Source organism: Magallana gigas, chromosome 4, assembly GCF_963853765.1.
Source record: "Magallana gigas chromosome 4, xbMagGiga1.1, whole genome shotgun sequence".
Lineage (NCBI taxonomy): Eukaryota > Metazoa > Mollusca > Bivalvia > Ostreida > Ostreidae > Magallana > Magallana gigas.
This window is the reverse complement of record NC_088856.1, coordinates 55,994,635-56,138,813: the sequence shown is the minus strand read 5'-3', so window position 1 is coordinate 56,138,813 and position 144,179 is coordinate 55,994,635. Positions and strand designations below refer to the sequence as shown.

Here is a 144,179-nt window from a genome sequence, read left to right as displayed (position 1 = left end):
AATGGACATTTCACCTCAACAATGTCAGGTGACAGCAATGTTGAGTTCTTTTCTTGTTGATGGACTCGTTCAGTGATGTTCTTTGGATTTCCTTGAACAAAGCCATCTGGAGAGGCTCCAAGTAGCCCAGACTCATGAAGCCAAATTCCTACAACAATATTTAATAATGGTTATTCAAATTATTAAAGGAATTGTGTGTGTTTGGGAACAATGCATGCAGTGCTGTATTTAGTTTTTAGTACTTTCAGATGATGTGTCTTAAACATATAAAGGCGGGGATTGTTGTCAATAATTAGGTTATCTAGAATTAATGGTAAATAATGTTTTAACATATTTTTTAACAATTTATAATTGCACAAATATAATGACAATTTCAAACAAACTCAATAAACTATTAAATCCTTAAAAAAAACTTACCTGTCTCTAAAACATTCACTTCAAAGACCTTGCAGTATTCTTGTATTGCAGTCTTCTCATGGGCAAGTCCCCATTGGATTGGTGCTCTTTTTTCCAAGTTGTATGCACTCAGTAGTCTTTTTTTCAAGGACATGTTTAACCTAAAATATTTTGAAAGGATTTTGAAATGATCTAAATCTTGTTATTTTAAAAAACATACCCTAAAATAAAATAAAGCTACTGTAGTTTTATCATTTATTGAATAGCACAATATTGTGTCAATTTTATTTTTATTTTTTTCAAGTAGATCATTAAAATGAAGAAATCATCGAAGTAAGATATATGGCTTTTTCAAATATGTTCAGGGCTACTGTTGAAGAATTTACATCATATTCTCAATAGTGTGTGATTTTAAAAATTCAGAAAAACTGATATCTTTAAACTAAGTATCTTTAAATATTTAATAATGCATCTTTACTAATGAGGTTTTTTGAAAATCATACCTGTTTTTTCGAACAGCTGTAACAATTTGTCCAAAATTGGATGCTGTGAAACGCAGCTTGCGAACTTTGGCACACAAGGTATTTTCCCTCTGCCCTATTGTGGTCCATGCAGTCTGGATAATTTGCTCTGGGGACATTGAAAGCTTCTCCCTATAATCATTGTTTTTAATTAGATAGTGATTCTGTTAGAAGATATATTTAAGGGAAAAAGCTGATATATGTATCATGGGCTTGATTAGAATATTATTGATACAGTGCAATATAAAAGTGCTGTCAAAATATTAGGTTTAAACATGCCTTAAAAAGGATTCCTTGCATTCAGCATCCAAGAAATCTTTACTTTGAAATAGTTCTTGTATCAAGACAACAGGACTATCTTCAGTTGTGGGTTCTTTTGACAGAATCCAGTGCATTGCTGTACAAATAAATTAAATCAGAAATATTTTGGTCTGAAATAAACTTCACAAAGTGCATGTTTCTGCTTGGCATTAACTTATGAGAATATTGTTAAATAAGAACCTTCGGTTTTTGTTCGTTGACATTTGACATTACAAATATTGAAATTACATATACTGCAAGCATTTGTGTCAATACAAATATGCTTGTCTGATTCATTTTTAGTAAATTGTTATAACAGCCATGGCTTAATACAACCAAAAAATAACACTAATATCAAAGTACATTTAATATCAAAATTCCAGATACACAAAAAAGTATCTTATAATGATAAATCTGAAAAAAAAAAGTCAACACCCCCCCCCCCAACAAATCAAGTTTAAAAAAAAAAGACAATGAATACATCCAACGTGAGAACATATTAAAAGGGAAGAAATCGAACATGAACTGGGAGAACCTGTAAATCTGCCTAATTGGCTAAGTTGATTATAAAAATATAATCGGTCTTCATCCGTCACCACACGTTTTAAGGCTCTATAAGTGTGTGTGTGATATTAGATATATAAATATCCACAATTTTTACTTAAATCAAGTATTTTTTGTTGAAACATTGCTTTGAAAATTAAAAAAAAACTACATGTACCTGTATCCTGGTTGTTTTGGTGGAAATAATTCCTCCATGGTTGTTGTCACCTTTGGCTGTGCTGACTTTGGATGTTTTAACCAACTGCATTTTATGTCGGTTTTGCTTGCCTTCTTATATCTGCAATTTATAAAGAATTATGGTAAAAAATATTTGATGGAAAAACAACTGAATATACAGCAATTATGAGAAATGCATGTTGCATTTTATAATGATATCTGAAGAATTTTCACTCATTATTTACTAACTTGAGTTGACATCTAATACACATCAAAAGTGAACAGATTGTCCAATGATTTTCAAACATTAACCACATTTTACAATAATATATTGATATACCAGAACACTTGCCCATAAAGGAGAGTTGCTGCCACATGATGACACTTATACCTCCCCATAGGACACTCGCATGATGATGACTCCACCACACCGTTATCTTCAGATTCAAGGAATATCTATTGCAATGCATTATAACATTAAAAAGAGATACAATACATGTACATGTACCTACACTTGTCAACAGACGAAAAATTTAATCTTTCTCAATCTGTTGTAATTCATACACACAATCTAATCATACACGTGTGCTACAATAGAATTATCCAATAATCAGATATATAGGTATGTCTGTGCTTGCTTGCAGATTTGTTTATGCATTTACGATAACGTTAGAAAAATGGTTTGTTTTGTTTTCAAGTATGATTACATCATTTAAGGAGCAATCTTTCGAAATGTTAATGATTTTTTTTATCAAAAGAGTAAAAGATATGTTAAAGCCTATACTAATTCTCTTTTAAGATGTAGGCTATGCCTGTCCACTTCTCAAAAGAGAATAAGCCTATACGTGAGTAACAAATCAACAACGCACCTGAACTTTGTATGATGTGTCCCTCATTGATGCTTGAACATTGGCAGTAATGACACGCAACTCGTCAAACGCGAAACGGAGAACCCTCTGAGACTCAACTGCAGCTTCACTTTTCCTTTTAATCTTTGTTAAACCCTCAACATAGTTTGCCCAATACAATATCGATAACGCCATATCGCTCGAGGTACCCGGAAGTTAATAATCTCGTCAAATCTCGTTGGTCAGCTGACGAGACTTACAGACCCTATACCCACTTAAGAGCTGTTTAATATAATGTCTATGAATGACACACAACAACGAACTTACGATAACAATAGGTCACCTGAGTAACAAAGAAAGGAACAGGTTAGCTGCCTTATGAACAGTTTATAATATTCATGAATACTATACCATATACAATTCCTCTTTTCTTTCTCTTGTCTACTGTATCTTTGAAAACCATACTGTATAGATCTAAAAAGAGACCACACAATTCTACACAATGGTACATGTATTAACATCAAAGGCCGGAACGGCCACAAAGGCGTCGAGCTGACATTTTTTTTCTTATATATAGAATGATATTAATGATTTGAATTTCTGTACTAATAGTCATATCAAATGTTAGACTTAGAATAGAAAAGTATATGAATTCTGTTTTCTGCTGCTTTAAAAACAAAAATCAGTATATTTTCTAATAAAATAGGTAGTGGTGCTTTTATAATACAATAACTCATCATAGTTGCAAAAAATCGAAGAAATTTCAAAGTTCAAAAATAATTTTTTTCTTTCTGCTTCAGTCTTTGAACAACTTTCACATGTTCATAATTTGAATGCATTAACAGTGTGTCCCTAATTATAATAATAAAACATACATTTATTTATTTCAATAATGAAACAAGATTTCCTATGGTATGGTTGTTTACAAACAAATCCACAACACGTGCTATCTAAAATGCTCGACCGAATCAACTGCATTATCGTTTTTATTTTTTGCAACAAAATTGATAGATACCTTTATCGCTTACATTTATTTTGGAGACCGTGCCCGATAACAAATAAATTTACTTATCAAATTTTATTTCTATCGGGCATGGTCTCCAATTAAAATGTGAGTTGTCAATAACCAGGGAGGCAAAGTTGGGTTTTTTGTACACAATTTAGTTGAATAAATGGAAAAAAATCTTGTAATACGTTTAATACTTTAAGGAACTTATTTCTTATGCGCATTTAAAAGGCGGTGCAGAGCATGAATTTTTGGAAGATTGCCAATCCAGACAATCGCTAGAAGGCTGCCGAGCATTAGCTCGACGCCTTAAAAAACCAAAAGACAAGCAGGATAACACACATGTAAAAAAAGAAAACAAACAAACAAATGCTGATGGCAGAAACCATAAGTTAGGGATTGAGCTACATGTATTCCGCTACTTAAAACAATTATGGGTGAAAATTGTGAAAACTTGACGGTCAGACCCGACACCGGTTGGGATGCCGGGGCCAGATAGTTATTGGACACTAAAACACGACATTGTCATAATCAGTTTTGTTTAAAGTTGTTGATAAGAAAGAAATTAAGTAGGGATATCTTGGGAGAGAAATTGACTCTGACCAATCATCATCATGACTTGTGTTTGTGTCTGTCTGGCAGTGTCTTAATCAATCATTTCAGGTACATGCATTTATTCAAAGAATTTTACATTAGTATTGGATCAGTTTCTTTAGGATACTTTACATTTTACTTATATTCTGACTAGGTAATGGCTTAAATTTGTTCCTCTGTGCATTGGTAGCTAAATCAAACTTCAGTGCAATGATTTAGGAAGATGAATAAATTTAACATTAAATAAAAACTTGCTTTAAAAAACATGTGAAAAGGGGAATAACTCCTATTTGTTTAAACTGTTGAAAAAAAGAAATTGAGTTGTTCCCCTTTTCACGCTGTTTGACCAGTAAGACTTTTTTATCTAACGTGGTAGTGTCCAAGACAATTAGCCAAATGAACCTGCACATTCGTATATGTAAACATAAAATCTAGTAATCAATTCATCTACACAGGCAAAAGTGGCTCGCATGAATCTCATATGAAATTCGCATGAAGTTCATGCGAATTCTTCGCATGAGTAAGAGACGAAAAGTAACACGCATGAATTTCATGCAAAAACCTCATGCGATTTTGACATAATTTTCATGCGAATATCATATGATAAAAATTTCGCACGATATTCATGCGAAAATGTACATCTTATGTTTCACTGTTGTTTCATGCGAATATCATGCAAATATCATGCAATTTTCATACAAAATACTATGCAGCTTAATTCAATAATCTTGAAATCTTGATCTCTTTTTATCTAAATTTGAGAATATAATCTGTTATATTTTGAAAAGAAAACTGAAATCCTAATTAATTTGCTTTATACAGAATTAACATTAACAGAAAACAATGACAATAATCTTCTTAGGAAAATCTTCTTTATTTAGATAAGAACATAATTCAAATTTCTTCTTCTTCCACTTCTCGAAAAGGCTTGTTTCTTCATCAATCTACAAGAAAATATACATAATGCAGTGTTCTTGAAATTTACCTATTACTGAATGGCATACCGGTATCTATTTTGAATGTGAATTATTAATATTGGCAGATAAAAACTAAATTCATTGATATATGACATGCAGTTGATAACATGATAAATGCTCGTTAAAGCAGATTTGATCAGATACAATAAATTTCTGATTGTCATATCCGAATACTACCATTCTCACTTTAAAATATCACTCTGATCCATGTCCTTGTTGTTATTTTATGCTTTCAGTTTGTGAGTTTATTACATAAACCAAATCTCTCACCTGAGCATCAATAGCCATAACTTATCAAATCTACTTTATGCTGCCAAATACAAAACATTTGGACAACTTTAAAGAGTACTGTTCATTTTGTAAAGAGGATTTTCAAATTTTCCTCACATAATCATCAAGCCCCTTTTGTTGTTTCAATTTTTTAGGAAAATATTTCTAAATGTCAAAAACAATTTCTATTGTGGCCCAACCCTAGGAACCATTACATGTATATGAACAAATTTGAATCTACAATACCTCAAAATGCTTGCATACAAGTTTCAGCTATTTGGACCAAAGGCTTTTAAGATTCTTTTAAAAAATAACACATTTTTTATCATTCTAATTTCACTAAAAGAAGGTGTGACTTTTCATTGTTTAATTAACAAACTGGAATTCCCTTCCAACTAATATTGTTTTGTGTCAAGTTCGATTAAAATTGGCTCAACTGTTCTGGAGAAGGAGAAAATGTCAAAAGTTTACAGAGGGATGGAGACTGTCCTGGGACAGAATTAAGACAGACAACAGTGATCAACACATGAATTTTTCGCTCAAGCCGGTTGTTTGAATCACTTAAATGAGCTTCAATGTTAAACATTAATTGATCCAAATTATTATACAATTCTTAAATAGAAGAAGTATTACTTACCACTGTATCCATGAATTCTTCCGGAATGTTGTTGGTTGTCATGCTGTTAAAATCTTTTCCAAAGAGTCTTTGCAAATCTGCATGTGCAAACTTAAAGTTCTCTGCAAATATTATTGTTGTATAATTATTAAATGATTTCATTCCTGTTTGATCTTATAAATATCTACGGTAGATACAATTAAGTAATACAGCTATTGTAATCTTGATATTCATTAATGGATTTCTTATTTAATATTTTTCACATCTCCTACACAAATTCTTAACAAAACTACATGTAAGTTGTTGTGCTTACTCAATTATGAACCTGCTATTAATGGCGGAAAGACACTCTGGAAAAATATGGAAGGATCTTTTCTTCTCTTCTTTTGACTTTTGGAAGAAAACAAGCATATGTAATGAACAATTTTCAGGATTGGCTCGAGTATAGAATCTCAGTATATTTAGTACTTTGATTTATCCTCACCTTTTATACAGCCAACAGGCATGTCATCATGCATGTTCACACCTCCATCCAAATAGTACCAACTCCATATTCGTGTAGGGATGTTTTTGTCATGCTTCAATGGAAAAGATATCAGACATTTTATTGCATAAGCCCATAACATTACGCTAAGGATATAAGCAAAGTTTGCTATGTTCATCATCACAATACACTGCAGTTATAAATAATTGTAACGAATTCTTTATAATAATTTGCAAAAATTTCGAATGATGGTTTTTATTTATCAAAACGGGAAGCAGAGATCTTCCGATAATACATAAATATGTCATTTGGGCCTATGTTTCTTACCTCTGTCATTCACTTTTTACTCGAGTCTCGTTCCCGCTGACGTCACATATTGCGTAAATTTTTGGTACTGAGAACCGTCAGGATGGTGTTTGATTTTACATAGAGCAATATACCGAATTTCAATAGATCAGATCAGATTTTGTAATTTAGATATGATTAGAATAATTATCATTAATAATTTGAAGCGCTACAGGTTGATGTGCATCTTTTTTGTAAGCCCTTGCAAACATTTTATTCGTTTCCGAAATCCCGTTCGAGTTATCTCCCGCGATAACTCATATGCAGGCAGACCACAGGGGCTCGTCACGAAGTTTTTTCAATCTTTTATATATACCACCTCTATACTATAAAATACACAAGGGAGGAATCAAAAGTCGAAAAAATCGCTACCTCCCGATTTCAGTCGCCTCGTATTAATTCTTCTCGGACGTTAAACCCTGCACTCTAGGTATCATTAGATCGGGAAAGGACCATATTTTTTAGGAATACCTGCAAAATTTAAACATCGGCAACAATTTTAGAAGTTTTCACGCCTTTTCTTCAAGTTTACTCTCCGGTGACACTTTCTTCGATCAGATGTCGCGCACCAAATTTATTCATGCGTGGGCCTGTATAATGACCTGATATGTATAATGTCCTGATGACCTGATGAACTTTCTTTTTAAGTTTTAGATAATTAAATAGATGGTTATTAATAAATTTTGCATGTTATTTGATTAATTTTTATATTCTTAAATGATTATTTGAAAAAAAAATATTTTGTTATGAATTTGGAATATTTTATTACGTTTTTAAAATCTGACGGGTATAATGTCCTGATATTTTGTATAATGACCTGATGACCTGATGAACTTTCTTTTCAAGATTTAGATAAATAAATAGATGGCTTTTAATAAATTTTGCATGTTATTTGATTAATTTTTATATTATTAAATGATTATTTGAAGAAGAGAAATATTTTGTTATGAATTTGGAATATGTTATTACATGTTTTTAAATCTGACGGGTATAATGTCCTGATATTTTGTATAAGACCTGATGACCTGATGAACTTTCTTTTCAAGTTTTAGATAATTAATAGATGGCTTTTAATAATTTTTGCATATTATTTGATTAATCTTTATATTCTTAAATGATTATTTGAAGAAAAAAAAATATTTTGTAATGAATTTTGAATATTTTATTACATGTTCTTAAATCTGACGGATATAATGCCCTGATATTTTGTATAATGACCTGATGAACTTTATTTTCACATCGTACATAATTAAAATGATGATATTTAATTATTTATACTTATATTTGATTAATCTTTATATGACGTTAATTGTTTATTAAAAAAATAATAATTTAGTCACGACTTAAGAATATTTTATACTGCCTTTTGAAAACTGATTGCATTTCGAACTGTCCTGATATTCAGTATAACGGTAATAACCTGATGGCTATTATTAATTATTTTTAGAGTGAACGTAGAACTCTTAGCCATGCCCATGCATGTTTCCAGACCCAACGACGTGGACGTGGTTCTACTCTGGGTCCATATTAGTTTGTATAGTTTTTTGTTTTGTTTTGTTTTTTTTTTGTTTTTTTTTTTTTGTTTTTTTTTTTTTGTTTTTTTGACATTTTGTTTTTACATTTTGGTTTTTTTTTATTTACAAACTATTTACAAGATGTGACACTCATTGGGTTCGTCTGTGTGGTGTGCAGTAAAACTCTGAATCTGATTCTACTGCGTTCGTCTGTGTGGTGTGCAGTAAAACTCTGAATCTGATTCTACATCTGCACAATCCAAATGTCTCCATATATCACAGAAGTTCTTCCCCGCTTCACACCCAATCATCTCCTGCATTAGATTTGGAAGGCTCATTGGTTAATTTTGTTGATCAAGATAAATCGTACGTTGACTCGTATTTTAGAGGGATATTCAAATGATGAGTGAAGAAGTTCTTATTACGTGGTGAGTATATGTATTAATTTTCATATTTATGTAGAAATATTTTAACCATACTTCGGACATTCGGTAGGACGTGACTATGTATTTCTAGCATCAAAGCAAGTTTGAATATCGTTTGAAAATCCTTCTAAAATACAAGTCCGCGTACGAGTTATCTTGAGCAACATTGAATTGACCAATGAGAGCGCGACATCTGATCGAAGAAAGTGTCACCGGAGAGTAAACTGGAAGAAAATGCGTGAAAACTTCTAAAATTGTTGCCGATGTTTAAATTTTGCAGGTATTCGTAAAAAATATGGTCCTTTCCCGATCTAATGATACCTAGAGTGCAGGGTTTAACGTCCGAGAAGAATTAATACGAGGCGACTGAAATCGGGAGGTAGCGATTTTTTCGAGTTTTGATTCCTCCCTTGTGTATTTTATAGTATAGAGGTGGTATATATAAAAGATTGAAAAAACTTCGTGACGAGCCCCTGTGGGCAGACTGAATTTTCTCTAGCTGCAAAGTTATGTACATCGGCACTGGCTGATCAGTGATGCAAGCCAGCAGAAACTTTACATCAACGTCATCAAGATGTGTCCGATCAATCGTACGATTATATACTCAGCGATTGAAAAGTTCGTGATCCTGGATAGGAGAGGAGCGGATCGTCAACATGCAGGTAGGCCTACCCTAGAACTACAATGTTTCAAGTGTGTGCATATTGTATGTTTACATGTTATATGTTAACTAACGTTTCCAGATACGTGTTTAAACACTAAAAAATCTACTGTTATTATTAAACTTAGATGCAGGTCTTTACATGTAACTATACAATATACGGGGAAATTCGGGTTGACAGAGGGTCTGTCAATTTTCTCCGAAGAGCTTCGGATAAATTTCTATCTATTGTGTATTTCTTATACAAGAATGAATGAACACAGTGTAACCGTAATGATTACGAAATAAATATGCAGATATATATTTTAAACATACGGTTGCAAACATGCAATCTGATTTCATGCGCGGATACAGAAAAAAAAATTCGGACCGGGGGGGGGGGGTGATTGATTGAGTAACAAGGTTGGGAGGGGGAGTAAGCCATATTTTTATGAATTTTATACTTCAAATTTAAAGAGTTTTTTAGTGGGTCTGGATCCCCTTGACCCCTCCTAGATCCGGTCTACATGTATAATTTTTGTGCATATTGTCACGGTGAATCCATTTAGGCCTATAGGAGTCTATATGCAGTGTGAAAATGTTCATAACATTTTATTTTTTTCCCTACAGGGTTGTTTTAAGAACCAAAGCAATGTTACACAGACAGAAGAATAGGTGAATGCTGCTCCAGTATATGTTGTATATATGATGGCTATAGCAATAACATACATGTATATCACATGGGAAATCATGCACAACAAACTGTCCATATGATGATACCATGTAAGTATTTATTTGGTGAAATATGCCTTGCGTTTTGAATATTTTTAAAGTTTGTAATTACATGTATATAAAATCAGACATGGATTAACATATATTTGATAAAAGAGGTCAGACATACCTCTTGATCTCATTTGCTTTTGATCAATAAAACATACTGTAAGTTATTTCAATACAGAGATACATTATGATGGGGTTTTTTTGTTAATTTTATCTGAGTGTATAAATCTTGTGCTTTTACGCTGTTATACATATACTCAATACCACAGGCACCTGACGTCATATATTTTTCTCATAATAAAAATAATACACCGCTTACCTAATAATATATTATTATTAGGTAAGCGGTGTATTATTTTTATTATGAGAAAAATATATGACGTCAGGTGCCTGTGACTCAATACATGTACATTTGTTTGCATGTTTCATTATGAATTATATTTTGTCTTGCATATACACAAGGTTGACAAAGATATTTAAATATGGAGAGGGATAAAGAGACATGCTACAGAAGAAGGAAGATAAAGGCACATGATACAGACACCAGAGTGATTACACCAACATCAGTCCAATAACATTGGTACACACTGAAACTTGAGACCACAAAGGCCGGGATTCTTTTGAAATATACTGTCATCTGTGCAATATCACTTGGAATCATGGAAAACTTGTATCACAGTGTTAACAATTTTCAGTGAATTTTCAATGTCTAGCATAGAAATAATTAATTTTATGTTGGAATATATAGCTGGAAATTTTCCTATATGTAATTCACTTACTGCGTTCAACAGGTTTGGTACACGCAAACTCATAAATTGTATCTCAAAAACATAAGACTTAAAGTATGTATCCTAAATAATGACCAATGCAATCAGCACAGTATTACACATGTAATAAAATCTTAATGTTTACTGACCTTCTAAGAAGAGATATATAACTCTCAGTTGGTGTGAATGACTATTGTAAAGGCAAAGTTTTACATGTTTACATAAACAAAGACTTTAAAAGTTTTGAAAACATTAAATGTAAACTCTAATCTAATTGAAATAATCTTTTATTTATACATGTATTAATTCCAACACATGTAGAAATTGTTTAGTTGTCTTAATGTCAAATTTGATAAAGACACTAGTATGTCAATATATGAATGAAAGAATGTTTTTAAAGTGTTATAAATTGATTTGTCATAATTAAATTTTATATGAAAAACATGCAATTTTCATGTGAATTTTGCATGAATTTTATATGAATATGACACAAATATCTAATCGCATGAAAAACATACGAAAAATTATTCGCATGAAAATTGTACATTTTTCATGCGAATATCATGCGAACATATTCGCATGATAATTGCATGAGAAACTTTTCATCTGATTTTCGCATGATTAGCGCATGATTTTCATGCGAAAAGGAAATCGCATGAAAATTATGCGAGCCACTTTTCCCTGTGTATTAATTCTATTATTGAAAGAATACAAAGATATGAGCTCAATGAAATATGATTAAAATGAACAACATTACTGCTTTAAAACTAAATACATAGGAATAAGCGTCAGAGAATGTTAATTTACCTCGACTTGAGTTTTGTATATAATGTAAACGGATAATAATCAATTCACTTAAACCATTGTTGAAAGAACAAGATATCTGTGAGCCAATGCTCACTAGTAATACCCCCGCTCTGATGTGAATATACAAAATTAGTAACATTTAACAGGAAGTGAGGTCAAATCTAATTTATGTAGCGATCTAATAGGAGCGGATCAAAGATTTAATTTTAATTAGATTGAGTGAGGTCTGATTGGTACCAAAAAATATCACACTATATCGCATGCCTAAATATATAGTGTATTAAAATTTAAAGCGTCTGCAATAAACAGTTGCTGAGAAATCTTTGACAAAAATTTGTTTGTAAATTTAGGCTGAAAATGAACAATTTCGTCATTTAACAGGAAGCTGACGTCAGATTGGTACAAAAATATGTCTCACGATATAGTATGCCTTAACAAATAGTGTGTTAAAATTGTAAACATCTGCAATAAATAGTTACTGAGAAATCTTTGATAAAAAATTGTTTGAAAATTTAGGCTGAAAATAAACAGTCATCATTTAGCAAAAAGTTGACGTCCAGTTGGTACAAAAATATATCCCACGACATGGCATGCCAAAACAAATGGTGTGTGAAAATGTCAAGCATCTGCGATACATAGTTGCTGAGAAATTGTTGACGAAAATTTGTTTGAAAATTTAGGCTGAAAATAAACAAAGTCCTCTTTTAACAGGAAGTTGACGTCTGATTGTACAAAACTATGTTACATGAAATGGCTTGCCTAAATAAATAGTGTGTTAAAATTTCAGGCATCTGCAATGAACAGTTGCAGAGATAAATGTGACAAAATTTTGGTTACAGACAGACAGACGGACAGACAGACACACAAGGGTAAAACAGTATACCCCCTAAGGCCTAAAAAAAAATTGTGTGTTTAGGGTAACACTGATGAATTAATTAGGTTAGGTAGGTAGGGATTTTTTTTTTAATTTTATCATATTTTTTTTTGCATGAATCCTAAGAATGTTTGTTTGTGCCTTATTTAAAAACGGATTTTTTTTTTAATAGAAATAATATAAAAGTCACAACGACAATCGAATAAAAACAGAGATCTAAAAATGGTAGGATCGGGGCATTTTTGTAGGTTAGGTCGGGTTACCCTAAACACACAACTTTTTTTTTAGGCCTAATGGCTATTCCTTCGGAACGGGGGAATAATAATGATTGATTTTCTGTATAAATTATTAATGTTTCATAATTGAATAAATGTACATACTATACCACAACGAGTTGTTGGTTTTTCATTAATGGACCAAATGTTACTACCTTGAATAAGGATAAAAACTAAAAAATGAACACATCATATTAAAATAAATATGCATCACTTGATACGTGTTCAAATTAGTGTTCATTACATGTAAACTTTTACCATGTAGTTTTCAATAAGAAGTTAACTGCTGATGGATTACACATGTACAGCAATACCCTAAGTAACGGGAGGTCAACAGGCCTTAACGGTCACCTAAGTTCCATAGCCCATACAAACACCTTTTGAGGATTATCATATATGCATTTAATTAAGCTTCATTCTGGAGAAAAATGTTTTTAAAATCTTAATTATGGTAATGACCACCACCTTCCTACCTGAAATCTTACACAAGGACATTGATAGGAAATAACTGTTCTATATTTGTTAAATTTCAAGATATCTTTTAATAATTTACATTTATACATGTTTTCATCGATAAAACAAAGATGGCTGGTATACATGTTTAATTATTAAAAACAACACCACCCCCCCTTTCAACAATACCATCTGGCAATTATTCAAAAATGATTGTACACATATACCATACTTCAGTATTTTTGGCCAGCCAAGTTTTACTTTAATATTAACAAGTCTACTGTTAATTTTAAAACTTCAAATACTGTTTTAGTTGTTTTGTTTTAAATAAATAAAAGACCTTTTTAATTCTTTTTAGGTTTTTCCACCTTTCAGGTGAAAGACCTTTTGTATTTCTTATGTTTTTTATTATTTTTTTTTCTTCTTTTTTTTCCAGGGACAGCATTTTTATTTCTAAAGATATTGAAACAATTTTGTCTTTATGATATTGACCATTAAAAGTTATGGTACCAAATGACCCTTTGCTTGATAACTCCCAGAACTTACGAAGTTATTGCCCTTGTGTTACCGCACTCCTCTGAAACCAAAAGAGATGGAGACTTGAAATGTTTACCAATGTCTTTGAATTAAGTACACTAATAGGGTTCTTCATTCTATTCATACCTAAAGGATCTGAAGCCCCCTTCTAGTAGTTATTGCCCCTGAATGTATTTGAATTTCTATAAAATCACTTTCAAATTTTTTATTATTTGTCATACAGACTTCGGACCACTTGGGATGGAAGCGTCTACCTTGGCCGAACAAAATGACATAAAGGTCAAAGGTCAAGGTCATTTGAAAATCTGTTCAGTACACTAAGAGGGTTCTTCAGTCTATTCATACCGAAAGGATCTGAAGCCCCCTTCTAGTAGTTATTGACCCTTAACGTATTTAAATGTTTAAAAAATCACTTCCAACTTTTTTATTTTTTGTCATACAGACTTCGGACCACTTGGGATGGAAGCGTCTACCTTCTATCAATTCAATATTGCCAAGTGTCAATTAACCATGTACAAGTAGTTTTCAAGATGAAGTTAAAATTCTTAATGGATGACAACCAGCAATTAACCTTAAAGAGGTTCGTTCCTCTGTTTTTGGGTAGCCATTTTGGGTCACCTCTATTCTAAAAATTATGCATCATGTATTGATTGTACCCATACATTTAAATTTTATAATGCCAATTAAACTATTTTAAATAAAAAAGTAATGGAAAAATAACATATTTACAGAGTTTAGTATGGGACTATATTTTGTGGCGGAACGTTTTTAAGAAGAAAATAAACATTTTTCATAACTAAGTTGTTTTATAGTACCGTCACTTTAGCTTCCTTATTTTCAGTCCGAACAAAATTTCCAGATAGTTTGTGCATTAGGATATCTTCAATTTGTTACAAAAATTATAATTTTACAATTTTTCAATATTTCTATCGACACATATTGCCAAATTTAATTTATATTTCATAAACGTCAAAGAAAAATAAATCCTAATTTTTGCCTAAAATCAACTTATTTCATGCCATATCTCAAATTTTACATAATAGACCCATACTTTTTGTTTTATTTTCTGAAATTTTAAGATTTTTCTGACAAGTTTATCATAATTCGAGAAAAAGTTTGAGACTTTAAAATAATTTCATTACATGTTGAATTGGTAATGGATAAAAATAGCGTTTTATCAGTGCAAAAAGGTCAAAATATCAATTAGGTACAGGAATTGTAACATTTTTCTTTATGATAATTTTAATTTTATTTATTTCAAATAGTATAAATTTGTATTTGGTGCCATGGTTCAATCCAATAATAGAATATAGAGGGAAAGGCGATTTATGTGCAATCTGCACTTTCTGTGCAGAATGGTCATATTAAATACACCGTCGCGCCAAATGAAGCAAATAGACCCCAAAATTTTGTTTTGAATTTTGGTTAAGCTAGGTGTGTAGATTTTTTAAAAATACTTTAGGAAAAAACTTTAAGACTTTTGATCGCAGGATCCAGCGTCCTTAATAATAATACATGTTCAATATATGGGCATATTTGACATTTGACCCCCCCCCCCCCCCCCCCGCCTCAACTTCTGCCCCATGGCCTGAGGACCACGAGCCATACCATTTAATATCAGGACATTGTGAACATAAAACCAATGCATGACTTTCTCTGTGATAGTACAGAAGTAAATACCAAGTCAATACAATTTCAATCTGTGGCCACATTGGCCCCGCCCTAGGGCCTGAACCCTGACCCAGGAACCATGAATTTCACAATTTGTGTAAAGGCATTCATGGACATTGTTACCATGTAATTAGTTTTTTTCAAATATGTATTGGGGTAGAGAAGATTTTTAGTACCGTGGTAATATATTTTTACTATATATGGACATATTGGTCCCCCCTAAGACCTGAACCCCTACTCAGGGGTCATGAACAGAACTTCGGTAGAGTACTTCTTAACTATGCATTTCATTTTTCTCATATGTATATTGAAGTAGAGAAGATGATTTTCTAAGATTAAATACATTTTTACCGTATGGCAATATTAGCTCCACCCTAGGGTATGAACCCCTGACCCAGGGGCCATGAATTTTAAAAATTTGGTAGAGGGCTTCATGGACATCATTACAGTGAATTCATTTTTTCCCCAACATTTGTGGAAGTAGAGAAGTAGATGTTTGATATTTAAGCTTTTTTGTATATTCAGCCCATCTATGGCACCCCAGGGGTGGTAGAGCCATGAGTTTCACATTAACAATTTTGATTTCTCTTACCATAGAGATGCTTTACACCGAAAATGGTAACAATTGGCCTTGTAGTTTTTAAAACAGAAGTTAAAAATCTAAAATTTTTATTAATGCAAGACACACACCGAACAACGACGGACGAAGACTAATTGCAATAACGGTAGGTCACTTGAGTGACTCAGGTAACCTACAAATACATGTTCAATATATGGCCATATTTATCACCCCTGCCTCCTTTCAACTTATGCCAAGGCAACACAAAAAAGGAAATTAATCAAAAATGGAATTACAAATAGGGTTGGGTTTAAACAATAATTAAAACATGTTTGTTAAACATGTATATTCAATTAAAAGTATTTAAAATGAAATCAATGGTAATTGTTTATAAATGTTTTTATGAATAATTTAAATGAGCAAGTTTTACAAAATCATGTTTCATAATGAAAATGTTTCATCATACATGAAATTATAAGTCATTGTTATCCATTTAACAACAGTAAAGATATGCATATGATGACATTGAAATTGTGACCAAACATGATGCATTGCAAAAATTATTCTCTCTTCTCTCTCTCTCCTCTCTCTCTCTCTCTCTGTCTCTCTCTCTCTCTCTCTCTCTCTCTCTCTCTCTCTCTCTCTCTCTCTCTCTCTCTCTCTGACAAGACGCATTACCTATTATTATTTAATTATTTAATTTAAATTCTAAATTACAAAATATTTGCATGATCAAGGGATCAAATCATATTTATAGTCTGTCCCAAGATATTTATGCAGCACATTTGGACGATTTAAAAAAAAATACACATACCTGTGAAAGAAGTGCACTTGTAATAGTTGAAAGGGATAATTTCCAAGATAATTTCATTGACACATTATCAACTGTCACTCAGAAAAATTCACAGGAACGAAAACAGATTCCTTACGGAGATTTATAATGGGGAATGTTTAAATCTTTACTCCATTTGGAATACACTCGGAATACATCGCGCAATTTTTCAACGTTATCATCTGGGCTTGCTGCAATACAAAATATCTGTAGACATCACATTTTTTAGCATTGTATTGAAACCTGATACGCTAACAGGGGCGTTTTGACTGAGAAATCTTGGAATTTTTTTTATACTTTTGAATGAACATCGTTTGAACTCTGAAGTATTTATAAATATCAAGCAATTAAGCAAAATGTGAATCCAAGATATATTGGGACAGACTATAGTGCTGAATTCATTTACCTACTTTACTTTATATATGTTCTGTTCTTATCACTTATTGTAGATGGCTGTCATGTGTTCACTTCCACTGGCCAAAATCTGTGCCTGAATTAAAAAGAAATATTTTAAGGTATGGTGAACCACGACCCCTGTAACTCTAGTCAAGAGCTCTACCACATGCACTCAGCTACCCAGGCCAATATCCTCAGTTCATATAGCCTCAACTACTACACTCCTCCCTTCTTAAGTGATCTTTGCCCTTGAAGCTAGATCACTCCAGATTATTCCCCCGACAGGAGCAAACCTGTTATTTCCAGGGGCAGGTCACTGTACCAAATGTAATAGAAAAGGAGGAATATTAAAACATATGGCTGGACCGGAAACCGATCCCAGGACTCCAACCTGGGACCCCTGTAACTCTAGTCAGGAACTTTACTACTGAGCTATACCCAGGCCGATATCCTCAGTTCATATAGCCCCAGCTACTATACTCATGTATGTACTCTTGCATGAATGTTCAATTAAACTGACACATCGTTGTTATTTATTCATTGCGCCTCTCCAGAAATCAAAGTTTTATTTGAAATTCTCATACCTGATTAAAAATATTGACTACCCTCCTCAAACATCACGAAAAGTTTATCTACATAAACAATTTATATAACACTTGTGTGCTCTCTATCACTCTCTGTGTATACAGCTCTCTCTCTCTCTCTCTCTCTCTCTCTCTCTCTCTCTCTCTCTCACCTGTATTGTCGGATACATGTGTGGTGGTCAGGGTTATGGACCATGCCTATCATATCGCCTCAGTGGTAAATTGTCTGACTATGCACGGGTCCCGGGTTTGATTCCTATACAACATCACGATAATTAATTTTTCATTGATATAAATTTGGTTCAATACCGGATGTTGCACATCTTCGCTAACCAAGTGTCCGATTCGTTTTTCTCATGGAGATGAGACAAACGAATTTGCATTAGTTTTTGGTTTTTTAAAATACCTCTCAAGTACAGAGTAAAAATTTTAGAAACTTCCTGGTCACTGGTATCATACAGAAGTCCTAACATTAACCTATACCTACATGTAATTACAAGTTGTTCGAGGGGAAAATAAATTACAAAGCAGATCACATCGTACAATGTAAACATAATTTAAGCAAACTTACATATTTCTTTTCTCAAACAGTCACAATTTAAACTTAATCAATAAAATCGTCCTTGCTCTTTCCTACATGTAAAAAGTCGTCTGTTCATTACACGGCCAAATGCATTCTCTCACCAGAGGTCGTGCTACAGCGAAGCAGCACGACCTCTGGTGATAGAATGAATTGCAGACGTTTAGGCCCCAACATGTTTAGGCCCCAAGACGGTTAGGCCCCAGGTTAGATGTTTAGGCCCCAAGATGTTTAGGCCCCAAATGTTTAGGCACCTGTTGTTTATAGTAATAACTGATAGTTGAAAGAACATGGCTTTTTTAAAAGCACTTTTGTAAGAATATTACCAGAAGTTGTTGCAGCTAGTGGCAATATTCTAGGTGCATGTTAATATAATTTTTTACAGAAATAACTCTAATAGTATTGCCAGAATGCTGCCAGAAGTTATTGCCACTAGCGGCAAAACTCCAGCAGTATTGCCACAATGTTACCAGAAGTTGTTGCAGCTAGCGGCAACATTTCAGTATAGTCTGTCCCAAGATATTTTGGCGCTTATTTTCTTAAATTATTCAATATAAATACCTCTTGGTTCAGACGATGTTCATTCAATAGTATGAAAAAATCCCAAGATTTCCCCTTTGAAACGCCCCCTCAAGCTTGTCGGGTATCAGTACAGGCTAAAAATAAAAAAGTCTACGAGGTTTTTCCATTGCCAAGGAGATGAAGACGCCCGGATGATAACGTTTAAAAATTGCGCGAGGTGTCCCGAGTACTTCCGAATGGAGAAAAGATGTCAACATTCCCCATTATAAATCTCCGTAGGAAATCTGTTTTCGTTCCTGTGAATTTTTACGAGGGAAAAATGATAATGTGTGAATGAAGTTATCTTGGTAATTTTCCCTTTCATCGATTTTAATTGCACTTCAGTCACAGAAATGTGTATTTTTATTAAAAATTGTTCAAAAATGCAGCATAAATATCTTGGGACAGACTATAGTATTAAAATCTGGTTTCTGGTACCAAAAATGTGTTGCTGTAATATTGCCGCAATATTGCCGCATTGTTGCAGCAATGTTTGGACGTTTCGGCATCCAATAATTTCTACCCCAATTAGTTTCGGTCCCAGATAATGAATATAATAAATAATTAAATATTGATAACTATTCATAAATTCCGTTTTAATGCTATAATTAGCTATAACTACAATTTAGCGAGTTAATATTACGTAACTATATCTTTATTTCAGTCATTAATATACTCAAAGATATAACTTTTTTGAGTTAGGGGGGATTCAACCGACCTGTAGTCAGGGAAAAAAAGGATAACGAAAGACTAAACAAACGACATTAGAAAAGGAAATATTCAACCTTTATAGAAAGGGCTGTGTTGAATATTATAGAAACGATCTGTATATATATACGAGTTGGTTGGTGTACCGTGGGGTGGGTTGATCCACGTTTGCACATACATGTATAAAACAGGTTTGATGCCACAAATGATTATAACATTCCTATATTTACAACTACTAAAAGAATCTTTTCTCTTCGGTCAGACACTTGGAGAAAGATAATGCCCATCATAAACTAATGCACCACAAGTTAATTCACCAGTTCACCGCCCATTCACACTGCATGGTCTGATTACTTCATTTATTTCAAAATGCATATACTGTTTATAAATAATCACGTTTTCAAAGAATTAATGTACGGCATAAATTTTAGACGGCCATAAATGCTACCTCTACCATTCCTGCCCAGTCAGAAATTGATGCATTTTGTCAGTGACTTTGTGACTTGTTTGCAATTTTAATAGGTTTCATCATTTAACAGATGTCAGTTTCTGACACCATGTCTGACACCAGCAATCGTGTTTATTTCAGCAGCAAAACCACCGCACACTGCCACTTGTTGTAAGGAAAGGTTATATACATGTACATGTATCAGTGGTGTCAGAAGCAAATTGAAAGGGGGGAAGGGGGGGGGGGCTAGACTTATCAGAAATATTGACAATCAAAAAATAATGATGGTTATAATTATGTCTAATGTCTAACTTTGCAAAAAAAAAATTAGAGGGGGGGGGGGGGGGCTATATAAGCACCTTAGCGTCCTATGTACTTTATGTATATAATGAAATGTCAAGAATATGAGGGATATCATGAACTTCTGTACTAAATAGGATAATCAATGAATTCGAATTTAACGATTAAAATTTAACTATACATATTTTTTTAAAACAGCGTTTTACAACTCAAGCTTGTTGCCCCCCCCCCCTACGCACCCCACCCCCTGCATCATTATGCTGTGAGTGAAATGTTACAGGGTTAAAGTACAACAAACAACAAAATTTATCATGAGTGACGGAATTATTGTTTTGTAAATCAATCCACTTGAGTGTTTAAATCAAATTTAAAATAACAATTATATTTACTATAAAAAAAAATCACCAAAATCACTCATTTGAAGCATAGGCTCAATTCAAAAGGCTTACAATTAAAATGCATGTAAATATATACAGTACCTTTATTCGACAAACATCAAAATACACCGATGATAAGAAATTAACAAATGCCATTCAAAGGGCTGTTTTTCCTATTTTACAAATGATCCCCATCAATCAAGATCATGTGACTGATTTGTAAATAGGTATTTAAAATTACCTGCACGTTATTCATTTCTCTATCTGTCTGTCTGTCTGTCTCTCTCTCTCTGTCTCTCTCTCTCTCTCTCTCTCTCTCTCTCTCTCTCTCTCTCTCTCTCTCTCTCTCTCTCTCTCTCTCTCTCATTCATCGATTCTTCATTATTCTGGTTGAGTAAACGTATCTACAATGAGCTAGACCTTATATTGTAATTTGACGTTTCAATAAAAGCGGTCTATTTAATTCCATTAACAGACCATCGTCTTTTTTTCATTTAAATGGAGTTATTGTACAGTTTGAACAAGTCTACCTATTTATAAACATTCCTGGTGCCGCTCTATTGAATCGTTCGTCATCGCTCTATTTCTCTTGTGCTATGAACGTTGTTTATTTTGAGAAATTTAAACCTAAGTATCCAAGTGTTAGGCAGACCTTCTCAGTTTATAATGAAAGGAAAAATGCTATATGGAAACATCAAAAGTGATCATGACGCTGTTGTTTTTTTTCTCTTGAGCTACATGTACATGAATGCATTCGGTGTATCTTCTGGTGTTTAAGGTGATTTAATAACAAAAACATTTAGTCTAAAAGAGAGAGCGTAGGCAATGAATAGACATACCGGTAATTCCCAAACATTTTCATATCTTCTCCTACAATCATCACCTGTTCGGATTACCAGTAACACCCCCCCCCCCCCACACACACACACACAAAATCGATATACACATACGTATATTTCACTATCATTAATACCCCTGAAGATAATGCACATACCTGTAAATGATATTCTGTATACTATTAACATCTCTTTAAAAACCAGTGCTAAACTTATATATTATATATGTACTTAAATCAAGACCAATCCTTATTTACCCATAATTCTTATCCGGTCTTTTTTAGATATTTAAATGTCCGCAACAGATAAGAATCCTTTACGTCACGCATTTGGAATTCAACTTATCATGCTAATACATTAACGAAGCGTATTGCTACCTGGTTGATACCTTTAAATATTTTCCAATAAATGTATATGATTATATATACAACGGATATCAAGATATCGTTTTTTTTTCAGAAAAAATGCATCCAAATGGAGGGAAGCGAGTTGGTGAAAAGTCAAACACTCGAACCGTCAATGCAACTGTCATTTATGTGTCTTTAATTACAATGTCAATAATTATGTTCCCGTCACTACTTATCAATATCAATACAATACTGTAACAGTGTTTTTACTTTTAAAACTTTCCAAGTGGTTATCTTTGGGTTGTGTTTGGTTTCTTTCCTTTTTCTTTATATATTATGGCAGAATTTACTTTTCTATAATTATGGAACGTCACGTGACTATTTTGGATTTGTCTTCCATGATTTGTATCTTAGGTGGTATATAGATTTATGACTTTAAACAGACTGCAAGGAGTTCATTTATAATTTGGATCTATATATTTGTTGGATAGAAATCGGTCCTACATGTACATATAACAGGAGGATGTGGTCGTCCGGCCCTCATGCTGTTTCTCCGTCCCTGTCCTCATCACGATTCTAGGAGTCATCTCGGGGATATGTGTGGAACTAATCGATTGAAACCCATTATAATCATGTTCCATACGGACCCGAGGGGAGGGGGGAGGGATACATTAAAATTGTCAAAATTTGATAATTTAAAAAAGCACCTCAGCGTCCTATGTACTTTATGTATATAATGAAATGTCAAGAATATTAGGGATATCATGAACTTCTGTATTAAATAGGATAATCAATGAAATCGAATTTAACGATTAAAATTTAACTATATATATTTTTTTTAAAACAGCGTTTTACAACTCAAGCTTGTTGCCCCCTACGCACCCCGACCCCTGCATCATTATGCTGTGGGTGATATGTTACAGAGTTAAAGTAGAACAAACAACAAAATTTATTGTTTATTTTGAGAAAATTAAACCCAAGTATCCAAGTGTTAGGCAGAACTTTTAGTTTATAATGAAAAGAAAAATGCTATATGGAAACATCAAAAGTGACGCTGTTGTTGTTGTTTGTTTTTTTTAGCTACATGTACACGTATGCATTCGGTGTATCGTCTGGTGTTTTTAAAAGGTGATATAACAATGAAAACATTTAGTTAAAAGAGAGAGCGTAGACAATGAATAGACATAGTTCCCAAACATTTACTTAATGTTATTTTTATATCTTCTCCTGTAATCATTACCTGTTCGGATTACCAGTAACCCCCCCCCCCCCCCCCCTTGCACACACAAAAAAATCGATATACACTGACGTATATTTTAGTATCATTAATACCCCTGAAGATAATGCACATACCTGTAAGTGATATTCTGTATACCATTAACATCTCTTTTAAAACCAAGTGCTAAACTTATATCATATATGTACTTAAATCAAGGACCTTACATGTACCTTACCTGAATAAAGACCAATCCCAATTTACCCACAATTCTTATCGTCCTGGTATTTCTCACAGGGACCCTAGCGGATAATGACGATAACTCTGTCAGCTGTGCAGTGTTAAAGGCAATGTTTTATCTATGTGTCTATTTCAGTATGAGAACTAATTTTCATCTTCTCATATATCTTAAGCATTATAGCTGCTAATTATTTTGTACATACATTTCATAATGTATGAAATTGTGTTTTATTTTAAATGAGCCGTTACCCTGTTTGCTTAAGCGGTATTGATAATTTATGCACCTACTGCCAGTTGTGACGTTTTACTCTGTTTCAGGATAAACTATATATCACTGCGATAACTGGCCAAGAAATCTCAATAATTGCTTCTTGCTTTTAGGATGTAAACAATTGTCAGAAACACACTAATTAAACAAGTTTGCCTTTTCATATTTCAGCAATTATGCTTCATCGATAAATTCAGTCATTTTCAACGCATTAATTTATAGTTGAGGCAGTATATTTATTTTGTTGTAGCTTATTCCAAAGTACTGACAATGAATATTACATAAATTACATTTAATTGAACTTCAACCGATCAATGGCACACTTTCTTCTACAAGTGTGCATATGTTTTCAAACATACAAAAAACTTAAATTTTACGATACAAATATGTTTAATTTTGGACTGACCCACAGGGGCATCGTATCCGCTCTAGATACACTCTATGATATATATAAAGAATACACATAGAGAGTGTAGAGCGGATACGATGCCCCTGTGACTGACCTGTGATTTACCTTATTTTGTAAATTACTCAGTCTGTAGAAACATTATTTTCACTACAGGCACCTCAATATTCATCAGACAATATTTACTACTGATGGTGACACTTTACTTACTGCTGACTTTCTCTCAAACACGCTTATCGACCTTGGATTGTAAAATTCACGTGCAAATCGAGTCGCCATTTTACAATTGTACATGTATATAAAGAAACCACATTTTACGATGTTTCAAAGATTTTCAGTTCAGATTTTTTGTAATCAAATAAGAGATTGAAGATATATGCTGTAAAACGTCTTATGGATTTCACGGCGTGTCAGCTCGTGTATCTCTAATTTGCAGCAAACGCTAGCTTTTTTGTGAGAAAAAACAATCGGTTTAACTCATGCGATATTCCATCTACATTTACATGTATGTTACATTGTGAATGGTTATGTAAGGTATAATAATTCTGTTTACACATGTACGTAAACATCGCCCCGTTTAATTGTTCCCAAATAATTTTTAACTCGCGAGTACAACTCTATTATGAGCTTTCTTCGATATTTGTTTCCATGTGTTAGCATCATATGTTGTCAACATGCATTTACAAATAGGCGGGCCTATATAAATGTGCCAGTTTTTTGCGACTCGCATTGAAGTTATACTCTGTCCCAAGCTTTTGCTTCCACCACTTTTTGCTTGATATTTCAATTAGAGTAAATACCTTTGTGCTCAAACTACGTTCATCCACTTATATAAAAAAAGTCCAGATTACATGTTTTGAAACGCCCCCTCTACCGCTTCAGGTTTCAATACACATCTCAAAATTGAAAGTCTACGGAGATTTTGCATTGCAACAGCCATTAATAAGCCCGGATGATAACGTTAAAAATTGCGCGATGTATTCCGAGTGTATTCCGAATGGAGAAAAGATGTAAACTTTCCCCATTATAAATCTCCGTAAGGAATCTGTTTTCATTCCTGTGAATTTTTCCGAGTTGAAAGGGATAATTGTTCAATGAAGATATCTTGGATATATTCCCTTTTAACGATTTCAACTGTATTTCTTTCACAGGTATGTGTAATTTTATTAAAAATCATCAAAAAGCGATGGAAGCAATAACTTGGGACAGACTATAGAAAGTGTCATCACTCAACGCAATGCTACATCGGCCGTAGCGTATACATAAATCCATGCTATTTTCACGATAAATAATAAAACAGTAAGGTTAAATATGTGCTTCATAGATGACTGTATTATTCTGCTGAGCTACAGATCTATAGGTTTCCGGAAATATAGCCGGGATTTGCGAACCCTAGATCTATTGTCTAGTACATCCAAAGAATAAAACTAAATTTATATACACAGCTGTACATGTACGGTAAAAAAAACGTGCGTTCAACTTGGATTTTGTTTGTTTGGTGTTTTTTAAAACTTATTTTGAAAATGTGTGGCCTGAATACTCCAATAAGGACATCAACAGATAAGGATCACTTACGTCTCGCATTCGCAATTCAACTTACCATGCATGCTAATACATTAACGAAGCGTATGACTACCTGGTTGGTACCTTTAAATATTTTCCAACAAATGTATATGAATATACAACCGAATACATTCACACATGTCAAGATATCTTTTTTCAGAATAAATGCATCCAAAGGGAGGACAGTGGCGTAGCGCCCTTTACGCAAAAACGCAAATGAATACACAAAATCTTGCAAAGCATAGGTCTTCTGATTTGAGTTTCCTATTGTTTGCACGTAAACAAATCGTATTGAGACTCCACTGAATTATAATCTGCATATTTAGTATTCAGGTCTCATCGTAAACCATGTAATTACTAGACTAGACGATTCCGGAAAATAGCCTGCGTTCCACCATGAATCAAGAAAGATTATCATCACTTGCCCTTCTCTATATACACAGAGAAGTAGAAATCGATGTCAATCAGGTCATTGATGAGTTTGCCTCTTTAAAACACCGAAAATGGAAGTTCGTTTGAATCATAGATTAATATGGACGAGCTATACCTTTGACTTTCATGTTATTGGCTTAAAGAATGATCTACAATAAACTTATTAAAATGGGATGAACAACTTTTAACTCCTTTCAAGTTTAAATATTCATACTAAAATCTGAAAACACATCAAGTTTTGAGTGTTTGTTCGTAATTGTATTCTGTCAGTCTATACTTACATGTAATTTAAAGTCGGTGGTCGGGTGATTAAAATTTTGACAAAGTCACAATGCATTGTGATAAACTTGATCAAAAAGTTGTCATTTAGGCAAGTATGTTACGGTTTGAATAATAGACCTGTTTCAAAACGCCTATTATCTTTAGTCATATACAGTTGGTTTCCGCTGGGGTATCAGTGTTTCATATTTAATTACACATTCTTTTAAAATTCAACATTTCCCTTACACATACAGTATGTAAAATTGTAACATTTTGAGACAATATCTCATCATCAAAAGCCTGTAAATTTAAAAGCTAAAACCTAAAATCCAAGAGCATCGGGGGTCTTGAAATTTTAAAGAAAATATTTGAAGAGCACCAGGTAAATAATAATTGTCTCGGAATTCAGCAACTTTTGTTCATATTTATTGGAATCACAATACTTAAAAAATGCCATATTTTTAAGGCTGTTTTGTCACTCAAATAACATAAAATCCAGGAGCTTCGCCCCCTGCTCTGCAGACCCCCTACCCTTTTTTGAATACAGTAAATTAAAAGGTAGCTACGCCACTGGAGGAAAACGAGTTGGTGAAAAGTCAAACACTCGAACCGTCATTGCAACTGTCATTTATGTGTCTTTAATTACAATGTCAATAATTATGTTCCCGTCACTACTTATCAATATCAATACAATACTGTAACAGTGTTACTTTCCCAGTGGTTATCTATAACAGGAGGATGTGGTCGTCCGGCCCTAAGGCTGTGTCTCCGTCCCTGTCCTCATCAAGATTTTAGGAGTCATCTCGAGGATATGTGTGGAGCTAATCGATTGAAACCCATATGAATCATGTTCCATACGGACCCGAGGGGAGGGGGGGGGGGGGGGGCGGGGTCTAAATTAAAATTGTCAAAATTTGATAATTTAAAAAAAAAAACGTGGTTTCTACTTCTGCACATCGGCATGCAGGCTAAACAGCATTCACAGTTCTGTAGAACAGGAAACCTTTGACCAATTGTTTTCTTCTGTAATTTCATGTCCTCTTTGGTAAGAGTTTTGATTCCAGAACAAGGATTATATATATAGTGCTAATGTATATATATACTGTTTAAATTTCTTCTTCTGTTAAATTGATACTAAATTTGATCTGACAACTAAGTCCTCTACTAAAATGTTCAATTCCATGACCCCTTTTGGTGAGGGTTTTGACTCTAGAGCGTAATGTTAAAAAATGTTGGTCTTTATTTCCGCTGAACTAAGAGAGACTCTTAAGCCCTCTACCAAATTTTAAATTCCATGTTGCTCGGGGTAAGGATTTTGACTTTACGGCAAGGCAAAAATACATGTAATCATATCGTGTTAATGTATATATTACGGGTTAATGTTTATCTTTGTTCCTTGACCTCTACTGAAACCTAATTAAAACTGACTTCATGATTCTAACATCTACCGTAAATTAAAATTTCACAACCCTCAGGGTAGGGTCTCTTACCGGAGGGCGGGGCCAACACGATCAAGTAGGATACTTTATACAGTGCTTAAAAAATGTTAACTTTACATTTGGGGGCTGTAAATTCTCCATATAATCACTGAGTTGTTCCAAAAAATCAGCAAAACGATTCCTCTTGGTTTATCCTATGTTTCCGGATTTCTTTAGAGATGAACTGAAATCAATTGTATATTATTGTTTTTATCTAAAAGAAAGGAATATGTCTGAAAATCACTGTGAAGTGAATCGTGACCATGAATATACTATAATCATCATTTTATTTTACAATTTGTATGCTAAGTACATATAATGTGGGTATGAGATACATGATACTAAAGCAAAAGACAGAATATTCGAAAGAATCAAAGATATTTTTCTTCATAGAAGCCACGCCAAACCTTAGCATACATGGTACAAGGAATGCCAGGACATACATGTATAAGCAGCATGGACGTCCCCTACTGATGGCTTCCAAAGCGGCGGGAAAATCATCCACGTGGTTAGAAACCCAAAAGTTGTTGCTGTATTAACTATATATTTAAGAAATGAACTCAATGTCTACCCAAGTTATACGAGTATAACCTGGATTGAGGCAATTTACGCTTAATAATCCAATAATCTGGCATGTTGTGACTTGTTTATACCAGAATATACATGTATGTATCGACAAATTAAACTTGTGTTTGTTTTCATTTCTTTATTAAACAAATTACATCATTAGTATATTTTCACACGCCCTTGTTAAAGGTCAGGATATGCCATCGGTCCTTGGAGAGTCTGGTGATATCAGGTAAATTGTTTGAGAGTTTGGTGATATCAGGTAAGTTGTTGGAGAGTTTGGTGATATCAGGTAAGTTGTTGGAGAGTTTGGTGATATCAGGTAAGTTGTTGGAGAGTCTGGTGATATCAGGTAAGTTGTTGGAGAGTCTGGTGATATCAGGTAAGTTGTTGGAGAGTCTGGTGATATCTGGTAAGTTGTTGGAGAGTTTGGTGATATCAGGTAAGTTGTTGGAGAGTCTGGTGATATAAGGTAAGTTGTTGGAGAGTCTGGTTATATTAAGTAAGTTGTTGGAGAGTCTGGTGATATCATGTAAGTTGTTGGAGAGGTTGGTGTTATCAGGTAAGTTGTTAGAGAGTTTGGTAATATCAGGTAAGTTGTTGGAGAGTTTGGTGATATCAGGTAAGTTGTTGGAGAGTCTGGTGATATCAGGTAAGTTGTTGGAGAGTCTGGTGATATCAGGTAAGTTGTTGGAGAGTCTGGTGATATCAGGTAAGTTGTTGGAGAGTCTGGTGATATCTGGTAAGTTGTTGGAGAGTTTGGTGATATCAGGTAAGTTGTTGGAGAGTTTGGTGATATCAGGTAAGTTGTTGGAGAGTCTGGTTATATTAAGTAAGTTGTTGGAGAGTCTGGTGATATCAGGTAAGTTGTTGGAGAGTCTGGTGATATCTGGTAAGTTGTTGGAGAGTTTGGTGATATCAGGTAAGTTGTTGGAGAGTCTGGTGATATAAGGTAAGTTGTTGGAGAGTCTGGTTATATTAAGTAAGTTGTTGGAGAGTCTGGTGATATCATGTAAGTTGTTGGAGAGGTTGGTGTTATCAGGTAAGTTGTTAGAGAGTTTGGTAATATCAGGTAAGTTGTTGGAGAGTTTGGTGATATCAGGTAAGTTGTTGGAGAGTCTGGTGATATCATGTAAGTTGTTGGAGAGGTTGGTGTTATCAGGTAATTTGTTGGAGAGGTTGGTGATATCAGGTAAGTTGTTGGAGAGTCTGGTGATATCAGTTAAGTTGTTGGAGAGGTTGATGATATCAGGTAAGTTGATGGAGAGTCTGGTGATATCAGGTAAGTTGTTGGAGAGTCTGATGATATCATGTAAGTTGTTGGAGAGGTTGGTGTTATCAGGTAATTTGTTGGAGAGGTTGGTGATATCAGGTAAGTTGTTGGAGAGTTTGGTGATATCAGGTAAGTTGTTGGAGAGTCTGGTGATATCAGGTAAGTTGTTGGAGAGGTTGGTAATATCAGGTAAGTTTTTGGAGAGTTTGGTACTATCAGGTAAGTTGTTGGAAAGACACATCGCTCTGGCCGGAAGAAAGTGTTTCATCTTTGATTGTTATTTCCTGGCGAGGATTATCCCATTTTTGAGATTTTCAATTACGTTGTAATTTATTTCGCCATAGGATCTGGTGTAATCAAAAATGGCATGCTTCTCCTTGTTGTAGATATTGGCTATATCTGCTGTCGGTCCGTTGAGGAGAATAATAGCATTATATCTTCATTTAGATATTCATCTAAGGTTGATTTTCCTTTTCCTCTTTCTTGATCGTACATGTAGATCCATAAGATCTGTTTGTTATGTTGTGATAATAGAGCTAGTTCTGCTTTACGCTGCCAATCGTAGAACTGTAAATTTTTTATTTCATCTGTTAATATTTCTTCGTCTTCTCTCTGGAATTCGTCTAAGCATTCCTTGAATTGTTTCTGATGCCATGGGATCATTCCACAATAAGGATATCTTGTTGGGTTGAATTCAGCATGTTTCCGGGAGTAAAGGTATGCCTTGGATATAATCGAGAGGTAATCCTTGTCATGTCCATCGCCCATACATTTGTAGTCCTTCTTGCTGATGTATCTATATAACGGAGTGCTTCACACTTAATATTAGTGACCTGGATATCATTTGGTTTTATCCGGTGCTTTCTTCATGTCCTCTAGTCCTCATTCATCTTTTGGTATGCTTGATAAAGCATGACAATGTCCATTTGGGATGTAATAGCAACCACATTCGTTTCCGATAGTAAGTCCTTTGATAAATGGATTATGTTTTAATCCTAGTCCAAGTTTCTTCACAACTTCGTACTTACATGGTTTCTGGAAAGTCAGGAAAAAGTTAATTTAATTTTTTGTAACTTGTTGTACAAATTGAGTCCGTTTTACTTTTAAAAATAACATTAATCTGTTCAAAATTTTAACGTAACGTCAAGCGGATTAGTCCCTTTTTGACGTTGGTGCATTGCGACGTGTCTTGTGACGTAAAATCCAGGTTATACAAATTAAACTAAATTGTTCTATCCAATCAAATGCCGCGTTCCAACCAGAATTAAATTATTATAGCATTGAATCATGATTTTTTGAAGTATACACTCTCATAACTACAGCGGTATGTGCATACAAATTGAGTAACGCGCGTTAGCGCGTTATGAAAATTTGTATGCACACACCGCTGCAGTTATGAGAGTGTATACTTCAAAAAATCATGATTCAATGCTTATATTTACATTTTTTTAACTTCTTGCCTTGTCTGCAAATGTGATTCATACCTTAAAATTCCTATCTTATCCTAAGGGTAAGTTAATATTAATGGAAGAGCCACAGTTACAGCTTTGATTTTCGCTTGTGACGTTGCAGTTTACAGCGTTCAACGTTTGTGACGTCATAATAAAACTCGTCAATTTGATCTTTGACTACTTTTTGCATTTAGAGGCATTTGAAGATCACAGAAATTAATGAAAAAACACAGTAGAATGTAAATATTTAAGCATTGAATCATTATTTTTTAAAAGATTGAATAACGCGCGCTAGCGCGTTATGAAAATTTGTCTGCACACACTGCTGCAGTTATGAGACTATATCTTTCAAAAAATAATGATTTAATGCTTATATTTACATTTTTTTAACTTCTTGCCTGGTCTGCAAGTGTGATTTAAACGTCAAAATTTCTGTTTTATCCTAAGGGTAAGTTCAAATTAATGGAAGAGCTACTGTAACAGCCACATGCGTGAACTTTTATTCTCGCTTGTGACGTTGCATTTTACAGAGTTCAACGACTGTGACTAGTCATTCTAACCTTTGAGTACCCTGTGTGTGTTACGGTCTTACTGCAGTAGCTTTTCATACGCTTTACATGCAATAATATTTTGAATGTAAATATTACAATTTAAACTAGAGCAGAGCTCGTGGCAAAGCCCCGAGTAGGTCTTCCGTTGTTGCTGCGAGTTGAAAATATATGTTACGATTATAATGACTATACTTTCAGTTCTGCTTTTGTTATAAAATGTGTTGTAATTGAAAGTCTGTATATAAAACGTGTTTTGAAAAAAAAAGGAAGAAAATATTTTAGGAAAACTATTTGTCGAGCAGAGTTGATGTAATCGTTTCAAACATTGTTTAAAAAATGAGATCATGTTTAATGGCGAGTTAAATTTTCAAAGGGTAGCAAGCATTGTTATAAACATTAAACAGTATGTACTCATGATTCATGTCAGGAATTGTATTTCTTTTTTAAACTGAACTCGTCTACAAAACACGTAAACTTTTCTCAAAGATAACTTCTATATTAAAATATTTCTAAATTTTAGAAGACTATGTGCAAGTTTAGAATTGCGTGCTGACAAAATTTACAGACCCTAAAACGTACTACTACACCAAAAAAGCGTGCGGCCAACGTGCGAGAAACGTTTCGTGTAAACCTTTTAGAGTTTCATGTAAACCGTTTAGCGTTTCGGGCAAAGCGTGTAAATCGTTTCGAGCAAAGCGTGCGAGAACCGTTTGAAACGTTCATCAGATTTCATTCGGAACTCTCTGACAAGTTAATTGTTTCAAAATGGCGCGCGTGTTTTACATTACTTTAACAAAATTGAACGAATTTTTAACAAACAAAAGAAAGGTATATGTATTAAAAGACGACTAGTTACAGAGTACATGTATATTTAACGTTTTCATGCGATGTTTCAGTACTGAAACAATATTAAAATTCGCTATACATAAAAAATATTAAATACAGTTAGCGAAACATGATTTCTATTGGAACAAACCTAAATCAACTTTAACTTGCACGATCATGTTTTGATAAGCATGTATTTTTATTATCTATTTACATCGATAACTCTTACTGAGACCATTCGGCTGTGTACAAGCAGCACACATAACCTCGGACATCGGGCGAGACCTGCACCTGGCTGAACCTGTCAATCAAACTCTGTGTATTTGTTTTCATTGGATGGTCAGGCGTCTCTCTTTTGTCAAAAGCCAATGGAAAATTAATGAATTCAAGGTAATCGGAATCAGAATTTGATAAAGCACACAATTTAAATGATAGAAAATTTATTAATTATTTGAACAAAATTAAATGTAAACATTGAAAGGAAATAAAAAAATTAATTATTATGGGAATCTATAGGCATGGTACTCAATTAAAATAGATTATATTATGATTTTATTATTTTATGTAGTAAAATCACCCTTCCAACTGTTACTCAAATACATAACAATTGATGACCTGGGGCTATAAATGTTCTGAGCTGTGTGCGCTGAAGCGGCACAAGATTCTCGATCGCATGCGGCAATTGAATTAACACAGACTGGCCGAATAAACAAAGGGGTGGGAAAGTGAAACAAAATGTTACACATAAGAAGAAACCACCAAAAATGTTTTTCGGCAGATCTTGATATCTTTTCTCCAATTAAAAAAAAATCCAGCGCGAGCACCTGTCAGCGGGGCGGGAGGAGTGGGTGGGGGGGGGGGGCAGCAATGAGTTCGCATCCACAATGAAACTACAGAAGTGATTAATATGTGACCGATAGAATCTAATCTAAAGTTGTTTAAACTCATGTGAATATTTTCTAAAATAATCATCGAATGCCTCAATTCAGGGCATTCCTTTATCGTGCTAGCACCTACCGCAAACATGTAACATGGAACTTTGATTATAATTTGATTTGATTTTTAAACTACCTTGTACGCTATCGTATAAATCAATGCTTCATCAACTGTAAAAGTAAAATAACTTTATCTTAAACCAATATAATAGTTGAAAACATAATAAAATAAAGTTGTGTCCGTGCAAAATATGAAACATAAACGCGTCATAAGGTACATGTAGAAGAACACGAACCGACCGCGGATCACTTAACCACTCGCGCCGGATCTCCTCAGCCATGTGCGAGGGATGATCATTATTTAAAGGTTTAATATTTGAGGGGGGTGGGGTGGGGGTGTTGATTTAAAACATTAATTGTACAGTTTTTAAAGTAGTTTACATAAACCAACCAACCATTAGTTTATGTCTAACGATTTTTCCGATATGGAGTAATATCGTTCATTAATATTCATTTACACTCAAATATTTCATTAAATATATACAATTAGGACAAACCTTTATAACATAAAACTAAAACAGTTCTTGTATATACGGCTATATTAACTCAAACACGTTCATATGTATGCAAGTGTAAGTCGCGGTGTGAGAATCTTGTGTATTAAATAACCGCTTACCGCTAGGTAATGCAGCCGTGGCTGATCTCCTCGGCCGTGGGCGAAGGATAGATTACGTAAAGGTACAACGCACAGAAACGCACAGCTCAGAACCAAGGAAGATTTGAAAAGTTTGCAGTATAATGACCTTACTCTATCAAATAGAAGTTCTTTATTTTAAACTAAAAACCCACAATTGATCTATGTCTATTATTGCTTTAGAGAATGACATTGCTTTTATTAATTAAATGAACTACATGTATTTCTTACTTGACATCCAATCGTTTAATCCACAAAAGATTTTGTGTAATCAAAACTGAAACAATTCTTGAGTTCGCGGCTAAATAAATTCATATATGAGAGACGCAACTCTCGTGTATTAGATAACCACTGACCGCTAGGTAGTCCAGCCGCGACCACGGTGACCGACTTTCTCGGCCGCGGGCGAGGGAGAGCTTACGTAATGGTACACACACAGCTCTGATTCAAGGTAGATTTTGAATGCATGATGTTTATATTAAAAAGGTAATGCATATATTTTTTTCATTCCATATTTTGTGTTTTACTAGAAAAAAAAAAAGAATGTTTTGTTTTCCAATTCCCGTTTTTAAGGATTGTGCACTATAAGAACTTAACAACGACTTAAACTCCTAAAAAAAAGCATGTATTCTAAAAAAAAAATTCTTATGAATTAATGCCTCCTGTATAAACCAGCATACTTTCTGCGGTAACTTCATGCCAGTTGTACGCACAAAGTCTTTCGTTAACTTGTCAAATAAAAACAGGTACATGCTAACATGTAAAGCTTTTTACACTCATACTACACAAACCACTTACAAAATAACATTGAAACGACCTTCATGAGATCCCAACAAACAACTTTTCCAGCGACAGCCATATCAAAATCCTAACCGTTTTTGAGTTATTAAGCAAAATGTTTTAGGGGCCATTGGCCCTTAATTTAAGGGGCCAGCCCCTTTTTATTGGTGTCAAATGAAAGCCCTTGTTATTTTGCACAACTTTTATTCTACATGTCTTTACAAAATTTTTTTCGTTCAAAAGATATAAAGGAAAACATGTCTAAATTTTTGCACTTTTTTGAATCCTGTTTTTTGACCCCCTACCTTTTCCTAAATAAAAAACGTAATCTAAAAACATAAACAGATGTGCACAACTACAATGTCTCTGTTATTCAAATTCGTTGGATTCCCATTCCCTGCGATCATAGTCTCGGAGCCTTTGTCTGGAAACAAAAGGCCCTAAAAAAAATTAAAAGGGGAATAACTCTTTAACGGAAAGGGAATTCTACATTTTATGAATTGCTTAAGATAGTGTTTTGTAAAGTACATTAGCCCTGAAAATTTGAGCAAAAACCGTTTAGAAATGAGCTAGATATGAAGCCTCAAAGTTCGCGTCTAGGAAACAAAAAAAAAAAAAGAAAAATAAGAATAATCTTAATTTTTTTCCCGCACAATAATAGAAAGGTCTTCCGTTGGAAACGGAAGACCTTAAAAAACATGATAGAATCTACACGAAGCAGTATGGAGGACTTTAAAATGTTCTTTAAAACAAAGTTCATGAATCCTAAACGTGAAAGAAAGAACGATTAATTTTACAGTATTTTGATAAATATTGTCCACTGTCCGAGAGCTTTGGGTGGGATAAAACGTTACATTTTTTTCAAAAACATTATTACATCAATTTTAGTTAATTAATTGTAGCGGCTAGCCCATATAGCACCAGCAAGGAACGATGTCCAGCGTTAATGAATATCAGGCAGCAATTTTTAAGAATTTAAAGAATCATTCCTTGAGTATTATGAGGTGATAAATTTGGCTGGGGCGTTATTAAATCCAACAAAGGTTGAAGGGCTCTTTATAAAATTTGATCACCCTGACCCTATTTGATCTTTTCACAATAATCAAAGAATGATTCCTTATTAATTACATGTATATTTATATTATTTTCAGCAATTGTACGGTTAAATATTAGATTATGCAAACCCCGTTTGCGCCCCAAGAATACGTCATTTGAATTTTTTGGACTCTTGCGGACAAAGACACTGAAAAATGTTAAAAAAAAAAAAAAAAAAATATATATATTTTCTGCGATAAACAATGACAAACTTTATTTCATAATTAAGGACATTGGAGAGACAATGTCTTTTTATAATTTTATATCTTATTTCCGACTAATGTTTATAAATGAAAAAAAAACCAAGAAGTCTAGATCAAGATCGCAATATTAAATACCTTTACTATCATATTTACAAATCTGTTATTTAAAACTGAAATCTATCAATGCTGCATAATGACGATTTCTTAAATTCAATAGGATTTTACCATGTTATTTTTTTTTATAATTAAAACCACATGCTGTTATACGCCGATTATGACTATGAACTAAAATTTTAAACCTAAAAAAAATATATGGTTGTGTAGCATATTTCAAAATTGAAAATCGTCGATGAACAAGCCTATACACCAAGTTAGTTTAATTAAGGAGGCTGGTTAACAAATTAACCACCAGAGCTTCCTAAATTTTAAGACTGATCTATAAACTATAATATAAAATAGGGAAAAATCCAAATCATAGTATTCTAGCTTTTAAATTTGGGTATTTTCCTGCAATCTTTTCCTATAATCTTTTATGGAGCTCTTGTAAAGAAAATTAATACAGTCCAAGGCCACGACCATCAATCCCTCAAAAAAAGTTTATTATTAATTTATTAAAATAAATATATTATAATAGAAGCCAATGAGGAGTTCAAATACAGCATAACGATCGGGCTCGAAATTTCCTTTTAAAAGTGAAAGTACAAGGCAGAGACGTTTCTATCGTCAATGTGTTTGTGTACTTTTAGTTCCGTTCTGCGTTTACAAAAGAGAACAACTTCATTAAGGAGAGTAAAATTAATACAAGCATTCTATACCATGGCTTCTCCAAACGCTGCCAAATTTGTGAAAGAAGAGGTCTGCTCTTTAAAATAAAATTCAAAAGCCTCAAGGGGTCACTGGGGCTCGTCACGAAGTTTTTTCAACCTTCTATATATACCACCTCTATACTATAAAATACACTATATGTATTTTATAGTATAGAGGTGGTATATATATAGAAGGTTGAAAAAACTTCGTGACGAGCCCCTGTGAGGGGTCTTAATAGCTGCAATAATCATTAATGTAGTTCTGTCCAATTTTGTACACAGTCGTGAATTCAAATATTATTGATTTGATTGGGTGGTTTTTTTTTAATTATTGTTTATTTACGTGTAGCTAAAAAGGAATTAATTCTTTAAAATGCTTATTCAAATGTCTAACTTTTATTCAAAATACCCATGTGATTGCATTTACTTTGATATTTGATGCAAGTCAATGAAATGTTTTTCTTTGTTTATAGTCACTGTTGTTGCTAATTTATTCTAGTTTACTTATCGTTTTTGTTTAAATTTTCTTTAGGAAGTTGCAAGAGGAAAGTGGCTTTCCTTGAATAATATCACCTACACAGATCCTACGGGAAGAGAAAGGTATGTTATATCAATGATCTGTATAAACCTCACATCTAACAAAAAATAAAAAAAGAGTTATTTACTTGTATTTATTGTATTTATATGCAAGATTTTGAGATTTTTTTTTTTGAAAGTCACAGTTTAAAGGACATTGTAAGAATTTGGTTCAAACTTTATTTTGTTGTTGTTTAATTGTTTACAATGTTTTAGTAATGCATTTCTAACGATCATATCAAGCAAAATTTGAGTGTCAGTGGTAGATTTATAAGCAAGATACAGGGCTCACAACACTTTATCAAGCACACAAAGCTCGTGCCATGTTTTTGTTTACATTGGTTCAATATATCAGTAAAGTTCTTTTTCAAGCTGATTTTCTATCTGCTAATTTATTTTGCACATAAATAAACAGTTCCTATTGTTTGTCTTATTCATTTTAGGTCTTATTAAACTGGAGTTTTGAAAAATGTATGCACTTAACAAAACCATGACCTGAACTTTGTTTACATAACAAAAATTTCTTTGTCTCGCTTTTAACCTCCACGACTGTCAAACAATTTGGTTGACTTATTAGAAATGCCTAATGAATCATTGTGAACATCAAAAATAGAAAAATGAAATTAAATCAAAATCATGACCATGTCTCTTTAAAGCCATTTAAAAAATCATTGTTTGTATAATTGATAATAAACTTTAAAAAATCACTAATACTGTCAGAAAAATTATACATGTAATGGGTATTTTGATTGTTCTGCTCTATACAAAGACAGTGGGAGTGTGTGAAGCGGACAACACGACAAACAGATTCAGCCGATGGTGCGTAGATATTTATATAATCACAGTAAACTTTATTAAGAAATTTTTAAGTGAGGTCAAAATATAGTTTAGGGTGATACCTTCATTAACAACAGACAGTGCACTTGTTATTTATCTGACAGCTGTTGGTATCATCGCAATCCTGAAGCGGATGCTGAAGTTTGACTGTATCGTGCTGGTCCTCCAAAATCGTCCACCGATGAAATGCTGCACCGTGGAATTTCCTGCTGGTACGTCTACATGATCCTGTCTTCTGTTATTGTGTATACTTTATTAGTTTGTTTATTGCTCTTGAGTTGTTGATTCTTTTTGTTAAGGGGAAAGGGGGTTGTTCTTTCCTTTCTACGGTGACTTTTGTTATGTTTTGTTTTGTACATTATTTTTTGGTTGTTTTTGTTGTTGTTGTTTTTTTTATGTGTTTGTTTTTGGGGTGTTTGTTTTTCTCATTTTTTTTTTGGGGGGGGGGGGAGGGGGGGGGTCTGTATGCTTAATCATAACTCCTGTTTATTTTTAAAGCACTTTAAACCATGATAAGTGAACTACCAGATATCTGACTTTTTGTTGCAGGCCTCGTGGATGCTGGTGAATCTCCTGAAACGGCGGCCGTCCGAGAGCTTTACGAAGAAACAGGGTACACAGCCTCAGTCAAACATGTCACCCCAGGTAAGTCAGTATGGGAAAGTTATAAGTATGATTAATGCATCAGGTAACAATCCAAATGGAAGCCTGTAATATAGTGAGAATAGTTATTACATGTTATTGAATTAGAATCATTTTAACAAGAGCTTGGGCTTTGGGTAGTTGTGTCAACAGCATTGTGACGTAGGCCTGTCTATATCGTTGCTAGCCAATCAGCCATGGCTCTTAGAAATCAACAAGATTTGTCTGGATTTTGAGCTAAGACTACTCAATCGGTGTATATTTCGCTTGAAAACAGCATCATTTTTAACTTGTTACTGAAAGTCCAAGGCCTTGTTAAAATGGTTTTACATGTATTTATTTGATATTTGTTTGGTTTTTATTGCTCCGAATCAGCTTTTTATATGTTATATCTGATGAATCATGCATATTATAGTTCAGATTTTGACATGAGAGTGCTGGTTATAGACCAGTCAATAAATACTTATGAACTACAGGTGATGGGATTTATGTAAAAAAAAAAAAACCCTGAAATTAAGTAAGGCAAAACAAAACTTGAGACAGGTGTGTATGAGTAAAGAAAAAAGCTAAATACATTATGATTTTTCTTGTAATATAATTATACTCTTATATTTGGGTATTTCATCAGCTATTACATCATCCTGATCTGAATTTGATGTGTTTTCTGTAAAAGTTGATTTGGACTGATAGAAGGCAGAACATTGAGACAGCCATGATCTTTGTTCAGAAAAGGAATGAGGACTGTTTTGTTTGTCTGGTTACAGCTCTGTGTTTTGACCCTGGCCTTGGGAACACAACGGTACAGCTAGTCACAGTGGAGGTGAGTCCAGGGTCATTAAAACTAGATCTTTGATCCGCTCCAGTAAGATCACTACACAAAGGAGGGGATCAAAGATTTAATTTTGATTAGATTGAGGTGATATACATTAGATAGTTTTGATGTAACATATTTCTCTCAGAGTTATTTCCCTTGGACACCATTTTTTGGAAAAGCCAGTGAATTTTTGTCTTCAAGCAACCAATACTGCAGTATATTTCATAATGTTTTAGTAGAAAAGTCTAAACAATATCACAGTTACTGGAATAAGTAAATAAGGCTTAAACAAATGTAAATTAATCACAAAAACAGCAGCTATGATAACACTTAGAGCTTGATCAACCTATTAAGAGGGCTTGATGGTCATTGTAGCCGTTTTTAGAATATATACAGACTTTCTATAGAAAAGAAGAGTTCTATATAAAAATAAAGGAAAATACTCATAATACAAAAAGTAAAATATGAAGGTTTTTTTTTTTACTTTATTATGGTTTATGACTAGAAATCTTTAAAATTTCAAGTAGATTTCGAGTAATTATGATGGTTAATTTGTGACTGACGAGATTCCCTAAGTTGAATCTCCATGTGAAATATTAATACGTGTACCCTGTAAAAATATGTAAGAAATTAAATTACCTCTCCTGAACAGTATGTTATACCCACAGTTTCTAACTCTTGCTCTTTTTAAAACTTCTTATTAATCAATATACACCTGCATGTATATATCATTCATGCAAACATAACAAATGGCATTGGTGCTCTTTTGGTGCTACTTGAGTATGTTGTATGTTGTATGTTTTTTTTATCTTTTACATGTACATGTACATTTACATGTATATTCATTGATGGCAATGATGAGTCCAGTATACATTGATTTTTTATGAGACTTAATATGATGGATATGATGAGACTTGATCAGTTTATGGCTTTTTATAAGAATTGAAAATATGGGTTTTTTGTTTATTATTCAGATTGATGGCAATGATGAGAAAAATCAAAACCCACAACAGAAGACTGGTGAGATAGTTTTTTGTCAATCCATCATTTACCTTTCGCCCTTGATTTCTGTAGCTGAAAAAAATAAATCAAACATCTGTCCCTCTTTATTCTAAAATAAAATTGTACAAACTACATGTATAAAAATATACTACACATTGCTGTGTTTAATTGATTTTTGAAAAGCGTTTATTTTTCTGTTTCATCTTACCATCACGACTTGCAGAAGAATCAGGTAAGAGGACCATGTAAAGTATTTTACCTGATTTATGCTCGTTAAAATCCTTCACCGTCTATACATTTGAGGATGTGTACTGACTTAAGAGAAGTTGTACAGTAGATGGTGTGACAAGCATGTGAATGATATTATGCCCCTCTAAAGTATATCTTTAATCATTTGTTTTGTAGTGAAGTGAATCTATAGACACTTGGAGATTTAGAACATATGATTTTTCTCACACTTTCATGTATCCTCTACATTTATTTGTCAAAATGTATTTTGTTTATCTAATTTATCATCTCTCTCTCATCGCTAAGCCATATTTTTTCTCTGGTAAAACAAATATATCTTCTATACTCTCTCCCTCTCTCTCTCTCTCTCTCATTCTCTCTCTCTCTCTCTCTCTTCGCTAAGTCCTAATTTTTTCTGGTAAAACAAGATATATTCTCTCTCTCTCTCTCTCTCTCTCTCTCTCTCTCTCTCTCTCTCTCTCTCTCTCTCTCTCTCTCTCTCTCTCCACCAAGACACTTTTTTTTTCTAATAAGCAAAATAAATTTTCTTATAATCGGCAATCTGATTTCCAAACTATTACTTTCATGCATTTATTTTGTTTTTGTCCAGAGTTTATAGAAGTGGTATTAATTCCTGTGGACGACCTCCTACAAAGACTGGATGGTAATCTTAACTCAGTGCTTTTCATTCTTATAGCACCTGATTTTTATTTGACAAAACAAACAAAAATTAGCCAATGGCAAGGACAAAGAAAAAACTATTTACATTGTTAATCAGGATACTTCATTAATTAGAATGGTACAGAGTTCAGTTTACTCAAATTGATTTTTTATGTCTCCCAACTTAATCTAAGGTGCATAGTGTTTTTCTTGTCTGTTTGGTTAGTGTGGTTTTTTAATCAGTATTTTACATAAAGATAATGCTTTGCTGGACAGTATTTAAACAGGAGCTTGCTATGAACAAGATGACCTTTATTAAAGGGACTTTAGGCCAAGGGTAAAGTAAATCTTATCATAACTGCTACATGTAGGTTGTCAGGTCAATATCTTAAAAACATTTGCTGTACATACTTTAACATTAATGCGCAGGTGCCCCTCCTCCTAAAACATAGATGACCCTTTTATTGATTTTGAGTTTGCAAAGTTTAAGGTCAAGGGTCACACTATCTTTGAAATTGACCATTACACCAATAGATGACTCAACCTTAAACTTAATGCCCCTTAGAAGTAGATGTCCCATATTATGATCAATAAGTCAAAGGTCAAGGTTTTATTGATATACAAGTATGTATATCTGATAGAGAAAACATATTGTAACCCCTTCTGTTGGTCCACTCAGTACATTGGCATGTACAAGTAAATCTTGTCAATACTAGTATTGCCACTGTGGGGTGTATTTTGTTTTGCGTGGTCACAATTTTACCTGCTATTAACTGGTCTACTTTGGTTTATTATAATGGTCACTTTTATTATTTTTATTTTAAAATTTTATCTTTATTATGACTATTACGAGGGTCAATCAAAAAATACGAAGACAATGTGGCTGTCTATCATATATTTTTCATGAAAGTCATACTTAACAGATTAATCTGTGCACCAACACCTATGTTATTGATATGCAAAGTTTTAGTCCATTTGATGAAACGGTATTTTTGTTACACCTTTTCAAAAACAACATGTTTTGTTACCACGGCGCACGGTAACGTTCAAAACATGACGTCAAGATTAAACACGCACAGTTTACAGATATAACCCATCTTTATATCACGCTTAGTCTCTTGTGCCTTTCTCCTTACAATTTAAAATGGCACTGAACCACTTAACATCTTATTTGCACACGTTTGTTCGAGAATCATAAGTTAGTTCTTCAAAGTTTCATTTTCTAACCGTGTATCTCTTAGTTTACAGTAAGGATAACCCTGAACGTCGGTTGACGTTACTTATTTTTTGACCCAATATTTACAGATATTCTACTCTCTTTCAGACTGTTTTATATTCAAAATACAGTTACCACCACCCCCACAAAATTAATTACAGTTAAACACAAACTTGCAAATAATTGTTGTCTTATTTTTTGCACCATTGAGCATTTTCACAGCTTATGTCGGCTTTTTCCTGAGTTAAATCCATTTTGTTTGTACATCTCGTTGCGCCGTGATGCCCGGCGACGTCCATGTATATAGTCAATTCTAAAGAGGACTATCTGTCTTTAGTTACTAATATCTTTTCGATAAAACAATATATCCTGTCATTATTTGGAACATAGAATACCAAGACAAAACTTAATTTGAGGTTTCAATATTATTTGGTTTTAAGCCCAATTTATAGAGATATTACTTTCAACATTATATGGTTTATTGTTGACATAACACAAATTTTGACCGTTCGCCGTGACCTCGATTTTGCAGGATTAGATTCTAAATAATTCTTAGAAATAAAGGAATACATTGAATTTTTCTCTTGCAAATTGTTTGAAACTATTGCTTAATTATGTCTACCAAATTTAGTAATGATATGACGTTAAGTAACATAGCTATGACAAAAGTCTTCGTATTTTTGATTGACCCTCGTATAATTGTCAGAAAATTCCACATATTTTATATCTTTTAAAAAGAGATCCCATGCAGCCTATATGTAATGAGTGTAAATTTACTTGTAAACTTAAGAGGGCAAGACGGTAGTGGCCATTTTTAGACTGTATTAATCTCAATAAAATGAAGAGTTCTGTATACAGATATAGGAAAATATTCAGATTTTAAAGCTATAATATTTATATTTTTCTTTATCAAATTATTGTGTATGGTCATAACTATCATTCTTCAAATGTTCAGGTAGATCTGATTGTTAACATTGTTAATTCGTTGACCATTAAGCCTCCTTAATCTTTGATTGATTTGTTTCAGATTATGCAAAGTCAGGATACAGTGTTGATTCACGGGTGTATTCATACGCGTTAGGACTACAACCTAAGACTTCTTGATTAAAACTGTATAGATCACATAAGATTGCATTATGTTATTATCTTTTGTACCAAGTCTCTATAATACATGTAATATTCATTATGATTTTACTAATGTTCTACATTCATACACAACAACTTTACATAACTAGACCAATAAATTCAATTTTATTTTTATACATGTGTCGCACACATTTTAATTTAACAGGCCACGAACGTATCCATTCATCCAGATATTACTCCTGGTCCCGTTTTCTGCAAGAGAAATTAACAGACACATGTAATAGTAAATGGTACATGTAACACACTACGACCAACGCGGATCCCGTATTTTCCCGCGACACCGTAATGGTGTTTAATCGTTTTCGCGATACACGGTCGCGGTATTGTCATCGCGGTGATCGCGGGGCCACGATTTTACCGCGATGGTGTAAGACGCCGTAACAAATGTGTACTCGGTCTCATCGATTAAATCGAGAAGAAGAATAAACGCTCTTTGTTTTTGTTTTATTTAATTTTTGTTAGAAGTAAGATATTATAGATATTAAAAGAAAAAAAATTACATGTACATATGTAATAGTACATGCACAAGAAGATGTTCAAGAATATGTTACAACATGATGGTATTATACACTGTATATGTATATCTGCACTGTCGGTCATTAAGTGCACCAACGCTCTAGCTACAATGTACATTTTCAGATTTTTAGGTTACCAGAGTCGGTCAGTATTTTCTTATGAAACGAATGCATGATATTGTGTAGAGTCCCCCCCTTCCTGCATGTCAAAGGCAATCGTTACCACATTACCCCCCCCCCCCCATTAAAAACCTCCATCAACTACTAGACGTTATTTTTCGCTTGGGATAATAGTTTATTAATTAATAGTATAGTCAAAAACAAGACACCGTTAATAGTCACCGCGCCTGTGGGTGAATGTAGCGAGTTTGTAGACGATTTACAGCCGTTCACCAGAATTTTAGATCCCTGGAAAGCGATCTGAAGTCACCGATAAGGAAGTTTTCTTGGATTGAAGTCCATGTGGGTAATGTATTGGGTGATTCTATTATCTGGCAATACCTTACAGTACCTAGAGTGTCATTAATCTCTAAGTTCAGTCGTTGAAATTGAATTCATGAACTAAGTTTATACTTATTGTGGATCAAAAGGGAAGTACATGTAGTTGTATTGACTTGGGCCATACAGATGAAAATAGTTTTAAAAGTGGTATGAAACACCTCCTGATATTAATGTGGATAAAAGTACACTATATTTGAAATACTTTTACCCGTTTTGAATTTTTAAATTGTTCAATATATGACCTCAAATATTTATATTTATTTTTTTTTTTTTGTGGAAAGATAAAAATTGTGAAATTCCAAATGGGTGTCGAACTCATGACCTACTCAAATGCCCATACCCAATGCTCTAAGGTGTAAGGAAACTATTTCGGGAAAGAATTTTTTTTTTACAAATATACTTGATTTTAATTTTTATTTCGATAGAAAGATTGTCACAATATGGAAATGTCGCATACCACCCTAAGTTTGTTTCTGATGAATATTTAGTTCATTCTCAGTCAAATACATTTATATATTAGTTTTTAAAAATCCATGAACCACGTCGTGCTTATAGAATGTTGAATGACTAAAAATAAGAATCCCAATGGCATATTATATGACATCGTCCCAAACTAAAGGTCTCTGATCGAGTAGCGGAGCGGATCTGAAAACCTTGACTTGGGAAGATGTTTAAATGAAAAGAAAATTAATAATTCCTTTAATTTAATGCAAATTTAGATAATCCAAAGAATGCGGGTTATGTTGAAAATGTAGCCAGTTATTAATAATCATTTATTAAAAGAAATAAACTTCACCGAAGCCTAAATGTATTCTTAAAATGAAAGAAAAAGTACCATACGCCAGAGAAAACACGTTATTGCTAGAATGTGTTTTCTATTATGCCATAATTTAAAAAATGACAGTACATTGCCTTTTTCCTGAGTGTTATGCAATTATATGTCATTGAAAAGCTATATATAATCTGTCAAGCCATGAATGAGATGTGCATACTTTGGATGTCACTGCACCGTTTATTGATGTGCTAAATATATACATACTCCTTTATACATGATGTGGACGACTGTGTTCTATCATTCAAATATGAAACAAAATACTAGACACTGAAATGGACCAAGTCCTTGTGAACTTCCTGTTGGTTTTTGGGAAAAGTCTTGATTATTTGATTATTTCCATTGGCCGGGGGGGGGGGGGGGGGTGTTCTTAGTAAAGGACGACCAGTATTGAATAAGCGAAGAATAATGTACGTCCATGTAATTTTAATCGTAACATTTTCTCTCCTCGTGTACTTCCTCATGCGCAGATCTGGGGGAGCTTGTTGGGGTGGGTTAAAATTCACATTGTAAAGGTACCGGAAATCAGTATTGTTTCTCCCATGGAAACAAATATAACACCCCCCCCCAAAAAAAAATTACTATTGGCGCATGCTTGTTTTCCTTATTTGGTTGTGATAAGGCAAAGGAGAAATAATATATTTTATTTATTTTTTGTTTATCTTTTTAAAATTACCCTGACAGCATTTTCCTTAAACTGCTTTAAGTACACCTAAAGATGCAAGTGGAGATAGGTCGGCTTTTTTAGTCTGAATTTTCTATAATCTTCCTCTGTACATACTAAAGGGGCGGAAATTAACCATGGGTTTAGGACAAGGGGACTTACCGCTGACCTATGATGGATATTACCGATCAGGATATTGGAAAAAGGAAAGATTGTCTTCATCTCGATTGTTCTGAAGGCTGTGACAGAAAACGTGAATCATTTTGTTAAAGGAAACGGTCTATAACTTTAAAACTCGAGTCAAAGACAGCGCACGTCAGCTCAAATCGCGTTCCACTACCCAGATATTCTCCTTTTATTATTTTTTTTATTTTTTTTTTACTTTTTAAAAGAAATGTAGAGTACATCTCTCCAGGTTTATGATTAAAACTTTTATAATTGGAAGAACACCAGCTGTATGTACATTGTAAGTAGTATAAGGCGTCTATATAGGGGGGTCAAATGAGTGCACTTTACATCCGTCTATATAGGGGGGTCAAAGGTCAAATGGAAAAATGACGTCATAAAGGTTAAAAATAGTTTTATTGAGGATAAACAACAACAACAACAAACAACAGCAATGGGAATCTTACTTGAAATTCAAAATGACAAACAACAAACAACAAATATCAAGAACTATTGAACATCCCTGATTGTTTGAGCCTAATGAGGAAAATCATGGAGATGAAAAGAAGAACAATGTGAAATTGGTGAAGAGAAGATGAACAATGATAAATAACAAGAATGGTAAAGCACAGATGATATGAATGAATACTAGGAGTCCTATGACAAGAAAATACAGGAATTTGATGATAATAATTAGTCATTTGATATGAAATTCAGATATCACTTCCTCTTCATTTTCTTCCATGTGAATTTCAGCTTCATCTTCTTCCATTTTTACCTCAGTTTCCATTTTGTCTTCCATTTTTACCTCAGTTTCCATTTTGTCTTCCATTTTTTCCTCTGTTTGGGGTTTTCTTTCCTCTGGTTGGGGTTTTTCTTCCTCTTTTTTGGGTTTATCAGATGACATTTCTCCAGCTGTGGCTCTTGATCTTTGCTTCAGTCTACACACCACAGGTTTGGGTTTATTACCAATGTTGAATTTTGAAATGGTTCCTTTTGTTTCATCTGTGAAAGAGATGTTGAAGTAGTCTTTCTGGTCGAATTTTGCAGCCATAGACCAATTTTCAGTGGTTAGTTCTTTAGGGCCCCCGTTGATATAGATGTTGGGTCCAAGTAGGTCTGTTAGTCCCTTGATGTTCATTGGTTTTTTCAATTGGAATTCTCCGTTGATGTTATGAGTTACTCCGTTTTCCACTAAGCAGAATTTGTGACAGTATTCTGATAGCAGAAGTCTCATGGCCTTGAATTTGTCATTTTTGGCTTGTTCTGGTTTGATGTAGAAGCTCCATGTTGCTCTACTGGCATCCGATTTCATCCAATCCATTCTGGTTCCCGGTGGTTTTTCAAATAATGGAACGATGTATTCTGCTGGATCTAGTTTGATATTTGACAGAAATTCTTCCATTTTTGATTTCAGGTTTTCTTTTTTTTCTTTTTTTTCTTCTTCTTCTTTGGCTTTCTGAATTTCTTCTTTGATGTCCTCTAGTTCTTTACTGATTTCTTCTAGTTCTTTTTTGTATCCTTCAAGTATCATTTTGCTTTGTTCTTTAAATTCAGGCAATTCAGTCAGTTTCTTTTTGGTGTCCTCCAGTTCTTTTTTGGTGTCTTCCAGTTCTTTTCTCGTATCGTCTAGTTCATTGGATACTAAGAGTGTCTCGCATTTCAGACTGTTGAATTTGGCCTCTGGATAATGTGGATCCTCAAGCAGGTCTTTTACCTTTTCATCTATGTTTTTGATGTGTTTCCCACTTCCAAAGTTGTCGGTTGAGAAATTGATATGAGGGTTGTCTCTTACTCTTCTACGAAATTGGATATTCAGTTGTTTTTTGAAATCTTCGTCTTCCTTTTTTTCTTGTTTTAGACGTTCCACTCTTTCTTTTCCTGTTTCCCATTCTCCCCATGGAGTGGGAATGGAGTATTTCGGACGTTTAGGTAAATCTCTGATTTTGAAGGGAAAGAATCCACTGTCATTTTGAGGCATTAGTGCAGAGAATCCTAATGGTTTGGGAGGGTTTGAACATGGTCGAGTTGGAAATCTAGCAGCTTTGATTTCTTCTGCTTTTCTAGCTATTTCCATTTCTTCTGCTTTTAGAGCTTCTTCTATTTCCTCTGCTTTTTGAGCTGCCTCCATTTCTTCTTCTTTTTGGTCTGCTTCTCTTTCTTCTGGACTCAATTCAATTCTCTGCCATCTATTTTTGTCATGTTTGCAGGGGTTTACCAATTTGTATCCGAGTTTTCTCATGTCTTTTTTGTAGTCCTCAAACGGTATTGGGGGTCCCACACTTTTGACATTGTATCCCTTTTTTCTGTATTCATCCTTTAGTTTTTCCTGCAATTCTTCGTGCGTTTGTTTTGCTTTTTCTACGTATTTTTCTTGGTACACTTTCCATGCTGTTTCTACGTACTGATCCCATAGGTCATTTTGTTTTAATCGGTAGTTCTCCCAGCAGGTATTTTCAAAATGTTTTAAATCGTTGCTAACCTCTTTTGGCGGAATGCTCTCTCCTTTTTCTTCTGTGACGTCCATTTTTCTGTCTTCATCGCCTGAAGCCATTTCGATTGTGAATGCCTGACCGTTGGTAGATGCTCTCTTTTTATGACCTTATTTCTGGAAATTCCAATGACGTCATGGGGATTTCCACTGGGGAGTAAGAGCTTTGGGTTTTTCCAATGACGTCAAATGGGAAATAGAGTTTTGGTTTTTCCAATGACGTCATTGGTTTTTCCTTTTTACCAATTAATCTGTTACAGAAGATATATACCATAGGCTTTCTAAGAATTGATCATTTCTGTTTATCAGGAGAAAAGGAGATGAGTGGGATGAATGTAAAAGAAAGTATTTTAAAAAATCAATTGCTTCTTTTAAGGCACAAAAGAAGAAGAATTCAACAACAATTAAAAGAATTGAAAGAGAAAAGAAGTAGAAAAGAATTAAAACCTAATAAAAAAGAAGTTGTTAAAAATGGCAAAAGAAAAGTTGTATCTGATTTTTATAAGATCAGGTTAGATAGGGGACGCAAGTCTAGAAAATTTAAAGTAAAACAAAATGTTTACACTGTTAATTTTCGTGCTTTGCCTTCAGACAGTAATTTTGTTCGGAGATTATTAAGTCAAATGTTGAAAGAAGTAAAAGAAAGGATGCAGTGTAATCCTAACGATTATTTGCGGTTGAATATTCGACACCCCTCTCTCGATTCTGATGTTTGGTACGAATTTACCCAGTCCAAGAATTTAAATGAAAGTACAATTTTAAGTAAGATTGAAGGTGTTCAACAGTCTAAGAAAGAATTTACCATTACGGATGGGTCTGCTGAATTTGAATTGTTTCATGTGAAATATCCTCAAGGGAGTGGTGGGCAATCTGCAAAACATTTACATTCCAACAAAGTCATGTTCAAAAGAAGGAAGAGATCTTTATTAAAAATTGAAAATGGAAATGATTCTCTTTGTCTCCCAAGAGCTATTGTCGTAGCTCGGTTACACAGCCAAAAACCTCAGGATAATGTGAAGTTGGGAGAATGGAAAAAAAAGTGGGATCGCATTAAACGAATTGATGTACTTTCTCCTCAGCAGAAAAAGGAAGCTTTGGAATTGATGAAATTAGCCAACTGTGATCCTGATTTACCTTGTGGACCCGCAGAATGGGACAAGTTACAAAATATCCTAGCTCCTGAATATCGCCTTAAAATATTTCAATTTAAAGCATGTTCTAGATTGAAGTTGGAGGTCATGTACAGAGGAAAGGGAGATGGAGTTTGTTTGAACATTTTGCTGGATAAAGATCATTACGACACCATCTTGTCCATGCCCGGCTTGACTGAAAACCCTTATTATTGCAACTATTGCGATGTTGGATATGCTCACATCGAAGATCATAGAGTGAAATGTCCCCACCTTTGTTCTTTTTGTTTGGCCGATTGTCCTTGTCCTGCTGATGGTAGTAGCATACATTGTTCTCAATGTAATGGATATTTTAAAAGTAGGAATTGTTATCAGAGACATTTGCAACCCTACAGTAATAAAACAGATGCGAATGTATGTAGTTTAATGGATCGATGCCCTGATTGTCAGACTTGGATGAGTAAAAAATTGTTAGCACATCATAAATGTGGGCAAAATAAATGGTGCAGGATTTGTAGGAAAATGGTAGACAGAGAACATCAATGTTTTGTTCAAGTGAAATCTGTTCCTAAAGAAGGAAAGCAACTTCAGCTGTATATTTATTTCGATTTCGAGTGTACTCAAGAAAATGGAATCCATGTTCCTAATCTCTGTGTGGCTCATCGAGTCTGTCAACATTGCGATCACCTACCTGTGGACCAAACTTGTTCTCATTGTGATTTCTTAGGGGGTCGAAGACATCTGTTTAGGGGTTCTGACACCTTAACTCAATTTATGGAATGGCTTTTTCAGTCTCAAACTCACCCCACTCAAAAAAACCAATGTCTGCTTTTGCATAAGGATGCTATCGTGATTGCTCACAATTTTAAGGGATACGACGGACAGTTCATTTTGAATTACTTGGTACACACTTCTTGTGTCACTCCCACGGTGATCATGAATGGAACTAAGATTTTATCCATGCAAGTTCTGGGATTAAAGTTTATAGATTCTTACAACTATTTGCCTTTTGCCTTATCTAAAATGCCCTCTGCCTTTGGATTTGAAGAACTTAAAAAAGGATATTTTCCTCATTTTTTCAATACTGAACGGAATCAAAATTATGTGGGTCCCTACCCGCCTCCTTCCTTCTATAATCCTGACGACATGAGCTCTTCTGGGCGTAAAGCATTTTATCAATGGTACCAGCAAAAGGAAGGGAAACTGTTTGATTTTCAAAAGGAATTTTTGGCCTATTGCATATCCGATGTTGATATTTTACAGCGATGTTGTGCTCATTTTAGAAAGACTATAGAAAATTTGGTACAGGTGAACCCCTTTCAGGAAGCCATTACATTTGCTAGCACTGCAAATTTGGCCTACCGTAGAGGCTTTATGCCCCAAGACAGTATTGCCATTATTCCTAACATGGGGTACGATCCGGCTCGACAATTTTCCATGAAAGCCTGTCGATGGGTAGCCTGGATGAGTCGAGAGGGTAAATTTATTCAGCATGCAAAGAATGGGGGAGAGATTCAAGTGGGTTCCTATACCGTAGACGGTTACGATGATAATACTAACACCGTGTACGAATTTTACGGGTGCTATTGGCATGGGTGCCCCATATGCCATCCTGAACTTGAAGCTAATTATCATCCCCATCGGGTGGATTGCACCTACGGCGGGCTGTACGAAGAGACCCTAAGGCGAGAACATTTTCTAAAGGAAAAAGGATATCACGTAGTGAGCATATGGGAGCATGATTTCGATAAGGAAATGAAAAACAACATTGACATGCAGCGCTTTATGGAAAATTTGGACTTTCAAGACCCCTTGAATCCTCGTCAAGCTTTGTACGGAGGGCGAACAAATGCTACGCGATTGTATTGTACTGAGGGGCATATGAGATACGTGGATGTCTGTTCTTTATATCCCTTTGTTTTAAAGTATAGACCCTTTCCCATGGGGCATCCAGAAATCATCACGAAGGATTTTCAGGACGTTCATAGTTATTTCGGACTGATTCAGTGCCAGGTATTACCCCCTCGAGGATTGTATCATCCTGTGTTGCCTTATCGTACTGGTGGAAAGCTGCTCTTTCCATTATGTCGTACCTGTGCTCAAGAGGGTTTTCAAGATCCTTCTTATCGCTGCCAGCATTCTGCTTGTGAACGCTCATTGATTGGAACCTGGGTGACTACGGAACTTCAAAAAGCCTTGGAATGCGGATATGAGATTCAAAAAATCTACGAAGTGTGGCATTTTCCTCAAAAAAGTCAGGATTTATTTAGAACTTATATCGACACCTTTTTAAAAATCAAGCAGGAGGCCTCGGGGTATCCCCCTGAATGCGAGACCGAAGAACAGCAACGGATCTATCGGAATGAAATTTATCAGCGGGAGAAATTAGTCTTGAACCCCATAGAAATTGAAAAAAATCCAGTAAGACGAACTATTGCAAAGTTATTTCTAAATTGTTTGTGGGGAAAATTTGCTCAGCGTTTGCAGTTGCCTAAGATTGAATATTTGACTCAACAAGAACAACTTACTAAAATGTTGCAGGACACTACTTTGGAAGTCAAAGGAATTGAATTGTTGAATAACTTGAAAAAACCTGATTCTGATATGATATTAATTAATTACGTGGAAAAAAAAGATTTCATCGAAGACTGTCCTTTTGGGAATGTGGTCTTGGCTGCTTTTACTACCGCTCATGCTCGACTACATTTGTATGACACTTTAGAAAAATTAGGAGAGCGTGTTCTTTATTTCGATACAGACAGTATCATTTATCAACACGTCGATGGACTCTACAACCCCACCATTGTCAATAGCTTAGGAGGATGGACCGATGAATTGGAAGGAGGACACATTACCAAATTCATGTCGGGAGGACCCAAAAACTATGCCTTCGAAACCGATACGGGAAAGACCGTACAAAAAGTGAAAGGACTGACTTTAAATCATCGAGCTTCTCAAATTGTAACAATGGATGCTCTTGAGAAAATGATTTTTAATCAATTACCTGATGTTACCGTGAACTATCCTCATAAGATTCAGAGGACCAAGAGACATGAATTATTGACAAAACCATTCACTAAGAAATATCAAATTGTTTATGATAAACGCCAGATCATTGAACATTTTAACACACTTCCATTTGGTTATTGATTGAAATAAAAATGTATTTTAAAAAATTTTAAGAGTTGTTATTTTTTAGGACCAGGGTCCTTTTTTTGAAAAAAGGAATAACTACCATAATTGAACAGTAACATTTTTTATTCAAACAATGAATGATAAAGAACAAATAACAAAGATATAATGAACATGTTTTTTAGATTGAACAGTGTCTCTTTTTCACTAATTGACCTCCAAGGAAATAAAAACTTCTTCCAACCATTTCCGATCTTTCAACTGATACTTTTAAATGCCAGTAATATTCGTCGTCGTCCTTAGCACCATCTTTTTTCTTTTTACAAAAAAAACGATATTTACAATGAATATTTACAATGAATAACATCAATGAATATTCTTTTACAAAAAAAGACAGTTTATAGTTTCTTAAGTTTTTCAATCACCTGACAGATCTGAAGCATCTTCAAAAGTTCCAGGTCATTTCCCTCGATTTTCGTCAATTTTCTGTAACTTTCATTCAGCAGTTTAAATTTTAGTTCTCTAAGGGCTTTTCTTTTTTCTTGGTCTAGTTCCCATTTCTCAGCCCTTTTTCTCTTTTTTTCCTGTTCTCTGTAGACTCTGCACTCGTTGTACACTAAACTTAGTTTGTCAACTGGGGGCTCCATTGCCGTTGCTCCCATCTCCTGGACTGTTGCTCCCATCTCCTGCAATTCACCCATTTCTTCTTTCTTTTCCTCCTCCTCCTCCTCTTCTTCCTCCTCCTCTTTTTCTCTCATCTCCTTCCTTCTCTTTTTTTCTCTTTCCTCTTCCAATTGATCCTCTTCCTCAGCGGTTATGTCAGAGGTTATATCGGAACTCATTTCATCATCAGCACCACCCTCATCGACCTCCTCCGGGGGCTCATACAGGGGTGGGTCGAATTTCCTTTCCTCAGGAATGATGTCTAAGCCTCCTTCTTTAGCATTCATCGTCGATTCATACTCATCCTCTTCAGTCATTTCATAGAATTTCCTATCGTCAGGAATGATGTCTTTTTCATAGGTGTTCATTTTCTTTACTGGTTTGGAAAATATGTTTCCCATCAGAGCTCAAAAAAAGTGATGATGAATTGTCAAGGAGTGCTCTGTTATAAAGCCTCTGTGGGTATTTCCAATGACGTCATGGGTTTTTCCCACTAGAGCTCTGGGTTTTTCCAATCACGTCATCAATTTTTGAATCCTTGCCAAGTTTTTTCCCAGCAAATACAATTTTCTTTGAAGGTCTTACAGCACTGTCCCCTGCGGGTTTTAGGTTTACGATAGGTTTGATTAAACCAATTAAAGACAATACGATCTGTTTGTTTGGGTTTCCAATTTTCAGGAAATAAACGGTCTAACGCCACACTCCCTCGCCTGTGTCTCTCATGTAGAAAATAAACACAGTATTGTCCGCACACATCGGTATTGAAATCCTGATATTGTCTTTGATTATAATGTATGTCGTTACTGTTCTTGTCAAGAAAGACTTTGATGTTTTTAGAAAAGGGGGGTAACCCATAAGAATCGAAATATTCTACCCTATTGCCACTTAAATACAGACAAACCCAATGAGATCCCGGTTTATAGTGAGGATCTAAGTTGATCACAATGGCTTTTTGGTTAGAAATTAAATGATCTGGTATTAGATCAACAGGGTAGACACCCCCAAAAGAGGAGCCTAAATCTCTGGATAAAACGTTTTTCAATTGATCAGTGTCCATTGTTTTTTTTAATAGTCAACACTGACTTCTCTCTGTTTGTTGATTTCCAACAAGTTATCAAATTCAGCATACACCAAACAATTGAGGGTTGTTGCCGTGTTTTGTGAAAATTGAACTTCGATTCTCAAATTCCCCGTTTCAATGAGATGAAATTTGTCCAGCTGCGCCTCCTGATCTTTGGTGAAGTCTACGCACCACAGGGTGTAACCGTCTTTATATTCTTCGAAACTGATGTCAGGAGCCCAATCTTCTCCAAATTTACCTAAAGCTTGATATAAACTCAGATAGGATCGGAGATACAAATCGTTAGCGAAATCCGGTTCGAAGGGCCTGGTAGTTATGGTTTCCCCGTTAATGCTCACGTCTAACTTTTTGACATTGGCATTCTTGAAATTGAAGGGATTTTTAGTGAGATCGCCATTGAAAGCAGCATTTTCTACAAATCCCAAAACGATTCTTTTCGGCATCTGACCCTGAAACAGATGATCGGTGATTTTGGATTGAGTTCCTTGTGGAATGGTAAAGGTTTTGACCTCCACTCGTCTCAAGGGAAATTTAGCCGTTTCGGAATTTAATCTTTCGTTGATGGCATTGAGTACCGTAGCCGTAGGTTTGACTTTTCTCACCCACAGTAACATGCTCAGAATGCTGATTTTCCCTGTGCTTCCTGCATGAGCCATCAGGTGAAAGGCAGGTTTGGCTCGATTGAATCTCAATCGAATGTCTACTCCATTGGGAATAAATCTGTCCTGTTGAAAGAGATCTACGTAAAGTCGGTCAATTAAAGTAATCTTTTTACTGTTTTCGATCGCATCGCGGCGTCTTCTTAGACCTTCATTCTCGCCACCGGCGGGTAGGGGAAACCCCAGCTGAGCGGCATTTACTGTTACTTTGTCATCTACCACATTAAATTGAGTTTTGGTCTGGGTGGGTGCAGTGGTTAAGGCATCATCCATATGACCTGCTGTGTCTTTTTCCCACAAACTACATGCTTTCATTTGAGTTTCTAAAGTTTTGGGTCGATAGGAGAGTAATTTCTCCAGGTAAGCTTTGTAAGGATAAGTATCCGTTCCTGGAGTGATGATTTTACCATTCAGAGTGACATCGATTTCCGAGAATAAGGAGTGTATAATGTTATTGACCGGAGTGACACTAGTGTTAGCTCCTGTCAAGGCAGTGCCATCATCTTTAGTGAATTTGCAGACAATCTGAACATAAGTCTGAGAGAGATCAATGTATTCATCTCCTTGTCCTTGAATGTCGAATTCAATGGGTGCTGTTTCCGATTGGAGAGTACTGGAGATGGGATAGTATTCCATCCATTTGGATTCTTCTAGGGCTATATTGGTGGGGGGAACTTGAAACAATTCCAAATTCTCCATCCCACACATGCATGACTCTCGGTGCATCATTTTTGATGTTGTTTTGATGTGTAGCTTTTGAATTAATAAATCAAACTGAGAAGAAAGAGAGAACTGACTGCCTTTTTATAGGGATCAGTCAAAGATGTCAATGGTCCTTGCCTTTTTACCTGTCCCCAACTTAATAGTTCTTTTTCTTTTTCTAATATTACTACTACTACTACCACTAATACCCCCTGTTTTGGGTCCTCCTCTAGCCAAAATTTGGGGGGTCCTTTTGGGGGTCCTTTTAGCCACCGTTGGGGTTCCTAAAAGTTTCTCTTCCATGGACATTCCTGTTTTCTGCAATCCTTCCTGACCTCTCTTCACTACAGATTCTTTTAGGGATTTTCCCTTTAGTGCATCTATACCCACTTTGGTGGCACTGTGAATGGCCTGCCTTGTTCCTTCTTTGACTAATTCTTCAGCTCCTCTTTTAAGTCCTTGTTTAATTCCTCTTCTAAGTAAAACTCGTCCCCCCCTTCTCAATAATGGACCAACGACTTGTCTAGCCCCCATTTTAATTAAGTCAGCGGCCACCCCTCTTCCTCTTTGTTTTTTCCTTCTTTTCCTTCCTCTTCCTCTTTGTGCTCCCAAAATTTTATTCAAGTTAGTTTCAATAAGTCCACCTACTTTTCCTTTAATTACAGGCATCAGTCTTTTAGTGATTAAAGGATTAATAATGGGAGCATTCAAAATAGGCAACCGTCCTCTCAATTGTTGTTCCAACACATGACCTCCTACATTTCCTAGGGTCCTGGTACCGTGTCTTCTCAAGCCTCGCACAAAACTTCCTTTATTGTCGAGAGCATCTATAGCGGCATTACCGGTGATGTAAATACCATGTTTAGCTCCAGTTCTCAAAGCTCTATTGAGCGTAGCAGATTTTAAAGCATCTCTAACGAATCCCCTTCCTCTTTGTTTTTTGATTAATCCTCCCACTAAATCTCCAATAACGGGAGCCAAAACACTGCTAACTAGGGGAGCTCCTATTTTCAGGAGGGCTCCGACAGGTATCCCAAATCCTTTTTGGCGTAATACTCCCTGATGGTAACCACCCCCGAATCCCCTTTGTCTTAATAATCCCTGATGATAAGCCATGACTAACTGACAAAAAGTTTTAGTGAATCTTGTTTTTATATGTTTTAAGGTCTGCTTCTATATCTCCTAGTTCTTCTTTCTCTAATTCTCCTTCCTCTTCCAAATTGTCTAGTTCCATATTTAGTAGTTCCAAAATTAGGAAACAAACGAGGAAAAGGAAAAAAACCTCCTCTCTGACTCTTAGGGCGTCGTCGTCGTCGTCCGATGTAAGGGTAGGCCATGATTGTTTGATAATGTTAAAAAACTACTATTTATATGTTTTTAAGGTCTGTTTCTATATCTTCTAGTCCTTCTTCCTCTAATTCTCATTCCTCTTCCAAATTGACGTCTTCCTGCTATTAAGGGACCAAGCAAATGAATTAAAGGAAAAATTCCTCCTCTCTGACTCTTAGGGCGTCGACGTCGTCGTCCGTTGTAAGGGTAGACCATGATTGTTTGATAATGTTAAAAAACTACTATTTATATGTTTTTTTAAGGTCTGCTTCTATATCTCCTAGTCCTTCTTGCTCTAATTTTCTTTCCCAACTGAGAGGCTATCCCACCTACAATGGGTCCGAGAGCTGCTGCTGCTAAGGGAAGCAAAGGAATTGCTCCTCCTTTCTGTCCCCTGCGTCGTCGTCGCCGTCGTCTAATGTGAGCGTAGGGCATGATTGTCAATAATGATAAAAAGAATGTAACTTTTAGGGTATTTATAGCTTTTTTTTAAATTTTCTTGAAACATTCCATACACCAAGAGAAAATCAGAACGGCTCCTAGTACACTCAGACAAATAATGACCCAGATTTCCATTTCAGTAGGCTTTTCGGAAATGAAGTTTTGCCACTGTTTTTCCCCTTAAAAATGGATACAACTCTCCTAAATTATTTCTGATATGGATCCCAATCGTGTCAAAATGCTTTTTGCTCATTTTCAAATATTCGGCTCTCACAGGTTCCCATTTGGCTTGCTTATCCTCATTATATTCTGAGTCGTTGGTCGATACTGGTATCACTCTCAGCAACTGTAAGGCATTAGAACCAACTATTTGAGGTTCTACGATGTCACAATACACGTACATCCGTTTCAGGTTCTCGAACAAATCAATGTTATTGGGAGCGAGGTAGTTGATATTGAGCCATCGACTATGTCCTAATCCTAAAAGTTCATCTCTTTGTTGCTTCGCTTTACCGTAAAGTAGATCCGCTGTCAGAAATTTTGCCACCTCTGCATTTTCTTTAACGAAAAGAGCTTTCTCATTAAACCCCATTTTGTACGCTAAGGAAAGGGGAAAACGAACACACATAAGATTAACTTGACGGAAGTTCTTTCCATTTACTTGATAAAGAATTCGATCATATATCTTATCATAAGCCAATTGAATGCCAAAATCCTCTTCAGGTAATGTTTTATCAGCTGGTTCAGTTCCTTTCCATACTGCTTCTTCAAAAGTTTTTTGCCATATTTTTGAAAAAGCGCCCTTGAGTCCAAGGTTGACCTCTTTGACCAGAGCCTTACCGCTGGGATAGGCTCCTGGTCTAAATTTAATTCTGACAATTTTCATGGTTGCTTTATTATCAGGCATAAGTTTATCGTCTAGTGCCTCTTTTTTATAATTGTCCTGATAGTATGAATCTCTCCACCCCACCAAAGGTAAGATCTGATCCATCGTAACGTTGTATAATTTTTCTAGAGTGAAACGTCCACTGTTAAAAGGGTCAGGATTACCTAGAAAGAGAACTTGTGTTCCTGGAAATAATACATCAAAATAGGCTTCCTCTGGAGAAAGATTTCGAACTGAATGATCATACATCATTTCAGTCAAAGCCACTTCCCATTCTCCATCGTCTAAGTGCATCTGATTGGGTAATAGGGTTTTATAATCGGACAACTTATTGTCAGGAAAAAACTGGATTGAGCCATCACTAGGTAAAGTCATGTAAAAACCTTCACTCCGCGCCATCGTGACTTTAAATGAATCTTTCGAAAAAAGACATGAGCTTTTATAAAGTGAACAATTTTTATTTTTGAAACAAAAAAATGAACAATAAAAACAGGTGCAATATACATCAAGTTCAATGAAAAAAAGTCAAATGTTTTTTACGATTCAACAAAGGTAATCAATTCAACAGTGGCATTTTTTCCTCATCTTCAATTTCCTTTTGGAGTGAGCTTGGATTGTTTGCTTTCAGGATTGCTTCGATTTCCTTGTGTCTCTCTTCAAGATATTCATCGTCTACCTCGGTGCGTATAATGGGTTTCTTAGAGTTGCTCGGTCTTTCCATCTCCTCTTCAATTTCCCATGTGTCATGATCTCGGTTCAATCCTTCAAGGAAATCATTAAGCTCAAAAGGAGGTAATTTTTTCATGTCGATGCGCTTCCTCATGTAGAGATATTCGATGGGGCAACAGCAGTCCACATAGTCGTATCCTTTCCTTTCAAAATCTCTAAAATTCGTCAAGGTCTTCCTCAGACTTTTCCCCCATTTCGATTCATGCATGGTCCACAAATGTTCATCCCGGTAGAAACAGGCTTTGACTTTATATTTATATTCGTCATAACCGCATTTTCCCAAAATCAGAAACCGTTTTGGTACCTCGATTCTCTTGTAGAGGTAAGGTGTTGGTGGGTTATCTCCCTTTTCATATTTGAAGTCTTTTTCATATTTGTACATGAAGTGTTTAAGACATGCTTTTCTAGAAGTCATCCAATTCCCCTTTGGTGAAGGAGGGCCTGGATTTTTATCGCAGTTTGGATCTACGAGCTTCCAACGATATTCACAGCTTTCTACCATTGTCAGAATTGAATGTCCATCCCCTGATGATCTCCTTTTTTATAAAGAATATGACGTCACTGGTAATTTCCAGAAAAAAATCCCCCCAAAAAATCCCCCCTTTTTGGAAAATCCCTATGACGTCATGGGTTTTCCCAGTGTACTTGGAAAATTTTGATTTATCCACCCTCTGATTTGGATTTTGGAAGACTGGGACTAGGCATGATATAACCCACAATTGAGCTGAGAATGACCATCCAAAAATCACGATTATTATCGTGAATAGACAACATGACAATAGAAGCAATAATTAAAGTAATAGAAACGAGTAATTGAGCAAAAAAAATAATTTCTGCTCTAGGTAATCGTTCCCCACATAGATTCCAATGTTCTATTTTGTGGGAGGAATGATGAGATCCGAGCGGGGAATCCATGAATCGAAAGTAGAAGGGTAACCTTTCCAGGAAACTTTCACCTCCTGAATGATCTTTTTCCCCACACGTCTTTTTTTATATCCCAAAATTTCTTCCACTTCATAGACGTCATCTCTTTTAATCACTTTTTGTAATTCAGACTCGTAAAAAGTTCCTTCTAATTCTTCTCCGTTATAATCCTCGACTTTATATCGGTAAGGTGAAGAGCCTTTTACTAAGTGGGATATGGTAAATAACTCCCTTGTCCAGTTAGGTAAATAGCCTTTTTCAAAAGTACGTTTTGCTTTACTAATCCTCACTCTATCCCCTTCCTTAAATTTAGGACTGATGAGATTCGTCTTTTTTTGATAAAGAGTCTTCCACACTTCTAAAACATTAGAAGGATTCACTTCTGCAGGGGTTCGTTTGATACTGCGATGATAGCTGTGATTGTAGGCGTAGACTAAATCGGGTAAAATGTCCACGTAACGTCTGGTTTTATTTTTAGTGAAATATCTCCACATTCTTGCTTTTAAAGTACGTTGAAATCGTTCCACAATGCTAGCTTTAGTTTCTGCATTTCGAGTAGTAAAGAAATGAATGTGCTTGAACGCCCCTAAAAATTCTTTATTTGTAAATTCCTTTCCCTGGTCGGACTGAATCCGAACGGGTTGCCGACCATCCAGTTTGATAATCTCTTTCAGACCTCTAATCATTTCCTTCCCTGTTTTCTGTTTTAAGGGCACCACCCAGGCATATTTAGAAAGAACATCGATAGCACACAATAAAAAGGTATTTCCATCATTCTCTTTTTTCAATGGGGACACATCTGCCAAATCTAATTGCCATTGCTCGTCTATATCGGTCACTCTGGTTCCTTCTCGTTTAAATTTCCTTTGAATGGGTTTATGCAGAGTATAAGTGTCTTGTTCCTTCAGCCAATTTCTAATTTGAGATAGTGAAACGGAATGTCCCTTTGCACGTAATTGACGATATAAAGACTGGACCCCTCCATATCCAGTTTTAGGATTGTAATAAATTTCTGCTAAAATCTCTGGTAACACCTTTTTCTTCATCTCTTTAATATAGACCAGTCTAGAATAGCGTTTTTAGCCCTTTTGGTTGTCTTTGGAGTTAAAGCAAAAGAAGAACCTTGAGGTGTGCTAAAACTTGAGGCATCCTGAAACCCGGTATCGTCGTCATCATCATATTCAGTCAACATCGGTCTGGGAGTACTGATTTTTCCTGGCTTTTCCATAGCTTTTATAATGTTTGGATTCTGCACATAATCTTTGGGAACATTGGTTTCTTTTAAGGCTTGGGCAAATTCGTTTGTTCCAGCAGGTGTGGGGAAGCCTTTACGAGATTTAGTTTTTAAAGTATTAGAGACTAGATCCACAATGTTAGACTCAGGAATGGGTTTTCCACGGTAACTGATTTCTCCATCCTTATTCCATTTTATGACTTTAGATTTCTTAAGATGATCTAGGAGAAGACCTGCTTTCTTTTGCATTCGGTTACTCACACTTTTTACGACATTTTCTTCTACTTCAGAGGTTTCACTTGCATCTGGTACTGTTTCTGATTCGGCAGTTTGTTCAATAGGAGGGGGAGAAATTGTTTTACCTTCATTACGAGCTTGCTCCAGAAATTTTCTGTAGCGGAATAATTGATGAGCATAAAGAGCAGCTTTTTCCTCTGGACTTAAATCTTCTCGAGTCTGAATTTTATCTAAGTCATATCCTAATCCCAGGGTCGATTGAAATTCAGGAGACTTAGGTAGTTTACCTTTCAATTCTATTAACATTGTCTCGGGAACTAACACCATTTTACGACTCATTTTCCTAAGAGCTGATTCAATACTATTTTAAGAAGAGATCCTCCCTTTTGTTTCACTAATGCAGCTCTTCTTTTCTTAGTAGACTGAGGCTTCACTAGCTTTCTCAAGATGTGTTTCTTAGGAGCTAGTTGTTGCTTCTGAGAGGGGGATAGAGGAATGTTTCCTTTTAATAGATTGTACACAATTTCACAAATGGTGTGAATACAATTGTTACTGCAGTGTTTCAATACTTGATTTTTCAATACGGGAGTAGTTTCAGGAGAGAGTAACAGCTTTAATACGGGCATGTGGGGCTTCAGTCTACATTCACAAGAATTATTCTTTTTTCTCTCCTTTTTCTCCTTTTTCACCCCCTTCTTTCCTTTCATCTCCTTTCTATTCTTTATATCAGAAGCCATCCTCAAAAACTGATAAAAAATCCATCGATGATTGTCTTTTATAGGACCATAAAAAAAAACCTCACTCTATCACTTATTTTGGACCCACGGTACAGCTACGGGGTGATATCTTCGTGTATGTTTTTCGAATTCACGTTTAAGTCTAAAAGCCATGTGACAGTCGGGGCAATAATAATTTAACTTAGGTTTCTTGAAACCTAAAGTAAAGTTGGAAATGTCAGGTACAGGAACTATTTTTCTTTTAGTAAGACTTTTGGATTGACTTTCAATCCAAGCTGGGTTATGAGCCGTAGCCATGTGACGGTCGTAATTCTCTTTTAGTCTAAAGCCAACTCCATCATGAGGACAGAAATATTTCAGATTTGGTGAATCCATGGGAGACTTTTTAGACTTTTTCTTTAACTTCAACGGTAGTCTGGGGGTAGAGGGTGACTGAATAGGGGAATCATCAATCTCAATAACGTCATCAAACAAAGGGGGAGGATGAGTGGCTTTGATGGGAGTAGAAGTCATGACATTATCTGAAGTTCGGGCGGCTCCTATGGGACCCTGCATGGCTCTATCCATCTTCTGGATAGCCTTAGCGCTGAGAATGGGAAAGGTTGGGGCATCTTCCTCAGCATAAGGAAGAGTGGCATCTAAATCTCCTTGATTTTTCTGATTTCGATCTTGACGATACAAGTCTACTTGCTCCTGAACCCAATCAGGCAAATCTTTTCTAAGGGAAGGGGTCTTCACGAAATCTTTCTTGCTTAACTTCTTTGTGATGGCTTTCTTGGATTTACTCTTTCTAGGCTTTGCGATTTTTTCTTTCTTCATATTCCATTTCAATAAATTACGAATGATGACCCCTCCTAAAAAACCAGCTCCGCCTCTTTTCAATACGGCCTTCAATCTGTTATCTTCGTTGGCTTTTTTGTCAGCAATCACTTTCAAATCCTCCCGGTGTTTTTCAATAAACCGTTGAGTCTGCTTATCGACAGGAATGGATCCTTTCAGTAAATTGTTAGCCCCGATCAGAAACCATTTCATTAAGGTTTTACGACTTAATTCGATGATTTCCTGCCTTTTCTCTGGATTTTTCTCTCCATATAACAGTTTCAACAGTCTCAAAATTTTGTTTTGTCCTGCCATGATGATTTTAACTCAAATGAAGGTAACTCTTAGTGTATTCATTATTTATATTCTCGAGGCATATAGACACTCAGGGTATCAAACATTTGACTCCTTAACCTCAGTTCATCTGGAGTTTGTGGACTGAGATCTACAAGTAGATAACCATGAGGAATGCTAGTAGCATCTGAATAAGCAGACAATAAATGAGGCATCCCTAATTGCCGACTCAACACTACAATTTGAGATTTATCTCTAGGATTTTTAAACAAAACTAAATAATGAGCATTTAAACTAATAGTGCGATGTTGATTAGCTCTATCAAAAACATTCTGAGTGATGTAAATCACACTCGTATTCCGATGGTGAGCTTTGCGAGTAAACCAATCTACAATAGACTCAATTGCTTTCCCTCCCATCATATCGTCAAATACTAACAGGTGACGGCTGGTAGTATCGGCAACTAATTTTTCATCGTCTTCAGGAATATTCTGAATAAACTTGACCCGATCTTGCAAAGATTCGTAGGCAGGTTGCCATTCACGGTAACACCATACTATTTTTTCAGGGGGAGGACTTATCCATTGGGTATTTTCTATTAACTTTTTAACAAATTCTGTTTTCCCCGATTTAGAAGGACCAGCTACCACCATGGTAAATTCATGTTTCAATTGAAAAGGGGACAGTGACTCGTAGGAATACATGACGAATTATGACATGAAAATAAAAAACGTTTCATTTTTATGTAAATGCTGGTGTTAGTCATTTTTATTTTTTCTACTGCATGTAATTGAAAGCATCTTTTCGTAAAATATGGGTGGCCCTTAAAAGGGCCGTTGGGTCTTTTTTCTTTCCCACCTCCTCTCTAACGCTCCCCTCGATGACGGCACATTGGACAGGGGTTGATGTGTCTATACACACCAATCACACACTTGCAACAGACACACTGGTTGTTGCACCTGATACATTTTATCTGCAAGTGAGTGTTCTCCTCCAAGCAGATGTTGCACGGTCCCCTCTTGTCCTCCGCTTTTACGGCCCAGGAAGGTACAATAGTGTAGTGCTCCCTGGGGTTGTCTGGCCTTCTGGTGTGAGCATACTCGAAGGGGGGTTGGTTCTGGAGGGGGTGATGGTTCTGGTGCTGCCTGGTCACCACTCTTCTTATGCTCCTCTCCAGCCTGTCCAGCAGGCGAACGGTCTCACTATGATTGGCCGCTACGCTAGGGTTCAAGAACACTCTGCTGCTGGTACTGTTCCTGTTGCTGCTGCTGCCGCTGGCCCCTCCATTTCTGATGATAGTGGTGTGGTTTTCGGGCACGGGAACTGTGGAGGGATCCCTCACCCTCGTCCAACGCACCTCCGTGTCATCAGCATTCCTTTCTGCCCTAAAGGTCCTCTGATTCTCGCCGTTTATCAGGGTTATCGTCATGGGCGAGGGGGGAGGTGGCACCTGGGGCGATCTTGGTCTGCTGGGAGGGGGAGGCGCTGGCCGATCGGGTGCGGGTCTCACAGGCGGGGGTCTCTCTGGAGCGGGTCTGGTGGGCACCGGAGGGGCGGGGCGGTCCGGAGCGGGTCTGGCACCAAGTCGTCTCCGGATGTTCCCAAGTGGCGGCGATGGTGGTGGCGATGGTGGTGGCGTATCAGGAATGACGATGGGGGTGGGGGAGTTCCTCGGACTGGCCGGCGGGGAGGGATCCGGGCTGTCGGGTGCATCTGGCAATGGCGGCCTGGAGGGTCGGGATGGTGACACCCACCTGGCTCGGCTGCGGGGGGACTCCTCTGCCTCGTCGTCCTCTCCACCGTCCCTGGTCCTCTTCTGGCTCCGGTTGATCCTCTGACCAGTTGAGCTCTCAGGAGCAGACACACTCCCATCTGCGTAGTACATCTGACCCAGGCTAGTATTGGGTCTCACCGTCACCGGCGATGTGACCGCGGGAGCTGGGGGTCTAGCGGGAGCGCTGGTAGGCCTCGTCACTCCAATGGGGCGTCTAGGGAAGAGCACGGTGGGCCTCAAACGGAAATTGGTCCCCGCAAAACTCACGGTCTGGGTGGTGGACGTCTGGTGCTGAGGCACCCCCTCAATCTCCGTCATCGTCTGGGTAGCGGCAGACTGCTGCTGTGGCCCCTCTGTTGGATGAGGATCCCTCCGCTGGCCTCTAACAAATCTCTGCTGGTCTTCATCCCATTGGTAGATCCAATTCTCTAAGTTGCTGCGATTCTCCATACTGAGAAAAAAACTTGTCTACTTGCGATCATAGGAGATCTATCCGACAAGTGAAGAGTCGACTGAGAACGCGCTACTATTTATGCTAATAGAGCGGACGTAAAAGAAAGCACCCTAAATACCCGGATGTCGCCTCGATAGAAATATCATGGCGGAGCGTAAAATGGCTAAATTTGTGCTTTTACCAGTTGATATTTCTTTCTTTATTTAAAAAACGATTAATTATATTTAAAAAAGATTCATTGAGATTGATTTGTCCACTTTTATTCTATCATTTACTACTTATCTTATGGCGATGGTACATCAGATTATTTATTTATAAGGAAAACAAAGGTCGAAACGAACCCGATTCTGAGTTTCACACCACTGTCAAAAATTATTTCTAATCATTCCAAAAGGAATATTTTTACAAATAAGATATTTTTAAAAAGTAGAGATTGTATTCTATCGAATGAAACTATTCCCGCACATCTACAGCTCATATTTACCAAAATACAAAAGTTTTAAAATCAGGTCACAAAAACAGTAAGACATAAAAATTGATAATTTTACATTAGTTAACATTTTTTTATTTTCAAATAAACAAAAAACAATTATTTCAAATTTAAACGTCGTTTCAATACAGGTTCAATAATTAAACCAGTCTGTTGAATTCGTCTTTCAAATCGATGACGGTCAAGGCTCACGGTCATCCATTCACTTACGCGGTCTTCATAAGGTATTTCATGCACAGTCAAATTCATGTCAAACTTCACACGCTTGTGCCCTGATAATTCAGTGCTTTTAGTTTCATATAGGCATATTCCATGGCTGTGATCTTTATGTGGTCGATCTGCTTTATCACCTGCATGCATTGTCTTCCTTGACGGGTGAACATTTTTCTTAAAAAGCTCCAGTTTTGATAATCTCCGTACGATATCCCTGTCAACTTCTCCAACAGGTGAAGTTTGCATCCCTCGGAAATCCAATAAAGGTTGACTATTCTTCCTGCTGTGGGTCTTTCGGCTAAAAAAACCATCAGCCCTTGAAACAACTCCATACTGTCGATTGCCTCCCGTCCTAGAGAGGTCACCTGTAAGATTCGTCTCTCCTTCTCTTCGTCTAGTCCACTGTTCCATGCCGTGACTAGTAAATATGCATCAAATGAGTAAGTCAAAATATCGCCCATTTTTTATTTCAAAAAATGATTTTAAAATCACCATAAACAGGTATTATATACCCTAATATTACATCGTGCTTTTTTTGGAAAACCCAATGACGTCATTGGAAAAACCCAGAGCTCTAGTGGGAAAAACCCATAACGTCATTGGAATTTCCAATAAGTCACGGTAAAAAGAACATAAAAAGAAAGAATTTCTACTCAACACTATCACAATGAATAATTTCCTAGAGAGTCAAGACCCAATGTCTAAGGGAGCAGGATATTACAATCCACTATTGACAGAAGCTCAAGATGCAACGGCCTTAGAAATGGCATCATACAACAATCAACCCATGAGTAAAGAAGACTTTAGCATATTGTCAACCAGTCAGGATGGAATCATAAATACCCTGAACGTCTTAAGCGATGAAATAAGCAGACATACCAGTATCATCATAAACAAAATCAACGAAGTCAGGGATGAACTGGCCCCTAAAAAAGAGCAAGGAAACGGAAAAAAAAAAAGAATACAGCTGCTTTACCTGCGGAGAAAAAGGACATTTCTCTCCCAACTGCCCCAATAAAGATCAGTACAGGGACAATTCCATTCAAGAAAAAAAAAATAAAAAGATTCTTACCTGTTACACCTGTGGAAAACCAGGACATTTCTCTCCCAACTGCCCTGAAAACGACCAAAAAGAAGAGAAAAAGAAAGAATCTGCCAAAACCACAGGCTGTTTTATTTGTAAACAAGAAGACCACTGGATGAAAGACTGTCCAGATAGAGAGGAATATTACAAAAATAAATACAAAAACAAAGATACAGGTAAAAAGCATGGCCAAGAAGCCGCAGCATTGTTAGACGAGTACATGGAGGACGAATCCGATAAGGAAAACATTGCCCCCTACAAGCAACCTAACAAGAAGAATAAGAAAGAAAAAAAACCCAGAAAGGAGCATTCGAAGAAAAAAGGAAAAAAGAATGAAGAGGACATGCATGTTGATGAAGACGATGAAACATATTCTTGTTGTTAAAAAAGAACTATCCTTAGAGACCTCATTGTTTGTTCGACTTTTACTGTTTGTTGTTTGTTGTTTGTTGTTGTTTATCCTCAATAAAACTATTTTTAACCTTTATGACGTCATTTTTCCATTTGACCTTTGACCCCCCTATATAGACGGATGTAAAGTGCACTCATTTGACCCCCCTATATAGACGCCTTATACTACTATTGTATGATCAATGATTGTTTCGGTTTAGTCAAAGTAACCTGTTTAATGTAAAATGGCGTTGTAAGTAGATATAGGGTATATATTATATATAAAACAAATGTATAACGATTTATTCCGTAGATCACTAGTCATGTTCACCCCTCCAAACTCTGAATTAGATTCTGGGCCTCTCTCTGAACATTGCATGTGTAAAACTTCACCTGTTTTTTAAAAGATGTACATAAAGAATCTATAAAAATGGTATGTATTTTTTATATTGTTATCATTAAATCTATCACGGGTAAAAGGGGCACATCTTGAAAAATGTGTTCCTATGTGACAGGAAATTCGTCGAGTGTGACCTGTGAAAATATTTGTTCGGTATACAAATATTTTTTAAAATATTTTTTAGTGCAACTCAAATTGAATTTTATAATTGTACGTGAAGAAATTCATAATTATGCTGTTCATCAGCCAGTGTAACTGCATGTAGAAAAGACGATGAGTTGTAAAACTCAATGATAATAAATTGAAAATTGAAATTGACGCAATATGCAGACCGCTGCATAATTATGATAACTTTAATTATCTACGCATGTAATCGCCTTCTCTACAGAATTGTTTGTCAGTAGTGAAAACATTAATTTCGTTTCTAACTATTAAAGACGTCAGTGATTTTATTAAGAAACAACATTTTGTAGATGAAGATTTAACACATACGTCATGTATTGTACGCTGACTAAACAAGATTGAAATAATCAGGCTAATCTTAATCCAATGCCTGATCATTTAACGAGGCGTCACCGATTCACGCTTATATAATGTATTTTCATTTGTTTTCTTCTGTTCCGTGTCGCCGGTCATCATCATTAACTTATAAAGATAATTGTTAAAATTAATTGGACTGTTTTGATTTTAGTGCTTGTTTGATAGTTGTGCAATAATTACATAAGAATATTGAGCCGTTTGCTGTAATTTTTCAAACAATTATGTGTATGCGTTCTTCTAGAATAAACCTTGCATTTGTTTCAAGACAGCATCTTTTTTTTTTATTGTTAAACAATTATTTTTATTATGCAATAAATATAATAATGATTCGGCTCCAAAAAATATACCTAATGTACTTGTTGGTGTTTGTGCTCTCTGGGGGGAGGGGGGGGGGGGTATGTTTTCTTTTCTTTCTGTGATTGGCTTCTTCCGATCACGACTGTGTCCCTATGAGACATCCGACAAATTATACTATTTGTGCACGCATTGCGCCTCGCACTTCTTTGTTTTCTATGCTGAAACAGCTTCATGTAAATCTAAAAAAGCATTCCAATGCGTTTTATTTCAAATGAAAACATTTACGAAGGTTGTTCGGAAATTATTGAGACATTTACTCTTACTCGAGAAAAAAAATCATTGAAATTTCACTTGAAAATAAATCAGGATGCCTTTAACAATCTTTAAATTTAACGAAGTTAATGACATCATTTGTTCATTCCTGGTAAACTAACAAACAAACTTGCCTACATACAATGACCCGGCGCAACCACAATCTCATCGCAACGTCATTTTAACGTTTTTTTCTTTGTCCTATGTAATTAACTTCTTACAAACGAAAGGAAAACATGAACTATTCTTCATTTTTCATCTTTTCTTTTTATTTTAAAAAACAGTCGTTACATATACTTTCTATGATTTTCTGTGAAAAAAAAATCGATCGAGTTATTACTTCCCAAAAGTCAGCTTACTGTGGAAGTTATCTTAAAACATTCACTCTGTACATATCTTAAAACTGTTAAAATCAGTTTGTGTTTTAAAAACAGTACTTGATATTTAGTGTTGCAACAGTGTTGCGAAATATATCTCTCGCGGAAATGTACTTGTTATGGGTGACTGGAATAGCAGGTGTGGAATTGCGACAGATTTTATTGAATCTGATATTATTGATAAAACTTTACAAAGTCATATACTAAGTGTCCTAAGTTATATCCCGGATGAAGAAATTACAAAACGCAGAACAGAAGATAAAAATACTATCAACTCCCATGGACGTGCCCTAATCTCTTTATGTAAGTCAACGCAGTTGAGAATCTTGAATGGTCGGTCTAGTGATGATAAAACAGGAAAAGTGACCTTCTGTAACTCGAGAGGTACCAGTTTTATAGATTATGTACTAACTGAAAATGCTTTCTTACGAAGTAAAACTTGTAACTTTCGTGTTGGTGACTTTAATTTATACTCCGACCATGCGCCCATTTACCTTACAGTAAAAACGAAAGAAAAAAAATAATAAACGGCATAATATACTTCAAACCCCTGTGGTAAAAACTACAAAAGTATTATGGAACCCGGATGCTATTGACGAAATAAAAAAACGTCTAAACCATAGTTTACCAAATATAATCGCTTCTGTTGAAGATATAGACGAATCTCCTGAAGGTATCAACATCTCAGCGACAAATTTTTACAGCGCAATACTAGACACTTTCAGTGAGTTCTGTGAAAAGGAAATAACATATAACCAAAACAACGTACGCGTTAAACAATTTGTTCTACTAGTTGAACAGCGCATAACGGACGCGTTCATACAGAATTGTTATAGTGTTTTTGAAAATTCTTCAAAATGTATAGTGTACAAGGAAATAGCCTCACATTTTTGTTTACAGAAATATCTTTTGAAACGGTTGTCACATAAAGAAAAGTCTCTGTTATGTAAATATAGAATATCAGTGCATTCCTTAAACGTTGAAAACTATGGTGTTCCGATGGGGCCACTTCGACCTTCGCACTTTCGCCTTTAGGTCGAAGATGCGAGAGTGCGAAGTTGCGAAGGCGAAAGTGCGAGAGTGCGACGGCGAAGGAGCGAAAGTGCGAAGATGCGACGGCGAAGCGCGAAGATGCGATGGCGAAAGTGCGAAGGCGAAGGAGCGATACTACTATCGCTCCTTCGCCTTCGCAACTTCGCACTCTCGCCGTCGCAACTTCGCACTTTCGCCTTCGCCTTTTTTGATAGCATTCAGAAAGTCTCGGTCGAATACATAGAATTTGATGTAGACACCGTACTCGCCAAGGTTTTCCGATTAATCCATGATATCATTGGTACGCATGCGCTAGGCAATTGTGCTTACTATGAATGTTTATAAATATTTTAATGTGTATATGTGACATATATGTTTACCAGTGCTGGCTATGTCTAATCACTATATACTCCATATAAAATGTAATGTCCGCCATAATGTATACGAGGGTTGTTCGGAAATTATTGAGACATTTTCTCTTATTCTTTTAGTAAAAAGGATAAACTCTAGAAATTTCACCAAAATGTAATGTCCGCCATAATGTATACATATGCACTTCCAGACTCCTGTTTACTCGTACATATGCACCTTCAGAATCATGTCACTTACCAGCTGTCTGTTTACCGTGGATCAAACACAGTAACATTCTAATTTCATTATGCGACACTCCTTGCTGATGTATGGATCTAGAGGGGGAGAAGGGGAGAGGGGGTCCGCCCCCCCCCCCCCCCCCCGGAAAATTCAATATCAAAACTTCACACATGCAGTAAAGGGGGAGAGAGGGTCCGGATCTCATATCCCCTGAAAATTTAATTTTATTAATAATATATAATAAAATTTCCAAAATATGCCTCGGAACCCTCCCCCACCCCCGACAAATATAATTAGCCATCCCCCCCCCCCCCACTCCCGAAACAGTTATGGATCTGCGCAGGCTGTTGAAAATAAATTCTAAAAAGTTCATTGTCTGCTTCAGATGTCCTTTTATACAGCTAAAATTGTCTTTAAACGATAGAGAGCTCCGCAATTATAAAAAGGCGAAGGCGAAAGTGCGAAGATGCGAAGGCGAGAGTGCGAAGTTGCGATGGCGAAGGTGCGATAGTAGTATCGCTTCTTCGCCTTCGCAACTTCGCACTTTCGCCTTCGCATCTTCGCGCTTCGCCGTCGCATCTTCGCACTTTCGCTCCTTCGCCGTCGCACCTTCGCACTTTCGCCTTCGCAACTTCGCACTCTCGCACCTCGACCTAAAGGCGAAAGCGCGAAGGTCGAAGTGGCCCCATCGGAACACCATAGAAAACGGAAGGAATAAAAACATACCTAGAAATGACCGTAAATGTACTTTGTGTAATTCCCAAGAGATAGAGGACGCATTTCATTTTGTTCTGATATGTCCTGCTTTTTCGAATATTCGAGAAAAACACATAAAACCCTACTACTATAAGAAACCTTCCTTTTTCAAATTTATACAGTTGTTTAGTTATGATAATTTTAAATCTACTCAGAAACTTTGCCAATATTTATTGAAAGCTTCGAAGCTGAGAGAAAAAATAATATGTTAATTCCTTATGATGTTATCTGTCTTACGTATGTTTTCATATCTATTATATATTAACAATATTGTACCCCATTTGATATATATACCATGTAGAATCCCCCGCCATTCTCCTGTTAATTGTATGTATTATATGCCTATGAGCCACATGGCTCCTTTGGTCAACAAAAGAATAAAGTGTCTTTGTTTTAATTATAGTTAAACAATCGGTAAATAAACCCTGATTAGCTGAAGCTTTTGACTCCTTTCCATCGTATACGGTTACATTGTGATTCATATCACGTTTTTTGTTTAAATGCGTAAGAATTTTTATCATGCAGAAGTACACTTCGCCTTTTATAAGTGAAGGTTATTCATTCCTTGCTACTTAAATCAACAAAACGGTTCTTTATATCCTATTTTTTATGTTTATAAAATTGCATGTAATTCTTTCGCATTTCATTAACATGAAGCTGATTAATGGTAACATATATCGCCAATCATTCCTTTAAAAGAAATACTTGTTATTTTTTCATATTACTTTTTATAGAAAAAAATTCTTTTTTTTTGGGGGGGGGGGGGATTCTAGACTCCATCTCAGACACTACTATTCTGAGTATAATAAGTAGTTATATAAATATAGCATCAATTAGTACATGTTATTTATTATATTGACCTATGTATCGTTTACAATGAAGAGTATACATTTACATAAAATCAAACACCCGGCCAATTGGACTTATAAGTCACTGATAACACTAAATGATATCTTGATACATGCTGCGAGAATTTGCTTTGATTTCTATTTTGGTCATAAGTTCTCTTGTGAAAAAAAGCCTTGAAACACTTCACTGATCTTTGAATCTTAAAAGCATGTATTAAAATAATAGTTTTCTGACAGGTAACGTAACATTAATTAACATGTCGATATTTATACCCTAGCGAACCGTTGTAACATTAACGTGTTGATACTAATACCGCAGCGAACCGTGGTAACGTAGCGTTCTAAAACCTTGACGATTCGTTCTTACGTAATATAAGCATGTAGATACTACTACCATAGTGAATTGTTCAAACGTAACATTAACGTGTAGATACTAATATCCTAACGAATCATCATGACGTATCATTAACGTGTATAGATACTTATATCTAAGCGAATCATCATAACGTATCATTAACGTGTAGATACTAATATCCTAGCGAATCATCATAACGTAACATTAACGTGTAGATACTTATATCCTAGCGAATCATCATAACGTATCATTAACGTGTATAGATGCTTATATCCTAGCGAATCATCATAACATATCATTAACGTGTAGATACTAATATCCTAGCGAATCATCATAACGTAACATTAACGTGTATAGATACTTATATCTTAGCGAATCATCATGACGTATCATTAACGTGTAGATACTAATATCCTAGCAAATCATCATAACGTAACATTAACGTGTAGATACTTATATCTTAGCGAATCATCATAACGTATTATTAACGTGTAGATACTAATATCCTAGCGAATCATCATAACGTAACATTAACGTGTAGATACTTATATCTTAGCAAATCATCATAACGTATCATTAACGTGTATAGATACTTATATCCTAGCGAATCATCATAACGTAACATTAACGTGTAGATACTTATATCCTAGCGAATCATCATAACGTATCATTAACGTGTATAGATACTTATATCCTAGCGAATCATCATAACGTATCATTAACGTGTAGATACTAATATCCTAGCGAATCATCATAACGTAACATTAACGTGCAGATACTTATATCCTAGCGAATCATAACGTATCATTAACGTGTATAGATACTTATATCCTAGCGAATCATCATAACGTATCATTAACGTGTAAACACTGATATCCTAGCAAATCATCATAACGTATCATTAACGTATATAGATACTTATATCCTAGCGAATCATCATAACGTATCATTAACGTGTTGATACTAATATCCTAGCGAATCATCATAACGTAACATTAACGTGTAGATACTTATATCCTAGCGAATCATCATAACGTATCATTAACGTGTATAGATACTTATATCCTAGCGAATCATCATAACGTATCATTAACGTGTAGACACTGATATCCTAGCGAATCATCATAACGTAACATTAACGTGTATAGATACTTATATCCTAGCTAATCATCATAACGTATTATTAACGTGTAGATACTAATATCCTAGCAAATCAACATAACGTAACATTAACGTGTATAGATACTTATATCCTAGCGAATCATCATAACGTATCATTAACGTGTAGATACTAATAACCTAGCGAATCATCATAACGTATCATTAACGTGTAGATACTAATATCGTCGCGAACTGTTCAGTTTGATTTATATGACTGTATGCATAGACCTGTCAGTAGGCCTGTCAGTTAAGATGGTAAATCACTGATATATATAGGATCCAAATTTTGTTGTCAAACTTTTTTTTATTTACGCCCATGCCTCGAATTTTTTATGCTAGCTTAAGGTGTCAAAATATTAAGCTACTCTCGCACATTTACCTAACGCAATTAAAGTACGTTTCATTGAAAGTCACGGAATTTGGCAGACATAAAGCCAATCTTCAATGACTCACTGTAAATAGTGCGCTTACGACGTATGGACGATTTATTGACGATTCTGATCGTGATCACTTTCACAGGAAGTTACGTCATCACAAACAGGTGACTACTGTTTCAGACCGTTTACACTATCTTTGACAAGCCGAAAATTTACACGCTAGAAGTGTCAAAATCAATTACGTACGTTTTGTTCGGATACAAAGTACCAAACCAAATTTATTTATCTAGAAGAAAATTATAATTAAAGTTTTGTTTTCACGAAAAAAATTTACATGTCTTCCCACAAATGCAATTAGCTCAATTTCATTAAGTTTTGGGAAGATCACAATGGTTATAGTAAATGTTGAATATGATGCTGCGATATTAGTAGAACAGCGGCGAGATGAGAGGGAGCGCCTCAGTGATACCAGCGATTCTACCACAGGAACGACACAGCCAATGACAAAGTGCAACAAACGACTGTACATTAGACACGCATTTCTTTTCATTCGTTTGAACAAGAGAACGACAACTAAGATATCACCGTCAACTTACGCTGTGACGTCATATTCTATAGTCTGCCGTTGGAATTAATAGTTAACATTGCATATTTACGCAGTACTTATGATAAAACCATGAGTGTACATGAAGTTAAAGCTCTACTCTTGGTGTTGTGATATTCGGGGATGCAAAGGATCACCTACTAAATCACTGTAAGTATGTGTAATATACACATATGTATATGCTTTTCAAAAATGATAAATTTTCAAATTTGAATATTGATGGTTGTCATAACTTACGATGACGTGTCGTATATGTTGTTTCAGCCTTTATCTCGGCGTTCTCTCTCCCTAAGATATTTTGCGACCCTGCGCGGCGTGCTAACGATGTTATGAAATGTTACTGGGATATGTTGACGGTTTGGTAATCAGAAGAAATCAGGAAAAAGATATCTGTTACAAATCAAAGTGATAATGTAGACCTGCAAAAGATCAAGTGTTTGCTGGCATGGATAGAATAAACTGGATGTGTATGTACGATCATCCATAAACTTCTTTAACAAGAGTATCATCAACTGATATAGAACTGATATTCATCTATATCAGTTTTATCGAATTTATTGAATGTAAGCAAAAATATGTAAAATATCTTACATTTAGTCAAGATAACCTGGTTTATTTGAAATTGGAAATTATATCTACCACTGCAGTCTTCTTTATATGAACCTTGGAAATATATCGGTTATATTGATTACAGGTGGCGTGTTTCTTCGAAAATTGCATCAGAATTTTAAAATTTGATTCCAACAAAATATTAATATGTTACATTTAATGAAAAATGTTTTGCATACGAACATTTTACTTAGAAATCATAGAGATTAAATTGTTTAACTTTCTTCTTAAAATAGGGAAACAGTCTCTGGCGTTGTCATTTTTGGATGTTTTATCAAATCTCGATCAGTAATAACGGGTTAGAAATTCGCTGTAGCACTGTCATTACAGCGGAGGCATTATTTATGTAGCGGCGACGCGAAAGGACAGCTAAGATACACTATCGTACTAATAAATAATACATTTAGTACAAACCAATACATCCCCGCAATGAAGGAATGGAACTTCATTAGAACCGTTTTAACAAGAGCTTGAACTTTGGGTAGCTGTGTCAAACAGCAATGTGACGTACGCCTGTCTATTTCATCGCTAGCCACTCAGCCAGGGCTCTTTGAAATCAACAAGATTTGTGTGGCTTTTGAGGTAAGACTACGCATTCGGTACACATTTCGCTTGAACAGCGTCATTTTTAACTTATTTTGACGCAAGGACAGATAGCTACGCCCTACTGAAAGTCCAAGGTCTTGTTAAAATGGTTCTAAATTTGCCATACCCCGAACTTTGCAAGACATAGTACCTTGTTCTCTACGCATGTAGAGTACCAGAGGCTCTCTGCAATAATGGGATTATGGACCTTCCTGTATCCCTTACTCCGAACTGCAGGGTCGTGTTTCTCTATGTTGTGAAGAGCTGGAGATCAGAGCGGTGGAAACCTCAGGTCTCCCGCCGCTACATGTACACTCGGGGAATACCTGGCGGTGTTCGCGTATCCGACATGACAGAGCGATGTTTGCTATTCACGATAAAATCGGTTTCCTCTCTTCCTCGATTCAGAAGCCGCTACATCATGTCAGATTCGGTGGTTGGACTGTTCACTTAATATACGAGGTAACACTGTGTGAAAACCCGTTTAGTTATAGATAATGAGTATACTTTTTAAAAGTTCAAATTGTATTCTGATTGAAAATTATATAATCGTTAGTGTCAATTAAAAGTGAACTACGGTGCTTTACAACCCCCCGATATTTTTGGTTATGTTCTGTATCGCGAAGGCTGGTTAGTTAAACTTATTAAATAATTTTAAAAATAATGTCGCTTCTCTTTCTAATAAGCTAATTTTTGAAAATGCGTTTTCCTTTATAAATCAGAAAAACACAAGTTTGTCCCGTTAACTATTAGATAATAATTGGCCTTCAACTCGCCGCCATTTTTAGTCCACTAAGCTCTACCGGAAGCTTATCAAGTTTAAACCTACAGTTGTTTAAAAAGATCAGTTAATTACTCCTTAATGGATGTTCAGTTCTTATTCTTAGATGATCAATTATGTTTAGAAATATGTATAATATGCATTCATTTCGATTGATTGCTTCCGGTCGAGGTACAATGGCCCAAGCTTAAGATGGCCCCAGTCATAATGTCCTTTCTGGTATAATATATTTCAACAAATAATTCATACAACATGACTGTTTTATTAGAAAGGACAATGGTCATTGATTTATATTATAAGCACTTTTTGTAAAAATGTAGACAGTTAATGTTTATGGCATTGTATATACCGGGTACATGTAGGTTTTGTTTTATATGTATGGCATTGTATATACCGGGTACATGTAGGTTTTGTTTATATTTGCCAAAAATATCAGCTGTTGCTGACCACACTATTTGAAAAAAAATATATAGCAAATGCTAATTAAGTATATTAACGTTTTATATTCATTTATCATTCATTTTTTTTGAAAATTCTAACACAGTTTGTTATCCGTTCGTACCGTCTGTATTGTTTACATTAACTCCCCGGTGAGCTCAGATGTCGGACGGCAGATTTCTTTTTCTGACGTCTAATAATACACGTGTGTTGACAACGTTAGTCTTCACATCCTCCCACGCGCGTGAGATTAACAAGATAATCCCTTCTCGAAGGAGGAGCGACAACATTCGACCGTACAGATATATTGTACGTAGAGAAGAGAAGCAATTTTATTTTCTAAGATGGCTAATGTACGGGGGGGGGGGGGGGGGGGGGGGCTGACTGATTCCTCACTACAAGTCTCAGGATATATAAATCTACAATACATGTCACTGCGCTGAACAAACTAATTCATCAGCGATGGTACTTTAAGGTTAATCAGCCTCCAGAAACAGTGTGTCTCAGCTTCTGTGTACAATGTACTCGCATATAATAGGGCCGTTATAATGATAATAGGGCCGTTATTTATTACGTCGGCTCGGTGACCTCTGCTTCTACCGGGTTTATACAGTGCAGTGTGCTGCAGCTTTCACAATGAATTGAAATTGATTAAAGTCTCAAATTATTCTTTAAAATCACTCGATCTCGCCTCATGAACATAATAAATATCGTCAAATAATAATCAAAATGTCATCATCATCATCATCATCATCATCATCATCGTCATTATCATCATCATGATCCCTTACACATAGCTTCAACTCGACCGAAAAACAAGCATGATTTAATGTTTTTCACAGGTCGTCCATCCGAATTATTTTTCAGAACGGGAGCTACAGACCTGCGTCTACATTTAACCCTTCTCACCTCCGCTATTTATTTTCAGACCGGGAGCTACAGACCTGCATCTAAATTTAACCCTTCTCACCACGGCTATGTATTAATATTATCGAAAATCTCGCAAACCGAAATGTACTGCTGCATGTATACACGACTTTGACACCAGCGGCCCCTAGCTTGTGGTTAACGCGGTGCGAAGAGTGGGGGATAGTTTCATGTCTAGAAAATATTCTAAATATTTAGCACATTAAACATCAGAAGATATTTTAAGAAGTCGATCAGTAAAGGGTTTGATATAGCTTTCTTTCTTTTTTGTATTGCCTAAATGATTTCAAGCTATGAAAGAGGTAAGCTTTTTTGATAAATTATTGGGGGGGGGGGGGGTCAGAAAAAAATATTTTAGATCAATACATCCCTTTTTAGAGATTTCAACATTTTACATGTATATTCAGCATGAAACAAACCAAGAATGCTGAGAACATATTTGTATTTATTAGATTTTATAAAAAATAAAACTCCGAGCAAGACAATTTTTGACACATGCGCAGTAAAACTTGATTGATTACCAACGTCAATTTTTTGTTTCAATTTCTTTTTTTTTTTTCATTTTGAAACAACCTAGAAACTGTTTTACGAAAACTTCAACACAGTCTTCAAATACATGTAATTGATAATGATTTTTTTTAATATTCCATATGTTCATCTTCTTGTTTTCCTTTGAAATCAATCTTTCCATTTTCAAATTTGAATTATTTTAACCCCAATGTTTAATCGAAAAAATTGTGAAAGATTTCTAAGGTTTGATTTTATTCTTATTTATATAAAAATGTTAACTTCATAGAACAATATAAACTTAAACTCGGTTCGTCAAGCTGTATTGATTTGCGAGTTTCTCAGAAAGCCCAAGCAAAACTAATATGTGAACGCGATTCTTCGTACCTGTACATCCTGTTTCCGCGATCTAGAGCTAGCTTTAGATACGAAAATGAGAAGAAAGAACCAGCTATAACTATTCGGCAATAAAATAGGCGCAGAACAACAGCTCTATTGTCATTACAGCATTGTGCCTCCAATCGACATCGAGATGAGATTCAGTTCAGTTTTCTTTGTCTATACGATTACTCTGTAGCATTGTTTTTTTTTTCCAAATTGATATTTAGATGATGATGTCGGAATATAACAAAGGACGACATTTTTTTAACAATTAATGGTTAATTCACACACACCCCAAACATTTCCCTTTGTTATCATGGTATTTCACCTGTCAGGTGAGATATTTACCTTTCAAAAATAAATTCCTACAGGAAAATAATTTTTTTCCATAGGAAAAACAATATTTCTATCGGAATACAAGAGATTCTTATAGGAATTTCAATTCCGATAGGATTTGATAAAAATACGATAGGAACTTTAAATTTCCTATAGGAAAACTACCTGAATCAAATTCCTACCGGAGATAGCTTTCTCTAATAGGATTTTTAGAAAATCCCTTAGGATTGTCAATATTTCCTGTAAAAGAATCATTTCTCCTATGGGAATTATCATTTTCCTATGGGATATTAATTTTTAAAGTTAAATATATCGCTGCTGTCAGGTGAAAGACACTAAACATAAAAGTGGCTGTATACTATCTAGACAATGGTCTATCATTTGGTATTGAGGATTTTACGAAGCTGCATCTTGTAAGCGGGTGCACCTATCCGGCATGGGTTTTTTTGTTTTGTTTTTTTTTTGTTTTTTTTTTTGTTTTATTTCCGGAACCAGAAGTGTTCATATCATGCAAGATAGTTTTCTTTGCAATTCTTTCCCACACACGGCATATTTTTTTCTTTTATTCTCTTCACTACATAATGTTTCGTGGCGTAGAATGCATGCATTGATATCGCAAATTTAATCATTACTTGAATGTACCCCGGAATTAATCATTATGTAGATCTTGGAGAAATGCACTAGGAAATGTTGTTCTTTTTAAACGATTTGTCAAAAGTTTGAATTGTTTATCTTGTGCAGGTACCACAAGAATAAATTAGAAATTGGAACTTTTAATTGACATTTCGATTCACTTTTTTACGATTGAGATAGGGCAGAGATACTCTATCTTCAAAAGAAATTACAAAAACAGTTTCTCTGGATAAGATGCTAGTAGATCATAAACTCGTTTTCTTTGAAGTTTCCAATGGAATTTTATGATGAAAATATACGACATCAGACAATATTTTAGTGATTAGCTGGAAATTTTTTCTTTCTGAGTTGAGATTATGTCACTGGTCTTAATTGTTGCTGATACCTGTATATTGCAATTGGTTTCTGACTAGAAGCTAATCTCTCTCTCTCTCTCTCTCTCTCTCTCTCTCTCTCTCTCTCTCTCTCTCTGAAAAAAAAACAAACAAGAACAGGAACATATTCCACCTTGAACTTCTCTCAGTCTGCCTTTTAAATGAAGAATCTGATTAAAACCAAATGCTAGATCCGAGAATAGCTATAACTTCATTTAACGAATTGCTGTATTTTTTACCCACTTCTCGCACAATTCAAACAAATACAAACATTCGATGCAATAAATTAGTTTAAGAAATAAAAAAGAAAACTGTAAAAACGTTCTCTCTTTTTGTTTGATTAATTTACTATTGCCAAAAAAAATTTTAACAACGAACACGCGGCCATCTTTTAGACCCTTCGCTGACGTAATCAATGTAGTAAACTGTATTAATAAAACTCAATCAATGAGGATGTAAGTTGGTTTATCAATGATTCTGTCTAAGGAATCATGATCAAAAGTATTGTAACTGTCCAGATAGGTGTTAGGACAAGTTGTAATTTATTCTATAAACAGTGCAGGTTAATTACTAAACTTGTTTAAATGGAAGTCATGCAGCCCCATCCGCATCAGCCCCGTCACATAGTACATACTTTGAAAATCTTATACTTGTAAATGAAATATCATTAATTCATGCAGTGACTCAAATAGTATTCATTTATCCTCCCGAACATCCTCTATTAAAGTTATAACTCAGCTATTTTATTAATATGTTGTCAACTCCCATTACATGTAGTTCGAAGCATTCGCGAACTGGAGCAGAAGTTCATTTTTGTGTATATTTTAGATTATATGGGAGATTCAATGAAGTAATTATAAAAGTGTCATTCTAAAAACAGAAAAGATAACAATTACATGTATACCCTTGTGCCGGATAATGATGCCAGTGCAAAATAGTATTTTTGCACCCATTTAAGCTGCATGTATCATATGAGAGACCATTGCTTAAAAAAAATTTAACCACCTTTGTGGCGAAGTTATCTCACCTGTCAGGTGAGATAATAACCTTTAGAAATTAAATTCCTACAGGAAAATAAATTTTCCTACAGGAAAAACGATTTTCCTAATGGATATTTGGCATTTCCTATCGGAATAAAAGAACCCCATAAAGGAATTTAAATTCTGATAGGATTTGAACAAAACTTTCATAAGATTTTAAAAACCAGTAGAAAATCTTAATTTTCTAAAGGAAAACTACATGTCTGATTCAAATTCCTTCAGGAAATTCTTTTCTCCTCTAAAAAAAAAATTCTATAGGATTTAAAAAAAAATCTATAGGAGGTTTTTCTTATGGGAGTTATTATTATTTTTCTGTGGGATATTAATTTTTAAAGGTAGATATTTCACCTGTCAGGAAAGACACACTTAAAACAAAGTGTTTATATATTCTCTAGACAATGGACTACATGTATCATTTGTCATAGACATGTATGGATTTTTTTTTTACAAAACTGCATCTTAAGCGGGTGCAAAAATTTTACCTTGGCACGGGCATTATTATCAGGCACAGTGTTTTAAATGAACTGTAATAGTCCCCTAGATTTATTTCGATATACTGTCATAGTCTACAACGTCATATTTTCGAGGTGTTCGCTCTTTGTCTGAGAGGCCAAAGAAGTTACGAGTGAACATCTGGGATTTGTCTTCCATCAGTTGATACTTTGACCCATTGAACAAAAGTGAAAGTTACCAAAAAACAAATATTCTAGATTCCGATTTATTTTGATAAAATGACACCGAGATTAACGAGTAACGTCGTCTCTTGGAGCCCCTCAAGGCAACACTTTACACTGTCTCCAAAACAGCCCTCCGGATTGAACGAAGTCGAAATGAAAAATCTAATTCTTGAATTTTTTTTTCCTTGGACAAATATTAATTCCGTACGTGATAAATCGATATCTTGTAAAAAATTCAATATTAGTATTGATTCTGCAAGGTCAGAGTCTTGTTCGCAGAACTATTTTCATTTATCAAACCAACAAAAAAGGGGGAAATCTAATTGATGCATTTATCTGTAAAATGCGCATTCGTTTTGGACCGGGATCACTTCAGATTTAAATTGGGTTACTTTACAATGATCATTGAAAATATCTTTAAATGCGATTCATGAGGAAAACCTTTTATTCCATTACTTTGGTTTTGTTTTCTTGAATTTTAAGATCGAAGACAAATTACCAAAATCATTTCGTAAAAATCCATTTTATGCACATACAACATAAAAATACCAAAACATTTTAGCGGGAAAAAAAATGTTAATTAATAATACATGATAAAAAATTACAATAAAAACCACGAACGTTTGAGTGCAGATATTGACAACTGCCAAATACTGACAGGTTTTATGGTTGAAGACAGATTTATGTTTTATAAGAAACGCAAGCATTAGATTTGAAACCGAAAATAATTGTTTAAAATTAGATTATCTGCACGAGCCCTGTTATTGGCGATGAAATGCATCTCAGTAAATGTGTTCAGAGTTGTTTTTTGGAGTGAATTTAACCGAATTTCTAAGACAGTGTTTTCAGCTGTGCAAACACAACAAGGGCAAGAAAACAATTTGTGTATTGGTCGAGTTCCCTTATTTCTCTCTCTCTCTCTCTCTCTCTCTCTCTCTCTCTCTCTCTCTCTCTCTCTCTCCCATGCCATGGATTTCATTGCTATGCTATCTTTATTCTTGTTTTATTCCTTCTAGCAATTACATTTCATCCGTCGGAAAAAAAATTTAGCTCTTTATACTCGTAAATTGTATATTCAAAGTAGATAATTTTAATCATTAGATTTATTCAATATTGTGATCCAAGGGAAAATCCACAAGTCGGACGGTATGCGTAATAAAAGTTTTATGAAAACCCCGAAAACTCTAAAACTGCTGAATTAACAAACAAAGTGAACATTTCTATACCGATAACAAACACAGGCACCTGACGTTAGAAATATTTTTTTACAGTAAGATTCCAAGAACTTTGACAATAAAAAGATTTGTGACAGTCGCCATTTTGATTTTTAAGACTGGCTTATCTGACACGATTTTCTTTATTTGCGATTCATGCAAAATTAATAGGTAAAAATAAATCCGTTCGCCACTTACTACTTTTTTGTGTAAACTCGTGCATCACCCACACAAATTACGATACAACCGTTCCTTTCATTAAAAATCATACTCCTAAAATCAGAGACATATATAACAGAGATTGTCAACTCCGCCATTAGCGTGTAAATGTTACGGGACCAACCTTACTTTGAGAACTACAAGTGCAACAGCAATCTTTTAAAAGTCATTAAATTTGAACATGATAGTGAACATGAACATAAACCTGTAAATATTTTAAGCATGTTTTATTTATGAAATATTTACAAAAAATCTTTATTAAGTTTTTAAATTACTTTTTTAAAACTTATTGACTTTTCACAAAGTAATAGTAATGCATTACTTTACTCATGTAATGGTAATGAAGTAATGGTAATGTAATGCATTATTTTACAATGTAATTCACCCCAAGCCTGATTCCAACTAAGCCGGAAAACATGAACATTAACATTTAACTTGGTTCTTCAATCGATAAGATTGTATATATTATACGATGTATAAGTCTTCCAAAATGTATAATCTATTACAGATTTTGCTTACAATGCATTGTTTAAAATTTAAATTCAGTTAAATCAACTAAAGAGCCAACGAACGAGAAGGCAAATTGTTTTTATTTTCTTTGTACAAAATTCCTTTAGAGACGAACAGCAGTCATACCGCAAGTAGACTGGAAGCAAATGAAACACCTATTTAATTTGTAAAACATCTGTGTATAACCCGCCCTGAGTTTAACTTCGGCTTGCGCGTGAAGTTTGGTAGGATTAAGGTGAAAGATTGTCAAAATAAAGTTCACAACTTTTCAAAAATGGCATATTGCGTTTTGGAACTTTAATTTCGATTCCACCATTAACCTCTTCTACTGATTAATGAGCTCGTACACCAACTGAATCGTCAGTTGGTGTACGGCGCATTCAGTTCGGAACTCATTCCACATTTGAACCCGAGCAAGAATATTTTGATCAATAAAACTATTTGTTTATTTTCTAAATAGAATTTTGTTTATACACAGAGGACTTACAGAGATTTAATGCGTGTTTTTATAATTATACATATTTACTTAAATGCATGAAAACCATCTGCACTATTTTCTTACGCGTAGACTCAATTCATGTGTTCTACGCGTGCCTTCCGGTTTGAGACTTCGGTTGACAGTAAACCAATAGACGGGGTCACGTGACCCCGTCTAAAAATAAAACTTTTGGAAAATGTACAAGTATTATCGGATATTACAAATTAACGGGGTGAACTTCTCGTCTGTAACTCCAAACGCAGAATGACCGTAATTAGTCTAAAAACGAGTTTTAAATTGCGAAACAAAACTGTTCCTTCCTTTAAATTTGTCAATTCAGTAAACGCACAAATTTAAAAAAAACAAAAAACAAAAAAACAACAACAAACAAACGAATAAAAAACAATTGCTTATTTTTACAAATTAATTCACTTGATTTTATGAATATTACATAGCAAATCTTTCAAAGGCCTTCTCTCTACCTTCGTTAAAGCTTTTGTTTGCAAGAAATTTGCAGGAATATGTGTAAACAAGCGTGCATTTAAAAGCAAGTACATGTATTATTAATTCGAAGTTAACTAATATTTTCCTGAAAAAAAAAAATACAAAGGATCAAAGACTACAAACTTGTTGCTTGGAAAATTTAGCTTGATATACTTCCAGTGCCAAACACTGCTAACCCTTCATTAAATCAGCATGTGCTTGATAACAATGATAACAATTATAACCTTCAAGATTAACTAAGTCACAAAATGAGGATGCAATTAGTTCACTTATTACATAGCGTTAGTGATGGGGAGGAGAATCGATGAGGTATTGGACACTGCCAATAAATGCTTATCGCTATTCATTGCGCTTAAAACCATAAGAAGGTCACATGAAGGTCAGATAACGGGACTCGGAAAAACTGTCTTTTACGCTCGCAGAAAAAATTATAATAAAAAAGTTCATGTCATTTGCCAAAGAGATCGCAAGGCGTAGAGACACGGATAACTTATTGTGGCGAGTTGCATCATTACATGGCGAGTGTTGCAACTCTTAGAAGTGCATTGAACGACAAAAATAACCATCTGCATTCGAGAGCGAGTTTTTACTATCGTAGGAACTACATGGTGAATGAAATGGTTTAATTGAAGAAACGAGACCCGGAAAAAAGACACTTGATTTATTAATGAGGCATGCGCAATAAAATGTACATGTGCAATCCATATCATTCCTTCAACAATTCGCTTTAAATCGTGTAGAGCGTGTTAATAATTCTACAGTGTGTCTCGATTCTTTTTTTTTCTTGGAATGATTGATATCATATACAACTCATTAAAAATAATAATAATAAAACAATTCTGAGGAAAATACGTTTTTATGGATTGTTATTACATTGTAATACCTGTATCGCAGTGACTCTATCAAAGAAGTATACACTGAAATAAGAAACACAGAATATAGTCAGAATAGTTTACACCAAAACACCTTGTGTCTGATACAATGTCACATGACCAATTTATCTAAAGGCTTTATAAATCTATTAGTTTGGTAAAACATCAAAACACTTCATGTCCAAATAGGTTTTTTCTACTAATCTTTGAACCGAATAAATTCTTAGATGTATATTCTGTAGGCTATGGACTTCTGTTAAAGTTCACTTCACACTGTTTTTTCTAGAATCGTGAACCAATAAAAATATGCTCAATAAACAGTTCAGCAATGAAATTCAATTGATGAACCAGTGAATTGAGCCAAACAAAAAAGTGACATTCCGCACGCACCAACAAAGATGGCGGTTACGAGGTGCTTGGTGTTTGATCAGTTCATCCGATATCCAATGAATACAATTCGAGACCTAATTGTGAGAGAATTTATAGACCATCTGCTTACTGTTGGGTCTCTCATCTTTTTCAATTTCCTCTGAACTATTTAAACCAACGTAAATCGTTGTTTACGCTGATCGCGTTCGTCTCACCAGCTAATTACCCTGACTATAATAAGCATCAAAGAGCAGATCCCGATTCTAAAGAAACACCTCCATAAACAAACATTCTATTGGATCGTTCTGACCTCGACTTGGGAGACAGGGCTGTTTTTGTATTCTATTGTTTCCATTTTCTTCCTGCTTTGATTCCAACTGGCCTAACTGACTAGTACACAAAAGATCTAGAACAAGGGAGAATTCATTATTATTTCACAAATTCATTCTGTATTCTTTATATAAATATCTTGCAGGTTCTAAAACAGATCTATTGATTGACGCAATCTTCAGTGGATAAGATGTGAATACCATGGCGATTTTCAACACAACGTTAAACGTAAGTTTCCCGGACAACTCCAGCCTGACAAGGACATCCTTCCTGATACTGAACACGGTATATCCACCATTTTTGATCATATGCGGACTCATCTGCAACATTTTGGTCGTCTGCGTCATGCGAACGAGGTTTTTTCAGAAACAGAACATATCCGTGTACATGACAGCACTGGCTCTAAATGACGCCATTAGTTTGTGTATTTCTATGACGTCACATTGGCTCTACGTTTCTTTTGAAGACGTTTATGACAGAGAAAAGCTGACGGACATATGCAAATTTCTTCAGTTCTATGGATGGGGAAATTGCGATTTCAGTATCCTGGTGTCCACCACGATGTCTGTAAACCGCGCCATTGCTGTTTCACTTCCGCTCAAAACTAGATGGAAGTACTCTAGCAGACGACCAAAGTTTGTCATCCTTTTCCTTCTATTTGTTGTGCTTGTGAAGAATATCCATTTTGTATTTTCATCAAAAATTGTGAAAAAGGATTATATGCGAGAAAAACTTTGTGACGTGTTTCCGGAATCGGAAATTTACAAAGTATTCTGGGAAAACGTATGGCCATGGCTTCATGTGTGTTTCCTATTTCTGTGCTTTGTCATCATCGCCGTCTCTAACACAATCTTGATACGTCAGCTGTACGCCTCGTCACATCTAGAAATCAGACGTCACCAGTGTTCAAATCATCGGCGGGAAAGCGTGGCAGTCGATTCGGCGGATTCCCGGTTACCGCTCAAACACAGAAACTCTTGTATGTGCAGCGAAAGCAGCAGCAGTTCGGCGGATCAGAGGAGGGGCTCTGTGCTACACAGCAGTGGGTTTGGGGGACACGGGAGCGCCGGGTCAGGGGATTTAAGACAATGGCAGACCATAACCCCCATGTTGATCGGAGAGTCCGTACTTATTCTTCTGCTCACCTTCCCGTTCAGTATAAAGCTCGCAATCGCTAGCGCCGACGCGGGGTATTCTCACATGCTTTTTTCCGTATTTTTCTACATGCTCTATACGAACAAATGTGCAACCTTTTTCGTGTACCTCGTCACAGGGTCTCGCTTTCGCATTGGTTTGAAAAAGCTGTTCTTCCGGTGCTGTCACAGTCGGAGGGCGGTCAGACGGAAGCAGTTCAAGGAGACGTTATTGTGGATAAACACGCTGTCGGAGGGAATCGTCCACAGACATTGAGGCTAATACGTTATTTATTTCTTTGTTTTTATTTATTGATTTAGCTCAGAAAATCTTGACTATAAGGAACCTAGCATACAAAGCAAATATCATTGGTGCAGAAGTTATATATGTATATAATATACACTTTGCTACAATGTGTTAAGGTTGTAAATCACTAAGAACTCATGTCAAGTTCCTTATAAGCAAGTTTTACTGTATAATTTATATTTACAGTAGATCTCTTTATTAATGACGTCATTTCTATTTTTGTTCCTACTCTCAGAGATTTCTATTTGTATAAATGTTTTAACTCTGTACAATTGTTTTATTTTTACTTAAATCACTTTGCTTTTTTAATTAAAATTGTTGTGTCAAATATTTGATGTGTCGTTATCATTTTGACGTTTGGTCGGGATCGGACTCCATGAAAAAAAAATCAAATTGACAGCTTCTCTGTATTTTCCACACGCGGAAAATCAGCTTCGAATGTACTTTTCCTTTCACAAAACAACATGAATACTGAAAAAAATCATTATCTGGTGTAATGTGGGGAAAATGTTCTTAAATTCAAAGATATTTCATAAAATATGCTACAAAACAGCCATGATACGAGGCGTCAAGCCGATATTGCCATTGATTCGGGGAGCGACTCCGTTTTGTATAAAATTCTTCTAGCATCAAGTGACGCCACACTGCACAATACAATCCAGGTGTTTTTCTGAGTTTTGCATAAAGGCCCGAGAACTTGCGATTGTAAAACTTATGTACATGTACATGTATGGTGGTCTATCGGCGGTTGATGATCAACTACATGTACGAGTTGATCGTAGTTTGATCTGGATAATTAAAGCTTAGTGAGGGTCCGAAAAATAGAGGATCAGATTTTTTCACATAGAATGTAGCAAATCGTAACAACCGTTTAAAATTATTTTATCTGAAAAAGTTGCACACCAGGTTGCTTTAAAAACATCTCATATTCCTGATGCATTTCTATTGATGGTCTTTTCTACACCACAATTAATGTTTCAAATCTGTTTCATCGACGTGGTATAAAAAATAAATGTATGATTCCAAGAAGGATTTAATTTTGGCTTGTGCAATAAGAACTTGGAAAGTACATGCCAATGATTCAGTAAGGTATAGAGAGATAGACATGTTGGAGGCCACTACGCATCTTGCATGAACGGGTCATTGAAAATTGGGTGCTATATTTACTATGAACGAATTCCAAAAAGCTATGCAACAAGCCAAGAGATTTATAGCTTTTTAGCTTCAGATTCACCTTCCCCTAATGAGTTTCTTCAAAGGACTGGTGTTTAATTTTTCATCAAAAAAGAACGAGTCTTGGTTTTGGATGCCAGCGAGCATACATATCGAGAGACTTCAGAGAGGTCTGGCTGCTCCACTCGCCCCACGCCTGTCTGTGTGTGGTAGAGAGATTCACCGACAGCATTTGAAAATCAAAGTACTGATATAACTGATACGCACATGTCGGGCATTAATGTTCGTTATACATGTGTTAAAGCTTTATACATGAATTCATAAATACACATTATTTCCCTTTTATCTCCGACTAAGTTGTTGATTTCTATTGTTATAATTATCGCTACACATCCTCTATACTATTCATTGCAGTGAGGCCCCGCCGTCACCAGTTTTCTTCAAGTCAATACTCAGCCTCAAGTCTGAGGTTTGACCTCAAATTTATGCACTTTTCTTGAAAGAATTTGAGTTGAGGAAATTCTGGTGACGGTGTAGCCAGGTATTCTAAAATCCTCGATAATGTAGAGCGCTAAAGGTGTCTTACTGTTATTTTGCAAATGCATAAACCATACACTGTATTAGATCGTGCAGTGACATTATAAATGCGTAAACCATACACTGTATTAGATCGTGCAGTGACATTATAAATGCGTCAACCATACACTGTATTAGATCGTGCAGTGACATTATAAATGCATAAACTATACACTATAGTGGATCGTGCAGTGACATTATAAATGTGTAAACCATACACTGTTGTAGATCGTGCAGTGACATTATAAATGCGTCAACCATACATTGTAGTAGATCGTGCAGTGACATTATAAATGCGTAAACCATACACTGTAGTAGATCGTACAGTGACATTATAAATGCGTAAACCATACACTGTAGTAGATCGTACAGTGACATTATAAATGCGTAAACCATACACTGTAGTAGATCGTGCAGTGACATTATAAATGCGTAAACCATACACTGTAGTAAATCGTGCAGTGACCTTATAAATGGGTAAACCATACACTGTAGTAGATCGTGCAGTGACATTATGAATGGATGAACCATACACTGTTAGTAGATCGTGCAGTGACATTATAAATGCGTAAACCATACACTGTAGAAGATCGTGCAGTGACATTATAAATGCGTAAACCATATACTGTAGTCGATCGTACAGTGACATTATAAATGCGTAAACCATACACTGTAGTGGATCGTGCAGTGACATTATAAATGTGTAAACCATATACTGTAGTAGATCGTGCAGTGACATTATAAATGCGTAAACCATACACTGTAGTAGATCGTTCAATGACATTATAAATGCGTAAACCATACACTTTAGTAGATCGTGCAGTGACCTTATAAATGCATAAACCATCCACTGTAGTAGATCGTGCAGTGACCTTATAAATGCGTAAACCATACACTGTAGTAGATCGTGCAGTGACCTTATAAATGGGTAAACCATACTCTGTAGTAGATCGTGCAGTGACATTATAAATTGGCAAACCATACACTGTAGTAGATCGTGCAGTGACATTATAAATGCGTAAACCATACACTGTAGTAGATCGTTCAATGACATTATAAATGGATGAACCATACACTGTAGTAGATCGTGCAGTGACCTTATAAATGCGTAAACCATACACTGTAGTAGATCGTGCAGTGACCTTATAAATGGGTAAACCATACTCTGTAGTAGATCGTGCAGTGACATTATAAATGCGTAAACCAAACACTGTAGAAGATCGTGAAGTGATATTATAAATGCGTAAACCATACACTGTAGTAGATCGTGCAGTGACATTATAAATGCGTAAACCATACACTGTAGAAGATCGTGCAGTGACCTTATAAATGCGTAAACCATACACTGTAGTAAATCGTGCAGTGACCTTATAAATGGGTAAACCATACACTGTAGTAGATCGTGCAGTGACATTATGAATGGATGAACCATACACTGTAGTAGATCGTGCAGTGACATTATAAATGCGTAAACCATACACTGTAGAAGATCGTGCAGTGACATTATAAATGCGTAAACCATATACTGTAGTCGATCGTACAGTGACATTATAAATGCGTAAACCATACACTGTAGTGGATCGTGCAGTGACATTATAAATGTGTAAACCATATACTGTAGTAGATCGTGCAGTGACATTATGAATGCGTAAACCATACACTGTAGTAGATCGTTCAATGACATTATAAATGCGTAAACCATACACTGTAGTAGATCGTGCAGTGACCTTATAAATGCATAAACCATACACTGTAGTAGATCGTGCAGTGACCTTATAAATGGGTAAACCATACTCTGTAGTAGATCGTGCAGTGACATTATAAATTGGCAAACCATACACTGTAGTAGATCGTGCAGTGACATTATGAATGCGTAAACCATACACTGTAGTAGATCGTTCAATGACATTATGAATGGATGAACCATACACTGTAGTAGATCGTGCAGTGACCTTATAAATGCGTAAACCATACACTGTAGTAGATCGTGCAGTGACATTATAAATGCGTAAACCATACACTGTAGTAGATCGTGCAGTGACCTTATAAATGGGTAAACCATACTCTGTAGTAGATCGTGCAGTGACATTATAAATGCGTAAACCATACACTGTAGTAGATCGTGCAGTGACATTATAAATGCATAAACCATCCACTGTAGTAGATCGTGCAGTGACCTTATAAATGCGTAAACCATACACTGTAGTAGATCGTGCAGTGACCTTATAAATGGGTAAACCATACTCTGTAGTAGATCGTGCAGTGACATTATAAATGCGTAAACCAAACACTGTAGAAGATCGTGAAGTGATATTATAAATGCGTAAACCATACACTGTAGTAGATCGTGCAGTGAAATTATAAATGCGTAAACCATACACTGTAGAAGATCGTGCAGTGACATTATAAATGCGTAAACCATACACTGTAGAAGATCGTGAAGTGATATTATAAATGCGCAAACCATACACTGTAGTAGATCGTGCATTGACATTATAAATGCGTAACCCATACACTGTAGTAGATCGTGCACTGACCTTATAGACTATTTTTCTGGAACTGATAGAAAAAGTCTTCACATTGTTACAGTTTTTGATTTACTATCACTATTTTACCATGTATGATGTGGTGCGACCGGGATCAACACTAAGATGCAGACGTTATGCACTCTGAAAGAACGACACACGTGTTCAATGTGCAAGCGAAGTAAGGCAACACTATTTGTACAAGATAATGCAAATACCTTAGACATTGATAAAAAATATACTTTGAACCGTCCCTCATTTATTTGTTTTTACTGTATCTTCGTTTACTTCATATTTTCAATCTGAGAGAACTTTTAAACTGAAGTAATCACTAACTGTTATTTCATTGAATTACCTAAAGCTGGAAACATTATATACTGTTAGTTGACTTGCAAGATAGATCACGTGATCATATACTCTATACTATTTGAGATATAACTTGAAACTGTTTTTAAATCTGCTTTTAAAATTTCTTGGCAGTTTATCGATATATAAAGAATGTTCTCTTCAGTAAAAAAACCATACGTCGGTATTTGAGGACGGGGACGATACTGGCTAGTCATTATACCGTAAAATGTTGGTTTACAGTAACACGCATTCCATATAAGCTCGCTAACTGTTTTCCAGTACTATCAGTCCTTTGATTTCTTCGTTAAAATTAGCATTATAACTGCCTTTTCTTTCTCAAACAATACTTTATTTTTATAATAGAAACAATGTAATAAGTGAGCTTATGTACGAATTATCTTAATTTAGTTAATTGATAATAAACCTTAATTTCGATAGACATTTATTTGATTTCGTGGATTGACACAGCAATACCAACGGAAACTACTGTATAACGAATGCTGGTGACTGAAATTACGTGATATTAAGTTACCTCTCTAAACCTACTCAATAAAAACTAAAGAATACATTCTCGACCATATCTAATGTAATTGTTACTGTAATTGTTACTGTAACAACAATGCCATGTATATGTACGAAATTATTGGTATAAATAATTATGATAAAGCTAAAAATTATAAGGACAATTCGCATGAATGAATAGTATTACAAACTGGAACTTGGATATGCTATACTGAGACAATAAAAAATAGAACACTTTATATTAATTGTAATTTGAGTAGGGTTTTCTGAAAATATTTTCGGAAACATCGAAAATGCAAGTGCGACAAGGAATTTGGTTTTATGAAATACACATGTACTTATTGTAGCTGGTGCGCGATTATATCATACGTGGTACACAGAGCACGACAAAAACTTACATTCATTAACTACAACAATGGACATACCATCATTAAGTCAAACTTTTATTGACATGCATGTTAAAACATATTCCGAATTCGCTTCAAACAGTTAAACAGTAGAAAAGTACACTCAGCGTAATTCTGACTTGCACTAAACACAAGTGGCTGAGGATTGTTGTCGGAAAACACGCACGTGTACTTCAGGCCGTCGCCACATTGCGGACACATGCACTAAAAAACTTCGGTATTTTTCCATTTTTGATTTTGTTTACGGGAAGGTGTACCGCTGAAAATCGACATTAGATACTAAATTTTTTGGCAAAAACAATTAACAAACTCAACACCCTTACAGCTTTATTTTTGACTTGTTTTATTTATTTTTATTTTATTTTTTTCTTTGTTGAATTTTTGGCGCAGATGTTTAAGGGGAAAAAACAAATTTAATTAGATCAAGATGATTTTTAAGGTTAATCAATTTGCAGGGCTACTTTATAAACAACGAGAAAAAAATGTCGGTCGAATTTTTAATATATCTTAATTAAAGTTCACAGAATGCCAGGCTTATTCATGGGTTATTTTTTAGGATTTTAAAACTAAATATATCATAAATCAACCCAAACTTTAAAAACTGCATTCTTTCATATCATCAAATAATGAGCACAAATGTTCATAAGGTTTAAAACTTTTTCATATAGTTATGAAAAGACAACCATCTGTGTTTGCTATTTCAATTAAAAGTAAACTATACAGAATTCAAAACCGCTCGTAGATTCCTATTTAAAACAAAACAGACCTGTTGTGTCTGAGTAAAGCGTTTGTTTACATCAGATCAAAGGCAGTCTCAGCGCCCCCTACCGTCAGTAACAGGGTGAAGGTGTCTTCGTGTGTAACACCATTAAATCTTCATTAACATGTAACTTGGAAATAAATTTATATCATAATCGAACCCCACATCAAGATACAAAGATTTGTTGATAGACAAGACAACGGTGCGAATTATTAATCATATTTAATATAACTGTGTCAAGACATAATTAGGGACAAGGGGGGGGGGGAGCACTATTTACCGTGATATTTAGTTGGCAAGTACCAAATACAAGTTTTTTGAAGTTTTTTCTTTGTTTTAGAAACAAAAGATGACAGAATAATTGAGTAATTGCTCCACTCTAACAGTGTCCTAATCTGATTACTGGCGATGCCATTAAGTAATTATTATACAATCGTGGACGTTTTAATGAAACTCATTTGGCAATTGCTTAAAGGAAACGAGAATATAATAATATGATCATAGCTCCGGATACAGATACATGCACATGCGCATGGGATGATTTTAGAAAGTTCTCTGATTTCCGACATGCAAAATAAAAACTTTTAGAGTGATGTTGGATCATCTTACACTCCAAGGACTCTTCACCAAGTGTACAGTATTCAATCATCATTTCCCTTTTAGCTATTGCATTTCGTTAGTAAGAATTCCCATTTAATCGAGCCCTATTATTTTTTAAGTACACTATAAAAGTAAAGACTTTAGTTGCATTTTGGTTTTACAAGGTGTATGATGGAGGAATTAAAAAATCTTCTTTTTTTAAGGGTTAAATCCTTCTCTCTTCCGACTTACTAAGATATAATTCTCATAAGAATCTGAAGGAGCATCTCTTTAATCTGACTGTACGTCTTTTTTTTCTTCACTTTTTACTATTTCCATGTTAATCTTGCAATAAAACAAATTACAGTTCCTAGCGTTTAATGTAAATTGTCTATTGTTCATAATTTTGTTATTGTATTATTATGTTCCAGTTTATATTTTTTGCGGGTAATTTAAAATAGATAAAAAAAAAGAAAATTAAAAAAGGATCACATTATATCTAATATTGTCATAATACAAAGGATGATTTGGTTTATTAATTTTTATGAAATTTTGTAAACTTACATTCAGACTGCATGGCATCTACCTCATATGTCAAATAAAATGTTCATTAAAATATTCATATTTCTTTTTTAAACGGTCATTATACTGAAATAAATAAAAGCTAATTCTTAGAGTAGTATGCCTTGATCAAATACGGTCGGGGCGATCAAATACAATACAGCTCGGCCTATTTAATTAATCACCTCATGATATTCAAAGAATGATTTCTTATTACTTATAATTATATAATTTTTCGCATTTAAACGATTCAGTATGATAAATAGTCGCCAATTATTGAATTTAAGAATAACAAAACAATAAAAAATGTAAATGTTCATTTATAATAACGTTATAGCGAATAATATACTTGTTTATGTTGTTTTTTAAGATTAAAATATCAAGTAGGATTGATGCACCGAAGTATGAAATGCCTTAATGTAAAACCAAAGGAATTTACTTCTTTGCCTATTCCAAACACAACGGTTGACATTACACAGCGGAATGTTTGAAATGATGTCAGACTTAATAAATAATAACAAAATTCAAAAAGATGTTAATAACAAATATTTTTTCACGCCATTTAATATCCTGACGTTCCCACCGCAGTGTCCCACTCAACGTTACACCTCTGTGGTACGGTCTTTATGTTGTAATATGACAGATTCTTACGTCGGTCTCAAAGTATGTCAGTTCTGAATTTGAGGTTCGGCGATGCGGAACCGTTGACTGCGAACAGCCGTGTGTAAATGAAACACCTCCAGAACGCGCCCTGTACTAGAGAGCGTGTGGTCATTGAAGTGTGACCTTGGTCATCCATCAAAGTGTGGTAATGGCGTCACGATGTGCAATGACTTATCATCCAGTAATTATAGATCGCCCGCAATCGTTTGGCTGATTCCTCAACATCGGAGGGTCATATCAAAAATTTACATAGAATTTTGGAACGTAAACAAAACTGGCGCTTTTGGTGGGAGGAATTGGATATATTTATAAAGGTGAAAAAATGATGGATTCGAAGAACATACTTCTGTGAAGGAATACTTAACAAGGTGTCAATAGAATTGTCCTGAGTTATCATTATTGTGAAGCAGGTGCGCGCTTGGATTAATCAAACAATAGCGGTTACATTGGCTACAGGCGGCAATGGACAACAGTGTAGTGGACGTGACGTCTTTATTGGTGGACGCTGATGAGGTCAATTCTTCCTCTCGTCCAACCACCCCCTCCTTGTTTCACCAACGTCTGAAAATCAATCATGCATCGACTGTTGCCCAGGAAAAAGAGGACAGCAGACTGGAAAACGCCCAGTTCAGCCGAAAACAGGACAAACTGTTAAAGATTGAAAGGAAGAGAGAAAAGAAGGAACAAAAAATGGAGGCGAAGAGAGAAAGAAAAGGACGAAATTCAAATCCAGACTTTAACACACAGAACGGTGAAGCAGCCCGTGAAGTAACCACCAAAGCCCCGCACAAACCAACTTTCGATTTGGCTGGAAATATTGTGACCAGGCCGCCGCCTGTAAAACAGACAACCAGCGATGATGTCCTCCTCCCGGGAACAACCAAGTCTCCTCACAGCTGGCTGGATGTCGGTCCGCCATTGATACTGCTTACAACAAAGTCCCCGGATGCTGTCACCGCGGCACCGGACAGTACCAGAGTACCAGTAAAAACAACACCATCCACCCCTGTCTCCACCAGAAGTTCCACAACCAGCTCCACCGGAAGTTCTGTCTTTGGAGGGCACAGTCCGCTCCCTCCATCCTCCACCCCCAGCACTGCAGACCCTCAGGGTACGTTCATACCTCACCCTAGTTCCCGTTCCCCCACCCATACTATAGACTTAACTCACGATCTTAATGATAAAATCAATCTGAATCTAAGAAACCTGACGGACTTGCACAACGCGACTAATATCAGTATTACCATTAATGTAGTGGACAAAGGCGGACCTGACAACGATAAACTATTGGACAGGTGGAGGAAGAGGCAGGCCAGGAGACTGAAGTGTCCGAACGAGGAAAAATGTAGGTGTATCTCTCTCTCTCTCTCTCTCTCTCATTAAAATCTAATATATGAAATATTTGTCATCTGCATAGTGTGCCAGAACAGTTCTAATAAACCTTTCAATCATAAATGTATACAAATTTTGAGCAATTCAGAATGTCGTTATTTACCGAGTCAAAAATGTGTAACAATAGGACGAAATTGTGAACTAATATAAAATCTAAGGGATATAACCTTATCGTAGTCCAAACAGATTATACAATTACCAGGGCTTTTTTGAACTGTAAATAATTTTTTTTTTTTAGGATTTCTCATCATTTCAGTAATTTTAGCAGAAATAGATAAGCACATTTTAATCGTAACTTCCTGTTACCTAAATGAAGATGGATTTCTTTTTTTCTTTAATTTATTCTGATATCTGTATAGGAGATTCTTTAAGCCCAGACTGGATTAAGATTTCTTCTGTTTTATTTTGTTTACTTTGTTTTATTCTGATGTCTATACCAATGGGGATAAGACAGATTGCTTTGTGTGAACTACACTTCCCTACTACAGAGTTATCCTTCTTGTTCTCCAAATATCTGTGATTGATGGCATAGTTTTATTTGGTCACAAGCGGCCTTGTAAACTAAGCCCCCTTAAGGCTACCAGAATCTCATAAACATCGCGTGTGTTTATATGTTTCTTACTAATAACATCATAATCTGTGATAAATTGGACAGTGCACCTGCAGGAAAGATATCGGTAATACTGATACATACAAGGTATACAGTGTGTGCGTGTGTATACATCGGACCGGCCTGTCCTTTATGTGAAATTAATCACTTGATTTCTTGAATTTTAACAACTTCCACAAAAAAGTAACAACAACAATAAAGAAACGAACGAACAAAAATCATTCATGTAGTTTTTAAAGTATAATTTATTTTCGTATGCAGAATGATCTCTGCACAAACTTAAATATCGCGCATTGAAAAATTAAAAAAATAATCAATAAATCAATGCTAATTTAATTTTCTTGAAAAAAAAACCCTCATTTATATTGAACTTTTTCATTTGCTATCGATAATTTAAACCTTCAACGATAAACGCTAAAACAGAAACTGTCATTTTTAGAAAAGAGGGAAATCATGAATGAATTTATACACGATCCGGTCAATCTATTTGTTTTATTGTTTTTTTTTTGTTTTTTTGAAAAAGACAATATTGATTATGCACAAAGAAATAGATAAAACTAAATGAATAATTGAATGAAAAATATTTTAAAAAAGATGAAAATGATGAAAATGATGAAAAGTTGAATATGTTTAATACATAGATATGAGTTAAAATAAATAGCCATAAAACTGTAAAAAAAAAAAAAAAAAAAAAAAAAGAAAGATATAAGTATACAAAAAATTTAATTCACAAATAGATTTATAATAACAAAATTGATTATGAAAAAAAATGTAATTAAATTACTAGATAAATGAATCCTTATAAATCAGTTCTATGTTTAGATCATCTAACTCTTGTTGATTATCTCAGGGTGACAACGATATGTATTACAGATATTCCTTATCCATTACTAATGACCTGATAAATCTCCCGGCTTATACCTCTACCCCCGGGGGTAGATACGTTATAAAATTGCGCACCCTGGGGGCCAGTGTGTACAAGTACACGGATTGGTGAAAGCGTCGATCACCAAAAAAAAAAAACATGACAAATTAGCAGATCCTCAACCTTCCGATAAACACTTGTATTTTCTTTGCAAGTGTTACCAGACATATTATTTATTAGCTTGACTTGGAAAAATTTGGACATGTTCATTGTGTAAGCTTGAGAGTTTTAAGTGCAGAAACAATGTTGGCATGTCGCTGAAACAAAAGCCTGGTCACGGAAAACTCGCAGTTTTGACAGGATCTGATGAATTAGACATACATGACGTCACAATTCGCTCCCCGTCGGTTTCCCTTGGTGTTGTAGTCTAAGTCTTGTCGGCCACTGAAGCACCGAGCAGCAGGAGTCACCTTGCTCATTGTGTACAAGTAGAAGGACATATTCAGAGATTTCTGTAAATAGCGAGGCGGATCCAAAGTTTAAGTGTGACATGGCTCTGTTTGGTAAAGAATTCAAAGGGGATATTTTGAAACGAAAGTCGGAGCAGCAAAAATTCAACGAGAATTCAAGACCGGGTTTCTTTGGTGACGTCAGAGGAACGGTTCCGGGAAAACAAGGGGATGCACGGGGCCCGCGCCTAATCCCCGGGGCCTCGCGTGGACGGACCAGACCCATTTTTGACGGGTCTATGAAACTGGTCATTCCACGTGAGTTAAATGGTAAAACACAATCACCGGAAGTTACAACAACAACAACAGAGGACCGAGTACCGACTTCCGGTCAAATGCCAAACTTCAAGGACTTGCCACAGAACGATGGAGCGGATCAGAATCTGGAGATACCCCGTCAAAACAAAACCCCGCGGGGCATGAATGAGGATCCATCACCGTCAGGCAAAAGACCTCCGGACCGTGGTGACGCTGTGAGGGGGTCCGGCCCGTCTCCCGGGCCGTGGACTGCCCCACTGACGGGAGGCGTGTCGGGGTATCAGCTAGGAAGTAGAGGGAAGCTAGACTGCGGGGATGAGAGTGCTCGAGGTAAACCTAGTTCTAGTATCATACGAAGGAATAGTAAGACGTGCAAATTAGACATTTTGGGGGAGAGGAATTTAATATGGTTCGACTATGATATGGTCGGTAAAAAGGATGGGGGGGGGGGAGAAGGACATGTTCAAAACAGGCTTGTGATACTTACGGGGACATGCTTTCTCGCTCTGACTTTACATACAGGTAACACAAGTCATGGCACATGACAATTGAAATGTATGTTGCTATATGTATTTCCCATGCAGCGAGGAAGCTGTAAAATATTGATTCGTTTTCACATACATTTCTATAATAACTTCCAGGAAATCGGTTTTTAATTTTATAAACTAGCTATAGAAAAGTCGGAATTAGGGAATGAAGTGTCCTTGTTCTATTTTCAACACAAGCGGTTAGAATATCAAGATCGTGAGTGAATTATCTACATATTAAGAATTGTATTTCCCAAGGCTAGTTATATATAGAGAACTATATTTTCAAGCATGATAGCTTTATGCAGGCAGAGTATATTGAATATGATTATTAATACAGAGAATATTAATCAGAAAGCAGATCTAGAGCTTATAAATAGTTATTATTACAACTCATGAGTTTATCACGTAAACATACGACTGATTGGTTGATGTTTGAATTCTTTATCACACAAACAACAGGAGCCTATAATTGTTCTTCCTAGCGTGCGTTCATTGAACCATGACAATGTCGTCGTCTTTAATGGACTAGATCTATTAATAAAACAAATAAAAAAGATATTAGTGGAACGAATTACAATATTGATGAATTACAAGTCCCCCACAACTCGCGTAATGCACTACTGTGACGTCAATCACTGTTCCCCCTTCATCGGTTCCGCCATTACTGGATTTCTTAATGTCAGCGATCATACAGTTGTTTACCTTAAAGAAAACTCATGAATCATACTAGCCCTAACAGTCAAAATGACCTACAATCATTGAGTCCACTACACTCTAGCCATCGAGTCCGCCGTTCTGTAGCCATGTCTAACTCTACCTCGGGTATCGAACGCACCGCCAGGAGACTAACGTCGTTTGAAGTCTGGATCTGTCGGCAGTGGAGCGGTGTTTATCGTTGTGAGTTCGAATCCTTGGTTCTATTATGTCATATTCATTAAATAGTAGATGAATCTATTTTGTGTCATCTGTGTGCCTGTCATGTAAATTGGATTTTATATTATTTTGCTGTGTTTCGATTCGTTTACCCAAAATCATTTGATTACATGGATTCACTAGTCGACAAATTCTCAGGGAAGAAAAAGGGAACTTTTGTTTATCTTTTGGTCGAAAACATACAGGAAGAAAAATTGCCTGGATTATCACGCACTTGTTTGTACATAATACTGTGAGAGGCGAAAGCTGTTTTAACAAGACGCAAGCGAGACACGTATATAGTACTTGGGAGTACTTTAAGTACAAACCAGAGACCATCGTGATGTGTATGATTCATCTCTATGTGGACTGACCGAGCAAGGTTGTGTACATGCAGGCGGGGATTGCCGCGTGACTATGGCCGCCATTAAACCTATTAGGGCGCGTTTGATTTGTTACAGCATGTTCCGGAAGTTCATATCGCTCCGGGGCAAATTCTTTTGTGATGTGTTGCTGTTTTGTTTTTTTTTTATAAAAAGTCACGAAGAGAGAGAGAGAGAGAGAGAGAGAGAGAGGCAGTGAATTTAATGACCAGATTAAAAATAATATTCAACAATGAAATGAAATGACAGAAAAATACAAACTGTGCTATTATATGAAATTTGATTTGCGACTGTGTGAGCTTACCTATAATGTATGTACGGAGGGTTTTAACCTGCTGTCCAAAATACTGGGCCGTGTCATTAATTACTACAACACTCTCATTATTAACTCATTCACATAAAAAATGAAAAGAGTTTTATCTGGCGTTGAACATTGTAGATCTTTGTAGTAACACTTACGTTGCCCTAATCATGTGTGATAAGGAGGACTTTCAGGGTAGGAGTTTACAACGATTTAGATAGTATTAACATGTTATCCAATGATGTCTCTGTCCTTGTGTCTGTGTTGTCTAGTTGACTCTTTTTTTTTCTCTATCTCATCTTTAGTAAGCTATTGAAACATCTACAGGCAGGTTGAAGATTCGAATAAGACTTCAAATCCGCCAATCGAAATTCATTTCGTATTTCACTTGAAGACAAGCTATGCTGTTTCCGTTCTTAGACAAAAAGTTGCCATCTCTTTGCCAAAAATTTTTCAAAGTTTAATTGTAATATCTATCAATGTGTTTACATGCAATGTTTAACACATCTAGGTACAGGTGCACGAACTTGACTGAGTGACTGTTTCTTTTCATTGCAGATTTTCGGAATTCCCCCGAAGGATACAGATGCTGTATAAAATCAGCCAAATGTTTCGAGAATTTACCCGATGACATTGATGACGTTTCGGAAGCATCCAATCAGAATGCAGATCCAGCGACCGGAAATTATTCAGAGGCTTGTGGGTAAGAAAATATCGATATGTTCTTTAATAGTATGTACTAGTGCATCATTTCAACATTCAATAAAATATACACTTATGAGGTGTATGACCAATTGCAATTTACAAATACCAGGATTTTTTTTTGATTCTCAGATTTATTTGATTATAAAAGATAATAAATAGCATACTTAAGTAGAAAATAAGGAAATAAATGGATGAGCTTTTGGAGTTGAACTTTAGAATGAGGAAGATTATTTTACTTGTATGTTGTTTTGATAAAACATACAAGTATTAGTAGAAAAATCAAGCTCTACAGATCAAATTCTGTTGATTTGACAGAAACTGTGTAGATTAAGGACCCGGAAGCAGTTTTTGCGTCTCGTGAATCTACAGATTGTTTTTAAGATGGGGGTTTAGGTTTTTATTCAAATTTTAAACTTTTACTCTATCCATTAAATCTTTGCATGTTAAACCATGGCAAGGCCTGGTCCTTGTTGATGGTTATGGGATGGATAAGCTCTCGTTTAGAAGTAAGATCAAGAGTGTTTACACTCAGATTTTTATTATAGTATGTTTAGGGTAACATGGATATTCATAAATTGGAGCACCTTGTCTTTGATAGTGTTTGCTGTAGTACCAATGCATGCATAACTAAATAAATGACTAAATAGGTTTATTCTTTAGTAGAAGTTGACTTGAAAGGTGGAGGGCGGACGGACCGTAAACCCTACTCTAGATCTGTGGATGCGATAAATTCCTTTGTGAACTTGTACATGCAGTGGGATATTATACATTTATGGAACATGTATTTATAAGCTCTTTATACATCGATGCTAATCTGAATGTTTCAGGAAGATCAACGAATCGTTGGTTTGTATGGCCAGCGTGTTGGGGAGGGACAAATGTGTGAGTGCCGCGGAAATCGTCAACAAGGATCTGAGGGAGGAGCTGGTGATGGTCAAGGACTTCCACAGACGCCACTGTCAGGGACTGACAGGTAAACACACCTCCACCCCACACACACACACATATACACTAGCCCACAGACCCACATCACGGACACAAAACATACACACACACACACACACACAGGAGCTGAACTTTCACGGACGCCACCGTTAGGGAGTACCATGTAAATACCTCAACCTCCGCCCCATCCAACCCCACACCACTCCACCCCCAAATTAAAAAAAAAACTCACACACTCTGGTAAATACAGCTAGTCTATAAAACACATACGGTAATGCACAAACACATACAAACGGTTCAGTTTGCTAATGCACAGACACATACATATAGATCATGGTCAGGGAACATCAGCTACTACCCCCAAAACATTCCACACATACTCTTCTCCCACGAATACATCTATACAAACATTGTATATATAATCATATACATACGATCTCTGTCAGCGACTCACACGAACGTATACACCCGCCCCGACCACACCTACCACCCATCCCACAAACAAATATATTTTATATTTTATATATTTATATAGCATTGACTTTCTTCAGTTGCCATATTTGTCCCAAGCCATATACCTGTTGGGTGATGATAAGAATTCCAAATTTCGTTTACATGCTTTGATATTTTTTTTTTTAGCCGGCCAATCCACAGTCTCCTCTGTACCAGGTGGACAGGGTCAAATGTCAACATCCGGGTCCTCCTCCCTGCCGACGTCAGCTGTAATCGGAGCAGCTATTGGTGGAATATTTGTCCTCATTCTGATCATCGCAATTGTTTGTTTTGCTCGACGGAAAAAGTCAAGGTATGAAACATAATCAGTATTATCAATTTACATATAAAAAATAATATAAAAACCACAATTTCAAAGATGAGAGAATCGGAATTATTTTGCTGGTACATGTAGTATGCGAGTACACTACTAGCTACAAACCACACAGGTCCAACTGTTAACGAAGTTTTTAGCGGGTCAGTTTGATAGACAGTACTTGGATACAGTTTTATTGATTGACTATTGTTCTACGTCACAGCCCTCCCATGCAGGATAAAGTAGCGTTCCATCATTCCCCAGAACCCTCCACCCGCTACAAGGAATTCATGAGGACCAACTCAGAAGTGTACGCCGAGATCGACGAAAAACATGTAAGTGTATACAATCCCCTAATTATTTTATGAATTAACCAAGGTACAGCAAAGTTATCTGCTCTTTGAAGCAATCATAAAAACCTATGTATACTAGTTAACAAAAATATTTTGTTCCACTTTACATTACCTTCGAATTTAAATTCACATATGCGCAATTTTTTAGTTACAGAGATCCTTCCGCGCAAGTGACGACACGACTACTTTTGAGAAAATGGAAGGTAGCGGAGGAAGCACCGGAAGTAGGCCACTACCTACAGCGCCCTCTGGTGGGTTGGATGAAGATAAAGCGGGTTATCTCACCCCTAAATTAAGCAGAGAAAATCTTAACGATAAAACTGGCTATGACGAGCTCTCTAACGTCTCAATCAACGAAGGAAGTTGTGCAGATTCCTACGATAAATTGGCGCGCACAAAAACTGATTACGAACCAGAAGCTATTGATGGTGACTATATAACCCCAGAGTCTGAACCGACGGAAGAAAAGAAAAATCCGGAAAACTCTCACACATATTTTGTGTTAGAAAAGTGACAGATTTTTATTGGGCATTTCCTGTCCCTTATTTATTGTAATATGTACATATCATTGGATAATTTGGTTTATCTATTTCGTTTTTGATTGCTGAACATCTTTGAAGATCTTTTGAAGGTTGAAGTTACGGATTATTATATTTTCTCTGTATATTGGTCTTATTTATTGTCATTTTTTGTTGGAGAACAACTGTGATCGAGGTTTTGCGATTTTAAAACTGGTGCATTATTTTTTAAGTTATTTTCAGTGTAATGTTTTAATCTCCTGGTTACATGTTTCTTTTGTTTGTTGATACATATACATGCATTTGATTTTACTTTTTGAATAAAGCCAATAAAGAAAATGTAAAATAAGTGTTTGTGTCATTATAATATACTTGTAATTAACTAGACTTAGTATGTAGGCACGTCACTTTTATTCTTTGTAACCTTCAATAAGGAACTGTAGACTAAATATTGAATTTGAAGTGATAAAGTCTATTTTAGCATCTTATATTTGCATAAAATTCACATATTTACACAATTCTTGAATATTTGAAATGGGGAAGGAATTCTGGATGCTTTCCTGTGTCACATATTTCGACATCAACAATTTGTTAATGATATAACTTGGATGAAATATTGTTTTGAAAGTGTCAGACAATGAAATACAAACAAAACAAAATACAGTACCAACATGGAAAGGCATGTCATGGTAGAAACACAGTTTAATTTTAATGAAGTCTCTAATCAACTACGGCACACTTCCCTAATGTAATAATACATAACTAGTGCCTGTTTGGGGGGGGGGGGGTGACGGTGGAAATTGAAACCCCGAAAAAACCATTGTCAATCGACGCCACAATGGTTTTCTCATGGGTGTCAATTTCAACTGTTACCCTCCCAAACAGGCACTGTGTATGTTATTGTGTTAAAAAAATTAATGCTTTTATTTTTGTTATCTATTCGCATTATTTTACACACAACTGTGAAACTCCAGGCGCCTAATTTACGCGCATGTAACAATTCGTTGTGTTACCCGTTGGCAATGTTGAAAACGCTGAGGGTAATAGAACAGATTATTAACTTAATCCGCTTTCAGTACTAGTATTTTACATGAAAGCATACTGTAGTATATTGTTGTGTTAGCTCTTTGTGCCATAGAAATAGAGTTAATCGGCATATCTTAACTATATACGACTAAAATGAAATATTGCATAAAAGAGAACAATAGATATATTTGCACATCATTTATTCCAATTATATAATTATTTAGTTTAATATTTATATTTATCATAGTTTGAAATCTATAGTTAAGTATTTATTCATATATCAGTGTCGACCGATTATATATCATTCATTGCTGTATTGTCAAAATAAACTCAAGACATAACGATGTTTTAAATATATAGTTAATCAACGTCAGTAATTATAAGCAATTTGTTATAAAAAGTCCAAAGCCCTCAAAGCTTAATAAGATAATTAATATAATGTCCTATTAAAAAACGGTATGCTTCAAATTAAAAAAAAACACATAAAAATTAAAAAGCAGTCCTTTCATAAAAGAAAAAAAAACCAATCTGATTTAAGCAAGATCCCTTCATCCTCTCTTTTGTAGAGAAGCTCGTATAAACTCAACACGACTTTGTTCGACAAATTAATATCACTGGGAGATCTCAAGCATTCCCTTGGATCACAGTGGAGTTCATTGTTAAGTTCAGAGGCCTCTTACTTCAAGGGTCGCCTTCCTCTTAAAAGCAAAGCGGACACGTTATCACCAAAAACATATGTCGCATTGAAACACAAGTAGATCACACTATTTTTTCACTTGTGCGTAGGCAGGAATACTGCCGACTTTTGTTTTCTGACCGTGAGAGAAATCAGCCACTAAATCCACGTAGTTATGTTTTTGGAGTTCCGAAGCCTCTAGGTATGATGTCCGATTTAAATTTCCCGCCGCGTTTTCCAGATCTAAGTATTCATTGGACGGCAAAGAGGTTTGAGTTGGTTTAGCGTTTGAATCGCTCTCTTTGGCCAGCGTGAAATAAGTATTGCTCAACCTGTTCGATACTTCCACTTGTTGACTTTTCGTGTTGGGATTTTTTGGTTCTGAATTCACACTAATAACTATTTCACTATTCACATTTGGGTCTCTCTCGGCGTTTTCGGTGCTGCATCTTGGCTCGGAATTATTTTCAAGTGCATGCACAGATTCTGTAGGGATTATAACGCCTTGAGAGTTAGTTTTGCACAACCCGCTTTCCGAATTAACTCTGTTCACTTTCTCCAGACAGAAATACCCATCGCTTTGATTGATTGTTGGTGCTTCTGCGACGTTAGTGTCAATGTTGTTTGATTCTAAAACAAAGTACTCGCCTGTTGCCTTGGCGTCTGACTCGTATTTTAGAATCTGGCTTTGTCTGAGAGCATCATACGGGTTACCGTCCACGTAGTCCATCTGCATCCTTTTGGAAGACGCCAGGTGATGGTATTCGTTACGGGCACGGTCTTTGACACTGTCTGAGCCGATCTCCGTATAGTCATCAATGGCTTTCACCGTGTCCTTGTTATTGATTGCTTCCGGTATAGCCGGAAGTGGCTGAGCTCGCTTGTAGTCCGTGGTGTAGGTAATGGTGGTGTCCGTACTTCCGGTGCTCTCTCCATCCTCACTCAGCAGGCGCCGCATGGCGGAGAAAGGGTTGGTCACGCCTTTTATTTTGCCTTTTTGTTTCCGAGTTGGCAGTTTTAGTCCATGGTTATAAGTTGGATCTCTCTAGAAATAAAGAAATCAAGTCGAAATCATTAGTTCATACTTTTCATTAAAATCTTTGTTTTGTGACACTGACCAATAATTAGTTATGATTGTTTATGACGTCACTAGACGTCATTATTGGCATGGACTGCCAACGCTGAGTGTTTATGACGTCACAAGACGCCTTGGGCGCTTTCCATTAACGTTGCCTCGCCGGCGACGTTATCGGGAAACGGTGACGTTAATGGAACAGTTGGCAACGTCACAATGCTCCAACGAGGCTTAAAACTGATACTTATCCCAAAATTTTGTCCAGACATTTTGGCTATTTGCAGTTTTAATGTTTTTGATGTAGATCTAGTAGGACAAGCTTTAGTTACAGAAATCCAGTATTGTTAAATATGGTAACCTAGACGACATATTGTTTCCTAATCGGCAATGATAAGATGCATCGCCACAATCGCTCGCCGGCGAAACACGTTCCAGCATTCGGCAACGAAGGCAACACCGGCAAATCAGGCGATGCCTGTTTAATGGAAAGCACCCTTGGATTCATTTATGACGTCACTAGACGTCATGGTTTTATTTATTAGCGGGGACGTCCCACGCTGATTTGTTTATGATGTCACTAGATGTCTTGGTTTTTTTTATCGGCATGAACTTACCATGCTGAGAGTTTCGTAAGTACACCCATCCTCTGAGTCCGTGATATTGGTCAGCGTACTGGCCACTATCTTGTACTCGCCTTCAATCACCTTTCTGAAAATTCAAATCAATTGTTTCAAAATAAACTCCATCTGATTCACGTTATGAGTGGCCGCCCTTCAGTATTATGATACCTAACGCCTCTTGAAAAGAAATAAACTAAATACATTACTATATTACATTACGAACATCAGTATTTACTTTAGCTTTTTGTAACAGATGCAAATAGAAATAGGCCTACTGTTAACTGTATGATTTTCAAAGCTGGCCTGATTAGAACTTTTAACTAAATATAGGATTTAATTTTGTAAACCGTCTCTGCTTAAAAGTGTTCCGGACTTCAACCATATACTGTTATTATAAGGTTACTATTAAATTGAATAAAATTAATATGATATTGCACTGATCACAACTGGTTTTCTTAAGAGAAAAAAGCATTGCAGACACGTTTCATTGAATTTGTTTACGATGAAAGTTGATTTCATTTCTTACCCACGAATTAACAATCGCAGCTTACTACTTGAGAAAGGTGACTCTAATTTAAGAAATTTCCAAGTATAGAATGGGGGAAGCGGGGGGGGGGGGGGGGCGGCAGAGAGGGGGGGGGGGGTAGGTTGACAACTGGGTTTGCCTACCTTTTCTTTCGCTCCCTCTTTGCAGCGCACAGACAGCACACGGTGATAAAACAGGCCACCACAACAAAGGCCGCTATTCCCGCTATAACAGGGACCAGGTACAAGCTCCAGAACCCAGGCTCTACAGATTTATCTATAGGTCAAAATCATATCAACAGAATTATCTATAATAAGTCAAAATCATATCAACAGAATCGACTATGACAAGGTCAAAATCATATCTACAGAATTCACTATATCAAGGTCAAATATTGTTCATATCTACAGGATTCACTATATTAAGGTCAAATATTGTTCATATCTACAGAATTCATTCCAACGAGGTCAAAATATGATTCATGTGTCATGTTGTAAATGTTGTATTTACTGACACCCGCTAAATTGATAAGAGTTACAGCGCACTTATTATGCGATTTCGCCTACAATATTTTTACAACCATAAGGCATTTTTAGTATTATTCAATATTTAGTTAAAATATATTATAAAAGAAACGCAAATTACGCAATTTCCATCTTACACGACATTTATTTAATAAAATCTTCATTTTTCTGTTAGGGGTATATAGAAAAATAGATAGTATGCATTTTAAAAAGTTGGATATTTGACTATTTGAACCACTTTAAACCAAAAAAAATGACTAAATTATGTTCTACATGTATGACACTACATGTTTACATTGAAGTAATTTTGGTTTAATCTGGTCTTCGTACTGAAATTTAGACAAATATTTCAATTAGTGATTTTTTCTAATATATTCATGTATATAGCCACATATACATTAAAGTGTTATAATTATGCATGGCCTAGTGGTATCGAGGTGGTCTTTTTTGATTTTGCGGTCGCTGGATCGATTACCAAGTAGTAAATTTTTTTTTATTTTCACTTAAAGCATGATAAAAATAGAGAGTTTATATTACATGTGTCTAATTTGCTGCATTTTAAGCACATCCAATGTAAACAGCCATTAATGGCACTACACTCTACACTTACATTCATTACATTTGCTGGAAATTATCACAGTTCATAATTTCAACCAACTTTATACACAGAGTCCTACATATTCATTTGTCGATGGTTTCATGTATTTATGAAAAATCAGTGGTTACAGACACAATGATTAAATCAGTACCTGTAGAGACAGGTACCTGAATCTATTTTAAGTAACAGGTACTTTCCGTTCAAACACGGGTAAAGCCGAAAGTTTAACAAGGTCATAATATTGTTCATATTATACATTATTTAGTTAAATAGAGTCCTATATATTCATTTGTCGGTCCAGTTTTCCTGAATTTATGATAAATCAGTGGTTACAGACACCATTATAAAATCAGTAGCTGTAGCGACAGGTACCTGTATCTATTTTTTATTAACAGGTACTTTCCGTTCAAACACGAATGCAGGCGAAATAACGGGAAAAGGCGCCATACCTCTTTACAATATGAGACATGCTTTATTGCGCAATGTTTGTAACACCAAAACAACCTCCCAAAAACCAACAAGTAACACTTAGCTATTAATTTCAACCAAGTCCCAAAAATATAGAAATGTTTCATGTTGCGAATTTGAACTTTTAATATAACAAAAGAGCTAGGATTAACTACTTTAGTTTAAAAATGGCATCGACCAACTCCTCTTTAAAGGAATTCTAATTATCTAAAACATGTCTGTACATTTACATTCATCCCTCACACACTTAGATTAAGACCCAAATATAGGATCAAAGTCGACACCAACTCCTTACTTAAGATATCTATTTTATACTTAAAAACCAGTACAGATTCTTCAGCGTCATTAAAAGAGGTAAAATCAGTAACGACATAATTATTTTCACCCTGAATTCCGTTAGCTGCAGACCTGTAGTTCAACAGACAAATCGGGTTGACGAACCGTGGAGCTACACGTATATCCACGTGAAAAAATTGTATATCTATTGTGCACATGAATTTACGCGCGACTTTGGACTTATTAGCCTCATCAACGAATATGTCCTTTGAAAAAGATATTTAGAGGCAAGTTCAGTTATGACGTCAAAAGTAAAATGTTTCATTATTTTTTTTGAACTGAAATTATAGATATTCGTTAAAGAGGTTAATATGCCCCAAAAACCGCGCGGAACTTCTTGTGCGCAGTAAATTTACACTAACAGTTTTCCATATGGATTGACCTCTAGCTTCATAGTCCGTCAACTTGTGGAGCTGCAGTTCTGCAGCTAGAGACACGCCGACTCTCACACTTATTCACCCTTCACAAACACTTACTGAAAAGTCCCCCAACATACCCCAATTTTTATGCAGTTGACATTAGAAGATAAATTCCTAACTGCGTAAATATACAGAACTTTGGTGCTCACTTTGATAAAACTGGATCTACTTATTTACCTGCGTTTCTATTGACCGATTTGGTGGTAGGCTGCGCAGTCGTTTCCGACGGGGTGTAATTCGCTGGTTTTTCGTCCTTATCAAAGTAGAACTGATAGCAGACGTCCAAATTAAACTTATAAGTTTTTTCTGAAAATAAAATAAGGAACGAATTCAATATCCCCCAAAAGGTCATATGAAACATATAAATCTACCAATCGATAATGGAGATCGGACAAAAAACTAAGTCAGTGTTCCTCCTATCCGCCACCCTGATATCTGTGAACATTTCAGCAAACAGTGCGCGATGAATCCAGCTCAAAATTTGGCTATAATTTCCCTACATTATTGTAGGAAACTAAACTCCGTTCAGTGAGCAAGGCACCAATACAAAATGATGGTGGGGGCCGATAGATATCTTACCCATCCTTGTTAGGACCCGGGTGTTTCGGGCCAGTCTTCCTCCGTCCATTCAGCCCCGTGATATCATGGTCTTACTCACGTCTGCTCTGACAATCCAAGATTGACACTACCAAAAGCCAGCTAACAACTACAAACACTACGTCACTTGTTGGAGTTTCCGTCAGTCAAACCAAGCCGGAAATGCCCTCTTTATCCTTCAAACTTGTACATTTTTATGTAAAGTGGGTTATAGCTTTAGAATAAACGCATTTGCATGTGTAAGTACCCTGTGTAATCGTCCTATCAGATGGGTCAGGGCGGTACTTACATGTAGTTAAACAAGGAACATGTTCATCGGTAACGATCATCTATCAAACGAAAATGTGGGGTATATTTCTTTTCCAAAGTAAGTGTTAGGATAAAATATGGAACATCAAAACTACACTAAAGAGAGAGAGAGAGAGAGAGAGAGAGAGAGAGAGAGAGAGACTTGTCAGAGAGATGAAAAGAGCGAGACCGCGAAATATAAGTAGAGAAAAAGACAGGCACAGAACACAGAGAGAAAAGTGTAAGATAGAATGGAATACCGGTAGTGTCATTTGACCTTCGCTACTTTGTAGCTTAAATAAAGATATATGTTACTAGTATTGTATGATTTGGCTGGGCTTATGTAAAAAGAGATCTTGTTGTCTATTTTTGGATGCAGATATTTAATTAAACATATGCTCGTACTTCCTTGCAGGAATAAAAGTTATAGCTAATATTTTAAAACATACACGGTACATACGTTTCCTCTTTACAATTAAAAATCTTTCAGTTTCCTATTTCTCATTTCTATATAATATTAATCATTGCATAATGACTTAAGCAGTTCAACCAGCATTATAGATATATTACATGACACTGCATGGGAAGATGGCATACCGGGATAGTTGGCCTTCGGTGACAGGAAAAGCCCTAGAATGGTGTGTTACCCGACGCCGAAGGCCGAGGGCGATACAACGCACTATCGGTCCTTTCTGTCAGCCTACCGGGCCTTTCTGTCGGCGAGGGACATATATTTCTGGTATTGCTGCCCAAGAATCATGTAACGTGTGTTATATAACTTTTATAAAAACAAAAACAATATCGGTTTACGAACATATCTGCTTCATTAACAAATGCAATTTGTTGACACATGATCACATCCTTCAAATTAGTATTTTTTTTTTATAAATTCGATCGGTGATTTTCAATAATAATGATGATATTATGAAGAACAGTGTTGTTTATTGATTGCATCATTTTAGCTTACTTTCCTGTGAAATATATCTGTTTCCGAGAGGAAATATATAACTGTTTCCGGTGTTATTTAGCAATTTTCAGGGCAGAGATATAAAGTAAATTCATCTGTGACATCACCAGAAAACGCAAAAAATGCAAAAATGTTTTCTTTTAATCAATAAAATTATGCAAGACATATAAATTCAAATGATGTTGTCCCGATAATTTTGATGTTGCATTTGATTTGCAAATGGTTCCTTGTATTTATTATATTTCCATGTGAAATGCGGTAGAAAATATCATAAAATGACATCAATATCAATTATCTATGCACAAATATGAAAGAATTAAAATTTTGAATTGACCTGAAAATTTGAACTAATCTGTTTATTATCCTCTCGCGCAACTTGTTGCGTATGGATATAGCACCGCTGCTTTGCGTGTTTGTGTATGTATGTGTGTCCATCTCGGCCTTTTAAGCAAAATTTAAAGTAAAACCCTCGCATGCATGCATGTTTATAAAATTTTGTACAAATTAAAAGCATGGTTTAAAAACAAAACTTGTTCGTTTTCAAGTAATAATGTTAAATATTTATTAAAATATCGTTAATCAAAACACTTAAAAAAGACATTTTATGTACAACATGACAATAGACATTTCCTGTTCGCGAAAGTAAACATTTCAAACACTTGATATTTAGTTGGATTTGGGCCTGGAAAGGTAAAAAGCAAGCGGTTTTTTTTCAGAAATGGGGAGTTAGAAGGATGTCCAACGTGTAAAACTGGGTCGAGGCAAGCAGGAGAGAGATTAAGTTAATCCGTATTAAATCAAAACAAGCAGCTTTTTAAGACGCATTTCGGGCTAAATTTCCCAAAATACTACAAGAGAAGAACAGGTCTATAAGTCAGAAGAGAGGCTTTGACGAGTATCATCAACAATATTAACTGGGAATCCATTTCATATTCGCTGTATATACGTTACTCTATTTAAAAAATCGGGGGTTGAAATAACTGCATTTATTCGAATTTTCCCATACAGCAGACTATAAATCGCTAGATCTTTAGCTACATTTCCTATTCATTAAGAAAATGCGTTTGTGTAATTGTGTTCGCTAGTAATGTAAGGAATTATACAATCAGGTAAATGTAACCCCCAATGGATACACCCCAGAGCGTGCATGGGGATAGGAATAACGAAATACTTTAATTCAAAAAGGTAAGAAGATGAATATTTGGTACCTTTAAAATTATGCAGATTCTACCAGATGAGCATGATCTTACATGTACCTTTAAAATAATCCATTTCCATTTTATCATGTGGTCCCTTGAAATCATATAAACTAATGCATTAAGATTTTATTCAATACAAGAAAAAAAAATCAAAATGGTTTGAAATACATTATCTCCAAGAGAATAATGGTGAGTTGAACTTTGTACTAGAATAATGTACAAATCAATGTGTTCTCCATTACTTTATACTCAAGCAATGATCATACAATTCCTGTTAGAAATGCTTACAGTAACGAACACTCGATTCTTAATAATAATATTAAAGTGTTTAGCTACAAAACGTGTTGCTGAAAATATATCAGAATTGACCATAAAAATTAGCAAAACCAGCTCGTTATTTTCTTCTTTGTGGTGTGTTTTTTATGTAAACAACCAATGATGATTCATACAACAGTTATATTTTTTCGGCCCATTTGACGCTAGTGTCAATATGATTTCTTGTCTTCTTTGTAATGTAACTTGGGTCATACACATCCCCGAGTGGACATGAACCAAACGATTGACTTCGATATTGACAACAGATATGCAAAGTGAGCATATTGTATTAAAGTTTTATTTAAATCTCTTAAAACTCTTTCAGCTGAGTTTCCATAATAGCGATTTTGTTTTTGATTTCCTTTTACATGTAATGTTGGTTCAATATAGGTAAATTCTACTGAATGAGCAGCATCAACCTGCTAGTCTTATGACGTTAACGGTTGAACCTTAAGTGTATGCTGCAGGAAACGACCAAGGAGACGAAAGTTAGGCACGGAGCAAAGTTCATCAGGACATAACCAAATTATAACGTATTCATCTTCCTATCCTTAAAAAATGGGAACAAAATCAAGAAATATATGAAATAAAAATCTTTACCGTAGTCATGCATTGTTTCCACCATTGTACAAATTTCTTGTTGTTGCTGTCACGTGATCACAAGTACTAGTGATTTGTGAGTCAGATCTCAAATATCCCCGCTCCCACTTCCAGCAGTATAAAGCGATCATTTTGTTTGTTGTATAGTAATTGAAACGAGATTAAAATCGACAAGTGCCCAATGTACTTCTAATGATCATGCACGTAGTAACGCTTGCGCTATCAATATACCCCTATGCTTTGTTATGTACACTTTAGAGTTTAAAATTCATACATTCGTTCAGCAAAAAAAAAAAGAAAATAAAAAAGCCCACACAAACAAACAGATCAACAAACAAAAAATCAAATAAATATAAAACACAGAAACCAAGGATTTAATAATGAATATCATTACCTCAATGGTTTTGCCCCCGAAGATTGCGGGCATATTTGTGTTTAGTTTATCCTTTGGCTTTCTCCCCATCTTATGTAATTCAATTATAATTTTAAAAAATGCTTTTCAATAAAAGATCACATGGTGGCATGGTTTGTTTGGACCTAATCTTTTTAAAACGAAATGTTACGTTTCGGGATCGCACGATGTATCCTAAAAGTTCGATCGGGATCGATATTCCTCGATCAAAGCCGACCTTACCTTTTTTTTTGGGGGGGGGGGGTGTAACTTCAAATTCACTCTAAATTTTCTTTGTTTATTCCAATTTTTTACATACTACCAAAAAAGTGAGGGGGGGGGGGGGGGACTCCATGATGATTCAATTTTTTATATGTACATTAAAGACATTAGTTGCTGCGAGAAAAAGTTGGGGGGGGGGCACCCCCTCCCGATGCTACGTGCCTGAAGGATGAAAGAAGCATCCCAAGGTTCATAGTGAAATAGCAAATATAGCAGGGAAATGGCGGTATGAAATAGGTCGTATTATTTTAATGAAATACAGGTAAAGTCTGCTGCATACATATGTTTATGCATTATTTAAGCCATATTGAGTCAATTCACATTAATTTTAATAACACCCCACCCCCTTGAAAAAAAAAACATTAACAACAAAAATCCATTATGGGAACAAACAAATCATTTTGAATACAAAACAGAATTATATCGCTAAATGTTACATCTAAAGCAATTCTATTATATATTTTTTCTGCTCTCTTTTCTTCAGATTGAAAATCTTGTAAAATTAATTTGTTTGATCGTCCGTTGGTAGAACCCCCCCCCCCCCCCCCCCCTACGTACCAGTTATATTCCTTGTGCTGAACAACAATATTACGTAATATTTGAAAATGTTCATAGCCTGCATATCTCACAAATCACAAAGGACAAAGGACACTGTCACACAGTCCATGTCACGCACGCAGTCCGACGATTGTAAATTGTTTCAACTCAGTCTGTTTATCGTCTTCAAAAAAAAATGCATCATCTTCTGAGGAAAAAATGATATAAAAAGTAGATAATGTACAGATATTGCGGATGTACGCTACAGAATATCTCTATATAGCTGATGTACGCTACAGAATATCTCTATATAGCGATGTACGCTACAGAATATCTCTATATAGCGATGTACGCTACAGAATATCTCTATATAGCTATGTACGCTACAGAATATCTCTATATAGCTGAACCTACATGTACATGTATCGGATGTACGCTACAGAATATCTCTATATAGCTGAGAACCTACATGTACATGTATATGTATCTCGGCAATAAATTGTCGTTCTTTGTCAATTGTCACCTTAACAACTGTTTGTTGTATATACAGATATATGTAATTAAGACGAAATGTTTAACAAAATAAGATACAAAAAAACAGTATATAAAGTTTTTTTGTCAAAAAAAAAAAACAAACAAACAAACAAACTTGTGGGAAAAATTCATTAAAAAAATTATTTACATAATTTATTTAGTTTCTCATTAGGACGCAGTTTTTCATAATAAGCTGGCAGGTTGATATTATCGTTAAACTCTACGGAAATATTACTCTGTGTATGTATACGTTGCAAGTCAGATTTGACAATGTATATAAATATACAAAAATATTCAGTAATGAAGAGCATGAATATGAAATGAGTGAAAATGTTCTGAAGTTCTCCGGAAATACAATGTATGAACTTAGTCACGTGTTCTGGAAGAACTGGAAGAACAACCAATTTGCCCTGCATGCGAACACTGCCGAACAGCGAAACAACAACGGTCAGTCTAGCCTTTAGAAAAAGTTACACGTACATCCACGTCTTTTGTCACAAAGGTGACTAGCGACCACTAACCCTGTGTAAAGATTTAAATCGTTCTTTGTATCCGATTTAGGTTTTTCTTTTTCCACATTTGAAACAGTTTTTTCCCATTTACGCTTGTAGAATACTCAAATATAATTTAACAAATTGTTGGCAAATTAATTAAATTATCATTCTCTTAGGGGTAGATAACACTATTTAAATTTTCATAATTTTGGGGCTCTAACAATATCGTGAGTAAGCTTTACATCAAATCCCACACCTATTTCAAACGAAGATTAAAAAAGTGATACGTTGGTTTATAATAAGATCTGTATATATTCCCCAAATCCAAGCAAAGTAAGGGAAAACTCATTATGTTGCAAAAACAGATGATCCGATTTGTTGCAGATAATTTGCGGACTGACTAGAATATTAAGTCAAGAATTAGAATGAATTTTTAAAGTAAAATAAGCATTAAATAACCGTTTTTATCATATGACTGATAAATTCCTAGCTAATCTAAAACCTAAGAGAAACAGCTGCGCAATAACCGTATATTATACTGGCCAAAATTTCTAGCGCCCCACATTTACTTTTTTAATATTTACAAAACTTTTACATCAGTTTTCAAGTGCCACTATCGACTGCTGTTTAAAATGCTAAACTGTTCATGTCCAAAAAAAATTGTAAACGAGTAAGTAATTACTCGACCATGACCGTATTTGTTGAGTAGGTGTTCGATATGTTTCTCGGACGTGTTTTTCAAAAGAACTCGATTCGATAGATTCCCTCTTTAACTGATTGTACAAAGCACTAAAAAAATTTAGAACAATGCTGTGCATTTTGCTTTTTTTTTTTTATTTTATTATTATTTTTTTAACCTTTAAAAATGGAGTCCTAAACAATAAAAGAGCTTTCCCTAATTCAAAATTTTTCGTCCCATATCGTTAGATTTTTTATAGAGACCACTAAATCATTCTAAGGCTTTACCGGAAGAACAGTGCAACCGGTAGTGTTGAAGACTCACCATGAAGGTCAAAACGTAATGTAACGACACGTCAATGTTACCGCTACATTAGGGTAAATCACCTACCGCTACATTAGGGTAAATCACCTTTCCGATAGGCACAGTACAGCACGCGAAACTGCACGGCACATTTTAGAATAATAAAGAATCTATTAAACTCCCTGCCACGTGAGTTCATTTTATAATAGCTCCAAAGAAAAAACTCTGAGAAAGGACTTGAGTAAAAATTCTATATACATAAAGATTAAGGCAATAGCAAACATTATAATTCATACCTTTAAATTTATAGCAAAACAATCCAATCTTAAAAGCAAACGTTTTTTAAAGTTAATAACGAATTACTTAAATTTGAAAGATCAAAATGATTTGTTACTGGCATTTTTAGTAAACGTGTTTTACAGTAAGTGTACTGTTTCGAAAATTTAAAAAGACATTGATCACTTAATCGTCAAAAAATCATACAATCATACAGTCAAATAGTTTTGTTGAAGAATAAACCAAAACATAAAAACCTTTGATAAAAGTCGATATTGAATTCTTAGTTTTGGGTCTTGGAAGCTTGTTAAGCACACTTTACTTATTCTAAACACTTGTAGTGGTTACCAGATTGTTTATACTCAACAAATCTTTTGATAAGGTTTTATCCCTGTCAATATATTTCAAAATAAAAATCTTTTTTGTTCTATATGCAGCTTTGAAAAAAGAAGACATGCATTTCCTTCACACGTGCGTGGCTAGTAAGTAGTAATATTCATAATTGTTAAACATACGCTCTTGAAGTTAAATATTGATTCAAAGTTACATTGTAGGCGTGAACTCTCACATACATGATTTATTGCCTAAACATCTCGCTGATTCAAAGTAATACCTTTTCATTCATATTGAGACAATGAAACTATTGGATTCCCCCTATATCGTATTTGGAGACTATTCCATCTACATCGAGTCTGTTTGAATAATGTATGGCGATTTCCACATATATCGGAACAATGAAAAACATATTGGGGCTATCTAATTATTACGACCATTCAATTCATACTAAGACCAAATCAATGGCTTTTATGAGCCGTACAGTATAACACCAATAGTGAAGAGTTCCTCAGCATCCGAATTTTGCAGAACTAGACCACATAAACAAATGGTTTTTATTCAATCGGGGAATCTTTATGGGATGTTGTTATAAGCGCAAATGGGGGAATGTATGAAGTACTAATGTTATGATTTTTATATCTTAGGGTACCTGCACCTTGGTTTTGACTTGTATATTAATTGCGCGATAAAATGCAGTTAAGCACTGTTCTTTTTTAATTGGAACTGAAGAACGACGTTGTTAACCATGCAATATCAACATGTCTAGCGGGATTTTGTTGCATTGACAACAAGATCTCAAATTCACAAAAATTAATCTATGTTACCTCATAGATTGACCAGGGTTAAATATCCACATCACGATTTTTAAAGTTAACTTTATTAACACAAATATTTTACCTTTGGTATTTACTAAAAAAATAATAACAAGCGAGCGGAATCTCTAATCCCGGATTATTCATTCATAATGGTCCGCTTAAAACACCCACACCTTGTTAACTCGGCATTGAATCCTTTGACAGAGAGATTAAAGATTAATAGTTTTAATCCCAATTTTTCTGACCCCGTCTCTATGATTTAATCGACGTGAATTCATCGACATTAACAACATGGCGGCCAAAGAGTGGTGCGTGATTATTCTTTGTCTGACGGCTGTGACAGCATCACCCGTAAGTCTCTCTCTCTCTCTCTCTCTCTCTCTCTCTCTCTCTCTCTCTCTCTCTCTCTCTCTCTCTCCGTGCTTTTGTCCTTTTTGCTTTTGCTCAAATAACTCTCTTTTTTTGTTATTTTTTATCAAATAAAATGAAATCCCAAAAGCTTTATCTAAATGTTTTTTAATTGATACTTTCGTTTCCTAAAAAGGTAAAAAGAAATAAGGATGCAAGGGGTGTCATGGGCCCCATGTCTTTATCGCCGGACCAGATTGAGGAAGGTACACACAGAGAGAGAGAGAGAGAGAGAGAGAGAGAGAGAGAGAGAGAGAGAGAGAGAGAGAGAGAGAGAGAGAGAGAGAGTAAAAGTAATCACTTTGCATCATCATCTATTGCAGCATTTAAACACCTGCCAAAAGAAACAATCAGAGCCATTGCTAAAGAAATGAATGAAAAGATAAACGATGCTGTGGAAATGGCGGAAAGGATGAGTAAAATTAAAGGTAAGAGAGAAATGTTTTAAAGACATGCATGTGTAAATGAAGGAATTGATTTCTATGATATTGACACTCTCTACCATCGGCTCATACATTCACGTGTCTGAGAGAGGAACGAACGACAACTCTGCATGGGAGATTGTAACATTGACACCATTTGTACATGCTTGTATATTTAGAACCAATCCGAGAGGACATGACACCCGATCCGGAAATTATGAAAGAATCCGGGTTTTTGATGGAAGATTCCGCCGAGTTGTCCGATCTATTAAACTCCCTGCCACGTGAGTTCATTTTATAATAGCTCCAAAGAAAAAACTCTGAGAAAGGACTTGAGTAAAAATTCTATATACATAAAGATTAAGGCAATAGCAAACATTATAATTCATACCTTTAAATTTATAGCAAAACAATCCAATCTTAAAAGCAAACGTTTTTTAAAGTTAATAACGAATTACTTAAATTTGAAAGATCAAAATGATTTGTTACTGGCATTTTTAGTAAACGTGTTTTACAGTAAGTGTACTGTTTCGAAAATTTAAAAAGACATTGATCACTTAATCGTCAAAAAATCATACAATCATACAGTCAAATAGTTTTGTTGAAGAATAAACCAAAACATAAAAACCTTTGATAAAAGTCGATATTGAATTCTTAGTTTTGGGTCTTGGAAGCTTGTTAAGCACACTTTACTTATTCTAAACACTTGTAGTGGTTACCAGATTGTTTATACTCAACAAATCTTTTGATAAGGTTTTATCCCTGTCAATATATTTCAAAATAAAAATCTTTTTTGTTCTATATGCAGCTTTGAAAAAAGAAGACATGCATTTCCTTCACACGTGCGTGGCTAGTAAGTAGTAATATTCATAATTGTTAAACATACGCTCTTGAAGTTAAATATGGATTCAAAGTTACATTGTAGGCGTGAACTCTCACATACATGATTTATTGCCTAAACTTCTCGCTGATTCAAAGTAATACCTTTTCATTCATATTGAGACAATGAAACTATTGAATTCCTCCTATATCGTATTTGGAGACTATTCCATCTACATCGAGTCTGTTTGAATATGTATGGCGATTTCCACATATATCGGAACAATGTAAAACATATTGGGGCTATCTAATTATTACGACCATTCAATTCATACTAAGACTATTCCAAACTGGACTATTCCAACCATACAGAGACTATTTAATACCTGGACTATTTAATACCGAGACTATTTAATACCGAGACTATACAATACCTAGACTATTCAATAACGAGACTATTCAATACCGAGACTATTCAATACCGAGACTATTTAATACCGAGACTTTTTAATAACGAGACTATTTTATACCGAGCCTATTTAATACCGAGACTATACAATCCCTAAACTATTCAATACCGAGACTATTCAATACCGAGACTATTTAATACCGAAACTATTTAATAGCAAGACTATTTAATACCGAGACTATTTAATACTGAGACTATACAATACCTAGACTATTCAATAACGAGACTATTCAATACCGATACTATTCAATACCTAGACTATTTAATAATAATGAAACTATTTAATACCGAGACTATTTAATAACGAGACTATTTAATACCGAGATTTTTTAATACCGAGACTATTCAATAACGAGACTATTCAATTCCTAGACTATTTAATAACGAGACTATTTCATACCGAGACTATTTAATACCGAGACTATTTAATTCCGAGACTATTTAATAACGAGACTATTTAATACCGAGACTATTTAATAATAATACCGAGACTATTTAATAACGAGACTATTTAATACCTAGACTATTTAATAACGAGACTATTTAATACCGAGACTATTTATTAATAATACCGAGACTTTTTAATAACGAGACTATTTAATACCTAGACTATTTAATAACGAGACTATTTAATACCGAAATTATTCCGACCATATCGAGACTATTCATTACTATGACTTAACACTACCGAGACTATTCCAACCATACCAAGACTATTGTCATGTTGTGAATTTACACTCATTTAATTGAAAGTCTTATTTTCAAACACTTGGTTAGTCTGTTTCACCACGTACCCCTTTCTACCAAAGCAACGATTTGTGTCCAACAATTCTGTATAACTGTACCTTTTATATAATGAACTGTAACAGTTCCATCTTAAGTTGTAATGTGGGTTCAACAACTGCTAATGATTCTTAAAACGTTCCCAATATTTGGAGGATAACAACTCGTAATCCGTATTAATACCATTAAATCAAACACGATGATTATTTTTAACTTATTTTCAATATCATTTTCCTCGAGTTATCTTTGAACAAGATTTGAGACTTGTATCTAAACTAAGTCAAAACGCTTTATTCCTAGTCTGTGGACGGGCGGGCGTTGTTCTATGGCCTAATGTATCAAATGGTTCATCCGCAGTATTTTGTGGTCCCGCAAACATAAACCGGACCTGTTATTACAGCTGCATTACTGCTGTATTACGTTATTACTTCTGTATTACTCTCCTTCTTGCGATCTGTACTCCTCTACTTATACCAGCAGACTAACCAATGATACGCAGACGCGCTTTCTATTTATACCCTACGTCAAATTTGTTGACTTATTGCATTGTCATCAAAACGTTTGAGACAGTTTACCCAACCCAAGAAGTAGCTTATGATTTAATATATTTGATGAACCCTGATTGCTTTATTAACATAGTTAAAGAATTTTTTACACCCTTGTTTGTATTCCCCAGGAGCCGAGGAGACAGACTTCAATGAGTTCACCGACAGACGAAGTCTAATGAATGAGGTCCTGAGGCAGGTGTTTACATGTACCGCCATCGGCCTCAACCTCATGGAGTCAGAGACCTACCTGGACGACCTCACAGGTGAATAAAGGGCATGTGAGTTAATGTAAAACAGAGGTATAGCCTATCCGAGATTACTGTGGAATCAAATTTGTTGGGGCCAGATTTCGTGGATTGAAGGTTTTTTGGTTCATTAAAATCTGTGGGAATATTTTGTTTTTTTCGGATGCTTAGCTTTCCAGTTTCAGTAAGAAAACTAACTCTATCACAATTTATTTTCGTCGAGGATGTTATTTCAAGAGCTATCAAGAATACCACGGAATTCACAGCAGTGTAAAACAGAGCTGTAGCCTATTTGAGACTACTTTATTTTAAGAAAATTGATTATTGGTGTTGATATGAGTCAGAGGAATATATGTACATGTAGCTTATATGGATTTAAGGCAGACGATTCTGTGGAGATTGCTTCTTTTATAGGGTTAATGTTAATCAGAAGAATATCCGCTTTGTCTCCATCCTATATAGTCTGGTATGTTGTTTCTCTATTTCCCAGACGAGGAGCTCACGATTGACGAGTTTGTCCACAGGTTTCAGAAAATCCAACAGATGTCAGTAGAGTTCCTCCACCTCGGCGGATTCGTCTTCCAATTCTCCAGACGCATTGAGAGTAAGTTCTAGAATCACGTCGTTTATGAAACACGGGTAGCACTTGTTTTTGTATCAATAAAAAACTTCATAAAATGAAAAACGCGGAGCACATGGCTCAGTGGTCATAGGCGTTACGCCAGCAACCAAAAGGTCGCTGGTTCAAACCCCGCTGTGATCATTTGATTTTCGTGTTGTGCAATTAGAAAAGGCATTTTATCCACATTGTCTCAGTACACGAAGCTGAGATTAGGTAGTAGGGACGTAACCTGTGCTGTACTGTTGTCCCACCCAGGGGGGAGCTAATGACTCTTATCCGCTTAGCACCACGAAAACAGTGTATTTTCCTTATGTGCCTTCATGGAAAGGAAAAGGGTTTAACTTAAAAAAAAAACCCACATTGGTCATAACAAAATAACGGGTTTTTTCAGGTCACTTTGGAACTGTATCCAACAATGAATTGGTTCTAGGAGACGCCGGTAAAACAAACGGAAACGACCCAAATGAGGCAACTGTAACCAAAGACCCGTATGTCCATCACAGTTCAAAGGACGAAGGGGTCGAGATCGGGGATGGTAAAACAGAAAGTAACGATGGTCATACAAGTAAAACTGATGTCAAACTTGATGAAGCCGTGAATGAGTTAAAGAGGCTCTTTGGTTCAAAGAAGATAACAGGGCTTAAAGACAAGGTTAAAAGCAAGATCAAGAATCTTATCGGAGGCGGAAAGGATAAAGGGGCGGGAAAAGATTCAACCGAAAAAACAAAACGTCCTGACAACAAGGCTGAAGAGGATAAAAAAGATGAGCAAGGAAAATTCAGCTTGCTGAAAGACAAACTGAAAAATCTTCTATCAGATTTTTCTGATGACAAAAGAAACATCAGTCCCGAAAATGGAAAGACGCCTGCCGAAGTTGATAGTAAAGAGAAGAAAGTACAGGACGCAGATCAGTCTGACATGACTGGGAAAGATCAAAGCTCAGACCGTGAAGTCTTGTTTCAACTCCTCTCCAAGCGACGACAGATTTTAAAAAGGGAAAACAAACTAGATTAAGTGTGAACTAATTTTGACAAATGAAAGCCTGCATTTTACAAGGTTTTTTTTCATTAAGACTTATTTCTCCCAACAATCTATATAAAACAAATCTGCCTGAATTTAAATAAATATGTTAAAAATTATTAAATGTAGCGAAATTTGACAACTTGTTATGTTTTTATTATTTCTGTAAAATATTGTAAATATTCAAAATAATCTACGAATTGTAAACGTTTTCAAAAAGCAATAAATTATTTAAACTAGACTCTTGTTGCAAAAGCAACAAAAAGGTCTTCCGTTTTGATATACATGTATCAATTCAACTGTAAGACATTGCTTCTCTCATATAGAAAAAAAGTGGATATGATAATTATTGTGAATGATATATCCAGACGTAACTTCTAATAAAAACAACGGAATGAAAAAGAAAATCAATTTTTGAAGTAATTTTTGTGACGACCGGAAGTAACGCCGAGCTAAACAAAAATGTTAACCATTTGTACAATCATAAGTCAATCTTACTTAAAGTTTGGTTGTTCACATCCCTGATCTCTTTGAAACAATATTTTTTGTCTCGGGACCGGAAACGGACGAAAGGAAGTGATAAATGAAAACAAAAGATGGTTTTTCTCGTACATTAGCTTAACGAACATCACTGTTTATCAGGCTAGATGAAACACCCAAGAAACTCAGTTAAACTTGTTAAAAACAGGATTTGTCTGAACCCTTCCAGTAAGAACCGGAAGTGACAGTTGACAAAATTTAATCCGTTAAACACATCCCCAATCAAATTTCGATCAATCATGAAACATTCGTGTCTCAATCACTTACAATGACAAAAATCTCGCGGACATCAAATTTGTAAAAAAGAAAGCTACATAGAGATATTTGAGATATCTCACCGGAAGTAAAATTTATTTGCTAACTTAACATTATATAGATGACATATGTAAGATTGTATACTGATATTTTCATTTTATGTAAAATGAATAAAATATGAAAAAAACAAAAATTTTGAGGTACTTCCGGTGAAGACCGGAAGTTACGCCGAACAAAACAAAATAGTGTTAACACATGTTCATACAGAGGTCTATTATCCCACAACGTTTGGTTGTTCAAGTCGTCACCATTTTTTAGATCTCGTCGAAATAAGGTTTTTGGTCCCGGGACAGGAAACGGACATGCGGAAGTGCTCAATGTAAATTGTATGAAATATTTCTTGTATACTTGCTTTTTGTACATTATTTTTCATTTATCTAGCTAAAAATGCAAAAGGGAAACAGTTAAACTAATAAACGGCTCGATTTGTTTGAACTCTTCCGGTGTGGACCGGAAGTGACGGAAGGCAAAATGAAACCAAATAAACACATCTTCAATCAAATGCCTATCATCTGTTAAAGTTTGGTGTCTTGATCACTTATAGTTTCTGAGATCTCGCGGGTACAAAATCTGTATTAAAAGAGCTACCTGAGATGATTGAGATATCTCACCGGAAGTAGAATTTTTTTGTTGATTTAACATTGCATAGATAACCTATGTATAGATTTATACTTATATATCTAATTTATGAAAAATGAATTAAATGCGTAAAATTACTATTTTTGAAGTGCTTCCGGTGACGACCGGAAGTTACGACGAACAAAACAAAATAGTTTAAACACATCTACATACACAGGTCTATCATCCCACAAAGTTTGGTTGTTCAAGTCTTTACCGTTTTTGAGATCTCGAGGTGACAAGCTTTTTCGTCGCTGGACAGGAAACGGACGACCAGAAATAAATTTTGGAAAAATAAAAAAATCCTTCCTAGACTTTATCATTTCCTATTATTCCTGAAAATTTCAAGAAAATCTATCCAGTCATCTCCGAGAAAAACGTGGAAAAAAATAAGAATAACTAGACTCTTGTTGCTATAGCAACAAAAAGGTCTTCCGTTCCTCATGTATTAATCTGCACAAAAAATCCAGTTATCTTGTAAACAGAAAATGGATATAATATATATAAGCTTTGTGTCTTGATCTATCACAGTTTCTGAGATCTTATTTATACTTTGTTTTTAAAAAAGAAGGCTATCTGAGATATATGAGATGTCTCACCGGAAGTAGAACTTTTTTTTACAATGTGTAGATGACTTTTTGTATTTCTATAGCTAAATGTTACTTCAATGCTAAATAACCAAAATATTTTTAAAAAATCAAAGTTGGGTGTACTTCCTGTGACGACCGGAAGTTACGCCGGATAAAACAAAATAGTGTTAACACATGTACATACATAGGTCTATCATCCCACAAAGTTTGGTTGTTCAAGTCGTTACTGTTTTTGAGATCTCGTCGAAATAAGGTTTATGGTTTCTGGACAGGAAACGGGCAAACGGAAGTGTTCAATCTGAATTGTATTCAATATTTCTTGTATACTTGCCAATTGTACATTATTTTTCATTTATCTAACTAAAAAATATCAAAGGAAAACAGTTAAACTGATAAACAGCTCGATTTTTTTAACTCTTCCGGTATGGACCGGAAGTGACGGAAGACAAAATGAAACCGGTTAAACACATCTTCAATCAAATGTCTATCATCCATGAAAGTTTCGTGTCTTGATCGCTTATAGTTTCCGAGATCTCGCGGGTACAAATTGTGTTTTTAAAAAGCTACCTGAGATAATTGAGATATCTCACCGGAAGTAGAATTTTTTTGTTGATATAACATCGCATAGGTAACTTGTGTATAGAATTATAGTTTTATGTTTATTCTATGGAAAAGAAATTTAATGCGTAGAAATAATAATTTTTGAAGTGCTTCCGGTGACGACCGGAAGTTACGACGAACAAAAAAAAATAGTTTAAACACATCTACAGCTATAGGTCTATCATCCCACAAAGTTTGGGTGTTCAAAACTTTACCGTTTTTGAGATCTCGAGGTGACAAGCTTTTTCAACGCGGGACAGGAAACGCACGACCGGAAATGAATTTTGAAAAAATGAAAAAAACGCCTAGAGATATTATCATTGTCTTTCATTCCAGAAAATTTCAGAAATATCTATCCAGCCATCTCCGAGAAATCTTGTGGACAAAAAAAGGAAAAAAAAAATAATAATAATAAAAAACCTTACAATCACTATAAGGTCTTCCGTTGGAAACGGAAGACCTTAATAATAACTAGACTCTTGTTGCTATAGCAACAAAAAGGTCTTCCGTTCCTCATGTATTAATCTGCACAAAAAATCCAGTTATCTTGTAAACAGAAAATGGATTTAATATGTACATTTTGTCTTTCCTCAAAGTTTGGATGTTCAAGTTTTTGTTAGTTATGATATCTCGTTGAAAAAAGGTTTTTGTCTCGGGACCGGAAACAAACAAACCGAAGTGATTTAAAAAATGAAAAGTATTTATTTTAGTACATTTACCTATGGTACGTTACTGTTCATCACATTGAGTAAAATGTTTTAAAAAAAGTTAAAATTAAAAACAAAAGTTCTATTGCTTTAACGTTTCTAGTAATAACCGGAAGTGACGTTTGGTTGACCAAATGAAACCCGTGAAACGCATGTTCAATCAATGTCCATTATCTATATAAGTTTTGTGTTTTGATCTATCACAGTTTCTGAGATCTTGTGGGTACTTTGTTTAAAAAAAAAAAAGGCTACCTGAGATATTTGAGAGGTCTCACCGGAAGTAGAACTTTTTTTTACCATGTGTAGATGACCATTTTTTATTTCTATAGCTAAAATGTTACTTCAATGCTAAAACACCAAAATATTTTTAAAAAATCAAAATTGGGTGTACTTCCTGTGACGACCTGAAGTTACGCCGGATAAAACAAAATAGTGTTAACAGATGTAAATACATTGGTCTATCATCCCACAAAGTTTGGTTGTTCAAGTTGTTACCGTTTTTGAGATCATGTCGAAATCAGGTTTTTGGTCTCTGGAGAGGAAACGGCCAAACGGAAGTGTTCAATGTAAATTGTATTAAACATTTCTTGTAAAGTTGGCTTTTGTACATTACTTTTCATTTATCTAACTAAACATATCAAAGAAAAACAGTTAAACGGATAAACAGGTCGATTTGTTTGAACTCTTCCGGTGTGGACCAGAAGTGACGGAAGACAAAATGAAACCGGTTAAACACATCTTCAATCAAATGTCTATCATTCCCAAAAGTTTCGTGTCTTGATCACTTATAGTTTCTGAGATCTCGCAGGTACAAAATGTGTTTTAAAAAGCTTCCTGAGATGATTGAGATATCTCACCGGAAGTAGAATTTTTTTGTTGATGAAACATCGCATAGATAACTTATGTATAGATTTATACTTATATATTTAATTTATGGAAAATGAATTAAATGTGTAAAATAACTATTTTTGAAGGGCTTCCGGTGACGACCGGAAGTTCCGACGAACAAAACAAAAGTGTTTAAACACATCTACATACACAGGTCTATCATCGTACAAAGATTGGTTGTTCAAGTCTTTACCATTTTTGAGATCTCGAGGTGACAAGCTTTTTCGTTGCGGAACAGGAAACGGACGACCGGAAATGAATTTTGAAAATATGAAAAAAACATCCCTAGATTTTATCATTCCCTATTATTCCTGAAAATTTCAAGAAAAAATATCCAGTCATCTCTGAGAAAATCGGGGAAAAAAATAAGAATAATAATAATAACTAGACTCTTGTTGCTATAGCAACAAAAAGGTCTTCCGTTCCTCATGTATTAATCTGCACAAGAAATCCAGTTATCTTGTAAACAGAAAATGAATAATATATATAAGTTTTGTGTCTTGATCTATCATAGTTTCTGAGATCTTATTTATTCTTTGTTTTTAAAAAAGAAGGCTATCTGAGATATATGAGATGTCTCACCGGAAGTAGAACTTTCTTTTACCATGTGTAGATGACTTTTTGTATTTCTATAGCTAAAATGTTACTTCAATGCTAAATAACCAAAATATTTTTAAAAATATCAAAATTCGGTGTACTTCCTGTGAAGACCGGAAGTTACGCCGGATGAAATAAAATAGTGTTAACACGTGTCCATACACAGGTCTATAATCCTACAAAGTTTGGTTGTTGAAGTCGTTACCGTTTTTGAGATCTCGTCGATATAAGGTTTTTTGTCTCGGGACAGGAAACGGACAAACGGAAGTGCTTAATGAAATTTCAATTTTTTATATCGTGTTACTTTCCTATTTTACATTATTATTCATCGAAGTAGCTAAAACTATCAAATTAAAACAGTTTAACGGATAAACAGTTTGATTTGTTTGAACTCTTCCGCTGTGGACCGGAAGTGACGGAAGACAAAATGAAACTGTTTAAACACATCTTCAATCAAATGTCTATGATAAGAAAAAGTTTCGTGTCTTGATCATGTACAGTACCTGAGAACTTGCGGGTACAAAATATGTTTTAAATAAGCTTCCTGAGATAATCGAGATATCTCACCGGAAGTAGAATTTTTTTGTTTATTCAACATAGTATAGATGACATATGTTAGGATCTATACTAATATCTTTATTCTATGGAAAATAAATTAAATACGTAAAAACAAAAAAATTTGAAGAGCTTCCGGTGACGACCGGAAGTTACGCCGAACAAAACAAAAATGTTTAAACACATCTACAACTATAGGTCTATCATCCCTCAAAGTTTGGATGTTCAAATCTTTATCGTTTCTGAGATCTCGATGTGACAAGCTTTTTGTCGCGGGACAGGAAACGGACGACAGGAAATGAATTTTAAAAAAATGAAAAAATCGCCTAGAGATATGATCATTTTCTATCAATCCTGAAAATTTCAAGTAAATCTATCCAGCCATCTCTGAGATATCTTGTGGACAAAAACTGGGAAAAAAATAATAATAATAACTAGAATCTTGTTGCAAAAGCAACAAAAAGGTCTTCCGTTTTGATATACATGTATCAATTTAACTGTAAGACATTGCTTTTTTCACATAGAAAAAAAAAGTGGATATGATAATTATTGTGAATGATATATCCAGAAGTTACTTACATGTAAAACAACGAAAATGAAAAAGAAATCAATTTTTGAAGTACTATCTGTGACGATCGGAAGTAACGCCGAACTAAACATCAATGTTAACCATTTGAAGAATCATAAGTCAATCTTGCCTCAAAGTTTGGTTGTTCACGTCTCTGCCAAATTTAAGATCTCTTTGAAACAATATTTTATGTCTCGGGACCGGAAACGGACAAACGGAAGTGATTGATAAAAACAAAAGCTGGTATTTCTCGTACATTTGCTTAGCGTACATCACTGTTTATCAGGCTAGATGAAACACCCAATAAAATCAGTTAAACTTGTTAAAAACATGATTTGTTTGAACCCTTCCGGTAAGAACCGGTTCTTAAAGTTGACAGAATTAAACCCATTAAACACATCCCCAATCAAATTTCTATTAATCAAAAGAGCTTCGTGTCTGAATCACTTACAGTGAAAAAAATCTCGCGGACATCAAATTTGTAAAGATGAAAGTTACAGAGATATATTTGAGATATCTCACCGGAAGTAAAATTTATTTGCTAATTTAACATTATATAGATGACATATGAAAGATTATATACTGATATTTTCTTTTTATGTAAAATGAATAATATTTGAAAAAAACCCAAATTTTTGAAGTGCTTCCGGTGACGACCGGAAGTTACGCCGAACAATACAATATAGTGTAAACACATGTACATACATACTTCTATCATCCCACAAAGTTTGATTATTAAAGTCGTCACCGTTTTTAAGATCTCTAGGAATCAAGGTTTTTGTTTCGGGACAGGAAATGGACAAACGGAAGTGTTTGATGAAAATGAAAGTTAGTATTTCTTAACCATTACACAACAGGACTTTATTGGCTATCAATTTGTCTTACATTGTCAAACAAAAACAGTTAAACTCTTAACCAACTTGAATTGTTTGAACTCTTCGGGTGTGGACCGGAAGTGACGGTTGACAAAATGAGAGCGGTTAAACACATCTTCTATCAAATGTCTACCAGCCATGTAAGCTTTGTGTCTTGGTCACTTACAGTTTATGAGATCTCGCTGTAATAATAGTTGTTTTAAAAAGAGTACCTGAGATATTTGATATATCTAACCGGAAGTATTTTTTTTTTGTTTATTAATCATCGGATAGATGACATATGAAAGCGCTTATACTTATATTTCAATTTTGTGTTAAAGAAATAAAATGCGTAAAAGCATAATTTTTGAAGTACTTCCGGCGACGACCGGAAGTTACGACGAACAAAACAAAATAGTATAAACACATCTACAACAATAGGTCTATCATCCCTCAAAGTTTGGAGGTTGAGGTCTTTATCGTTTCTGAGATCTCATTGCCCATAGCTTTTTGTCGCGGGACAGGAAACGGACGACAGGAAGTGAATTTTGAAAAAATGAAATAAAACGCCTGGAGATATTATCGTTCTTTATCAGTCCTAAAAATTTCAAGAAAATCCATCCATGCATCTCTGAGAAATCGGGTTAAACTTTTAAAAAACTTGATTTGTTTGAACTCTGTGGACCGGAAGTGACGGTCGACAAAATGAAAACGGTTAAACACATCTTCTTTTAAATGTCTATCATCCCTGTAAGTTTCATGTCTTGATCACTTACAGTTTCTGAGATCTCAGGGTTCAAACATTTATTCTAAAAAAGGCTTCATGAGATATTTGAGATATCTCACCGGAAGGAAAATTTTTATGTTTATTAATCATCGGATAGATGACATATGTAAGCATGTTTACTTATACTTCAATTCTCCGAGAAATATCTTAAATGCGTAAAAGCATAATTTTTGAAGAGCTTCCGGTGACGACCGGAAGTTACGACGAACAAAACAAAATAATTTAAACACATCTACAACTATAGGTCTATCATCCCTCAAAGTTTGGAGGTTGAGGTCTTGATCGTTTCTGAGATCTCATTGTCCATAGCTTTTTGTCGCGGGACAGGAAACAGACGACAGGAAGTGAATTTTGAAAAAATGAAAAAAACGCCTAGAGATATTGTCATTTTCTATCAGTCCTGAAAATTTCAACAGAATCTATCCAGCCATCTCTGAGAAATCTTGTGGACAAAAAACGGACAAAAAATAATAATAATAATAAGAAACATTACAATCACTATAAGGTCTTCCGTTGGAAACGGAAGACCTTAATAACTAGACACGATCTCGTTGCGAGCAACGAGGAGGTCTTCCGTCTGATTTTAGAAATGGAGATTTATGTTCGATCTTGATTTTGCTATTTAACAGCTATACATGATTTAAAACAGGAAAAGAGGATCTTCATTTTAAGTGCCTGATACCATTTTGTTTCAGGTGTTTAGAAATTCGTCACCGTTCTTGAGATATTTCAGAAAGAATATTTTAGGGGCCGGACCTTATCTCCTTATTGGGGCCGCTGAACAAAAATTGTAAGGTTGCATGTTATTAGGTACATTATTTTGAGCATCCTTTCTTTTATACTGCATTTCAAAATATTTTTTCTTTTTGAGATATAGGTAATCAAATTTTTGGACTTTGGCCCCTAAAAATCCTTAATTACGTAACACATGAGAAAAATCATTATAATGTTAGGCTACATAACTGTTAGATAAACATATTTGCTTCTAAAATCTATAACGAAATACCCCTCGGTAAAGAACTATAGGAATAAGACTTTAGAGCCCTGTAGGTCCCTAATATTAGGGGCCAGCCCCTTTTTCATGGTATCAAATGAAAGGTCATTTGATTATAAAGACATTTTGTTCAACAAGTGTTCACAAATTCGTTACCATTCTTGAGATATCTGAGAAAGAATGTTTTAGGGGCAGGTCCCTTATCTCCTTATTGGGGCCGCTGAACCAAATTTTTTAGGCTGCATGTTGTTAAGGACATAATTTTGAGCATCTTTTCTTTATACTGCATTTCAAAATATTTTTTCTTTTTGAGATATAGGTGAGCAAAGTTTTGGACTTTTGACCCCTAAAAATCCTTAATTACGTAACACATGCGAAAATCGTTATACTGCTTGGCTTCATAACTGTAAGATAAACATATTTGCTTCTATAATTTATTACAAAATATCCCTCAGTAAAGAACTATAGTAAAAAGACTTTAGAGCCCTCTAGGTCCCTAATATTAGGGGCCAGCCCCTTTTTCTTGGTATCAAATGAAAGGTCATTTGATTATAAAGACATTTTGTTCAACAAGTGTTCAGAAATTCGTTACCATTCTTGAGATATCTGAGAAAGAATGTTTTAGGGGCCGGTCCCTTATCTCCTTATTGGGGCCGCTGAACCTAATTTTTTAGGTTGCATAGTGTTAAGTACATCATTTTGAGCATCTTTTCTTTTATATTGCATTTCAAAATAGTTTTCCGTTTTCAGATATAGGTGGTCAAAATTTTGGACTTCTGACCCCTAAAAATCCCTAATTACGTAAAATATGAGAAAATCGTTACACTGCTTGGCTTCATATTTGTAAGATAAACATATTTGCTTCTATAATTTATTACAAAATATCCCTCGGTAAAGAGTTATGGGTAAAAGACTTTAGAGCCCTTTAGGTCCCTTATTTGAGGGGCCAGCCCCTTTGTCCTGATATCAGCAGAAAGGTCTTGTAAATATAAACTTTTTTTACATTACATGTTTTAACAAAATATTTTCCAGAAAAGAGATAAAGAGAGAACAGCACAAAAAATTACGACGCTTTTTTAATGTCAATTTTCGAGCCATAGCGAGCTTTGGCGCCAGTAGTGCTAAACATACAAAACAACAATCATGCAAAACTTCAATCTTTCGTTTACCAACCGTAGAAATTTAAGCTTAAAATCTCTTATAGTTTAGGAGAACGGCCGCAGACAAAATACCCATATAAAAAATAGAAAAATCTCAATATCTCCAAAACGGATGTGACGTCATCAGTGCAAAAAATTTCCTATCAACTTCAGACCACTATCTATCACATCTGAAAATTTGATGGAGATCGGTTGAGCCGTTTCTGAGAAATCGCGTGCACAAAAATGGGAAGAAAAAAAAAGAATAAAAATAATAGGGAAAAAGAAACCGAAGAATAACAATAAGGTCTTCCGTTGGAAACGGAAGACCTTAACTAGACTCTTGTTGCTATAGCAACAAAAAGGTCTTCCGTTCCTCATGTATTAATCTGCACAAAAAAACCCAGTTATCTTGTAAAAAAAAATGGATATTATATATATAAGCTTTGTGTCTTGATCTATCACAGTTTCTGAGATCTTATTTATACTTTGTTTTTAAAAAAGAAGGCTATCTGAGATGTCTCACCGGAAGTAGAACTTTTTTTTACCATGTGTAGATGACTTTTTGTATTTCTATAGCTAAATGTTACTTCAATGCTAAATAACCAAAATATTTTTAAAAAATCAAAATTGGGTGTACTTCCTGTGACGACCGGAAGTTACGCCGGATAAAACAAAATAGTGTTAACACATGTACATACATAGGTCTATCATCCCACAAAGTTTGGTTGTTCAAGTCGTTACTGTTTTTGAGATCTCGTCGAAATAAGGTTTATGGTTTCTGGACAGGAAACGGGCAAACGGAAGTGTTCAATCTGAATTGTATTCAATATTTCTTGTATACTTGCCATTTGTACATTATTTTTCATTTATCTAACTAAAAAATATCAAAGAAAAACAGTTAAACTGATAAACAGCTCGATTTTTTTAACTCTTCCGGTATGGACCGGAAGTGACGGAAGACAAAATGAAACCGGTTAAACACATCTTCAATCAAATGTCTATCATCCATGAAAGTTTCGTGACTTGATCGCTTATAGTTTCCAAGATCTCGCGGGTACAAATTGTGTTTTTAAAAAGCTACCTGAGATAATTGAGATATCTCACCGGAAGTAGAATTTTTTTGTTGATATAACATCGCATAGATAACTTATGTATAGAATTATAGTTTTATGTTTATTCTATGGAAAAGAAATTTAATGCGTAGAAATAATAATTTTTGAAGTGCTTCCGGTGACGACCGGAAGTTACAACGAACAAAAAAAAATAGTTTAAACACATCTACAGCTATAGGTCTATCATCCCACAAAGTTTGATTGTTCAAAACTTTACCGTTTTTGAGATCTCGAGGTGACAAGCTTTTTCATCGCGGGACAGGAAACGCACGACCGGAAATGAATTTTGAAAAAATGAAAAAAACGCCTAGAGATATTATCATTGTCTTTCATTCCAGAAAATTTCAAAAATATCTATCCAGCCATCTCCGAGAAATCTTGTGGACAAAAAAAGGAAAAAAAAAAATAATAATAATAAAAAACCTTACAATCACTATAAGGTCTTCCGTTGGAAACGGAAGACCTTAACTAGACTCTTGTTGCTATAGCAACAAAAAGGTCTTCCGTTCCTCATTTATTAATCTGTACAAAAAGTCAATTTCTCTTGTAAACAGAAAATGGATATAACATATACTGTAAAGGAATTCCAAAGAAATAAAAAAAAAAAACACAAAATGTCAATTTTTGAGTACTTTCTGTGACGACCGGAAGTTACGCCGGATCATACAGAACATAGTAAACATATCTTCATACATTGTTTTGTCTTTCCTCGAAGTTTTGATGTTCAAGTTTTTGTAAGTTATAATATCTCTTTGAAAAAAGGTTTTTAGTCTCGGTACCGGAAACGAAGAAACGGAAGTGATTTAAGAAATTAAAAGTAGATATTTTAGTACATTTACCTACGGTACGTTTCTGTTCATTAAATTAAGTAAAAATTTAAAACAAATCTAAAGTTTAAAAAAAAACTTCTATTCCTTGAACGCTTCAAGTGAGAACCGGAAATGACGTACGACCAAATGAAACCCGTTAAACACATGTTCAATCAAATGTTAATTATACATATAAATTTTGTTTCTTGATCTCTCAAACTTTCTCAGATCTTGTGGGTACTTTGTTTTTTTTTTTTAAAAAGGCTACCTGAGATATTTGAGATGTCTCACCGGAAGTAAAACTTTTTATTCTTTATTTATAATGTGTATATGACCTTTTGTATTTCTATAGCTTAAATGTTACTTCCATGCTAATTAACCAAATATTTTTAAAAAATCAAAATTGGGTGTATTTCCTGTGACGACCGGAAGTTACGCCGGATAAAACAAACTAATGTGAACCCATGTACATACACAGATCTATCATCCCACAATGTTTGGTTGTTCAAATAGTTACCGTTTTTAAGATCTTGTCGAAATAAGGTTTTTTGTCTCGGGACAGGAAACGGACAAACGGAAGTGCGCAATGTAAATTGTTTTAAATATTTCTTGTATACTTGCCATTTGTACATAATTGTTAATTAAAAAAACTTAAAATATCAAAAGAAAACAGTTAAACTTATAAACAGCTTGATTTTTTTTAACTCTTCCTGTGTGGACCGGAAGTGACGGAAGACAAAATGAAACCGGTTAAACATATCTTCAATCAAATGTCTATCATTCATGAAAGTTTCATGATTTGATCATTTATAGTTTCTGGGATCTCGCGGGTACAAAATGTGTTTTAAAAAAGCTACCTGAGATAATTGAGATATCTCACCGGAAGTAGAATTTTTTTGTTGATATAACATCGCATAGATAACTTATGTATAGAATTATAGTTTTATGTTTATTCAACGGAAAATAAATTCAATGCGTAAAAATGATTATTTTTGAAGTGCTTCCGGTGACGACCGGAAGTTACGACGAACAAAACAAAATAGTTTAAACACATCTACAACTATAAGTCTATCATCCAAACAAACAAAGTTTGGGTGTTCAAAACTTTACCGTTTTTGAGATCTTGAGGTGACAAGCTTTTTCAATGCGGGACAGGAAACGGACGATCGGAAATGAATTTTGAAAAAATGAAAAAAACGCCTAGAGATATTATCATTGTCTTTCATTCCAGAAAATTTCAAAAAAATCTATCCTGCCATCTCCGAGAAATCTTGTGGACAAAAAAAAGGAAAAAAAAAAATAATAATAATAAAAAACCTTACAATCACTATAAGGTCTTCCGTTGGAAACGGAAGACCTTAACTAGACTCTTGTTGCAAAAGCAACAAAAAGGTCTTCCGTTTTGATTTACATGTATCAATTTAACTGTAAGACATTGCTTCTCTTACATAGAAAAAATAGTGGATGTGATAATTATTGTGAATGATATATCCAGACGTTACTTCTATGTAAAACAACCGGAATAAAAAAGAAATCAGTTTTTGAAGTACTTTCTGTGACGACCGGAAGTAGCGACGAACTAAACAAAACATGTTAACCAGTTTTACTATCATAAGTCAATCTTTCGTCAAAGTTTGGTTGTTTGCATCTCTGCCAAATTTGAGATATCTTTGAAACAATGTTTTCTATCTCGGGACCGGAAACGGACGAACGGAAGTTTTTAAAAAAGGGCTCGTATTTCGCATACATTTGCTTAGCGTGCATCACTGTTTATGGGGCTAGATAAAACACACAAGAAGGTTAGTTAAACTTGTTAAAAACATGATTTGTTTGAACCCTTACGGTGGGAACCGGAAGTGACAGTTGACAAAATAAAACCCGTAAAACACATTTTCAATTAAATGTCTATCATTCACGAAAGCTTTGTGTCTCAATCACTTACAGTGACAAAAATCTCGCGGGCATCACATTTGGAAAAGCTACATAGAGATATTTGAGATATCTCAACGGAAGTAAAATTTATTTGCTAATTTAACATTATATATATGTAATAACTAAGATTGTATACTGATATATTCATTCTATGTCTTATATATAAATTAAGAAAAAAAAATTGATGAGCTTCCGATGACGACTGGAAGTTACGCCGAACCAAACAAAATAGTGTAAACACATGTACATACATAGGTATATTATCCCACAAAGTTTGATTGCTCAAGTCAATACTGTTTCTGGGATCTCGTCGAAATAAGGTTTTTTGTCTCGGAACAGGAAACAGACAAACGCAAGTGCTCAAAGTAAATTGTATTAAATATTATTTGTATACTTTTCCTTTGTACTTTATTGTTCATCGAGCACACTACAAATGTCAGAAGAATTATGTTAATTTGATTAACAGCTCGATTTGTTTGAAGTCTTTCTGTGTGGACCGGAAGCGACGGAAAACAAAATGAAACCAGTTAAATACATTTTCAATCAAATGTCTATCATCCATGAAAGTTTTGTGCTTTGATCACATTTAGTTTCTGAGATCTCGTTTGTACATAATGTGTTTTAAAAAAGCTACCTGAAATATTTGAGATCTCTCACCGGAAGTAGATTTTTGTTGTTGATATAACATCGCATAGATAACTTATGCTTAAAATTTATACTTATATATTTATTTTATGAAAAAGGAATTAAATGCGTAAAAGAAGTTATTTTTTTATGTGCTTCCGGTGACGACCGGAAGTTACGCCGAGCAAAACAAAATAGTGGGAACACATCTACATACATTGGTCTATCATCCCACTTAGCTTGATCGTTTAAGTCGTTACCGTTTTTGAGATCTCGTCGAAAAAAGGTTTTTTGTCTCGGGACAGGAAACGGACGACCGGAAGTGCTCAATGTAAATTGTATTTAATATTTTTGTTGTACTTGCCTTTTCTACTTAATTGTTCATCGACTTCACTACAAATATAAAAGAAAAACAGTTTAACGGATAAACGGCTCTATTTGTTTGAACTCTTTCTGTGTGGACTGGAAGTAACGGAAGATAAAACAAAACCGGTTTAACACATCTTCAATCAAATGTCTATCATCCATTAAAGTTTTGTGCTTTGATCACTTACAGTTTCTGAGATCTCGTTTATACAAAATGTGTTTAAAAAAAGCTACCTGAGATATTTAAGATACATGTATCTCACAGGAAGTAGAATTTTGTTGTTGATATAACATCGCATAGATAACTTAAGCATAAAATTTATACTTATATATTTATTTTATGATAAAGGAATGGTTTCCGCCGTAGATTTTTTTGTCGGTAGGTGGCGCTCGTGTAGTAGCGGGTATAAACAAATCTCGTAACTATAGGCTATATTTACTACGGTACGTTTGCGTAACTTCAATCTTCAATGCCTCAGTATTGCTGTGTGCCTGGGTGCACGGGATATGGTGGACACAAGTTTCCACATGACAAAATTTACTCAAAAAAGTGGAGAATTGCGATAAAACGCACTGATCCAAAAACAAAACAACTTTGGAAACCCGGACCTAATGATGTTGTATGCAAGGCTCACTTTGTGTCGTCGGACTACAAGAGCACTTTATTAGGTTAGTAAAAATTTCAGTGATTTAATTTCGTTTATGTTTAAGGTTTCACATTTTCTTATCTTTTTGCTACATTTCAATACATAATTAGATACGTGCATTCATTTAATCCGAAATTCCTCAGAAAAACATCGCACTACATCCCAGTGCCTATTAAACATGTTAAACTGATTTCAATAGTAAGAGCATTGCAATTATACCACTATCTATTGTCAGAGGAATCTTGGATTTTGTATTTTTAATTAACAATTAAATTTATTTTGATTATCGGGAAGTACATGTACAGTAGCCTAATACTCTTGTCAAGTCCTCTTACATGGAAAGCTCCTATGTCCCAATGTAAAATGCACACTCACTCACTGTGAATGGAATTGATTTATATGCAATCTGTACATGTACTTCAAAAGTATAATCATTTAAAAAAACTTATTGTTTAACTTGTTTTTTCATCATCAATTAATTTTAAGAAAATGATGCTTTGTGGTTGCATGTTTTTGTTTCAGGTGTGCTGAAGATACATCACAAAGAAGATTCTGCAATGATAAGTCTTATCAGTTTTTTTTTCTTTAATTTCTAAGTAAAATTCAGTGCTTTATCAATTTATGGTAAGCATGTTACATTGATTCCCCTTTATTTGCTAATTATATGATGCACTCACAGGTTTTATCTGACATGCAATGACTATATTTTATACTTGTCTACTTATATCAAATGAAGTACATGTACTATTATAGCCAACTTATATCAAATGAAGTACATGTACTATTATAGCCAATTAGCCATTGTAAAATACTTTCTGATGAAGTTTCTTTTTCTTCCATACTTGTTAAACTCTAAGTAGAGAGTTACACCTGGGTACTATTCTGAGAATAATGAAACTCAATTTGAGTGCAAGAATCAGTCACAAGTATTTGCAAAATTCCTGATTTCTTTTGTTTTCCTCATGAGCATATGAATGCCTGACAAGCACATTCATTATATGTCAACATTTTGTTATTCAGGTGAGCGAGCTAGACTTAAGGAGGATGCTGTGCCATCTGTTTTCCCCTTCACCTCTACAACTTCTAAAAGGCGCCAACTTGTCACAAGGATCCCATCGCAACCAAGCATTTGTGACTATCAGGGTGTTCAGCATGAAATCATAGTTGAATCCTCCAATGATGAGACTGAAAATCTTGAAATTGAGTTGACCCCAGATGAGCTTGTTTCTAATGAAAGTGTACAATGTACTCTTCTTGGTCGTTTTTCTATTGAAAACATTAGAACAGATCCTAAAGCTATTAATTATTACACAGGTTTTTCAAACTATGATCATTTCCAATTCTTTTTTTACTGTCTTGGTCCAGCAGCTTCAGACCTAAAAAATCAACCAACCATTATTTCTCCCTTGGATCAGCTGTTCTTGACAGTGATTAAACTGAGACAAGCCAAAGAAGATTATGAACTTAGTCTCATGTTTGAAATAAGTGAATCAACAGTATCCAAAATTATTGTCATGTGGATAAATTTTATGTACTTTCAGCTCAAGGAACTTGACA

The 144,179-nt window shown here is 35.2% G+C and overlaps 11 protein-coding genes, 4 long non-coding RNA genes and 1 other non-coding gene across 35 annotated transcripts in view; 8 read left to right on the top strand and 8 right to left on the bottom strand.

Moving 5' to 3' along the window:
• LOC136274986 (uncharacterized) overlaps nucleotides 1-2,821 on the bottom strand; it is a 4,335-nt gene extending 1,514 nt beyond the window's left edge. Inside the window, exons 1-8 of one of the 3 annotated variants that reach the window (XM_066083156.1) lie at nucleotides 2,807-2,821; nucleotides 2,278-2,393; nucleotides 1,939-2,058; nucleotides 1,753-1,829; nucleotides 1,193-1,314; nucleotides 900-1,045; nucleotides 418-557; nucleotides 1-148 (exon numbers count right to left, since the gene is read on the bottom strand). The exon at nucleotides 1-148 is cut by the window's left edge and continues 59 nt beyond it. In XM_066083156.1, the coding sequence (XP_065939228.1) occupies nucleotides 1-148; nucleotides 418-557; nucleotides 900-1,045; nucleotides 1,193-1,314; nucleotides 1,753-1,829; nucleotides 1,939-1,976 (671 nt within the window). In that variant the 5' untranslated portion in view covers nucleotides 1,977-2,058; nucleotides 2,278-2,393; nucleotides 2,807-2,821. The other 2 variants (XM_066083155.1, XM_066083154.1) reach the window with 2 other exon arrangements.
• Nucleotides 1-23,895, bottom strand: part of LOC105326468 (uncharacterized) — a 149,211-nt gene extending 125,316 nt beyond the window's left edge. Inside the window, exons 1-6 of one of the 6 annotated variants that reach the window (XM_066083137.1) lie at nucleotides 18,763-20,668; nucleotides 18,344-18,447; nucleotides 17,622-17,701; nucleotides 17,194-17,402; nucleotides 13,265-13,332; nucleotides 3,197-3,259 (exon numbers count right to left, since the gene is read on the bottom strand). The gene's annotated coding sequence lies outside the window, so the exon portion shown is untranslated. The other 5 variants (XM_066083135.1, XM_066083136.1, XM_066083133.1 and 2 more) reach the window with 5 other exon arrangements.
• On the top strand, nucleotides 8,931-11,908 carry LOC109617532 (uncharacterized). The gene is made up of 3 exons (XR_010713462.1): nucleotides 8,931-9,678; nucleotides 10,287-10,439; nucleotides 10,899-11,908. It is a non-coding gene; the product is annotated as an uncharacterized lncRNA (long non-coding RNA).
• Nucleotides 23,896-28,949: 5,054 nt separating the features above from the next.
• On the bottom strand, nucleotides 28,950-30,293 carry LOC136275113 (internalin A-like). Its single transcript, XM_066083431.1, has one exon. It carries the CDS (start codon nucleotides 30,291-30,293, stop codon nucleotides 28,950-28,952), a length of 1,344 nt encoding a protein of 447 aa, XP_065939503.1.
• A 2,602-nt stretch (nucleotides 30,294-32,895) lies between these two features.
• LOC136274983 (uncharacterized) lies at nucleotides 32,896-35,006 on the bottom strand. 2 transcript variants are annotated; one of them, XR_010713458.1, is made up of 2 exons: nucleotides 34,865-35,006; nucleotides 32,896-33,231 (listed from the first exon to the last, which is right to left on the bottom strand). It is a non-coding gene; the product is annotated as an uncharacterized lncRNA (long non-coding RNA). The 2 variants fall into 2 exon arrangements; XR_010713456.1 differs by lacking the exon at nucleotides 34,865-35,006 and adding an exon at nucleotides 34,491-34,733.
• Nucleotides 35,007-37,279: 2,273 nt separating this feature from the next.
• On the top strand, nucleotides 37,280-41,527 carry LOC136274987 (ADP-sugar pyrophosphatase-like). Of its 4 annotated transcripts, XM_066083164.1 has the most exons (8): nucleotides 37,280-37,441; nucleotides 37,925-37,992; nucleotides 38,738-38,787; nucleotides 38,910-39,017; nucleotides 39,355-39,450; nucleotides 40,212-40,267; nucleotides 41,236-41,281; nucleotides 41,487-41,527. In XM_066083164.1, exons 1-8 carry the CDS (start codon nucleotides 37,313-37,315, stop codon nucleotides 41,510-41,512), a joined length of 579 nt encoding a protein of 192 aa, XP_065939236.1. In that variant the 5' UTR covers nucleotides 37,280-37,312; the 3' UTR covers nucleotides 41,513-41,527. The 4 variants fall into 4 exon arrangements, 3 of the variants coding, with proteins under 3 accessions (XP_065939236.1, XP_065939237.1, XP_065939238.1); XR_010713461.1 differs by lacking the exon at nucleotides 41,487-41,527 and having other exon boundaries at nucleotides 40,212-40,363; XM_066083165.1 differs by lacking the exons at nucleotides 41,236-41,281; nucleotides 41,487-41,527 and adding an exon at nucleotides 41,106-41,153.
• A 412-nt stretch (nucleotides 41,528-41,939) lies between these two features.
• Nucleotides 41,940-44,627, top strand: LOC136274988 (uncharacterized). The gene is made up of 2 exons (XR_010713463.1): nucleotides 41,940-42,155; nucleotides 44,395-44,627. It is a non-coding gene; the product is annotated as an uncharacterized lncRNA (long non-coding RNA).
• Nucleotides 44,628-47,887: 3,260 nt separating this feature from the next.
• Nucleotides 47,888-49,744, bottom strand: LOC117687451 (DNA ligase 1-like). The gene has a single exon (XM_034463962.2). The coding sequence runs from the start codon at nucleotides 49,742-49,744 to the stop codon at nucleotides 47,888-47,890; it is 1,857 nt and encodes a 618-aa protein (XP_034319853.2).
• Nucleotides 49,745-52,218: 2,474 nt separating this feature from the next.
• LOC117687452 (uncharacterized) lies at nucleotides 52,219-53,961 on the top strand. Its single transcript, XM_034463974.1, has one exon. It carries the CDS (start codon nucleotides 52,219-52,221, stop codon nucleotides 53,959-53,961), a length of 1,743 nt encoding a protein of 580 aa, XP_034319865.1.
• Nucleotides 53,962-55,671: 1,710 nt separating this feature from the next.
• LOC117687456 (uncharacterized protein F54H12.2-like) lies at nucleotides 55,672-57,075 on the bottom strand. The gene has a single exon (XM_034464003.2). The coding sequence runs from the start codon at nucleotides 57,073-57,075 to the stop codon at nucleotides 55,672-55,674; it is 1,404 nt and encodes a 467-aa protein (XP_034319894.2).
• Nucleotides 57,076-67,493: 10,418 nt separating this feature from the next.
• Nucleotides 67,494-69,269, bottom strand: LOC136274391 (uncharacterized). Its single transcript, XR_010712706.1, has 3 exons — nucleotides 68,682-69,269; nucleotides 68,489-68,535; nucleotides 67,494-68,027 (listed from the first exon to the last, which is right to left on the bottom strand). It is a non-coding gene; the product is annotated as an uncharacterized lncRNA (long non-coding RNA).
• Nucleotides 69,270-77,628: 8,359 nt separating this feature from the next.
• On the top strand, nucleotides 77,629-90,287 carry LOC105336592 (uncharacterized). The gene is made up of 2 exons (XR_010713464.1): nucleotides 77,629-78,389; nucleotides 88,663-90,287. It is a non-coding gene; the product is annotated as an uncharacterized protein (transcript).
• Nucleotides 90,288-98,142: 7,855 nt separating this feature from the next.
• LOC105326467 (uncharacterized) lies at nucleotides 98,143-107,510 on the top strand. Of its 3 annotated transcripts, XM_034452160.2 has the most exons (7): nucleotides 98,148-99,182; nucleotides 99,327-99,416; nucleotides 104,390-104,534; nucleotides 105,364-105,509; nucleotides 106,121-106,286; nucleotides 106,513-106,624; nucleotides 106,791-107,510. In XM_034452160.2, the coding sequence occupies exons 1-7, from the start codon at nucleotides 98,534-98,536 to the stop codon at nucleotides 107,154-107,156; spliced, it is 1,674 nt and encodes a 557-aa protein (XP_034308051.2). In that variant the 5' UTR covers nucleotides 98,148-98,533; the 3' UTR covers nucleotides 107,157-107,510. The 3 variants fall into 3 exon arrangements, with proteins under 3 accessions (XP_034308050.2, XP_034308051.2, XP_011424826.3); XM_034452159.2 differs by having other exon boundaries at nucleotides 98,143-99,416; XM_011426524.4 differs by lacking the exons at nucleotides 98,148-99,182; nucleotides 99,327-99,416 and adding an exon at nucleotides 100,958-102,035.
• Nucleotides 107,511-108,369: 859 nt separating this feature from the next.
• Nucleotides 108,370-117,542, bottom strand: LOC105326466 (uncharacterized). Of its 4 annotated transcripts, none has more exons than XM_066083130.1 (5): nucleotides 117,395-117,542; nucleotides 113,606-113,734; nucleotides 111,227-111,347; nucleotides 110,552-110,645; nucleotides 108,370-109,907 (listed from the first exon to the last, which is right to left on the bottom strand). In XM_066083130.1, exons 1-5 carry the CDS (start codon nucleotides 117,417-117,419, stop codon nucleotides 108,951-108,953), a joined length of 1,326 nt encoding a protein of 441 aa, XP_065939202.1. In that variant the 5' UTR covers nucleotides 117,420-117,542; the 3' UTR covers nucleotides 108,370-108,950. The 4 variants fall into 4 exon arrangements, with proteins under 4 accessions (XP_065939202.1, XP_011424823.3, XP_034308052.2 ...); XM_011426521.4 differs by having other exon boundaries at nucleotides 111,227-111,359; nucleotides 117,395-117,540; XM_034452161.2 differs by lacking the exon at nucleotides 117,395-117,542 and adding an exon at nucleotides 114,008-114,194.
• A 4,697-nt stretch (nucleotides 117,543-122,239) lies between these two features.
• LOC105326465 (uncharacterized) lies at nucleotides 122,240-127,489 on the top strand. The gene is made up of 8 exons (XM_011426518.4): nucleotides 122,240-122,392; nucleotides 122,586-122,655; nucleotides 122,773-122,877; nucleotides 123,051-123,155; nucleotides 123,680-123,724; nucleotides 125,619-125,753; nucleotides 126,226-126,339; nucleotides 126,749-127,489. The coding sequence occupies exons 1-8, from the start codon at nucleotides 122,333-122,335 to the stop codon at nucleotides 127,369-127,371; spliced, it is 1,257 nt and encodes a 418-aa protein (XP_011424820.2). The 5' UTR covers nucleotides 122,240-122,332; the 3' UTR covers nucleotides 127,372-127,489.
• A 14,933-nt stretch (nucleotides 127,490-142,422) lies between these two features.
• The window catches only part of LOC117682668 (uncharacterized), a 2,462-nt gene continuing 705 nt past the window's right edge, over nucleotides 142,423-144,179 (top strand). Inside the window, exons 1-2 of one of the 4 annotated variants that reach the window (XR_010713453.1) lie at nucleotides 142,423-142,644; nucleotides 143,145-144,179. The exon at nucleotides 143,145-144,179 is cut by the window's right edge and continues 705 nt beyond it. Coding sequence is in view for 1 of the 4 variants with exons in the window: in XM_066083129.1 (XP_065939201.1) it covers nucleotides 142,446-142,644; nucleotides 143,643-144,179 (736 nt within the window). In the remaining 3 variants the exon portion in view is untranslated. The other 3 variants (XR_010713455.1, XR_010713454.1, XM_066083129.1) reach the window with 3 other exon arrangements.

Coding starts and splice junctions, on each gene's coding strand:
- LOC117687452 (XM_034463974.1), top strand. CDS start 52,219: ATGGGGTACGATCCGGCTCGACAATTTTCCATGAAAGCCTGTCGATGG.
- LOC117687451 (XM_034463962.2), bottom strand. CDS start 49,744: ATGGCTTCAGGCGATGAAGACAGAAAAATGGACGTCACAGAAGAAAAA.
- LOC105326466 (XM_011426520.4), bottom strand. CDS start 114,056: ATGGACGGAGGAAGACTGGCCCGAAACACCCGGGTCCTAACAAGGATG. Junction 111,360..113,605: donor ATCGGTCAATAGAAACGCAG/GTAAATAAGTAG, acceptor TTTGACCTATAG/ATAAATCTGTAGAGCCTGGG. Junction 110,646..111,226: donor AAGAGGGAGCGAAAGAAAAG/GTAGGCAAACCC, acceptor TTGAATTTTCAG/AAAGGTGATTGAAGGCGAGT.
- LOC117687456 (XM_034464003.2), bottom strand. CDS start 57,075: ATGATGCACCGAGAGTCATGCATGTGTGGGATGGAGAATTTGGAATTG.
- LOC105326467 (XM_034452159.2), top strand. CDS start 98,534: ATGGACAACAGTGTAGTGGACGTGACGTCTTTATTGGTGGACGCTGAT. Junction 99,417..104,389: donor GTGTCCGAACGAGGAAAAAT/GTAGGTGTATCT, acceptor TTTTCATTGCAG/ATTTTCGGAATTCCCCCGAA. Junction 106,625..106,790: donor CCGAGATCGACGAAAAACAT/GTAAGTGTATAC, acceptor GCAATTTTTTAG/TTACAGAGATCCTTCCGCGC.
- LOC136274987 (XM_066083164.1), top strand. CDS start 37,313: ATGTGTTTGTGTACTTTTAGTTCCGTTCTGCGTTTACAAAAGAGAACA. Junction 38,788..38,909: donor ACAAACAGATTCAGCCGATG/GTGCGTAGATAT, acceptor TTTATCTGACAG/CTGTTGGTATCATCGCAATC. Junction 39,451..40,211: donor AGTCAAACATGTCACCCCAG/GTAAGTCAGTAT, acceptor GTCTGGTTACAG/CTCTGTGTTTTGACCCTGGC.
- LOC136275113 (XM_066083431.1), bottom strand. CDS start 30,293: ATGTGTCTTTCCAACAACTTACCTGATAGTACCAAACTCTCCAAAAAC.
- LOC105326465 (XM_011426518.4), top strand. CDS start 122,333: ATGGCGGCCAAAGAGTGGTGCGTGATTATTCTTTGTCTGACGGCTGTG. Junction 123,725..125,618: donor CCTTCACACGTGCGTGGCTA/GTAAGTAGTAAT, acceptor TGTATTCCCCAG/GAGCCGAGGAGACAGACTTC. Junction 126,340..126,748: donor ATTCTCCAGACGCATTGAGA/GTAAGTTCTAGA, acceptor GGGTTTTTTCAG/GTCACTTTGGAACTGTATCC.